Source organism: Gobio gobio, assembly GCF_949357685.1.
Source record: "Gobio gobio genome assembly, chromosome: 11".
Lineage (NCBI taxonomy): Eukaryota > Metazoa > Chordata > Actinopteri > Cypriniformes > Gobionidae > Gobio > Gobio gobio.
The window spans coordinates 37063613-37207791 of NC_137104.1; the positions used below are offsets into that span (position 1 = coordinate 37063613).

General features: G+C 38.0%; 3 protein-coding genes across 4 annotated transcripts in view; all 3 read left to right on the top strand.

The window, feature by feature from the left end:
* Window positions 1–4129: 4129 nt before the first annotated feature.
* Window positions 4130–16083, top strand: sall3b (spalt-like transcription factor 3b). The gene is made up of 4 exons (XM_079829973.1): window positions 4130–5562; window positions 9156–12071; window positions 13226–13569; window positions 14365–16083. The coding sequence occupies exons 1-4, from the start codon at window positions 5481–5483 to the stop codon at window positions 14758–14760; spliced, it is 3738 nt and encodes a 1245-aa protein (XP_079686099.1). The 5' UTR covers window positions 4130–5480; the 3' UTR covers window positions 14761–16083.
* Window positions 16084–17229: 1146 nt separating this feature from the next.
* On the top strand, window positions 17230–87409 carry atp9b (ATPase phospholipid transporting 9B). Its single transcript, XM_079830074.1, has 29 exons — window positions 17230–17328; window positions 25807–25980; window positions 36719–36869; window positions 37463–37576; window positions 37674–37782; window positions 40092–40150; window positions 40650–40701; window positions 43408–43502; window positions 44627–44707; window positions 47576–47651; window positions 48773–48849; window positions 56499–56659; window positions 56787–56929; window positions 57220–57332; window positions 65045–65299; window positions 69852–70013; window positions 70442–70534; window positions 72290–72373; window positions 74208–74378; window positions 75052–75150; window positions 78009–78098; window positions 78197–78341; window positions 78523–78587; window positions 80025–80180; window positions 80338–80402; window positions 80486–80594; window positions 80752–80809; window positions 82866–83069; window positions 84842–87409. Exons 1-29 carry the CDS (start codon window positions 17249–17251, stop codon window positions 84976–84978), a joined length of 3378 nt encoding a protein of 1125 aa, XP_079686200.1. The 5' UTR covers window positions 17230–17248; the 3' UTR covers window positions 84979–87409.
* Window positions 87410–104868: 17459 nt separating this feature from the next.
* The window catches only part of nfatc1 (nuclear factor of activated T cells 1), a 49580-nt gene continuing 10269 nt past the window's right edge, over window positions 104869–144179 (top strand). Inside the window, exons 1-9 of one of the 2 annotated variants that reach the window (XM_079828477.1) lie at window positions 104912–105282; window positions 107551–108580; window positions 108706–108865; window positions 115158–115360; window positions 116663–116835; window positions 118221–118361; window positions 133429–133484; window positions 137341–137473; window positions 139977–140615. In XM_079828477.1, the coding sequence (XP_079684603.1) occupies window positions 105264–105282; window positions 107551–108580; window positions 108706–108865; window positions 115158–115360; window positions 116663–116835; window positions 118221–118361; window positions 133429–133484; window positions 137341–137473; window positions 139977–140615 (2554 nt within the window). In that variant the 5' untranslated portion in view covers window positions 104912–105263. Of the gene's footprint in view, window positions 105283–107550; window positions 108581–108705; window positions 108866–115157; window positions 115361–116662; window positions 116836–118220; window positions 118362–133428; window positions 133485–137340; window positions 137474–139976; window positions 140616–144179 lie in introns of both variants that reach the window. The other variant, XM_079828478.1, reaches the window with a different exon arrangement.

The window sequence follows — 144179 nt, forward strand, 5'->3', positions numbered from 1 at the left end:
TGCATCTCTCTCAGCATGTTCAGGGAAACAGCTTCCTAATCGTTATCTTGTCCCCAGCCTCCAACTGAGAGAGTAATTTTGGACATGGAAGGTTAGATGTCCTCCCATATGCTCCTTTATTGAGCTGTCAGAGAGGTCTGACTTACAGTTTTGTCACAGTGTCTATTTAATGATAGAATACATCCAAACTAAGCAAAAAAAAAAGAAAAAAAAGAGAAACGGTCACACTTAACATAACCGTGTTACAATTTGTAATTTCCACATTATCTATTTTAATGCTGTAACCAATCTTTTGTGCGCCAATGATTCAATTTTTTTTCATCTGGATCTATAAAAAAGTTTCACACATACACCTATCGAATGACCTGAATACACCTCTTCTATGATTAACAATATGTTTTCAATTTCCTGAATTAAATGTTATTTTATATATTTGTTTATATATTAAAGGTAAAAAAAAGTGTAATGTAGGTAGTGTACCTGGCAGATTTGATTTTTTATTTATTTTTTAAGTCTCATTAAAAGGCTAAAAGTTAAAGAAAAAAAATCTGGCACAAAGAGTTTAATATATATATATATATATATATATATATATATATATATATATATATATATATATATATATATATATATATATATATATTTTTTTTTTTTTTTTTTTTTAAAGCAGTGGAACATTTTCGTTTCAAAGTATTATTAAAACAATTAGTGTAATGTAACCAGCATGCAGGAAGCCATGTGTCAGTCATGTGACAAGAAAAAACAAACCAGTAAACTATATCACAGACCCTGTTATACCCTTATAACGGTTTTTCGAGGTCAGTATGTTTTTAAAAACATAATTTTTTTTTTAATGATTACATATAATATATACAGTATATATATATATATATATATGTGTGTGTGTGTGTGTGTGTGTGTGTGTGTGTGTGTGTGTGTGTGTGTGTGTGTGTGTGTGTGTGTGTGTGTGTGTGTGTGTGTGTGTGTGTGTGTGTGTGTGTGTGTGTGTGTGGACTGGTAATCATCACGTTATGGGGACAAAATGTCCCCACAAAGATAGCAATATCCGAAATCCTCATCCTTGTGGGGACATTTTTAGGTCCCCATGAGGAAAACATCTTATAAATCAGACTAAGTGATGTTTTTTGAAAATGTAAAATTGCAGAATGTCTCCTGTGAGGGTTAGGTTTAGGGGCAGGGGCAGTGTAGGGGGATATAATATACGGTATGTACGGTATAAAAACCATTACGCCTATGGAAAGTCCCCATAAAAGATGAAAACCCAACATGTGTGTGTGTGTGTGTGTGTGTGTGTGTGTGTGTATAATATATTTTCTTATTTATTACTTTTTACATGATGCTTATAACCACAATTGTTGAAAATGTTATATATTTTACATTTAAACATTTATTCAAATTAAAACATTTGAAAATTAAAATGTATATTTCTGTTAACTTGCCAAATTGTATAATTGCATTTATAATTACATTTTTAAAAGATTTCTGAGTTTCATTGTCTCTGACAGCCTTATTTGTCATTGACCGAATACTATGTGTTGCAAAGACACTCTGTAAAGTGGCTATGAACTTCAGTCTTAAAACTGAGAAGACATATGCAGTGGTTTACTCTAATATATTCCCCATCAGGACCATCGTTCTACATTCAATTACTTCACATTGATCTAATGCACAGATATTAAAAATGTATAAAATATGCCCTGTAATCTCAATAATATATTTCTATACCCACAGACTGTCCATCCCTAACATTAGTTTTACCCTTGGATTAGATTTCACATCCCATGTCAGAAGATACTTCCTGTGAAGCGTTCAGAGAATCTGAGCTGATGGAGATTAAACTCATTCGTTACATGCTTTTCCTCTATAGCATGCCAATAAATGCTAATAGCAGGGTCTGTTCTTTTTCAGGTCATAAATGTAAGTGAATTACTTTGCGCCTGAAGTCTTCCCTCTGCCATCTCAGACTGCACACACTCACAGCCAGTAATTAACTACTGTTTTTACAGGCTTTACTCATGTTTTTGCTCGTTATTCCCCCGAGAACATAGAATACATAATATCCTGTTTGTGCCTAAAATTTGCTGTCTTTCATAAAAATAGTCGGTTGCCATGGCGACTCGTGTTAACAGAAGTGAAACATCTTCTTTTGCACGGTTGTTTACAAAGCAAAAACTTTGTGTACGTATTGAGCGAAGCGCTTTTGCAGAAGTGTTTGTAAATGACCGTAAGTACGGGGGTGAAATCACTACGTGCGGTTGCATATCAAGGCACACAGAGCAGCGCAAGTCCTGATTTCCATGCTGCTTTGTTGTGCATATAGAGGAAAAAGTACAACAGTATTTTTTGGGACGGTCGGATACAAGACTGTACCACGGTACCGCCAAGGGACCCGTATCTCACGGCTAAAAACGTTTATTTCGCCTTAGATGTATCAGGTCCAACTGGCCCCACAATAGACCCTGACTCACCCCTCATACATTGAGATTCAGTTTCTTTTCCCAGCTCAAGTCTCTCCCGCTAGTGTCAATCACAGGCTTTATTGGTGGAAGCGGACCTGACACCCCGGACCTCATGTGAAACCATGGTCGACAGGAGGCAATAAGCCGGAGAATAGCAGCCATCTCAAAGTAGTCCTCCATTTAGCAAGTGCTTTTTTTGCTCTCTTTGCTCCAGTCCTGCATTAAAGATAGAGAAGAGAAATCAATAGAGGTTCACAGCATTAGATAAAAGTCGTGGACTTGAGAAGCAGCCGCGTTAGATGTGGTAAATTAAACCAATCAGAAATTTCCAGAGGCCCTCGGCACATAGAACAGTGCTATCTCACATCTGTCCATCTCTCTGCCCCGTCTCTGCTTTGTTTGTTCTTCATGTAGTTTCGCCCTGACACTTCATTTGTTGATCTATCTGTGATGATGTGCTTTATACTCAGAGTCAAACCCTCTCGGTCGTGTTTAGAGTAGGGAAAGATGTTTTTTAGCTGTGGGATATGTTCCTGGTTAAAAAGCTGCATTCGGGGCTCAAAGGAACAGAGAAATAGCATGGACCATGAAGAGATTCTAAACATGATTTCGTTTTAATAGACAGAAAATGATAAATCGCAACAAACACACAGACTTGGACAGAATTCTTCCTTTTTTTTCCCAGCAGATCACAACTCTTGAATTCCATGCTTGAACAGAAACAGCATTTTTCTGAAACACGTTTTTTTTCTTCTTCTTTTTATATATTAAAAGCTAAGATGTTCTTAAATGTTTGTGAAGACGGTGATGTAGAGTAGAAAAAGCGATATCTGTGACGATTAGTTCATTTAAATCTAGCTTCTCTTATTCTTGTGAAAGCAGATGGGGAATGTGACGAAAAACAGCACGAAAAAATACAAATAAAACACAATTAACAACCGCACAGGCAAAAATTCCCTGTGGGAACAAACATTAAGGGTTTCATATGCAGAATTTTAAATATTTTGTCCTTCTAGGCACTCGTCTTCATCTGATCATTTTGTTTCATTTTGAAAAGCCTGTCCCTAATCCTACATGGCATGGATAACAGAAAAGCCGGGATAACAGCAGCCGTTTTAGACTTCCCTTGGGGGTGGATTTTGACAATTCCCACCACTTTGTAATTTTATTGATAATGAAGAGGATGGCGAGGAAGGGACTTTTGATTTTTGCCAGAAAAGCTAGTTAAGGACAATCAATAGTACATCATTGGGAGAGTTTTGTGATAAAAGCCCTCGGTTACCCTGGCAATCCATCACTTGGCCATACAGATAGGTCAAACGAAATTATATTGCGCTTATCTCTCTACACCAGAAGAGTAACAGAGACGCCGATCAATAGGCTTATATATTGTTCTACTTGTGTTGTAATGGAAATGATGTATCGCTGATTTAGAGCCCTTTGGCCGCTATACACCAGCGATACTGGTCAGATGTGAATGTTGTCTGATCCCATGAGAGCAGCTCAATATCATGATAGACACATAACTGAAGTTTTTCTGTGTTAAATTTACACGGTGCTACCACAGATCACAAAATAAGTGTCATATCCTATTTTTTTCTTCCTTTTAAATTCAGCAGCATAACGGATGTGAAGTTATGTGAAAGGTTAGCAGGAAAAAGAGCAGGTTGAAAAGGGGTCCATCATTCTGTGATATCCTAGTGGTCGACTAATGCAATAAGCTTAGCCTACACATGAACAGCCCTTCCACATTTCTCCAGGACTTCTGCTGGGTTTTACACGCACATTTGCAGCGAACTCTCGTTTCAGTTCAGCTCTTACACATCAAGACATCCTCCGGGACTCTGGAATCTGCAAGAAAGCGCATAGTTTTGAATTGGATGAACTATGGAGGATGCGTCCTCGGCGTGAGTGAGAAGCAGACGGACGACAGAGAACAGAACGAACAGTGTTTGTTGTCACCATACTTAATAAACAATCTGCGAATCATTAGATTGCGTTCTCGACGTCCCTCAGTAGCCTAACTTTCGGGATTTTCCTCGCGTGTTCTGTGCAGGTTCGTTTTCGAAACCGAATTGTTTTTTTTTTTCAAATAGAAAAACTTAAAACATAAACGTGAAAAGTTTTAAACAGTTTTTGTGGTATGTAAATGTATAGGAAGCTATAAATTATGACAGTTACTTGTGTTTTGCGACGTACCGTCCCATACAGACCCTAACGGAAAGCGCTGGAGCAGCCTACTGTTGCTATGGTGACCTCCTCAGGCGAACGCGACGTTTGCAATTGTCTGCACGCTGACTAACTTGTAATCTAACTTTTGTGGTTAATGAAACATTGTGTGAAAGAATATAGCCTATATGTATTTAAAAGCCCTCGACATTTTGACTCTGGGGGTTTAAACTTTATTACACTCCCAGAAATATTAATTTGCTTTAATATTCGCCTGTCAGAACAAACTTTTCTGTCAAAGATATAACAATTAAACAACTTATGAGGGAGGAATATGCTTAAAATAGAATCAATACACTTTAAAAGAGCCTGAGAGGTGCTTGACTGTTATTCATACTGTCATTTATTTGAAAAGAAGGAGTGTGAGCATGACAAGACTGGTTTTCCGTAGCCTACTTACGGTGATGTTTAACAAACTACGGATGGACTTTACGCCATGTGAAGTGCCACCAGAGCTGTAGACGCACTTGTTTGCGTCCAGTTTGTGGTCCTACGTGAACAGAGAGCAAAAGGGGGAAAAGTGAGGAAGTGAAACGGGCTAATTACTCAGTCCATCCCTCATTTCCATATCCAGAGTGTCTACTGGCGCGCGGCCAATCCCTCATGCAGCGCAACGTAATACATGACCCTCTATCATTATAACGCCGACATGCGCAATCTGCACAACGGTAACAACATCTAATATCTCTTATTCACTGACCCCGGGACTGTACGGGACTGCCTGCGTCCGATGTTTCTGCAGATCGGAGCGCCGACGCGAAGCGCAGAGACATGTCCCGAAGAAAGCAAGCGAAACCTCAGCATCTCAGATCGGACGAAGAAGGAACACAGTCGGACAAAAGTCCGGATAACGGTATGTGAACTGAAATGCGAGTCTTTTATTTGGCTCTTTAGATGCAAGTTTCTTTTGTCAGAATTTCGCGAGGTTTAATTGTTAGTTCTGAAGACACGCTATAGAACATAATCACAGAATGGACACTCGGAAAGAATCGGAGAATATACAAATAACTTGATTTAGCAAGCATGTAAGTTTATACGATGCTGGGTTCAGCTCAAGTAGATGGAACTCAAGACAAAGTTTTACAGCCTTAAAAATAACGTCCTTCGATGGTTGTTACGTCCAACAAAGAGTCATTTTAACTGGTTATTTGGATAAATTAAAAAAGTTAAGTTTCTATGTTATTTAAAACACCGATGCGTTCCCTAAAGAACCAGAGAATAAAAAGTTACTCGTGGAGGTTGTCCTATGACATGATTGTACAACTCTATTCGAACCTTTATTTTTAATAGTGTATAATGAATCACAAGTTAAGTGTGTTTATAGCTATAGCCTACAGGAAACCTACAAATATGTGCTTTTGGAAATTTCGTGTCAAACGTTGATTATGTGTCATTTGACAAAAATGCCGAACACTTTTTTCCCTCTAAATAATGCAGTCGTAATTTCTGTCTTTTCAGTCTTCTAGCTGTTAACTAACAATTTCTGTTAAATAGCCTACATTAGAAATAATTCAACATTTATGGACATAAAATGTTCTCATTATTTGCGACTTAATGTGCTTAATTAGGAACTGTTCACGTATAGGCCCTATATTTTTTAATTTTGGTGTTTCATGTAGACTTTTTTTTATTTAACACGATTTCAAATGAATTATTAATTATAACCAGTCACGTTGCATCTGTTTGTGCTTTTCACAAAGCACCAAAAATAAAAGATCTGCAAAACATACAAAACTGTCCCATTGCAAGACCCAAACAAAACCTTCAACATTCGTCTGTTTGCGTGAGAATAATTCCTTTTGTCATGGTAATGAAGTTACTTATGAAAAAGCCTCACACTTGCTTTGGTGTCGAAGTTGTGTCTTCATTTAAATCGCGTTAAAGTATTTACTGCAACACAAAGATCGAACTAAAAGAACTGAATCAGAGTATGGGTTGAAAACAGACAGTGAAAGACGTTTATTGTTCTTCAGATCAGTTTTAATCAGATGAATCCATAATCAGGCCTGATCTGTTTGAAGAGTAAAGAATTTGAATGAAAACCAGTGAAAACCTGATGCAAACAATATTGATGAAGAAATAATTAACATAATGTTTCAATCTTGGTCATTTAGCTTACACAAGCAGTTATTTATAAATTTTTTTGAACCAATTAATCAAATAAAATGCTTTATTCATTAAGCAAATAATTTCATATGACAGTTTTTTTTTCTTTAAACTTTGAAAAAATTTTTTTTCAGATAATAAAACATCTGTTATTCTGAAATGTGCTAAAATTATGTGCAACAATTTCAGAGCAAGCTCAGAGCAAAGCATTTGGATACATTTTTCAAAAAATATTATTAACAAACTTAAGTAACTTACTTACACCATTAGTTTAAAGACTAATTGGTATATATAAATGTCTTCATTTCTACTTTAATTCATATTAAATTATGTTATATATTTTTAATTAATTTAAAAATAAAAACAAATCATGATGATTTGGCTTCAGAGTGTTATCCATGTAAGCAATAGTTTTAGTTTTCTCTTATTTTGTCGACGCCAACAAAATTGACTTTAGTGTTTGCCCTTGTACGTCTTTCAGTTCGCCATTCTTCAGGCCTCTACAGTAACGATTGTCTAATAGCATTTTAGCTTTCTTCTTTTGGGGTCTGAGAAATTTATTTTAAGACTCTTATGTTGTAACCTTTGTCTGTCTCATGTCGAAATAATCCAGCTAGCTCACAAAACCACGGTTACCAGCTGAGCACCCTAGGAATCTCCCAAGTTTTTTCATCTTTGTAGAGGCTAATGCAGTAGGGCCCCACATGCCTTTTTTTCTTATTGTCGTTTTTGAATTTGATACAGTATATCTATCTTATAAACACAGTTTTGGTCTTTTCACTGGGCTTCCATAGTATTTGTTTCTTCTTTTGTAAATGTATTTGGACTCTATAGTGAATGATAATATTTATGTGAACTATATGTATGAACATTTTAAGATGATTTGCAGCACGGCCTTAAGTTAATTGGTTGCCTCACTAGATCAGTTTCAGTTAGCTCTCACCTTTCGGTGTTAAGAGTTTTCCAGACCACCCACACAGTTACTGGAATTAGACGAGCAAATGACCCACATTGTAACTCCTCTGAGGAAGGCTCACAAAAACTAAGATACACAACAACACCTGAACACAAAATGATTTCAGATATTCTGTCATCCTCTCTTCACTCATTTCTCTTTCTCATTCTCACTGTCACTTCTTCAGAATTGTTTATCTGATAATATTCTTAAACGCTAAAGTCATAAACATTCAGTGTGGCTATCAAGGCGATAAAGAGGGGTAATCATACAGCGAATACACCTATACAATCTCGCATGGCATCTTCTATTACTATAAGAAAACTAAAAAAGATAAATAAAAAAAAAAACCCTCACACACACAAATACAAATAGGCAAAAAAATATAGGAAAAATATAGGAAGCAATGGCTTAGATTTTTTTTTGCTTAGACTCTTTGCCATCTCACTAAACCTTTTATGTGTAAAACTATTTCTGTTTATATTTTCCTCTGAAAATTTCTGGCAAGTGTAGGTATTACCCCAAACCAACCCCTTAAGCGTTCATCAGTGAGCCAACGACAAACAGTTTAAGGTCTTATCTGAACTTGATGTAACCTCTATGCTGTCTACATTTGAATATCAGAACAAAAATCTCATTGAATGCTGCTGATTTATTTGAAGACAATTATATATTTTTTGTAACTTTTTTTAAGCTGTGTATTTTTGCTCATTATTGATATGCTTTACACTTAATTATATTCTTGTTGTTATATATTTACTGATTCCATGAGAAAATGGCGCTGAACAGATTTATTTAAAGATAACACTGTAAATGCTTTGATTTCTAGTGAAAGAAATCGTTTTTTTCTTTTTGGCAGTTTTTTAAATGATCAAACATGACATGAATTAAACCAGTTAATTGTGCAGTTTACACTTTTAAAGCTGAAACCATTTTTCAAGGTTGTACACCTTTAGCGGTGAGAGATAACTGTTTCACTCAACAATGTCAAGTGAAGGAATTAGTTCTTCAAATTCATCAGGAAATAAGAGTGTTTGATAGCAATGGAGAGTTCAGATTAGTCAATCAAAGACTCAATTTGCCCTCAACTGACAGTGCAGCTGTGAATTGTATAAAAACATTGGAAATCAATATCCCCTATAGAATTTCATTAAGCTCCCGTATATTCAATAGATAGGTCGCATAATTTGATGGATTGTGCAAAGAAAATTATCGTCTGAGTCTTTGGAGCATGAGCACAAAGAGGCTGGATTTCAGTAATTGGTAAAGTGGTACAATTGATTTAGTTTATCTATATTGTTCACTCCTCCAAGAATAGCTGTGAAAAATCTATCATCTCAGAAATTTCTATTCACACGCTTTCTCTCTGTGTCTTTATCTACCAGCACTTCTGTTGAGGGGAGGCGATGAGGAGGACAGCGGCACAGAGAGCCGCAGCGGGGGTGAAGAGACACACGTGTGTGAGAGGTGCTGTGCGGAATTCTTCAAGTGGTCCGAAATGCTGGAGCACCAGCAGAAGTGCACGGAAGACCCCCCTGTGCTGATAGTAAAAGAGAATGAAGAGAAGATCGTTTCCCGGGGATCACCGACAGAGTCCCTTTTGAGTGCCCACAGTGACTCAGCAGAAATGGAGGCCAGCGAGCTCAACTCTGAGCTGGCTGAGAAAGTCGACGAGATGCCTGAGGAAACTCACATCATCGACCTGGATGAACAAATGGATATAAGTTTGCCCGAGCATAAAACATCAAACCTCAGCCCTCTACAACTTGACAATGAAAACACCACCTCTTCTCCTGCACCACCTTTAACCGACCACTATGACATGCCTAGCACCAATGTGACCCTGGAGATTCTTCACAGCACCCGAGTGGCCGTTGCTCAGTTTTCCCAGAGCATTCACTGTGCAGGGTCTGCAGGCAAGCTGAACTCAGCTGCGATACCCATGATTCTGGAGCAGTTGATGGCGCTGCAGCAGCAGCAGGTTCAGCAATTGCAGCTCATTGAGCAGATCCGCAGCCAGGTCGCTGTAATGAATAGGCAGCCTACACAAGCCGCCCTTAATCCTGCCTCAAAAAGCCTGCCCTCTGACTCTAACACTTACAATTTCCAGGGCATCGCTCCACCCCCTGTACTTCCATTATCTGGGGTCATGCCCTCTGCAGTGAATGGGCAGGCCTCTGTATCCCAGGCGTCTATGCTTGCGAGGCCACCATTGCTGTCTTCCCAGCCAAGTAGTGGACAAATCGGCTCTAGAGCATTGGAGAGTGCCACTGTTTCCTTAACAAGTTCCAGCCCTCATCTCTTCAGCTACAGCAGGGCTTCCCCACTCTTACCCACTTGTAGCGGATCGCTCTCTAATGTTAGTAACACCCAGTCCGTAAGCACTCCCAGTCCACTATCAGCTTGCCAGAGTAGCCTCCTTAGCCCTTCTGCCAACCTACCATTACTACCTCAAAGCCCTCCCAACGGAGTCATATTTCCCAATCCACTGGCCAGCATTGCAGCCACTGCCAGTGCATTAGACCCCCTTGCTGCTATGATGAAGCACCGTAAGGGCAAACTGCCCAGCGTCTCCATTTTTGACAACAAGCCCAATTCTGAGGACCCATTCTTTAAGCACAAGTGTAGGTTCTGCGCTAAAGTGTTCGGCAGCGACAGCGCCTTGCAGATCCATTTGCGCTCACACACAGGTGAGAGGCCCTTCAAATGCAACATTTGTGGCAACCGTTTCTCAACAAAGGGAAACCTCAAAGTCCACTTCCAAAGGCACAAGGAGAAGTACCCTCATGTTCAGATGAACCCGTACCCAGTCCCAGAGTATCTTGACAATATCCCTACCAGTTCTGGGATTCCCTATGGGATGTCTTTTCCTCCTGAGAAGGCAGGACCTACTTGGTTAGACAGCAAACCTGTTCTTCCAACGGTGCCGTCCTCAGTGGGTCTGCACTTGCCGCCCACAGTACCAATTATTGAAAGCTTAAGTGATTCATTTACAAGCACACCCTCTGAAAGATCTCCACACAGGCCCTCGCCAGCCAGAGGTGAACCTGCACCATCGTCACCCAATCCCACCGGCACTGAGACAGATATGTCTACCATTGCAGCCTCCCCTAACTCAAACAGAGAAGGAGAGATCACACAGAGCTTCAATACAGAGGAAGTGCACCTGCCATCAAACAGTATGACTAGAAACGGTAACAACCCCAACAGCCTGCTTTCGCAGTCCATGTCAACAGAAACACCTTTTATGGGGACTATATCAGAGTCCACCGATGTTCCTTCAGCTGTTAATAAGTCATCCTCTCCTCCACTCATCTCAGATCAGTTCAGGGCCAAGTTCCCATTTGGTGGTCTCCAAGACTCTATGCAAACATCTGAGACATCGAAGCTCCAACAGCTTGTGGAAAATATTGACAAGAAGATGATGGATCCCAATCAGTGTGTAATCTGCCACCGCGTGCTTAGCTGTCAGAGCGCGCTGAAGATGCATTACCGCATCCATACAGGGGAAAGGCCATTTAAATGCAAGGTTTGTGGACGAGCATTCACCACAAAGGGTAACTTGAAGACTCACTTTGGTGTCCACCGTGCAAAGCCACCTCTTCGGATTCAACATTCATGCCCAATCTGTCAGAAGAAGTTCACAAATGCTGTTGTGTTACAGCAGCACATACGTATGCACATGGGTGGGCAGATTCCAAACACTCCGCTGGCAGAAACCATCTACGAGAAAGATACAGATATGGAGAGTTTCGACAGCATGAGCACTTATGATGACGACTGTCTTGATGATATTTCATTTGAAGAAGAAGCAGATGTTGTGGAGAACAGTGAAAACACCCTGAGCTCTTTTTCAGACAGTCCACCACCTCTCTCATCTCTTTCAACCAGTGTATCAGAATCTCAAAATGTAGGGGGTGACTCATCCGTCAGTCTCAGCCAATCAAATGGAAAAAAGATGGTCAGGTGCGGACCTATGGATAATGATCTTCATGCTCTGGGCTCGACCACCACCGGTGAGATGGAGAACCATAGCATGGGAACTAGATTAATGCCACATTCATCTAGTTCTATTCACATTCCACCCTATCTCAACAGTCAACCTGAAGGCCAGCATGAGCACCCAGTCTCTCTGAAACTCTCCTCTAAAATCCCAGAGGAAACAGCTATAGTAAAATCTGAAACAACAGATTGTCCTGCAGTCAACGGGGTGACTCTTAATCAAACAGGAATCCAGGCTATCAAGTCTACAGTAAAGAGAGAAAACCCTTTCAATGTGCAATGTTTCAGCAGGGAACAAGGTAAGCTAAAACTGCTATGTGATACCCATAAAACACACTCAAAAAAATTCGATGAGTTTAATTAAACTGAGGAAAGCTTTTCCCACACAATTATTTTAGGTTAGCACAACAAGACTTGAATAACTGAAATAAGCACAAATGCCAGGGAATGCCAAAATAATGAGTCCATGCACCTCTAAAACAAAATAATGTTTTGTTGAACAAGCCTAAATTTAAGTTCTTGTTTCAGATAAATTCTAGCTAGCATTAGCGCATGTTAGCATACTACATATAATGTATTATTATATGCAATGTATGGAATGAACAAGTAAGAAGAGACTGGTCTCAGTACTGGAATTAGCAGTTATTGCTCACTGACTGAAGCAACACACACTTAAGCACAAGCTACACTCTTCAGCACAGCAGTAACAAAAACTACAACATATCAGAAACTATAAAATTAAACACTAATAAGTATTTCCCTTTACTCATAAACACAAAATAACTCTTAGTTTTACCATGTACTCTTCTAATGCAGTCTCATGTAAAGTCCAGTTAATAATGTCAACAAAAAGGATTCATGCAGTCTCAACACAAAAGGATTAAGTTAACTTCAATTTTACAAATGTAAGTGATTTGAATGTAATGAAATTAAGATGTGGTAAAACGTTCAAGAATGGTTATACTTTGGCTTATTTTTAAGTAAACTGAACAATCAGCAAAATCAGTTTTTTTTTCTTTAGTGTAAATTGAATTACTTAAATGTTAAAGTGTGTCTTTTTTTAATAAATTCCTACCCTAGCTAAAAAAATGCGTAGACAACTGAAAGTAAGCCGTATTCAATTCACCTGAAATGTGTAAACATTGTGGTGCTACACATTGCCCAAGACCGCAATATAGCTCAATTAATGGTTTGTGTTCGGAGTTGGACTGGTATGTTTGTTCAATTAATGGAGGACATTTGTAGAAAAATGTAAAAATATGTATTATATATTTAAATAATTACATTATTATTAATGATTAAAGATAAAAAAAAATATTTTTGCAATTATGTTGGGCTTTGCGAGGCCAGAAATGTCACACTTCCCCTTTAACACTCAATGCATATTACTGCAGTATTTATTTATTTGATTTCACTGTTGATTTTTATTCTTATTTTTTCTTTTTATTCTTAGAAAATGTTCAAAGGTCTACAGAACAGGATACAAAAAATTCACAGACTGCAGTGAAACTGGAGATGAGTGTTTGCAGTAGACCATACATGCTAAAAGAAGGGCCTTTCCCTGCATTTGGCCTGCAGTCTCCCACCTCACGCTCTGAGGTGATGATACCGGGCGTCACCTCACTCACTGGACCACCCCCTCCCCGACGGACCCCTAAGCAACACAACTGCAGTGCATGTGGGAAGAACTTCTCTTCTGCCAGCGCCTTGCAGATCCACGAGCGCACACACACAGGGGAAAAACCTTTCGGCTGCTCTGTCTGCGGTCGAGCATTCACAACCAAGGGTAATCTCAAGGTATGTGATCATTATTGATTATGTTGTTTCAGATGTATTCGGATTATAACTAATACTTGTAAAAAAGTGTACAGCTTAAATAAATTAAATAGAAATGCACTTTTCAAATCAGTTTACATTTTATAATTGTGTCCCTGGAAAACAATTTTTGTGTCAATTTTGTGAAATTGAGATGTATACATCATTTGAAAGCTGAATAAATAAGCTTTCCATTGATGTATGGTTTGTTAGGATAGGATATTTGGCCGAGATACAACTATTTGAAAATCTTCAATCTGAGGGTGCAAAAAGTTGTCCAAATGAAGTCCTTAGCAACGCATATTACTAATAATAATACATTTAATACATTGTTATATTTACGATAGGAAATTTACAAAATATCTTCATGGAACATGATATTTACTTAATATACTAATGATTTTGGCATAAAAATGTATAATTTTGACCCATGTTGGTATTGTTGGCTATGGCCACAAATATACCCGTGCGACTTATGACTGGTTTTGTGGTCCGGGGTCACAATTCTCATGTAATGCTTACCAGTGTTGGAGTTTGGCGTTGCTCCCAACATGCCAAAAGCTGTTGTGAACGTTTCCATTCAGTCCTTCAGCATTCTGTCAATTAAAGGCAAAAATAAATAATCATAAAAAGCCACAACAACACATATACATATGGCGGCCATCACAACATCATGGTGGTCATTTTAATTTTTTACAGATTAATATAACACATCTGCCACAAAAGGCGTAAAAAATATTTGTTATTGATATCTCTTTCATTTCTGTTGGTCAACAGGTGCACATGGGCACCCATATGTGGAATAACACTCCTGCCCGTAGAGGTAGACGACTGTCTGTGGAAAACCCAATTGCCCTTCTGGGCGGGGACGCCCTGAAATTCAGCGAAGCGTTTCAGAAGGATTTAGCAGCGCGGGCCATGAATGTGGACCAAAACTTCTGGAGCCGATATGCAGCAGCTATTACTAATGGCTTAGCAATGAGGAACAATGAAATATCCGTCATTCAGAGTGGAGGAGTCCCCCAGCTTCCTGCCATTACTGTGGCCACGGACAAGGCTAGCACTGGAAACAGCCCACCAATCACAGCCATGGAAAAAACAGGCTTAGAAAGGGGTACTGGACAGCACTTCTCCATGATGATTGAGGACAAAAAAGACATCGGAATCAATTAAAGTAAAGATGACATATTCTTTCTCCTTGCATAAGGAACATTGAAAATAAACGTGTCTTGATTTTTGAAAATCAGAATAAACTCTTTAGAATGTGCTTGATTCATGTGGGAAAAGATTCTTTATCTTATGCTGTAATGGCACTTGTTTTTTTATTGTATTGTTTAAACTGAGGCCACGTGTGTGTTAACACTTTTCAATTATGTCCACTGACTGAAACCTTACACTTGATTCAAGGGCATTGCTTTGAGATAAAATTATTATTTTATGTTGTAAATATGTATTTTATTTTATTTGTTTTGTTTTTACCCTCTGATTTTGCTGTCAAACATTGCTCAATTCTTGGGAAAGGGAACATGTTTGCATATATAATAGAAACGTTTCATTCCCACACGGTGGTCTTAATACAGCTACAGCTGAAAGTATGTAACTTAAATCCCAGAGCAAAAGATAAAGAGACATTTCAGAGTTTTTGAAAAGAGATGTATTCTTCTTTGACATCCCACTGCTTTGCTGCTATGCATTGGATGCAAACCGTTTGTTTTCATGCAAATTAAGTACACCACCATGAAAGCTATAGTGTCATTTTAGCTGCCATCCACAATCAAACGTTCCATCTTATACCAGCCTATGTTTTTTATGTTATTAATTCCGATGATGTGTTTTATGCTATTTTCTGCCTTATTTACTTTTACATGCAAAATGAATTAGTGGGCCAACATGAGACTATGAAGTATAATATGAGTGCTAATAAAGATCTTGCATTAAAAACATCTTTACACTTCAGTTTAAAGTATAGTTATCAACGAAAGCCCTTGTGTTGCGGGACAATTCTATTTAAAAGTTTAGAAGTGTTTTCCTATTAAGAACAAAATAAATGTTTCCAGAAACATTATAGAACATGGGGAAAGAAAAAAAAGTGAAAACAATATACTTGTCTGTAATGGTAGCTTATGTCTTACTTACTAAGCTTGTCATGTCAGGTCATTTTTAGTGTTTTTTTTATTTTATTTTATTTTGTAGTGCTATTTTCCTTATATAATATATTGTTTAGTGATGGGGGAAAAACAAAAATATGAACAAGCAGTTTTTTCATAAAATAGGTAATGGTGAAAAGGGACGGGGTATTTGATGTGTCCTCTGCATGAAAAAGAGACACTATTTTTGTACTCAGATATTACGAATACAATGTACACCAGGTTTTCTTTTCTGTCTGCACATCAGTATTTTTTCATGGAACAACTGAGGTGGTCTCTCAAACACACTGACTGAACTGGATTTATTTCTAAGATGCAATATTGCAGCCACCCTCAATAAATAAATCTCAAACAAAATATTTTGTTTGTCACCTTGTTTATGGGAAAATGCTCTTTCTGTCTCTCGTGTGTGTCTGTGTTGTGGCAAACTTTAGGCAGACATTGTTATTAATTGTGTTATTTAAAAAAAATAATGATATTAGTGTTAAACTGTGTTGGGGGTAACTCATTACAAGTAACTTGAGTTATGTAATCAGTTGTTTTCAAGTAACTAGTAAAGTAACTCATTACTATTAAATTTACAACAAAATATCTGAGTTACTTTTACAAATAAGTGTCAGTACTTTGTTTTCCCATTTATTGACTGACAGCTCTCCAGTCCCCATGTTGAGAGAAAGTACGTGGAGAGGGGTAGTGTGTAAACATGATGGTTATTGTAGTTCTAGACTAAATGTAAACATGCATTTACACATTTCACTTGCAAAAAAAAAAAAAAAACTGATTTATAGGCTATTCCTCAAAATGACTAAAAACTGAGAAATGCAAACTCAGAATATTACTCAAACCTGCAATAATTAAATATATTAAATTACACAAATATAGTTCATGTACTTAATCTCACTTTATTAAAGGGATAGTTCACCCAAAAATGAAAATTCTGTCATCATTTACTCACCCTCAATTTGTTCCAAACCTGTATGAGTTTCTTTCTTCTGTTGAACACAAAAGAAGATATTTTAAAGAATGTTGGTTATCAAATAGTGGATGGGTCCCATTGACTTCCATAGTAGGGGGAAAAAATACAATGGTAGTCAATGGCTACCATTTCATTTCATTTTTGGTGTGAAAGGACCTTTACAAAAAAAATAACCAGCCTAGGTGAGAAAAACTAATGCAAATTAACACATTACTTTTCATAAAAAGCAACTAATTAACACCATTAGTTACTTTTTTAGGGAGTAACGCAATATTGAAATGCATTACTTTTAAAAGTTACTTTCCCCAAGTCAACACTGGTGTCAAATGCAAAATATTAGTCTTATTTGGGTAGTCAAGCCCTCAAAGAACAGCAAGACAACAATGGTAAGATGCCTAACGTGAAATAACCAAAGACAGCCGATGAATTCAACCAAGTAAGATATTAAAATACCTTCAAAATCATATTCCCAGATTCCAGCAGATATTTTCATCACTTTAGTCCGGACGTGACGACATTCATACGTAGCCAAGTAAAGATGGCAGACAGCATCCCTTTGAATCCTGTACGGACGAATTCAAGAAAAACTGCGTATTATAATGCTGGCAGACTTTCCAGGTATGTAGACGATTGGATATTGATCTTAAACACCTCTTTTTTAACATAAGGCTGTCAGATGAGTTTTCATAACAATGTATGTTTTGATATTGGGTTTGTTTATACCACGGTTCCGGGGTTGAGTGCTAACGGGCTAACAGTCTAGCCTAGCGGCAGTGTAAATTCAGCAGCGCGAGCTGTCAGTGTCAGATTACAGCTGATAGGACACGAGAGGATACAAGACTCCCCGAGAGATGCATGTGGTGATTAAAACGTGATATAATCATGTGAGATATTTGTCATTCCGGTTCCTTCTCATAAAACATCTTCTTGGGTAACGTTAACTTGCATTACATCGAAGCCTACTCTTACACGGCTTTGAGAGATTCGGTAGCTGTTAGTACATTTATGGAGCATCTCATAAGATCACATAGAAGATGTTTACACAACATCTTATGAGCCTTGCGTTCATTAAACATCACACATAAGATTTAATGTGCATTTGGTACACAAAACATAATTCACGTGCATCAGGTACATTCATAGAACATATCATGAGCTTTTAGTATATCAGTAGACCATCATATGAGGCTTTGTTCCTATAGCATATCTTGTACAGCATCTCATTTGCCTTAGGTATATGCATCACATGCCATGGTCTGCTGATGCTGAACTTGACAAGATATCCCTGCAAACTGTTTTCCCACGGTTTATGCGAGGCAAAGATGCCAAAGATATTCATTTAGAAACGAATGTCCATCTGGTTTTCCTGAACCACATAAACAGTCTAACAGCAGACAGGATCTGTATTTATGGCATCCAGCTGGTTGTCAAATACTGACAGTCCAAGGACCACTTGTGGCATTGCTGCTTGAGAGTATGGACCTAAACCAAAGTGATTGCTTAATTTGATTTCATTGTTTGGCGTAATGCTATTGCGCATAATCACTTTGTGAATCGTTTTGTGTTTTATTGAGGAGGAAAGAGAAGAGCAGAAGAGCTGACCACAGTTAGGAGAGATTAATTGGACCACCAGCTATGTTTGGCTCATACTTTGCTTATTCTGATGTCCATCTTGATTTATATGGGTGGTTAAGCAGATTTGATGGTGATCTGATTTCTTTTATCATACAATTGAATACAAATATCAGTGGTGGGCCTGCAGGCTACAAATGTCTTCCATCTTCCATGTCGGTTTATGATTACAACAGTCAGCTAACTTGGTTGTCTTTTTTATTACACCCATTTCTGCTTGACCACTGTTGAGACAGTTTAACCAAAAAGTATTTTTAATGGACATCAAAGGCTAAAATCCACATAGACACATGTCAGAGTGATGTGTTTTTGTTGACATACCTTAATAATAACTTGCCTATTGTGGCAGGAACCGATTAGCCTTTGTAGAGCTATTATTTGTCATTTCCCATTAGTTCAAAGTCTCTTATAATGGTGAATCTCACGAAACTTGTCAAGAACATGTCTGGACCATATTTCGCCCCAAACTCAAAATAAATCAATTATAAATTATAATGCAGAGGTAGATCCATTGTTTGAGCAGCCATTTTGTTTGTCAATACAAACCCATAAGACTTTTTTTCATCTTCAAAACACAACTTAAGATATTTTAATGGAACCTGAGAGATTTCGAAGTCCATGCCCCCCAAACTTTCATGATTCAGAAAAAAAATATGGTTATTTATGAATCATTTTGTGGCATTTTTGTCCTATTGTTTATTAGGCTATATTTATTTGCTTGGTCAGTGTCGTTGTGGGTTTTCGTTCTTTTGCTGTTGTAGGCTGTAAGGACCTTTGAAATAACTGAAATAATTTGATATGGAACTGTAATGCGGATCTGTTATAGTTATTTATGACTCGTTTTCCACTGACCGGTACGGTTCAGTACAGTTCGGTACGGTACGCAATTTTTTGCCGTTTCCATTGTCAGAAGTTGTGAATGGTACCCTAATTCTGAACCATACCATACCACTTTTTTGCCACCCTTCCGTTGGGGTATCTAGCACAGTAGTCCAGTACTAAAGGGTGGAGCTGGACTGTAGAACGTTGATTGGTTGACAGAGAATTGTCACTTGCGCATACTTTTTCGGCCTTGTTTTTACTTGCAGCCTTGGCTCAAACAAACCATGGCTGCGTCCGAAATCACGTACTATGTGGTACTACATTTGAATTTGAACAACCTTCGCGACCGTTAAAAAAGTATGTTCTATATAGTATGAATGAATGTAGTATGAATGTAATCTGGACGTACTACAACCTAGGACTGGGCGATATGGAGCAAAAAATATATCTCGATATATTTTGCTATATCTCCATATACGATATATATCTAGATATCTTTACAGGAAAAATAACCCCCCAAAAACTACTGCAAAAACAAATATGCCAAATACCACAAAGTCTTTTTTTTTTTATTGAAGTGCAAAGAGGTAGGCAGTTCATGCAGGAACAAAGTAGGGATGCAACAATACAGTAAGTCCACAGTTCAATACATACCTCGTTTTTTTTTAACCACGGTTTTCGGTTCGGTTCTGATGGCTAGTCGCATCAGATTTTTGCTATTCTATTCTTAGCCGAACAGCAAGAGCTTCAGGAGGAAAAAATACTATTTTTTTATTGCAATACTCTTTCTTTATTTTACTTAAAAGACTTGAAAAACCTTACTTAAACTTAAAACTTTACTTTTAAAAACCCTTGTACACATTCCTAGTGTACTGTATAATATAAAATAAATATATATTTATAAAGATTTACACTGGCAGCTCAGAGCTGTATGAAATTGAATTAATAAATGTAAAAATAAAACACTACATAGACTTCACTATAAAATATACATTGATTCTTATTAAAGCTACTGTATTAGTTTTTCAGTCAAGAGCCGTGAGTGATTTTGTCTTTGTCTTTTGTTATTTTATTAACCACTAAAGGAATAGTTCACTCAAAAATGAAAATTCTGTCATTGATTACTCGTGCTCAAGTTGTTTTAAACCTGAATAAAGTTCTTTCTTCTGTTGGACATAACATATATTTTGAAGAATATTGGAAACCAAACAGTTGCTGGTCCCCATTGTAGGAAATAATAATATGAATGTCAATCGCTACCATCAGCTGTCTGTGTTCAACAGAAGAAATTAATACAGGTTTGGAACAACATTAGAGTGAGTAAATAATGACATCATTTTAGAGTGAACTGTCCCTTTAAGGACAAGCGGCAGCCCTGCTGTCAATTTAAGACTTTCACGCATCTAATATACAGACACTCGCCGATTTTACTTTCACTTTAGACATAACCGACTGTGTTTATGTTAACCTTGTGTGTATTTGACAGTATTAGCGCAGTAAGATTTAGTCCAGTAATCACTTGTTTGACAGGCTTTTAGTGCGCGCGCTCGGGAAAGCGCATGGTGCCCTACGCGCAAGGCTTTAAAACGCATGCAAATAATGAATTTTCATTCAAAAATAAAACAACTCAAATCAAGGGCATAGTAAGTAACGTTAACCTTCTCCAGCAAGCAAGCCGCTCTCTCTCCGTAGTGTACAGTCGCGGGAGTTCTTGTCTCGCAAAGTAATGCTGCCTAGGTAAACTGTATCTTGGATCAAGAACCAACTGTTTGAGAACCAACTGTCGGCATTCATGGCAGTAGACATCTGTCTGCTGTTCGTCCGACGCCTTAAAACCAAAGTATCTCCATATAATGGAGCCAGTTGTTTTTAAGACGAGTTCTGTAGCCTCCGAGCTGGTTGCGGACGGCGCCATGACAACACGCGAGGGGAGGGGCGAGCGAGCGGGGGCGAGCACAGCACAGAGAAGGCAAACAAGCAAAGTGGCGGAATCAGAATTAAATGTAAACAATATATCGATATATACGATATGTCAAAATCCATATCGTGTTTAAAAAATATCTCGATATATTTTAAATATCGAGATATCGCCCACCCCTACTACAACCGCCATGTTGTCATGATCATGTGACTTACCAGCGTCAGTTGCGTCCCTTCAACTCCATTCCTAAATCGTCTCCCGTGGCCTCATGGGATAGTAAAGTGTCCATCGTATGGGCACTTCAGAATCTGAAGGTCATCCGGGTACTTTTCGCCTACTGTTTTTCGAATACTATGAATTCGGACATACTACCCTGTAGGCGTACTGTTTCTGATACTATATAGTAGAGAAGTATTTGATTTCGGACACAGCTCCTGTCTTGTGACAACAGCCACATGACGAGATGCAAGATCAAGATCTGCTGTATGCATGTCGCTGTTGTTTACTGTGTCGCTTTCTTCTTCTTCACACAAGAATTGCGTTGATTGCTACACCATGCCTTGCATAAGGGCGCTGTTGGTGGTGGAAAAACAAGCCGGATCAGGGTTTAACATCCCTAATCATACTAAACTGTACTGTACTGAATCGTACTGCTCGGTGGAAATGAGCCATTATACTACGGGGGCGCTTGAATCTGATTGGTTGACGAACGTTCTAAGGTGTGCAATCATTTTCAGGGAAACGCACGGTTAAAGTAGTTCCAGACAGGTCTTGACCGCATTACAGTTTCATATCAAATGATTTCAGTTATTTCAAAGGTCCTTACAACCTACAACAGCAAAAGAAAACCCACAACGACACTGACCAAGCAAATAAATATAGTAAACATACTAAACAATAGGATAAACAACAAATCATTTCCATGTTTTTTTACTCAAGCCGCAAAATGATGTATGGAAAGCACATAGGCCTACTCCCTTTCTCCCTCTTTCTCTCCCACTCAAACGCACACACATACACTATGGACACACACTCACACAGAAATGTGTTGTCAGCACTGCTTTACTGCTTTATCAGTAAAATAGTTGAACAACTTAAAAGCTACATGACATTTCTCACTAGCGAGGTAATAATGGCGCTGTTCTTGGAGCAGATAAATGTACAGTTTCGCTAATAGTAGAGACGCTGCTGCCGAACACTGTTGAGAGACGCACATACGATTAATCTCTCGCTCTCGCTCTCGCTCTCTCACGCTCGCTCTCTCTCTCGCTCTCTCTCTCTTTCTGTGTGCTATTTATTTAACACTTTCAAGGTTCAGAAAGGTAGTTAAGACATTGTTAAAATAGTCCATGCGACTCCAGTCATTCATGAAGTGACGAGTATACTTTTTGTTCAACATTTTCAACTTTATTCAACATTTTCTTCTAGCCTCTGTGTCAGACTCTTAAGCCTTGTTTATACTTTCGCCTTTCTCCGCAGCGGCAGCTTCCGCTGACTGTGTGCGCTCCTTCCCCAACGAACGAGGCGTTTATACTTGACGTGCTTACCATTGTACTATTCTTTGAAATGGCAGAGGGCAAATCGGAGTAATTTTTCTATAAACCATCAGGAAACAGTGGTGAGAAGAAGTGGAAGAATGTACACACACAGGTGACAATATTTATTTTAGTGTACTTCACCAGAAGCCACACTACAAAAGAATCATGTAAAACTCCGTAAACCTTGCAATTATTACTTGTGACATGAGAACAAAATGTATGTGTATACATGTATACAACTAAATTAACGATCTCTTAAATATTTCTAAATTTCACTAAACATTTAATTTAGTTTCGTGAACATTTTTTATTAAACATGGATCTTTATTTTCAAGAAAAGTGCTTATTTATGCTTTTGTAGGTTCATTTTGTAAATATAAGCAACTCATTTGTATGTGCAAACTGGGTGCCGGTGAGAAAAGTTACAAAACTGCGCTGCACACTGCCACGCGAAATGGGGTCTCGCGCACTCCGCGATGACGTCATTTTTGCTGCGCGCACCCTCGCGCTCGTGAGTATAAACAAGGCTTTATGCTGTTGACACAGTGTAAACAGTGCAGCACTTCCAGAACCCTGGCTTACCATTGGCCAACACTGTTCACGTGAGCACCCTGACGCATGCGCACAAGTCGCTCTGCCGTAGAGCTAGGAAACACTGCACTGTTAACACTGCGTAAACAGCGTAAGAGTCAGCGTAACAATGTCTTTACTACCTTTCTGGGCCTTGCTGTCTATGGAGGGGTCAGAGAGCTCTCGGAATTCGTAAAAAATATCCTAATTTGTGTTCCGAAGATGAACGAAGGTCTTACGGGTTTGGAACGACATTAGGGGCAGTAATTAATGACAGAATTTTCATTCTTGGGTGAACTAACCCTTTAAGGACAAAAACCTGACAAATGTCTTAAAATACATCATCTGAAGTTTCTGAACAATGTTTTAAGGTGTGGTGGTAACCATAGTATTAGGGATGCACCGGTTGACCGGCCAAAAATCGGAATCGGTTTTCTTTGTATTTTTCTGCCGATTTTTCTGGAAGTGCGCCCGCATGCACAAACGCCTATATTGCAATAATTCGCAAACATGTCACTTGTGTGTTACAAACGGAAATTTTCGGAAAAACTTGTGTGTTTGTGCAAGCTGAAGTGCAAGCTGAAGTTGCGCGAGCTTACCTCTCTGCACAAGCGTAGATAGTGAGCGTTTCCTGTGCAAGCTGAAGTTGCGCGAGCTTACCTCTCTGCACAAGCGTAGATAGTGAGTGTTTCCTGTGCAAGCTGAAGTTGCGCGAGCTTACCTCTCTGCACAAGCGTAGATAGTGAGCGTTTCCTGTGCAAGCTGAAGTTGCGCGAGCTTACCTCTCTGCACAAGCGTAGATAGTGAGTGTTTCCTGTGCAAGCTGAAGTTGCGCGAGCTTACCTCTCTGCACAAGCGTAGATAGTGAGCGTTTGTCCAGCTCAGCTTCTCACGTGTTGGATCGGATGAGAACGAAACAGACTAACTTGTGACAAAGCCGAAATACTTCTTTTTGTAGCCTAAAGAAGAACATGCATGCACTTTTGAAATCAGTTCTGTAGCCTATAGGATGATCATTTTTATTTTACCTTAAAATTACATTGACTTAATTTGATTTAAAAAGCACCTGCTGTAGCATCTTAGTTTTTTCCGTTGCACTAAACATTATTTGATTCAATTTCCCATTTCCCAATTTCAGATTGCGGACTTGTTTTCCTTTGCGCAAAAGCCAATTTAACCTGTTAAATACGAAATAAACATCTTGTTCATGTATTCTTTCATTCTTTTATTGCGTAAAAAAAAAAAAAAAAAAAACGGTATCGGAATCGGACAGTTTTCTTGAAAAAAAAATCGGAATCGGCCATGTAAAATCATGATCGGTGCATCACTACATAGTATAAGAAGAATAATTGATTCCGTCTCCAGGCCTTTGGATTATTGAAAAATAATCCTCAACGCGTCTTGGCCACATTACCACCTCGGGTATGCATAATTTTTCTAATAATTTAACGGCCAGTCGTCAATTATTCCTTACGTAATCCATATGAATCAAGCAGTTTAAATCCAAGCCTTCTAAAGAGACACAATCGTTTTATACGATTAACAGATTTAATTTGGACTATTATTTACACACTGACTGATCATGCATTTAGCACATTAAATATGCTAAACAGAAGGTCTTGACATACTTGATTTTTAAGCAGATTTGATAGTGATATCATTGTTTTTTTTATCAGTCAGTGCAGTAATATTCACTATACAATGTGAGCGTTCTGTGTTTTGTGGAGGATCAAATATGATTCACACAAACTGATCTCTCAAATCTATATCTTCCCTGTTCATTCTTTTTGATGAAAAAGGACGATTCCTTTTAAAATCTTTAGGACTAGAGTTTGTAGGCTGTTAATGTCCACCATTGTAAGTGTATTATGCTTCTTTAATAATTTATCCAACATGATATCACTAGCTTAGGAGGGCCTGTTTAGTCTGTTTAGTCAGCATGGTCTGAATCTGTTTCTTTTGGGGATTATTTTAGTGTTCAACTGCAAAAGGATGTCAGTGTTTACAGGGATCTCCGAGGCCTAATTGCATGAATTAACGCTATCCACGGATAACTCTAGAATGAAAAGGCAGTGTGCAGGTTTTGACGCTAATGCTAAAGTGGATCTGGTGCAGAAACGGCAGGGCTTTTGTGTGGGTGGAAGCTGATATCCTCTTGGGACGTTGGCTGTTTCAGAGTGTCACAATAGCATTCTGCTGATCTGGGTTTGAGACTCGTCTCGATAAATGAGGAACACAGTGTGATAGAGGAACAGTTCCTTTAACTTCTGCATTTTTTTTGTTTGTTCCACTCATTCATGTAGGCGCCTTTAAAAATGTCCTTATTTCATTGCATAATGTCTTTTTATATTTTAGAGGTTATAATGAAAGTAGGAATGTTTTTTGGGTAACAAACAGCCTATTTATTATTACATTTGAGATATGACACCTTAATTTGAAATTGGAAACCTATACCATTTATGTAGCTTAGCAGGTTTTTTAACTTTTTGTTAATTTAAATAAAAGAGAAATTGGCCTACACAACTTTTATTGTTGATAATTGTGGCTAAATATTATGATGCTTAACTTGTCAGAGGTGTAATGCCATCCTTTTTTGTAACAATGGTTCATCAGGTATCAGATTGAAGACGAATCCTCAAGCCTTGATGAGATGCCATTGATGATGTCAGAGGAAGCTTTCGAAAACGACGAAAGTGACTATCAGACCCTGCCCAGAGCCAGAGTGAGTCAAAGACACAGAGGACTAGGCTGGTTCCTCTGTGGAGGATGGAAGGTCCTGTGCAGCAGGTAACATCCTACATGAGAGCTTATGTTAATATTTAAAGGGGGGGTATCACACACAGTTTCTGTCAATCTCATGTCAATCTTGAGTACCTATAGAGTAGTATTACATCCTTCATATCTCCGAAAAGTCTTTAGTTGTATCATATTTATAAAAGACCGCTACGCTGTACCGAGTCTTTCCGAATAAAACCAAGCAGCTGGAGGCGTATCGTGTGGGCGGAGCTAAAGAGTCACGAGTGCGCGCAGCTATTTGGTTGAGAGCGTCTGAAAGCTGTGACATCCTTAGAAAACGTGGGAAAAAACGTGTCCATGTCATGTTTTACAACATTTGTGTGTGTTTACTTATGGTTTATGAAGACATGGTTTGGTCTATGGACTATTGTATATGACTTAGTTAGCAGTAGCAAGCGGAATGCTTTTGCACGTCAGACTAATGCGTGTTTACATAGAAAAACAATGGAATAGTAACTCTTTTGAATGAAGAAGCACTTTTTGTGGGAACCCTAGGACCCTAGGTTTAATAGGACATAATTCATTTAGTTCAACATATTTTCCCGCTCTTTGTGCATTATTGTTTGGAGTGGTTTTACAATAAACAAACAGACACCTGTAGTGGTCAGCTAAACAAGTATTTAAACACACACCATACATCGCAGGCTCTAGGACTGGACCAGAATATTCGTTTGATAGGTTGGTATTCGATTTTCAATTTTGGGATTTGAATATTCATTTTTTGTTTGTTTTTTGTCAGCGTACACCTGGCATCCCCCTCGATGCGGTTCTCATTCGCGCCTGTGTATGTTTACACTATAAAATCTGGCAAAATACAATAATGTTTTTTTTTTTTTTTTTTTTTTTAACAATTATTTTATAGGCTAGCAGTTTTTAATAGGATGGACAGTTGAATAGGAATCCAACCTCGTTATACTTAATAAATATATTTGCTTCTTCTTAGCGTTCCCTGCAACGGGCAGTATTCTCTAGAGCGCACAACTGCATGAGTTTATATGGAAGAAGCGCATGCCTGAGCTTGCATTTTGGGTTAAGCTGCGTTGGTTTGACATTGTGGAAAATAGAATAATAGAATCAAAACAAGTCAAGTCAACTTTATTTATATAGCACTTTTTACAATGCAGATTGTTTCAAAGCAGCTTCACAGAGTTAAACAGGAAAATAATGCTACAGAATTTGATTCGGCTGTACAGCCGCTCTGGGGAAAACGGTGATGTCAGCAACTCATTTCAATTATCATATAGTGACAATGTGGGCAGATCAGTAATTTAGTTTATATAGTTAATTTAGTTTACTAATTAGATTTATTTGGATATTTAGTTGAAAATTGTTTCCCCAATCAAAATGTATTAGCCTTTTTACCCATTAGGGATGTGATGGTGAGAAAATGTTCCATCACCGTCACATTGCAGTGCTTGTGCACTGAGCGGCTGTGAAAGTCTGCAGCCGTGCGGAGTTTACTTTCGGTTTGCCAATTCGGGGACGGGTTGCTTGAATTGTTGGTTCATTAGCCTATTATTCTTAATGAAAAACACATCAACAAAACAGTACAATTACAAACTCCCTTAAATAGGCGCTTTTACATTTAGCTTTGAAACCAATTCTTCTGCGATCATCTTGTCATTCAGCTCCTCACTCTCGTGATGAATGAAATCTGACTCTCGTTCGGCTTACGCTGCACGTTCAGTTTTTAATCTGTTCTCTAACTGACTAAATGATTTTTGCTACTTTAATATATCAAAACTGGGATGTAACAGACCGGTGTGTTTTGTATCACTACAGTGTCCGTTCTCGGCACATATAAGCCCTGCCCGTATGAGGCGCGCCACTTCTCGAGATTGCTACCTTTAGAGAGAAGAATATGTTCAGCTCCTTCCCTCCGAAGCTTCGAATATTCAATGTTGAGTTCTACTGAAGCTTCGAAGCAACAGACCAACCCTAGAAGGCTTCATTGATAAAGGAAATATACGTTCATGTTGTTTACTTGATGTGCACTTGATAGCCAACAACACACAGACATTTGAAGCAGTTTTATTCACCGCCTGCGATTCCAACGCATGACCTTGAACCTTTATCGTTGGGACCGCTCCATCCTTCAGCATTAGACGATCTGCAAATCCGGAGTTGAACTGGGCCTGGTTTATAAAAAATGCAAAATGCAGGGAACAAATAAAAACACTTGCGCAACTCTGTTGCTGCTCCGGAAATACAAACTCCATCCACTGTCCCCTTAACGCTGGGTTCTTTGGGAAGCTGAACAGGGTTGTCTCTCCCTGACAACCAAAAACACACTTCTTTGGTGACATTGTTGATTTTGTGAAGTCCTGTGACCTGTGTAGCGCAGCCGACAACTTCCCTAAAGCCAAGCAAAGCGTGTTGATGGGCGTGCTTTTGCTCTTTCGCTCTGGTCGGTGTGTGCACGTGCGCCCTTCCGGGAGAAGTGCCCGTACAAGGAAATTCCGTCCTTGTTGACGTCACATAGGCCCACACTTGAATTCTTTTTTCCCGAAACTTGTGAGAAACAAGTGTTTTTTAACTTTAGCAGTGTAAAAAAACTCAGAATGCATAAAATAGCATTATACCCCCCCTTTAAGCATAGTTACTTCTTTCCATATCTGAGTGTTCACAAATGATCCGCTAGACATAGTATTTGCTTCTCCAACGTGAACCACTTTTTAAATTTGATGCTGTGTCTCAAAAACGTAATTCTCATGGTGAACAATGCTGTGCTAAAATTTAAAAATAGCACAGAAGGAATGTGAGAACCTGTTCTGTGTGAATGCCCTCATATTTACAAACTCGACTGCATATTAGGGATGTCACAGTGAGGACATTTTCACACTGGCCACAACACTGATATTACTTTTTAGTATGGCTGGGAAAAAAAATATTGATTTCTCAATTTTAATGATTCTTATTTTTATGAACTGATATCGATTGATTAGTCTATCCTGTTTACAGTACATGAATGAACGGAACATTGTAGCACGCATCCCATCCAATAAATTGCAATAATATTTGTGCTTTGTTATTTTTGATATGAAACAAAGTCTCAGATTTCAAATTACGTCCATTTTATTGCGAAATTCAAAAAATAAAATACCGTTTTGGCGCTCTATAATGTGGCGTGACAGATCGCTGTAGTGCCGCAGTTCAAGAGAGCGGCAATGCGCAGCTCACATGAACGGATCATCTCATCCGCTTTAATAGCAGTTACTGCGCGGAAAATAAACATGAATGAACATCTTAAGGTATGTTAAAAGATGCATTACATCTTACCGAAATCTGTCTCATGTCAGTTTTTCAACCGCATAAAGATGTCAATAAAACAGCTTGTAAGCTAAATAGTATCACGTAACATCACCTTTACCTTCAGAAAAACCATATCCAGTGTGACCATAAACTCGTTAGTGAGTGGTATATATGCACCACATTACATATTCATTATCATTTTTAATGTTCTTCAATATTTAATGCATGTTTGAATAAATCAGTTTTTATGACGGCCACCATTTAAATGTTTATATTTCAAAAAACTAATTGGATTAGAAATATGATTATGTAATTGTAAAGTTATTAGCATGGGCCAGATTGACTAAACAGGGCAAATTAGCGTGAGAGCGCAATTTAAAAAAAGGGCAGATGGGAGTGAAAAGTTCACTCTCATCTGAGGAAAAGTTCAGTTAAAGAACACAGACGCAATAATGGCACAAATATCAGTAAATTGATATGGGCAAACCTTAGTAAATCACATTGTGTGATTAATTTAAATACTCTCCTCCATAATTTTTGCGTCTGAAAGGGAAACTCCTACAATTGCATATGCAATAAATTCAGCCGCAAAAATAACCCTGTCCAAGCCTTTTCAGTGCTAATTCTTCTCAGCGTGTCTTTAGTAAATCCTGACAGTAGCTTTTTAATGCCAAAAGATGGTTTTGCGCTGACGCAAGCTGTTAGTAAATCTGGCCCTATAGCTTGAGTGTAATTGTTTGTGTTCAATATTATACCTTCAATATTATAGTAATGTAGTACCAACTACAACCCATTTATAGTTTACAGATTTTATAGTTAAGAGATTTTCTTTCCTCGAGAAAATTTGCCATGTACTGTGTCTGATATATATCCAAAATGATTGATATTGAATTGAAATCGAATCGTGAAATTTGTGTCAATATACCTAGCCCTACTTTTTACCGATATTAGTATTACAAATAACACTGGTTCACTTTTGAATGTGCACTCGCTTTTCACTTTCGCTTTAAGTTTGCGCTCACACGTACTCTGTCTACAGGGAGTGCAAAATTATTAGGCACGTTGATTTTCTGATCATATTTTTTTTCCAGGCACATTTGACCAATTCCAAACCACAGTAATCCTAATAACTACTATTGATTTAGTATTTAATAATGTATAAGTGATATATAATTGTTCATGAAGGCTGGAAATGAAAATCACCTTATATTCAGGTGTGCAGAATTATTAGGCATGTTTTCTTTTACAGATAAATTGAGCCAAAAAAGAGATTTAACTCAGACTGAAAAGTCAAAAAGTATTAAATGCGCATGAGAAGGATGCAATACTAATGCAATACTAGACATTGCAGTTAAGGCATGACCATTGGACAGTGAAATGCTCGTTGGGTCAGCAGGGTCAGACAAAAACATGTGGCGGAGAAAAGACACCTGTTAACTGCAAAAGAATTAAGAATTAAGGTGAAGAATTAAGGGTGAAACCATCAGGAACCCTTTAGTCTCCAGCGCCACCATTTTCCAAAGCTGCAACCTACCTGGAGTCTCCAGAAGTGCAAGGTGTCAGGATCTCAGAGACTTCAGTTAGGTAAAGAATCCTAAAAAATGACCCCCACTAAATAAGAATCATAAGCTGAAGTGTTGTAAAATACATGAAGCCTGCTTTTTTATAGGCTTTATAGGTTTTATAGGTTGAGAATGACTATTGAAGGACCAGCACCACATCCTCTAGTACCACTGTTTGAAGAATTAATCTTCCAGAATCTGGCAGTACGTTTTGGGAGTTCATTTTTAGTCCATCTCTGCAAAACGGACTTCAGAATGGACTAAAATGAACAAAACATACTTCCAGATTCTGGAAGATGAATTCTTCAAACAGTGGTACTAGAGGATGTGGTGCTGGTCCTTCAAGAGTCACTCTCAACCTATCTGTCCATAAAGCCTATAAAAAAACCTTCTTCATGTATTTTACAACACTTCAGCTTGTGATTCTTATCTAGTGGGGGTCATTTTTTAGGATTCTTTACCTAACTGAAGTCTCTGAGATCCTGACACCTTGCACTTCTGGAGACTCCAGGTAGGTTGCAGCTTTGGAAAATGGTGGCGCTGGAGACTAAAGGGTTCCTGATGGTTTCACCCTTAATTCTTCACCTTAATTCTTAATTCTTTTGCAGTTAACAGGTGTCTTTTCTCCGCCACCTGTTTTTGTCAGATCCTGCTGACCCAACGAGCATTTCACTGTCCAATGGTCACGCCTTAACTGCAATGTCTAGTATTGCATTAGTATTGCATCCTTCTTATGGGCATTTAATACTTTTTGACTTTTTGAGTTAAATCTCTTTTTTGGCTCAATTTATCTGTAAAAGAAAACATGCCTAATAATTCTGCACACCTGAATATAAGGTGATTTTCATTTCCAGCCTTCATGAACAATTATATATCACTTATACATTATTAAATACTAAATCAATAGTAGTTATTAGGATTACTGTGGTTTGGAATTGGTCAAATGTGCCTGGAAAAAAAATATGATCAGAAAATCAATGTGCCTAATAATTCTGCACTCCCTGTATATAGGCCAATAGTTTGCTGCAAGCCTGCAGCACTTGTGTTAAAAACTGAAGCCTCTATTGCCTCTATTGCCCCTAGGTGGTTGGTCCCAGTATATATCGTTACCCCTCCATGTATTCTAATGCTGCGTTCACACCAAACGGGAATAGAGCATCAGGAGCAAGTGATTTCAATGTTAAGTCAATGGAAAGGCACGTTGACGCACGTCTGGAGGTCCTGTGGAGCGATAGACGCGTTTCGCACGGCATGATAGACCCGATTCCGCCTCATTCGTGCGAATGACGCGAAGTGAGCGTCTTGCGCGTTACGAGCGAGTGGTGCTTTTTGTGCATTCACGTGTTTGAAGTGAATTCGCGTCTCACGCCCGAGTTGAAAAATGTGAACTTTGCCGTCAATTCGCGCCGCGTTAAAGGGTTACTTCAGTGATTTAGCATTAAGCTTTGTTTTTAAACTGGGTCATTTATGCAGTAGAAATGTGAAATTATTTTTGAATTTGGTGCCTTCTAGACTGAGAAAAGACAGAAAATGTATTTGTCTCATGTGGATGAAAGACAACAACTCTCAGAATGCACTTGCTTCGCTGCCCTACGAGGTCACTCCGTACACCGTCGTTTTGATCTTCATAGTAATACAATAATTTAGTTCAGTTAGAGAATAAACACTATAATTAAAAACTGAACGTGTCTTTTCAATAAAGTTTGAGTGAGCCAAACGAAAATCACGGCACAGACGCAGCAGTGTCAGATTTCATTCCTCACGAAGAGCTGAGCAGAGCTGAGGTAACATTAAGCGCCAGTCTGGCACGTTTTCAGATCGCACATGGAAGCTGAACTATCACAGGAATTAATTGAAAAGTTGAAACACTCACTTTACTCTGCACCGCGCTCCGTTATGATTGTCCGTGCGGCCGTCTGTGTCTTACATTCTGTGCGTGAGATCTCTCCCCTATGGGCGGGTTGATAACATGCGGAACAGCTCCATCTAGTGGCTGTAGTCTTTAGCCTCTGGCCAAAAAAAGGAGGATTTTTTCCAGAAATAAAATGCATAATTCTCTCGTCTCAGGGCGATATGAGGGGGGAAAGTACCATAATTTGAATATACTACCGGGTTTCTACTGATACAAAGCTTAATGCTAAATCACTGAATTTACCCATTAACCAATCAGGAGCCTGCTTGCTGCTGTCACGTGGTAAAGTGACGTGATGAGAAACCCTGCATAATTTAAAAATACTACATTGTGTCACAAAATGTAGTTTTAAGACTTTTTCAGGTGAGAATGTAGTTGTTTAAAGCTCAAATCTGTGGTTTATTTATAAAGAGAGCGCCCATTTAAAAAAAACATTATAATCTTTTGGAGTTGTGCGATCCAGTGGATCAGCGGCGCTCAGCACTCATTAACCCCGGCGAGAGCAGCCTTTCCTCGGCTAGTCCTTCTGACGTTTGCCGCTGGCTCTGATGTCCTGTAGTGGTTCGTCTTGTGTGGATCTAATGGGCGGTCTTTGGTGTCATGAATCTATAATTTGTTGTCTGCCAAATCGAGGGCAAAGAGAAGTTTCATAACTTTATTTTTTTAAGGATATTTAAATATACATGCAGTGAAGATAATGTAGGAGTTGCCTGGACCACATTTGTGTGGCTATTAATGCTTAATATATCTTTTTAATGAAAATAAAAAGAGGCAGAGTGGTGTTTTATGACAATTTTCTCCTGGAGCGCCTTCAACGCGCATCTATTTTGCTTCAAACGCTCAATTTATACGCGCGTCCAATTCGCTGTGGATGCGCGAATGGATTCAAAATGTTCAAGCGTCCAACAAGACGCGGTAGATGCGATTTTGATGCTCTATTCACGTTTGGTGTGAACGCAGCATAATGGATAAGAGACAAACTAACCATGAAAATTACACTTCATAGATTTTTTTCCCAAAATTGGTTTCTGTCATTTTAGGCCATTTATTTCACTTTTCTTCAGCGGAAGAGAATGAAGTCGCTTCGTCCATATTTTTTTTACAGTCTATGGTTTGTGGGCATAAGGGTGCCACTATCAATATGTGGGGTATTAAAATCATTTTTGAATGCATGTTTGGTTTTCCTTTCGCTTTCAAATTTGCCATTGCGAGTACTCTGCGGCGGTAGTGGTCGCACATTTTACAAGTTAAGATGTAAGTGATGTTCAGGATCTCTTGTGCACCAAATCCTCTTCCATCATCCTGTCACTCATCAGTCCTTACACTTTTCATGTGATAAGTGAAATCTGACTCCTGCTGCACTGTGCTGTCACTCTGCAGCTCGTGCTGTATATGGAGAAGAGCATACACTTTCAGTTTATAATTGTAGCATCCATTGTCCAACTGGACTAAATTATTTTTATTTCTATAAAAAAAAAATGAACAAATCAGTGGGGGCTGTACCGTGGTGGCCAAGTAATGTAATCGGTGTACAGCCAAACACCGTGTAACACAGACTCCTGAAGCAACCCTCCGGCAAATGGATTGTTCTTGAATGTAAGGGCACTTTCACACCAAGGGCGACATCTATAAAGTTTAAATAAGCATTCTAATTCTATGAGAATAGACAAGTCAATATGACCGCAATAACAATAATGACATAGAGGAACGATATTGTTGGAATTGCTTTCAAAACTATTTTTTTCAAACTGATGAATGATAAAAACAGACCAACGACAGCCAATCAGAATCCATCCAAATAGAGAGCTGAAGCTTTCAAAGTGGCAGACAAGATAAAGGCAATGCCCACTTATAATAAACAGAATGTTACTATATGTTGGTGTGGAAGCTAATATAGTTGTTGATATCTTTATAGGTATTATTCTTGGTCTAAGTCAGTAGCAATATTTTATTCAATAATATGACAATAAAATAATGTCTTTGAATCTATCAAAACGTACTGATATATGTGATTACTTGATTCATTTGATTGGTATATTTATTAATATGATTTAAAATGTGTTTGTAATTGATTGGCGATAGATAGATAGATAGATAGATAGATAGATAGATAGATAGATAGATAGATAGATAGATAGATAGATAGATAGATAGATAGATAGATAGATAGATAGATAGATAGATAGATAGATAGATAGATAGATAGATAGATAGATAGATAGATAGATAGATAGATAGATAGATAGATAGATAGATAGATAGATAGATAGATAGATAGATAGATAGATAGATAGATAGATAGATAGATAGATGTTTCGCTGAAAACATTTTAAAGGTCTTGGCCTTCACCTTTTTTTAATAAAATGTCACCATTGTCATGCAGCCTATTGTGTGTGTATGTAGTGCTTGTGCCAGGTTGGCTCAGCTCCTTTCTAACGCACCGGTAACTGTGCATGAAATACATACACAAGCACAGGTCGTGTTTTTTGGTTGAGGTGCTCTCTGCGCATCATCAGTCAGAAGGTCAAACGCGCCAACCGAAAATTTGCTTATCCAGCCAACAATATCAACGGGCTCAATGTCTATTTGGACGTGCATTCCCAGAATATCTCAATGCCTTTTGTGTTGCATCAATGACATGTGACGCAAGTGTGATTAAAAGATATATTAGTCATTTATGGTTATGAAAGTGTGTGCTTGACTCTTCTCCACTTATGCACTAGGTTATCAGCAGCGCATCTCAATTGTAAGCTGGGTATTGATTTTTTTTTTCCTTCTCCTAATGAACAAATGGGATTTCACACAGCTGACCAGTTTGCTGCTTTCCAGTAATTTTCTGTGTGCTTAGGCAAAGGATTATGAAATGAACAAATAATTCAAGCAGAATAACTCTGCTTATTCAAACGGCCCTATTATTTGAACTACATTCATTTGAGCAAATAATCTCTCTTATGAATCAGGGAGCTGGCACTTACAGACAGGAGACAAAAGGGGCCAACACAAATATTATTATATTTTTTTTTCAAGGTTTATGTAATTTAGTTCAGTGCCAGCCAAACCAATCGGCATGACTGTGTACACTGCGCAGAGTACCGGCAGAGTACCGTCACGCCGTTCAGCAGGGATGGCAACCGCTAGAATATAAAATGAATATGAAGGTCAACAAAGTGTTTGGCGCTCTCTCTGACCTTCACAGCGAATCGGAGCATTCGTTTTACTAGGGAAGGGTTTATTTAGCAGGGGTGTTACAGAGGACATAATCTACAGGTTTGTTGTTCCCTTTGGGTATCAGTAGGCCTGCATGGAACCCGGCAGGAACCTCAGAAGTTTGTCATCGTTCATAAAAACTATACACATCACATTTTTCTTATCAATATGTGTAGTATTCGACATGAAATCAAAATGAACTTGTTTTTACTATGCCTGATTCTTAATTACATGAAAATATACTACTGAAGTAAAATGAGTTGCTTGTTAACATTTAAATCCTAAATTAAAATGCTCTTTTTGAGGGTTTCGAGAGCGTCCTCCCTCTTCTTTTACTATTTTCTGGCTCTACCGTTTCAGCGTACTTCTTAGTGGAAGTGCCCTGTGTCGTCTGCTTAAAGTTCAAGTGAAGCTAGACTGAGCTCGGCTGCCTTCGCTCTCTGTAACATCAGTTACATTAATGTTGCATTAACGTCAGTTGTATTTCAAGTGGAATCAACTGGATACGCGTGACTGGTGATGAATTCCGCAAAAGGTCTCAGTGTTCGTTTTCAAGTGCATTTTAAGTGATTAACAGGGTGATAATTCAACAAAATCGCCGGTTTTCAGCGCAACCCTTAAATTAGGAGTAATGACCAGCCTTGATATTTGTTAGTTATTCGGTCAGGGATATTTTTAAATGAAGACCATTTACTGGAATCCAGGCCTGAACTGCGCCTGTAGCACTGTGTCTCCTTTAAGTGAATTTGTCTAATCACTGGATGATCTTTTTCCTCCCGTGGTCTCTGTCACGCAGCTGTTGTGAATGTCTGGTTCACACATGTCGCAGGAGGAAGGAGCTGAAGGCTCGGACAGTGTGGCTGGGACATCCCGAGAAATGTGAAGAGAAGTACCCCAAAAATGCCATCAAGAATCAGAAATACAACATTGTCACTTTTGTGCCAGGGGTAAGGCCATATGAACATAAAAATCTGTGATGCATGTGTTTTTTGAGAGTGCTAAAGCTGCAAACTACAGAGTTGTTTATCATTTGTAAAATGTTGTATTATTATTTTTGTATGTTTATGTCATTAATATTATTTGTATATTTAAGCTCAAAGAACTTTTTTAGTGCCTGCGTTGATTCTTGTCGCTCTCGCTAGGCTGTTTAAAGTGAAATCTCTACCCATTGTACGCACAGCAGATTTGCTCAGTAATCAGGTTAATGTGTAACTAGCTGTGAAGTAAGGGGGTGTAACAGCAGTCTAACGGATCTTTTTCCACTGAGTGTGTAAGCGATCTACTGTATTATGACTGCTGGCGATATCTTATTCAGAGGAACGCACCTTGTGTATGTGTCCTTGGCAAAGTATTTGCAGCTTGTATGATGAATTATGCATAAGCCAATCAGGTGTGCCTCCAAAAGCTGTGTTAGGATGTTGCGTGTGTTACTGTCATTACAACACTAAGTACTTGATTCATATTGTCATTATCCAATTTTCATCAAATATATTGCTGGTTGTTGATTTATTTGTGGTGCTTTCTCTTTCTTTTGTTTTAGGTTCTTTACCAGCAGTTTAAGTTCTTCCTCAACTTGTATTTTCTGGTAGTGGCTTGTTCTCAGTTTGTTCCATCGCTTAAGATAGGATATTTGTACACTTACTGGGCCCCGCTGGTGAGTACATCTAACCTTACGAAGGTTGAGATTGAACTCTAAAATGTAAATTCATTCATCACTTTTGTTGTTCTTTTTTTTTTTTCTTGTCTTTCAGGGTTTTGTGTTGGCTGTCACCATGGTGAGAGAGGCAGTTGACGAAGTTCGCCGCTGCAGGAGAGATAAAGAGATGAATTCCCAGCTGTACAGTAAACTCACAGTGAGAGGTGACCACAATGTGACGTTGTGTCATATGCACATGTTTTGAGCTCCATTGACTAACTCAGAGAGTTCTAGCCTTTGGAACCTGGGAAAAAACATTTAAGTGAAAAGAATTCATACAGAGTTGATCTAGTTTATCTTTTTTTATTAATTTTTTTTTAGGTAATGACTTGATGTATTCAAATTCTCATCCATCTTCAGGTTTTGCAATTGTCCTTGTAAAATGATTTATTATTTAATCTCTAATAATTAGGGCTGTCAAGCGATTAATTGCGATTAATCGCATCTAAAATAAACGCTTGTGTTTGCATATATTTATACATATAATTATTATGCATATAATACACACACATGTATATATTTAAGAAGTATTCGCATGTGCGTGCGTGCGTATGTGTTGTGTGTGTGTGTATATATATATATATATATATATATATATATATATTTATATATATATATATATATACACACACACACAACACATACGCACGCACGCACATGCGAATACTTCTTAAATATATACATGTGTGTGTATTATATGCATAATAAAAATATTTAACGCAATTAACGCAGCGTCTGTTTTTATATCCATTTTTGCCTAGCGTTACATTATATGATCACGCTCTTATTCATGTAAATGCTTTTAAACAATCTAAGCACGACAAGACAAAAGAGAACACACTGTATGTCGACGTCCTGTCTGTGTGTGTGCGTCTCATGTCAGCTCATTGAGGGACACACACACTCGACGCACAGACAGACTCACGTCAGTCTCGTGCACACATCGAGTTCTCTTTTGCTCTTGAACAAACAACAACAACAACACAGAGAATGTTGCCAAAACACCAGTTTTGTCGAGTATTCTCATATTATGAGTCTTAAATTAGTTAAATAACGTCTTAAATGAACTTGTGAGAAAATGAGATGCGCAGGACAGCGCGTCAGATCCGCGTCATGTTCCGCAGCAGCTGATCTTAAAGTGACAGCAGCACTGACGATGTCTGTCATTAGTGTTCATCAAAGAACAAAGGGAACAGAATTTTTTTTTAGCTTTAATGATGATTAATCTATATTTCATTTATTATTTATGCAGTTAAGAAAGGTGTTTGATAACTATTAAATTTCTGTATATGTTTAACAGCGAAGGCCATGGGTAAATATAACATTTATTATAATGGGTTTATGTAGCCTAAAGATTGATTTAAGTTCACTTAAATTAAAAGGTTTTTTTTAAGCCTAATAAATGTTGAAATCGGTAGCTTTCAGATATACTGTAATGTTACGTCATTAATGTTTCATAGAGACATTTGTATCAGTGATACTGGTCTTCATTCATAAAAAGTTGCCATTACAACAAATATTTAAAATAAGCTGTCTTTAAATTGTTTCTACATTAATTTGGAGAGTAACTGAAATTAATACAATATCAAAATATTAAAACCCCAAAAATATTAAATAATCGCAATTAATTACAGAAAAAAAAATTCTTACGTGATTAATTAGTAAATTTAAATTTTTGTATATATACAAATATATGTATGTATATATAATTTATATTATATAAATATAAAATTTACATGTGTGTGTATTTATATATACATAATAATTATACACAGTACACACACATATTTTATGCAAACACTAACTTTTATTTTGGATGCGATTCATCGCGATTAATCGTTTGACAGCACTACTATTAATCCTTCATTAAAAACAAAACAAAAAAACATTTAGTTCATTTTTAATGTAAGTTCTTGTAAGTACAAAAAATATTCTGTATTTTTCAAAATATATCCAATTGCATAGAAAATATAAAATTTAGTAACTATACAAAAATACAATTTAATAATTTCATGAACATAATATTACATGTATAAAGGTGCAATCCTCCACCTTTCTGTGAATAATTGATTTTTTCACTCATTGGTGATATGCAACTTGTTGAGCTTTGATGATAATTTAATTTCACCATACAAAGAATACAAATGACTTTTGTTAAACGCCCTGTCTAGGTTTATTTTATGAATAAATGATCCGTAGAGAAAATTTTTCTCCATCTAGTGGGAAACTAGGGGCTTTTGTGTGCATGTGTGTGAAATCTTACTGTTCAGTCTCTGAATGTTCTGATCAATTCTTAGAAAAATCACACAGAACAGAATGAAAGCTATAATGACCAATTCAAAATGTGCTTACTGAATTAGTTAACCCCTAATATATATTATATACCGTATTAAAACGTTTTTATTACATGTAAATTGCCTAAGGCTTAATAATTCATTTCTAATTACAATTATTTATCCGTCTTGATTTTCAGGGAAGGTCCAAGTAAAGAGCTCAGACATACAGGTCGGAGATTTAATCATTGTGGAAAAGGTTTGTTGTCCTTCTTTTTTTTTTAATCCCTTCCTCTCTCTTTTGTTGTTCAAGGTATCAGCATAAACTTTCTGCTATGTGATCCGTCACATGAAATCCTGTCATTCTTTCAGTGGGACATTGTGTCTGTCTCTCCCCTCACTGTCTGTGGTTCACTTTAATTGCTTGCTAGGGAAATGACCTTGTTCAATTATTCAACACAACACTAAAATAGGACTAACGTTACAGAACTGGAGTCACTGACATACATATGTATATATATATATGTAAAATTATTTATTATTTCATGTATTAATCTTACTTAAAAAAAAAAAAACTCATTTTTAATGTAAGTAGGTTTACAAAAATATTTTATATTTACATTATTACAGCATAGCTAATATATGAATATCTCTTAAGATTATAAGCTGCGTAGGTGGGCAGCTCACTCAGTTTTAAAACAAAGATAGCATGGAAACCCTATGTGCCTCTGACCGATGTCTAATGTTTTGTTTTATAGAATCAGAGAATTCCTGCTGATATGATTTTTCTGAGAACCTCTGAGAAGACTGGTAAGTTTCACTCTTCACGTACAATCAGACCTTTCAGTTGTCCCTGGTAACTACTTGTCATTAAGCCAATGGTTTCCAACACTGTGCCCGCGGGCACCTGCAGCGCATATGCAGTCTGTGAGTCACTTGTAGAGCACATTTTAAAAATAAACATTTTATTTCTTAATGTTCTCTCTTTTATATTAATGAATTAATTCACTGACTCACTCAAACTCACTCACACACACACAGTGGGCCCCAAAACTTAGCCATTTTATTCACACATGAACTCAATAAAAAAAAAAAAAACATTTTAACCAAGTGGCATCTTACTCATCCCAAGGTGATTTTAATGCTTGTTTTCATAAGTTCATACAAGTGTAGTAACCACAGGTAGCATATACAAGTTCAACTAATGTTTAATAATCACAAAGTATCCAAATACTTTCTTTATTTTTTCATTTGAGACCTTACAATCATCTTTGAGTGTTGTTTCTTTTGAAAAGTGTGCTTGTACATTTTCTTCTTTAAGTGCCACTTGGTTTTGATATTTTGTTGAAGTGAACATGGCTGATGCTTCATTTGAAAGTGACACTTCTTGCATTTTGAGAAGCAATGTTCTCTGCGCGAGAGTGAGTGAGAGTGTGTACGATTACCAGCATTTGTCGTGACACTGAGCAATAAAAATGACTTATTCACATTATGACACATAATTACAGTATTTTTGGGTGTACAGTTTTCACCAGCTGCTGAAATTGCTGTGCATTAAAATCAGAAAAATATTTAAATAATATTTTTGTCTGATGTGCTTAACCAGTGTTTCTGTGTCTTTAGCTGTGGTAGACTCTATGGCTCTTTGAATTTACTTAAGTTTGAAGCTTTTTAACAATTTGGATAGAATTTTAAAACACTTGAAACTGAATTTATTTAATTTTTTTCGGTTCTTAACTGTTCACTTAATTCCATTTCTCCTGTTTGGTTTTAAGACTTTCTTTGTCTATAAATATATTCCAGAGTTCATTATTAACAATTTCTTAGTAAGAGATTAACCATGCCTTATTGAGCAGATGCTTTAATCTGTTGTATGGTTTACTGAAGCATGTCCAGAACATGTCCATATTTCACCCCAACCTCAAAATACTTTTTGTGTGCAGAAAGTCAATGAAATCTATTTTAAGGACAATTACGATTTTTTTTGCATTGGGACATTATCTTTATGAAAAATGTTACTATTATAATGCAAAAAAGAAAAATTCTCATTTTGTAAAAAAAAATAAAAATAAAAATAAAAATATATATATATATATATATATATATATATATATGCTTAATAAAATATAAATTTAATCTATAATTTTAATATAAATAAGTTGTAATTTAAATTATATATATATACAGTATATATGTGACCCGTGCTGGCAAAATGAGTCGGCATGCGCACAGGCAAATTACTTGCTACAGGCAAAATAAGTAAAACATATACATTTTGGTCACATTTGAGGTTTTCACAATAATAAGTTCATTAAGCCCTCGTCTAGCAACCCGCCAAATTAAAGTTTTTTTTTGTTTTTTTTTATGTTTTCTGAGATGAATACCATTCCCTTGTCCATGAAAAAAAAAGTTCTCTGCTTGCTTCCACTCAGCACAAGTTTGGTATCGTTTTAAAGCGTGACATTCCAACTTCATGAATATTCATAGTGAATTCTCGATGGCATGAGTCTGAACCAGTGAAATGTGATTTTCAATCTCATGCTGATGTAAACAAAACAATCTTACTCTCTTCGACTGACACATCCGAAGCGTGCGCTCAAAGACGCCTGAGAGTGCGTGTGATCCTGATATACACAGAATTACAGTATTTCAAAATATCTGTCTTGGCGGGTATTCACGCAAACATTATTTGTTATGTCTTAAGTGAATGTTTGGTTAACTGTTGTGTAAAAACATCAGATGTGTAACATTATATAAGATCCATGCGGTACAGTAGGTGTTAATATATAGGCTGTCTGTTTCATTAATGTTAATCAAACAATTGTGGTATCATGGGAAAAAAGTTGAATGTATATTTTTCCTATAGATATTTGGTTTTGACTTGGTGTGTGTCAAATTTGGGGGTTATTACCAGGGATTTTAAGGTATGGTTGCTAGGCGAGTTGTTTTGTTTTAACTCAAAATAGACTTTGCTGACTGTATCGACAGGTGGAGCTGTCATTTTGTGTCAGATTCCAACAAATCATACATCATTTTGAAGGTTTTTTTATTAGACAATGTGAAAATTACAGCTCATTTGTGAAAATGTGCTCATTGTGACTCATTTTGCCAGCACGGGTCACACGTATATTTCAAAGAAATTACAAGATATGTTTTGACAGCCTCTGCTTCAGTAAGGTTTGATAATGTAAGCAAACTCTGTATATGGAGCATGATGAACACGAGATGCTCCGAGAGCTTAAAGACTACGACCTTTCCTGTCTACTGCCTACTGTTATATCAGTCTTGTCTGAGATCAATATGAACAATATGTTAAGCATTCAGAGTTCTTTAGTGTATAGGGGCCCAAGGTTTTGGCCCTTAACAAATGTGTCCTTCACACATACATCTCTTGCCCTTTCACTTTTATGTCTGTAAACTTCAGGACAGATCACTGGATGTTATCAAGTTAAATGTGATTTTTAAACGAAAAATGTTTTCTGTCAGATTTAAGATGCAAATGTTTTGTTTTTCCAGGTTCGTGCTTTATTAGAACGGATCAGCTGGATGGAGAGACCGATTGGAAACTGCGAGTCACTGTTGCTTGTACTCAAAGACTACCTGCCTTAGGGGTATGAACATCGTCTTGCACAAAAACAGTACATACTCGATATTGCTGAGATCTTAACATGTGTTAATAATAAATTATACAAATATAAGATGCTTGACTTGTATGAAATATGATGTTTTGATCTAGTTCTAGTCTTTCACATTTTAAGTCTAGTAATGGTGCAGTCATGCTTGGCTCATGTAAATGTTTTTTAAATATTTTTTTATACCAAAGTAGTCTGTGAGGTATGACGAAAAAATGTCAATGCGATTGACACACACACACACACACACACACACGGTTGTATTGCTCAAAATAACATATATTGAACAGTATAAATAATTTAAAAGTAAGATGATTTGAACTGTCAGACACATCAGCACCCATCTACTTCTGGAGCGAAAGCTGCTGCATCCAAAATCACATTTCAGCTCCTTCTGTCCTGTTCTCGGATGGGTCGGTAACTTTACCCCCGTAGGCCCACACTCAGACTCTCTCAGGCTGATGATACGAAGGCTCATGTTTGATATCACTGTGTATCTGATTTACTGGCCGGAGGGTTTGTTTCACATGGGCCGGTAACTTTACCCCGAGAGACAACTGGAATCCGCCAAACGCTCTGTCTCCCAGTGCCATCAACGTGGAGATGACACTCACCTCGAGCAAGGGTTCACGTTTGTATTTGTCTTTCCGAAACCACTTAATGTGATCACAGAATTAAAATTTCAGCAAGTCGACGAATGATTGCCGCAGTAAAGAAGCGGGAGCGGTTGGATCGGGTGTCTGGTGGGCTTGACAGTCAGATCGCTAAACATCCCTGTTTTTCATACTTGCAGACACGTCATCGAATGCAAAAGTCATTATAATTTGTAAGCAACCCGTCAAAGTTTTGTTTCGTTTTAATTATGTTGTTTTGTCTGCATTATCTGTTCTTTTTGAAATTCAGACTTGTGGCAGGATGTCAGAAGGGGCTTATTTTCATGAGAATCACTCTGATTGCTAGTCACTTTGAGTCCTGCCATAATACTTGCACGAACAAGAGGTTGGGTTTGGGCCGAGCCCAGAACTTTGTTCAAGGGATGACATTTCTGTTGCTGATTTATTGCGTTAATGTTTTCCTTGACCTTTCCGTTTGCTTCTCCGCAGGATCTCTTCTCCATCAGCGCGTACGTTTACGCCCAGAAGCCTCAACTAGACATTCACAGTTTTGAGGGGAACTTCACAAGGGTAAGAGAAACTGCTATTAATAAAGGAATTTTTACGAGGCTTCGTTTAGCATGCGCTGTGACGTCACAGCCCCAATTTAAACCCGCTGTTAGGTTTTTGTAGAGGTATTTAATGTTGTGTTGTTGCCCAGTAAACTAAACCTAACCGCTGTTTTTAATTGCACATTAAAATAACATGGATTCTCAAAGTGTGCCTGTTCACATGACTATGAGCTGAAGTGTCTCTGGAATGTAAAACCGGCCAACGAGGCGCATTCCTGACAACGCTGGTGACATCACGGGTTGTTAGGCTCACTCTCAGCCCATTGGCCGAGCACAGTTCCTTATTAACAGCAGATTAGCGCAGTACCGGAGAAAGAGAGAGGGAGGAAAAAAAGGAAAAAAGGGACCCCCCACATGAAGCCTGTCTTTGTTTGAAGTCTTCGCTCTTGGCCACACAGCATGCAGGGGCAGAAGATCACTTCCTGCGCTGAGTCACCCTCCTGAGCCTGCTTTCACAAATCTGCAGCTATAGGGACACACTTCCAAACACTGTTTCCCATAGTTCTCTACTGCACACACACTTGCTGCACCTTATTGCCACTTCAGTGCTTTATTTATTTAAAGGAGTATGTTGCCATTTTTTACTCACCCTTGTTGTCCAGACCCATAGAAATGTATTTCTAGAATTCTTAAATTTGAAGAATATTCTCTTTTTGATTAAAGCTAATTTAAACCATTAAATGAATTATAATTGCATAGAAAAGTGCCACCAGTACATTATTCAAAATTAGATGAGGGTAAGTAAATGATGACAGTTTTTTCATTACTGGGTGAACTATCACTTTAATACAGTTTTATGATTCAGACATCAATACAGGCCCTTACAATGGCATTTTAGTCCATTGATTAACCACTTGATTAATCACTTTTGCTTTTATTATTCTCATTTGTCACTTTGGATAAAACAATCTATAAATGTAAATGTGAATATGATTATTCTTAATGTCCCACATGCACATACATCTGTGTTAGTATCAGAGATGTCAGCCCATTTAAAACGTGTTCACTCTTGCGGTTTTTACACTTTTCTGTACGCCTCTGTATTTAAATAGATGTCTGTGTTTATTTAGCTACATTTTGGGGAAATTTGGCGACATCCTTGTTTTGAATTTTAAAAAAAAAAAAATATTGTTCTAAATTTAAAAAATATATATTTTTGGATGGGGTTTTTAGTATTCGTTATTAGCTTTATACTAGCGTTCAAAATTTGGGGTTAGTAACATTTTGTCACCAAGAATGCATTTAATTGATTGAAAATGTTTTAATAACAGTAAGATTATGAAATATTATTACAACTCTTTACTGTTTTAACATATTTAAGTCAATCTAATATGCTGAATTGTGCTAAAGAAACATTTATTATTAGCAATGTTGAAAACAGTTGTGCTGCATGATACTTTTTTTCATGTTTCTTTTAAAAGGGTAAAAAAAAACGCATTTATTTGAAAGAGAAATCTTGTGTAACAATGCAAGAGTTTTTACTGTCACTTTTGATCAATTTAAGGTGTCCTTACTGAATGGAAGTATTATTTTCTTTATAAAAAAAAAAGATTTTAGATTGGTTGACTTTTGAACAGTAGTATAAAATAATTGTTCCAAAATATACAAAAGATTTTCTTATTTATATAGCTAATTAAAAGCATGTGTCCATATATTTGTATGACGAAAGGGGATTTAACTAAATTTAGACATAAATCGACCAGTTCGCATGTTATAGATTAAAGGGGTATCATCATTTATGTTCTTTCTTCTGCAGAACATTGAAGATATTTTGATAAATATTGGTAATCAAACAGGCCCTCCATTGTATGGACAAAATCACAGGGACATTTTCACAAATTATCATCTTTTATGTTCCACAGACGAAACATGAGGGTGAATAATTGATGACAGAATTTTAATTTTGGGGTGAACTATTCCTTTAAGTTATGATGCAGCCAAATGTTTCTCATTAAACTGTCACATTCACAGCTGAAAAAAAAAAAAAAAAAGATGAATGCTCATCTTGGAACTTTTCCTTCCTTGTTCCATTTGAACGAAAACGTATAATTATATCTAAAAGTTTTATATAACTTTTATCATAAGTATGGAGTTATGATTTATGGTTTAAAACACTCCCATTTCTTGTTCTTCTTTCTCTCGTTGATAAAAGGCCCTTTCTCTTGATAAACTTCTCTCCGGTTTCTGACAGGTTGGCTGCTACATCTGTTGGCCAGAAAGAGACAAATGACAAAAGCAAGTGGGCCGTCTTGAATAGAGGACACATCTTTCTCGCTATCTGCATCAATGCGCATGTCTCCGCAGCGCGATGTGTGTGGCCCTCTTTCTCACTGTATATTATGCCCTACTGACAGTGGATAATTAGATATCATCCGTATTCACCCAGCCGCAACATGTTATGTGGAAGAAAGCATTTAAAGATTTAATTTCTGCGCTTCTCCCCTGATTTATGGTCTGGGGTCAGAAATTCTGTTCTGTTCTGCTCGGCACAGAGCGTGCTAACACTAAACGAGGTCTTATTATGATGTTCAGCATGGCGCTGTTTTTGTAAACAAGGCAAATCAAGTCAAACCGATTTCGCTCTAAATGGACTGTGTCGCTTAACCGGGCATTAGTGTAATTCAATCTGTTGTCTAATTCCCTACTTACCGTTCGTCGTGATGAAAGTTCATCGATTCATTATTTGTGCTTTGAGTCTTTGTCATTTTTATTGACCTGCTTTTTAAAGGGCATAATTGATAACCGCTTTTTCCTGTGCTAGATAACCATGAAATCAAAACAGACTGCGATGTATAAACCCAGACTAATGTACGACCTCTGTCCCCAGGAGGACTGTGACCCTCCCGTCCACGAGAGCTTGAGCATTGAGAACACCCTGTGGGCCAGCACTGTGGTGGCATCTGGTAAGCAAAGTCTTTTCCAGTGTGAAAGTTCTTTTATTGAAATATAAGAAAAACACAAGCCTCAGAGGTCTGAAATATTCATCGCAGGTCAAATATCTCTTTCGAGTTTATTGTGTTGTAGAAGAGTGTGCCGTTGATACCGAGGCAATCCGCCAGCATCACTCAAGACCCCCTTCGCTCTCCCGTTTGTTTGTCACTTGAGATCACCAGACTCATCTGCTACTATTCAAACAATCTCATGAGCAGAGAAATATGAGGAGCCGTTAATGGGAAGCCAAAGTGTCTGGCTTTTTGCAGTCCTATCCCTGCGGTGTCGATGAAACGTGTCCCCAAAGAACAGGTCCGAGATCGGTTTTTGCCGCTACGCTTTCTCCGACAACTCCTAGGGGTCTGTTGTTTAGAATCTGATCCCAGTTCAACAATAATAGCAGGGCTATTCCTTCAAGCGGCATGCGTTTGTGCCAGCGATCGGCCCTTCATTGATCTGTGGTTGCCCGTGTCTTGGTTCTCCAGGGGTTTTTAGAGGTTCTTCTTATTCCCCAGCTTGGCGTGACCTTCAGCCGAAGAAAGTCCTTCCATATCTCCCCGCAAAACACAGTCTGGTGACGTCATCCCATCCAACCAAGCAGACCCAACACAAAACACCATGGGGCGAGAAACCGATATGCCCTGTAGTCCTAGCCCATTAAAGACCCCCTTGAGAGCAGCCTAGGTTTCGTTGCCTTCCAAACATGAAACGATATGTCGAGCTTAAAGAAAATGAGAAATATTTAAACTGGGTTGCAGCGCGTTTTATGTTGTGTTACTGTGTTTCAACAAAAGTTGAACTTCGGCGCTTCCTCGTTTAGTGGTGAGGCTGCATACTCCATCAGTAATTAGTTTACTTTAATGAATCAGTCCATTACCAAAGCAGCACCATTGATCTGACTATAATAGGCCTCATTGTAACGGTTTATTTCTGGGTGTCCCACATATTGAATCATTTGTCTGAGTCTCAGCTGCATCCGTTAACTGGAAGCGCACTTTTTGAGCTAATTGTTCATTAGGCCGGCCAGAGACACGCGGCCTGTTTATTTATTGTTGTCCGTTTGCAATCAGTCATCCTATTTGTTTTTTTCCAGGTACTGTCATAGGTGTGGTCATATATACAGGAAAAGAGATGCGAAGTGTGCTGAACACGTCGCAGTCCAAGAACAAGGTGGGTTTGTTTGGCTGGTCTAAGTGAAATAATTGGTTTCTTTAATTGGTTTTTCTGATTGTCTGGAAAAAAAAATTACTGACAGACATATGTGTTGTGATATCTACAGTTGTATTGTCAATATTTACTAGACATTACCCAGGGATTTTTTTTTTCTTTAAACCTTTCAATATTGAGGAGGTGGTATTGAGACAGTTGAGGTGGTTTTCAACCCTGATCTTAGTGATGAATTTGGACCTGTCGATGTGAAAGGACAACCCCAGAGAGATTAATCTAGAGGGAAATTAACCAACCAAGGGCTTGCGTGACATTTGTGACAGAGCCTTAATCCTGCAGAATTCCCCTTAATGATTAGATACAGTGGACGTCAATGCTGTAAAAGTAAACTTAAAAACGTCAAATCCCATTACACTCATTACCCCTCCCCTAATTGACCCCTGCTGTCTTTGGCCTTTTTTTTTTCTCTCTTTTTTAAACTTATCCACATAGTTCACAGGTCTGACATTGTTCTGCTCATATGTACAATACTGTTCAAAAATGTGGGGTTGGTAAGAATTTGTTTGTTTTTGAAAAAAAAAAACTTGTCTTGCACTCACCAAGCATGCATTTATTTGATCAAAAATTCAGTTAAAGCTATTGTAAAATATTACTACAACTTAAAGGGGTCATGAATTGAGAAATCAACTTTCCCATGAGCTTTTGATATATGAAAGGTCATAGTAATATAAGAATATCCTGTACATTTGAGAACTGAAAGCTTCCTTAGTCAAAGAAAATATTTTATAGACACCAGGCCCAGAAAACGATCGATTTCAGAATATGCCACACCTTGATGTCATCATGTGGTGAAGCACCACCTCAACAGAAAAAGAACAACGCCTGATTCTGTAGCCCCGCCCACCGACTCAGATTTATGTGTTTCCATGTCAACACTATCAACACTGAAATCAATCTGCAAAAGTCGGGTGTTACAAGGAAAGGCCAATTCACACTGTTGGATTTAGAATTTTATGAAAAATAAATGTCATGTTTACACTAACCCAACAGACACTGACAAACTCGAGTGCCCACAGAAATGGTCGAGCACCCACGGAAAAACACACAATATTCCCCGTTCATTTAACCAATAAAAATGAAAGATTGCAACTTTCAGACACGTCTTTCTTCTCGATTTATAGTTCATACAGTTCGTGACCCATTCTGTTTACGACGCCATTTTGGCAGGCAGGAACAGCCGGTGCCAGCAGGACTTTCAAGGCAACGTAGTTTAATGCGCACTTTAATTCAAAAGACATAGACTTGTACATAGCAAAACTTAATAGATTAAAAATAACAGATCCCTATAATGCCCCCGGGGTGCTTTTCACGTGTATCGATAAAGGAACGGATAGCTTTCCTGTCAGGACACCTGTTGCACCAGCTGTACGCAAGTTACAACTAGCCTAGTTTTGACGTAAATGTTACAACTAACGCACTACTAAATATTTTTGCGTTGCACCATTAAACTTAGTTGAAGCCTGTCTACGTATAAACTAAATATTTACGGAAGCCTCCGATTAGGAGAAACATTAAAAGATAAAATAGACTGAACTGCATCAATACGCTCTTGTTTTACATGACCTTCTTCAATTCTTTATACGTTTATGATAATGCTGACATAGGCCTACATGCGCTTACATTTTAAGAGAGAAAACATGTGAATAGATTAACGTTATATGTTTGCGGTTAACACCTGTCCAAAACACTTCCGTGTTTTGCATGTCAAATAAAATCAGTCATAATCAATAAATGCCATATCTTATTTTTTTGTTTTAGTATTTATTTATTGATCCTTAATTTAGTTTCAAATAGCCTAAAGTTTCTGAATGTTATTTATATATAAAAGCCCTTTATTCATGGTTAAGGATCGTATTTAATGGGAACTTATTTTTATCATTAAGTTAGTTACGTGAGGCAAAAAAGTTAAGAATGAAGAATAAACTGAAATTCACAGCATTTCAACAACTTACTATGATAAAATGATTTCCCCTTTGCTTTCCCCCGCCTGTTCTGGCATCCTGGCGCACATCAGCTGTCCATCATGTTGAAATAGTAAGGTTTAAACAGTCTGGTTTTAAATTATTTCATGGATATCAATGCTACAGCCGCTCTAGCGCTCCCCTGATTGCCTGCCAAAATGGCGGAGTTTAGGCTGCTTGACGTTAACCTCCAGAGCTCTATTGGTTCGTTTCCAGGTCAGATTTTGTCAGAGTTTGTTGTCGTTTGTTGGAAAATTATACCACACTGCTCAAACATTCCACGACCCAACAAACGCCGATTGAACATGTTCAGTTGGGTGAAAACAAACTCTGACCAACAGCAACAGACGCCGACAGGGGTAACGCATTGATCCAACAAACTCCAACAGACTTGTTTGTTGGTGTTTGTTGCTATTTGTCTGTGCAGTGTGAATTGGCCTTAAGAGCTCTAAGTTGTTTACGTTCATTATTATTGTAACGTTTTGAGACATGAGGTAATTTAACACCGTCTCTCGTCTTGTGACGTGTTGCAGACTCTGCCGTATGCGTTCATGTGTTTTGAGTGAGGTGTGGCTTTGGCAAACGCTCTGAAGGGAGGGTGGGATCTCATGCTTTCAAAGCTAACTTGCTATTGCTAGCTTCTCCGGAATTGCCTACCCTACCTTTTAATGTATATAAAAATGGCATTTATTTACCCAAACTTTTAAACATGTTCAAATTCATCTACCCAACTCGTTTTACGTTCATGACTTGAACGTGTGTGTTGTTAAGCCTAAATGTCTTAAATCTGATATCTTGTCAATGTTAAAATGCTTTTTCTATCGAGTGTAGTTTAACATTGTTTAATATGCAAAGTCAACTATAATCTTAAGGTTATTTATAACCATAGCTTGATTTCTCCAAAACAGTGTAAACACTGTAGGGCTGTCAAAACATAAAATACAAACATTATTTAATCTTCCCAATTTGCCTGATATGTCAACATTGGCTCGACCAATGGTATAAGTTTAGGATGGGACCATCTGTTTTTTTTACAAATGGCAGACAAGGAGTGTGTTTGGGGAAACCTGTGTGAAAACAATCATCACTTTTGCTTTGTGGTTTTTAAATATTAAAGTAAATGTTTTAATTATATGTATTTTTTTTAATCACTTAATTGAGTGCTTTTATTTTCATCTAATTTGAATACATCATGTATTAGCCATTAGCCTGCGTGTAAGATATCAGCGTCACAAAAACCCATATTGGTTAACCACTATTCTTCATGTCATGAAGTGTTTCAGACCCTGTCATGGATGCTGCAAGATGTGTGTGATAGCAGCAGCTCTAGCGGAGCTCATAGCTCTACCATGTTCTGTGTGCGAGAGTGGAATTCAATATCTCAAGGAGATGATGTCAGAGGTGCCAATACAGGGAACGAGACGGGGCGGGAAAGTCGATACGACTCGGCGAAAGTCACTGAGAACGTTTTCGCCTCTTATAATCTGTTGTGACATTCCTTGCACAAAGCTCTAAGCTCTCACTTGAAGCTGCTGACAGCACATAAGCTATCACTTTACACTGTGTGTGTGTGTGTCTGTCATTGTTGTAATATGGAGCGATATTCTCTTTGAGGATCGAAACCTTGGTGGTCTGAAGTATGTGACAGAGGGTTGGACAACCTTCTTCGCTGACCAGACATCTCACTACCTGAGGTGTTATATTCACTGCTATATTTAGTTGCTCTGTTGGAATTCGATTTATTTGTTGGATTTTATTATTTTATTTGTTTTGTTTTAAGGAATGTAGATGCTCAGTTGGATTTTGATTTTATTTTAAGTAATGTAGATCAGTGTTTCCCAACCTTTTTTTGCCCACGGCACACTACTATATACAAAATAGAACAAAATTGCACAAACATGCATTGCTTCAAATGGTATATTAAAACTAGATATTATATTAAAAGTAGTACTCACATGTAATGTGAAACTTGAGCTTCAGTCAGGTAGGAAGTAGGAGCACAATAGCATGATGTTGTTGGTGATGATAAAGAAAATAACATATCGTCGCTGTCGGGCGGAAACCTTGTATTTAATTAAACACTGCCCATGAAGTTGGTATTTTGCCTTTGTATACACTATATTGCCAAAAGTTTTGGGACACCTGCCTTTACATGCACATGAACTGTAATGACATCCCATTCTTAATCCGTAGGGTTTAATATGGAGTTGGCCCACCCTTTGCAGTTATAACAGCTTCAACTCTCCTGGGAAGGCTTTCCACAAGGCTTAGAAGTGTGTTTGTGGGAATTTTTGACCATTCTTCTAGAAGCGCATTTGTGAGGTCAGGCACTGATAATGGATGACAAGGTCTCTGCTCTAACTTGACTTGCAGGTCAGTCCAGTTCCTCCACACCAAACTCGCTCATCCATGTCTTTATGGACCTTGCTTTGTGCACTGGTGCGCAGTCATGTTGGAACAGGAAGTGACCATCCCCAAACTGTTCCCACAAAGTTGGGAGCATGAAATTGTCCAACATGTCTTGGTATGCTGAAACATTAAGAGTTCCTTTCACTGGAACTAAGGGGCCAATCCCAACTCTTGAAAAACAACCCCAGACCATAATCCCCCCTCCACCAAACTTTACACTTGACACAATGCAGTCAGGCAAGTACCATTCTCCTGGCAACCGCCAAACCCAGACACGTCCATCGTGATTTAACCCTCAACGTCTCCACTGTTGTAGAGTCCAGTGGCGGCGTGCTTTTACACCACTCCATCTGGCACTTGGTGATGTAAGGCTTGGATGCAGCTGCTCGGCCATGGAAACCCATTCCATGAAGCTCTCTACGCACTGTTCATGAGCTAATCTGAAGGCCACACGAAGTTTCGAGGTCTGTAGCTATTGACTGCAGAAAGTTGGCGAAGCCTACGCTCTGTGCGCCTCAGCATATAATTGTGCCGCTGACTAGTGTGCCGTGGCACAGTGGTTGAAAAACACTGATGTACATGCTCAGTTGGATCTCTTTTATTTTGTTTTATTTTATTTTAAGCAGTGTAGATGCTCAGCTTTTGGTTGATCTATTGTATTGAAAGCAATGTAGTTCAGTTAGATTTTATATTCAGCATTGTGTTGTAGATGCCCATTTAGATTTATTTATTTTATTATTTTATTTTGAAGACTTTTTGCAACATTATTGGAAGGAGAGTGGCAAGAAGACGGGAGGAAGGTCATTATTGGAAATTACTATGACTAAATAAACCCTTCCTACCAAATTAATCAATAAATTAATGTCAAATTGGTTGCTAGGGACAACGGCCAATTATGGAGTTATACAAAAATATTTGACCACAGAATGCAGTGATTGACCAATCAGAATCAAATATTCGCGGCATGTATCACTGCATAAGTTGTGAGTCTAAGTTTTTGAATATGAAAAATTTAGTAACTTTGACATTTTAGTTGAGACCCACTTTTCGTCAATTGAAGAAACTTCTTCCAGGCCTCGTCTGCGGCCCTGCACCGTGAATGGCATGTTACATTTAGCTGTATTGCATATCCAGTTTCTGGAGCACTAGTATAATGCCATATTGTTGTAACAGCCTCCGTATACTTGATGGATTTCAACCAATGAATATTCATTATGCAGGCACAAAGTCGTCATCAAATTTCACACACAAAACATACAGGCAGCGAGGGCAGGTTGAATCATTCCTTTCACTTTAAACGAGGCCCGGTTGAATAGAGTAAAATATGCACTCTCGATTCATTGATAGCATCTTCAGCTTGAGGTAATTGAGTCGCTTTTTCCTCTCGGGCTGAATGAATAACGGCTTCACCCGATCCCTGGCCAGCTTTGCAAAATTCAGCCTCTGCATTGTTTTGCCCCCATAAAGGGGGATTCCTCCCTTTCAGCTGGGGAACTATGTCCTCTGTCTTAATTTTTCTTCATTTTAATCCTTCCATTCCCCCCTTTTTCCTCACTAGCTGAACCATGAAGCTCGGAGGGGTTTTAAACTACAGCTGATAAATCAGACAGCAGCTCTTCTCTCCCAGTGTCTCCCAGTTTACGCAGTTCTCCAGGGACTGGGGGGCCATAGCCAGTTGGGGGATTAATTTTGCTTGCATTTTTTGTTTTTTGTCTTTTCTGTTCAATTTGTCCATCCCCTCTCCCCCCTCCCCCCGTCCCTTTCACGCAGATTCCTTTTCTCAGGGGACGGTGTTATGTGTTGCTGTTTTTATTAGCGCGCTGCCGAGATGAAAGACCTCAGTGTTTTCGTGCAGGCCGCGCTGTCGGCCCTCGCCAGAGGGAAACAAGAAAAACTTCTTTTTTGACATCATTTTCCCACATATTCCATTGGCTGAGGGGACATACTTGAGAGAAAAAGGGGAAAACTCCAGCTCTTTTGTCAGGGGGCCGTTTCTATGAAGAGGCGTTCTGCTTTTATTTTTCCGGTTTTGCCTCCTGTGCTTTTCACAGAGAGACGACAACAGCAGTGGGCTTCTTGGTTAAATGCCTCTCATCTCTTCTCTCCTCCACATACACTATTAGCATGAGAAAGGTCTGCGGTCTGGAACGGGCCTAGGGGGCATTGATCAGTGCTGGCTTATGGGCAGGTTGTTTTATTTTTCATAAGAGTAACATTTCGGATCACTCCAGTTGAGAGGAACCCTCAAGGTTCTTGTTCTCGGAGGGGATATCACATGCTTTGGCTAAGAGCACTTTAACCACAAACTCATTCATTTTGATAATTTTTTTAATGCATTCTAAACTAACGGTAAAAATACTAAATATAATAATAATCACTCTTTCCGTCAAGTTTCCCTGGAAAATTCATTCATTATATTCAAAATATTCTTAAATACTGCAATATCTTGCGCACAGAAAGCCACTTCAGACAGCCCTCGAACGGACAAAAAAACACAAAATTATGCCAAAAATGTCAGTTTTGTTGAGTATCCTCACAAGCACAGTCTTAAATTAGTTCAATTAAATCTTAAATGAGTGTGAGAAAATGGGATGTGTGTCAGATCCACGTCATGTGCAGCAGCGGCAGGTCTTAAATTGACAGCAGCCTAATAGACCTGCTACTGATAATCAAAAAGAGAAAGAGAGAAAATCACTCATTCACTGCTCTTGACTGAATAACTTTTGTAGCTTTAAAAAGGAATAATCTGTATATAATTTAAATTTATATAGTGAAGACTGTGAAGTGTTTATTCAATTTCTGTATCCTACCTGCTAGACCTACCTAAAAATCATAAAGCACTGTTTACAAGGTTACATGGGTCAAAAACAACGAAAACAATAACATTGTGTGCATTTTGACAGGGCAAGTACAAATCTGAACTGGTCTGACTGGGACAATAGAAAAAATCAAGCCCTGAAACAGTATATTGGCATTTATTATAATTATAGTTTATGTGAAGATTGTTTTCAGTTCACTTAAATTAAAAGTTTAAGTGAAAAAAAATGTAAGACTACAATTGAGGAATTTCAATTGTAGAAATGTTCTTACTGACTTAGAAAATAACTCTGTTTGGAGTTGACTTTGTTATTTTTTGCAGACCTCATGCTCAGACCGTAACATTACAAACTAAAGATAGCATTATTGATCCCCCTCTAAATTTCTCTATTTTATCCTCTGCAGGTGGGCCTGTTGGACCTGGAGTTAAACCGCCTAACAAAAGCTCTGTTCCTGGCTCAGGTGGTTCTCTCTGTTGTTATGGTCGCTTTGCAGGGTTTTCTTGGCCCCTGGTTCCGAAACCTGTTCCGTTTTGTGGTTCTGTTTTCATACATTATCCCCATCAGGTACAGCTATAATAATATCATCCAGAGTATACTAATGTAAAATGTTACAGAAAATCATTAAAGCTTCAGCTGTGTGAAATAAGAAGAACAAACTTATTTTATTAATGGCATTTATGTTTTTGTGTAGTTTAAGAGTAAACCTGGACATGGGGAAGTCAGCGTACGGCTGGATGATTATGAGGGATGAGAATATTCCAGGTACCGTGGTTCGGACAAGCACCATCCCAGAAGAGCTGGGCCGCCTGGTCTACCTGCTCACAGACAAAACTGGTACTTTAAGATGCCTTTTTTCCATTTATCACAGCACAAATCTAATTTTTAAGATGGATAGTTTCAGATTAATGAATCATGAATCACCTAATGTACCAGAAATACTTCCAGAAGTCTAAATTAAAGTGCCTATTATATTTAATTCTTTTTATATATATTTTTTATTTTATTTTTCTTTATCTCTGTTGATTTTGTATTTCCTTTTGTTGGAACTACTCTGCCCATCCAAAAGATTTATAATAACTATTGATTTCTTTCCTGATCTTAATCTTTGTGGGCTGTATTTCCAGGCACTCTGACCCAGAACGAAATGGTCTTCAAGCGCCTCCATCTCGGTACTGTGTCATACGGAATGGACACCATGGATGAGATCCAGAGTCACATCATCCAGTCCTACGCTCAGGTGTGATTGGCATCTGTCACCTTATACATCACTGTTTAGACATTCTCTGTCATCATAGTGAAAACTGAAGAGTTTCACATCCTTCACAAACTGCTGTCGTCTTTGTGTGTGTGCTCTTATGTTTTGTGCCAACAGCTGGGTGACACAATGTTAAAGCCACAGTAGCAATTGATTTTCATGCTTCACGGTCCTTCATTACTGTGATGATAGAGTGGCAGGCAGGTTTGAAATGTACCCATGATATGAGCGATCATAGCCTTATTATATCCCCCCTCAGGACATGTCAGAGTCCGTGTCCAACAACTTGTGTGAAATTGAGTTTGACAGGAATCAATAAACATAATGTAATTTACTGCTTAACATGCTTTGTTGTGCACAAGGCAGTTATAGCTCTGATTCTCTCTGGAGTGTTATGAGTATAAAGAAATTACTATTAAAAACAGCTGCTGTTTTGTAGAGGGCAACCCCTATTGTTTTATTTGAGATCTTGTCTGTCCTACTGGGATTTTGAACTGGAATTGAAATGGCAAAATCTGATATTCCTATGTAAAGGACCTGGTTCAGTTTAGAACTTTCAGTTCACAAGCTTTTTTAATAGCATTGTCACATAAAATCTTAATGCTTGCACCCGTAATGTACAAGAGACTGAATGTTATTCAATGCTCCAAAATACCATGGCAAAGTTCTTTTTTGTTCTTCAAAGATGGAAATAACGGTTACACTTTCTATGAAGCCCATGCTTATAATTAATTATAGCCCCATTTATACTTTATTAATAAGTAAGTATTTGTAACACAGTTCATAGTTATGGGAAGAAGGAGGCGGGAACCGGTGAACATTCAACAACTTTAATCAAAATTAAACACAAACTGAAAGTAAAAACTGCAGTCTCCTCACGGGCGACTGCCGTGCACACACATAAAACATAAACAGAACACAACGTAAAATCCAGGCCTGGTCCTCTCTTGTCCTTCACCGTCATCACTCCTCCTTTTATGCTTCCGAGTTCCCCCGTGAGACATGAGACCGGTGCGGTGCGCAGCTGGCGCTCATTATCACTCATGCCACCGGCCTCGCCCCGTTCTCACGGTCCCTCAGCCTCGTCCTGCTTGCCACAGTATTACTATTCTAATACATTATAAGAACAGTTATAGTTACATTTATATTATTTTTATAATTACTTATAAATCACGCATTTGCTTTTTCAATGCGCACGCTCATAATCCATTATACACTGATTTTATATGCATTAATTAGTCAGTCGTATGGTTCCATGAATGCATTTATAAAGATGCAGCCTGCATTGCTATAATGACATTATATTATTATGATTTTTTGAGTAATTCAGATTTCTCTCAAATAAGTGAAATCTATTGTTATTAATTGCTGTGGGTTCTTAAAAATACTTATTGTGAGTAATAATACAGTTATTAACTCTATAAAGGGAAAATAGGATTCAATTTTCCTAAGGCAAATGTTAAGAAATCATGAAGATGTGCTCATTATACATTTTAAGTTGTTTATTTGTAAATTTAACTAATGAACAATAATTCCTTTAATAAAATAATTGAAACAACTGAAATCATTAATACAAACAGTTAAAAAGATATATATTTTTAATTATATGTATTTATTAAATGTTGCATACTAGCAAAACACTGCAACATTATTTTTTAAAGTATGAACAAAGAAGCCTATAAAAATAAATCTGCATTAATCCTTTTGATCTTTTATTCATAAAATTAATTTCATTGGAGTAAAAGAATTGAAAATGTGGGGAAAATCTCTTTATGAAATAAATGTTTTTCTCCAAAACACTTTGGCCACAATTAATGGCACCCTTTTATTTAATACTTTTTGCAACCTTCTTTTTCCAAGCTAACAGCTCTGAGTTTTCTCCTATAATGTCTGATGAGTTTGGAGAACACCTGTCAAGAGATCAGAGACCATTCCTCTTTACAGAATCTCTCCAGATCCTTCAGATTACCAGTTTCATGTTGGTGCTTCTCCTCCTCAGTTCAGCCAACTCATTTTCTATAGGGTTCAGGTCGGTGAACCGGGACAGCCATGGCAGAAGCTTCATTTTGTGCTCAGTGACCCATTTTTGTGTTGATTTTTGATGTGTTTTGAATTATTGTCTTGATGGAAGATCCAACCACGGCCTATTATAAGATTTCTTGTTCAGATTCAGATACATGGTATCCAGGGTTTGATATTAATTTTTTCACTTACCAGCCAAAAAAAAAAAAAAAAACCTGTTAATCTGTTTTTTTTTTCTTCCTTTCCTTTTCTTTTTATATATTATATATTTTATATATTTTATATATATATATATATATGACGGTTCGGTGCGTACCTCGGTTTTGAAGTCAGAGTTCGGTACGGGTTTGGTACAGCAGTTTTACAAAATTGCTTTTTATTTATTTTTATTAAACAGTGGTTTACTGAAAAAAATGTGTCTGTCCTTAAATTAATTATATTAAAGATAATGCTGTAAACTATATAGGGTGCCCTTACTTGCACATTACTATAATATTAAAAGGTTAACAACAGAGCCCAAACTATTAGCCTAAATTCAGTTGCTATTTATTTTTAGATATAATAATCAACACTGAAATAGCATATTGTATGCAAACATGTAAACTTCACATAAGGCAGTTTTTGCATTAACTTCTAAATATACTAATAAAATAGTTTTTTCTACAATTCGCTGTTGAAATATAATCATTTATACACCGTGGCTGTCATTTTCATGACAGATTTATTTAAACATACATTAAATAAACAAGACTCACAGGTTAAGTAGAATTAATATAGACTCATTTAGTGCATATATTTAGTGAAAGAGTTCATTTCTATAGTGAACTAACCGCTGTGGAAACTGAATTACTTGAACTAACGCGCCTATACAGTGATCATCAATCGTCAAAACGGCATTTATCGTTTGAATTTAGTGATAAAATGGACTGAATACTTAATATTTGTTTGTGTGGGAATTGTGTTTGTGTAGTTTGTGTGGGAATTAGGATTGAAGAATGTTCTGCGCTTAAAACAAGCCTACTGCTGACTGTTAAAGATTACATTCAGAACCGATTGGTACACACGTGCACCAAAGCCCTGTACCGAAACGGTTCGGTACGAATGCGTGTACCGCTACACCCCTAAAATAATATACATTGTGTACAATTATACATTATACAATTTGGATTTCATACAGTCATTTCTTATTCATCCTCATACTTTTCACCAAAAATGTGTTTTAGGACGACAGATCAATATAGTAAAAAAAAATGTGTTTTGTGTTTTTCCAAAGCACATGTCCTGCAGTCCTCACAATACATTACATTGTTTGTTGAGTCAAAGACGATCCACTAGTGACCATATCTTGCCACTCGGTATTAAAGCTTCTAATTTTCTTTTCTTGGGTCTTTCCTTTTTTCACTGGGGTTAGTTACCCCAGACAAGTATCGCCACGTTATGCTTTTTTAAAAATCTTCGTTACTGTTTCAATACATATGCACACCATTATTTGTTGCGTAGTGACGTGTATGTTTAAGTAAGCCACATATAAGATTCTGTGCAATACGCTGTATTTAATATATCATGATGACTCATGAGTTAAGTATTTGCGCTAAATATGCACAGATTTGGCTTACACAAACTTCCCCAGCAAAGTGAGTAAACATAATAAGTAACTCGCCAAATTGGCTAGTGATTTGACAGAGTTACCCGCCACAGTTTATTTTTACCCACATTTGGCGGGTGTTCATTTCAAACCCTGATGGTATCAAAGAATCCATGATACCATGTATCTAAACAAGAAGTCCAGGACCTCCTGCAAAAAAATAGGCCCACAACATTAAAGATCCAGCATACTTAACAGTGGGCATGGGGTACTTTTTTTATCCCTGTTTGCACCAAAGCCATCAAGTGGGTTTGCTGCCAAAAAGCTCTTGTTTTTTGTTTCATCTGAACATAGAAGGATCACAGATGGAGGATTGCAGAGCTTAGTTGAGTCTTGGGGTCAGAAAGCCAAAAAAAAAAAATCAAACAGCACCTACATCACCACATGTTGTTTCGGAGGGTTTCAACAAAAATCCTCCTCGCTCATCCAAAAACAAATTCAAGCATATTCACTTTTCAGTCCCGTTTGAAGTTCCAGCTTTTTTTTATGCAAAAAAAGTGCTGTTCCTTTAATGGGAATATACTTCAGAGATATTTTAAGAATTTCTAGGGGTGGCAATAATTTGTGACCAATGTGTTTTGGAGAAAAAACATGTATTGTTGTTGTTAATAAAATTAAAAGATACATTTGAAGAGAATACCAATATTAAAATTTTGACCAATACCAATAAGCTGATAATAATTTTAATATGGCTGAACAATATTCATATTAATATAAAAATTTATTTAGAAGGAAAAAAACTGTTTTTTTAATTGCTAGAAGTTAATTTAGGCATCACAACATTATAATGTGCACTATAAAAATATAAAAAAAATATTTTGAGATGCTAAAGATCACAGTGTTATTAAATTTTTTATTTTTTTTATTTTAAAGATGAACTTTTAAGTTGGCATTAGATGACAACACAGTTAATCTAAATATAAAAATAGGGGAACGTTCTTAAATCAATATTTCATTCCCAATTACAGCTGGCTCATTGTACATTATCCCATCACACATTTACTGTATATTTATAAACATATTCAGATTGTCAAAAGCAGGAACCTAGCATACGTTTTTTGAGAATGAGCCAGCAGTGGGGTGTCTTTATGTACCTGCGTCTGCAATTTGGAGGCTATGTGCAGGTTGTCATCTCTTCCCCTCAGCAGAGCTCTGAGGGAAGAGGAGTTCATCAAGAGAAATCTCCTGCTCCAGTGGAGCACAGCAACCCCTGTCAAACACACACACACACAAAGACTCACAGCGGCGCTTATGTAAATTGATAAGTTTCAGAGACAGTGTGAGATTTCGACATTGTGTGGGGAGACACTGATGAATTCTTCATGCTTTTTTGCCCAGTGTGTCCTGAGTGAGAGCAAGCCCAGAAAGGTGAATTATCAGCATACACTTCCTGACCCAGTCTGCCTGTTCTTAAACTCCATGTAACACTATCAGATTTTGGCAAAATTTAAACTGATTTTTGAATGTGTTCTTCTGAAACCTTTTTTGAAACGCATATTTCTTGTGGTGAAAGTAAAGGAAGTCTTTTTATTGATGTTTTATCTTAGGAATATATGAATGATAGGAATAGTTGTGCTGTAAGTGATTATTTATCATTATATCACAATTTTTGCTCACACTATTGCTTTAATACTTTATCCTTGATGTATATGTACACCGATGCTGCCAAAACAGCCCTGACCCGTCGAGGCATGGACTTCACTAGACCCCTGAAGGTGTGCTGTGGTATCTGGCACCAATATGTTAGCAACAGATCCTTTAAGTCCTGTAAGTTGCGAGGTGGGGTCTCCATGGATCGGACTTTCCTCCCACAGATGCTCGATTGGATTGAGTTCTGGGGAATTGGAGGCCAAGTCAACACCTCAAACTCGTTGTGCTCCTCAAACCATTCCTGAACCATTTTTGCTTTTGTGGCAGAGCGCATTATTCTGCTGAATCAGTGTCCACTGTTGGCACTTTCGGCAGTGGACAGGGGTCAGCATGGGCACCTGACTGGTCTGCGGCTATGCAGCCCCATACGCAACAAAATGCGATGCACTGTGTGACACCTTTCGATCAGAACCAGCAATAACTTCTTGAGCAAAAATGTTCACTTGCCGCCTAATATATCCCACCCACTAACAGGTGCTGTGATGAAGAGATAATCAGTGTTATTCACTTCACCTGTCAGTGGTCATAATGTCATACCTGATCGGTGTATATACAGGGCCTAAAATTAACACTCGCCAATGTTGTGACAACATGAACATGACCAAACCTGAACGATGCTCTGTAAAGTTGACGGGTCAGTGTTGCATCATCACTAAAGTTTCAGCCTTTCAAATTAAGCGCTGAAACATGCGAAAGGGAATTTGTTACTCACGCACTGTGTGGGAAGTTTAAACATCCAAAACGCACTTTCAGGACTCTTTCATGCCTTCCTGTGCTTGAATGGACAAATTCACTCAAAATTAAAAATGCCTGTCTCCGTAAGTATCCTAGTAAACATAGTCGGTGATGTCGGTTATGTTAAGTGAATGCAAACACAAAACGCATGATCCGTGCGCGCATTCGGTCTTAAAGTGACGTTTTTAATGTTTATCAAACAACAAAGGACAAAGAAAAAAAATCACTCACTGCTCTTGAACTTTAAAAAGTTATTTATTTATTTACTATATATTTTATTAGCATACTTTATTTAATTTCAGTACCTGAAAACTATTAGACCTGCTTGAAGTATAAATGTTTATTTCATTTATTTAGAGAATTGTGAATTTTCACTTTTGTGTCATGGCTGGTAAAAAATATTTTTGGCCTGTACATTTTCTTAAGTCACCGGCCATTTGTAAAGGAATGGCCATTTCAGTCCTCATTTCTCACTACTAAATATTCCACGGTCAACTGTTAGTGGTATTATAGCAAAGTATAGGAAGTAATTGGGAACAGCAACTCCACCAAAAATTGGTAGGCCACGTAAAATCACAGATTGGGGTCAGCGCATGCTGAGGCACACAGTGCGCAGAAGTCACCAACTTTCTGCAGAGTCAACAGCTACAGACCTCCAAACTTCGTGTGGCCTTCAGATTAGCTCAAGAACAGTGCGTAGAGAGCTTCATGAAATGGGTTTCCATGGCCGAGCAGCTGCATCCAAGCCTTACATCACCAAGTGCAATGCAAAGCGTCGGATACAGTGGTGTAAAGCACGCCGACACTGGACTCTAGAGCAGTGGAGACGTGTTCTCTGGAGTGAAAGAATCATGCTTCTCCGTCTGGCAATCCAATGGATGAGTCTGGGTTTGGCGGTTGCCAGGAGAACGATACTTGCCTGACTGCATTGTGCCAAGTGTAAAGTTTGGTGGAGGGTGATTATGGTGTGGGGCTGTTTTTTAGCATACCAAGACATTTTGGACAATTTCATGCTCCCAACTTTGTGGGAACAGTTTGGGAATGGCCCTTTCCTGTTCCAACATGACTGCGCACCAGTGCACAAAGCAAGGTCCATAAAGACATGGATGAGCAAGTTTAGTGTGGAGAAATTTGACTGGCCTGCACAGAGTCCTGACCTCAACCCGATAGAACACCGTTGGGATGAATTAGAGCGTAGATTGGGAGGCCTTCTCGTCCAACATCAGTGCCTGACCTCAGAAATCCGCTTCTAGAAGAATGGTCAAAAGTTCCCATAAACACACTAAAAAGCCTACTTTCTATTCTTCAAAATAATGCTGAAAAAAAAAGTTTCAACAAAAATATTAAACAGCACAACAGTTTTCAACATAATAATTAGATAAGAAATGTTTCTTGAGCACCACATCAGCATATTAGAATGATTTCTGAAGGATCATGTGACACGACTGAAGTAATGGCTACTAAAAATTCAGCTTTCCCATCACAGAAACAAATTACTTTTTAAAATGTATTAAAAACGAGAAGTTATTTTAAATTGTAATAATATTTCACAATGTTACTGTATTTTTACCTTGGTGATCATGTGATTGTTACTTCTGAACCTGGAGCGCACTTTAGATATTTCTGCTTTGTGTCTCTCCAGGTGAGCTCAGCGCAGTCTAATGGAAATAGTGCGACTTCAACACCGTCCCGTAAACCACAGCCGCCTGCACCAAAGGTCCGCAAGAGTGTGAGTAGCCGGATCCACGAGGCCGTGAAAGCCATCGCCCTCTGCCACAATGTTACACCAGTATACGAGTCCCGTGTTAACGGTGCTAGCACAGAACAGGAGAATACAGAGGCCGACCAGGACTTTAGTGATGACAACCGCACTTACCAGGCCTCCAGTCCTGATGAGGTAAGAACGATAGGACATCCTGAAAGGTTACTAATTCATTTGATTACTTTCTAAAAAATGTGTTTATTTAAAAAAAAAAAATTAAAGTTTGTTTTTGTAAAGAGAATGTTTCATATTTGCTTTTTTGATTAGTATGTTTTTGTATTTAGAATTTTACCTCTATTTTACTTCACCTTGAGCAGTTCCAGAAAAAACAGTGCTTTTTTAATTTCAATTAATTTTATTTAGAAATCAGACAGATTGCATTGACACTGCTCTTCTCATTCCTCTAACGGTGTAATCCTATATATCGCTGCTTTAGTATTTATGACTCCCCCACTTTAGCCTTGAATTTACTGCCTTATTGGATGGTAATATAGACTCTGTGTTAGTAGAGAAATCTGAGAGGGCTCAATAAATATCAGAAGCAGAGGGGGCATGGGTAGGTCACACACCAGGAAGGACTCGGTCATCATTTGTGTTGAGAGATCGTAGATATTTATAGATCCGTTGTAGAGCAACAATATTTTGAATGAGTTGTTGGTAAGAAAAGCACTAAATAAATGGTGAAAAGGCATTGAGGCCAAACATATGTCACAATGGCAGCGGCCCTCAAATAGATGGAGGGATACGTCAGGCTCATTATAGTTTTAAAAAAAAATAATAGAGAGGAATGAAGAACTGTTCATGGCTCGACTTTAAGGAATAAAACATAAAATTAAATTTCTGTCATTGATTACTCACTCTCATAGTCTTCCAAACCTTTGTGACTCTCGTTCTACTGTGGAGCACAAAAGGTGAAGTTTAGCAGAATGTTTGCTCTGCTTTTCACCATATAATCAAAGTGAATGGTGATCAGTCTCAGAAAACACCATAATAGTAGTCACCATAGTATTGTAACAGTAGTCTATATGAAATCAAGGTATACAAAAGTATTACCCATTGAATGGACTGTATGTCTCTCTTTCACAGCCTTGTTTTTAAATTTTATTAGCATGTGATTTTTTGGGGGGTCATTTTTGGACCTTCACAGGGAGTTTTTCTTTTTTTGTCTCTGTAATAAAGAAAACCATATCGGTCTTGAACAACGTGGGTGAGTGTTTAGGTGAACTAACCCATTCAAATAATTCTGTACAATGTTTGCTTTTCGCTTGCAGGATTTAATGAAGATGAACTAATGAAGGGCAGTCGTTTTCAAAGCATTGATTGTTTTCAAGAAAATGCGGCAGTCATTACATAAATTGGGAATTTTCCGGTGCTCTTTCATTTTTCCTTTATACAAGCCAAGCATCTTTTTCTTCAGGACCTTCTGTAGACGTAGATATCTTTTGAGAGTGATAAAAGGAAAAAGAAATCTGTCCATCTCCCTCTTTAGTGGAATTGCCTGTCCTCTCTTCTCCCTTGATGTGTCTACTTATTTATTTTCTTTAATGCCCAGGTCTTATCTCTCCAACGTCTTCACTCCGGGATTGATCAATATTTAATTTTCTCTGAGAGACTAGCGGTTAACACTAGTCTTTCTCTACGTGTCACTCTCATCGGCGCCTGTGTCTATGTGCGCTCTCTCAAAGACCTCCAGCCTTTTCAGCCTTTAATATGACAGACGCATAGCGATAATATTCCTAAAGACAGCCGAGTTCAGGGATTGAATAACCCAGATGCCTTTCCGCACACTTACTTTAAGTCATTTGCGACCTTTGACCCCACAGTGTCAAGGGTCAGAGGTTTATCATGACCTTTAATGATCATACATTCTCATGAGCAAGCCCGTTTGTTATGTCCGATAATGAAGTTTTACTTATGGGGGGTAATAGAACTTCACTGATGGTTTTATTAGTGGTTTTGGCTTATTCGGATGAGATGACAGTGTTCAGTGGCTGTTGACCTTTGGTTCTTCTAGGAAAAATATAGTATTGACCTCTAACCTTTAGCCTATTAAATAGAAGTTGTCACAAAAAGATGGGCCACTCGTACAAGAGAGTTATGGCATGTTCAATTGTTTTGGGTTAGAATGAGGTTAAAGTAAATGCACTCTTGGTATGGTTTTGATTAATAGATTAGTTTAATTTTGGAAGTAGAATTTGTGAAATGAATTTAGATTTGTACAATTCTTTAAATTTAAACTTAACATGTAAAACAGTCATGGAAATAACATTTAATTCAGATTTTCAGGCCTTGATGATTTAATAATAATACTTAATCATTTCTAACGAATGACAAAAATGTTATTAATGAATAGTATTAATTAATAGTATAGTATAATATAATTTTTATAGTTATGCCCAGCTCTAAAAGCCAGTAATCACAAACAACTGAAAGTCATGGAAAAGTCATGAAAAGTCATTGCTCAAAAAGATTGAAAAATATATTGTTATAATAACGATAAGTGAAAGATAGACTTTCAGATAAACTTCTCTCAGCATATTCCTAGATGAAGCTGCTCTGTCAGATAAAGCCATCTCCACTATGCCTTCTTTATGACGTTGTATCATATTTCCTGTCACATCTGGTCTCTTTATTAAATAACGGCCACGTCTTCATGTGGTCGTAGGTCACATGGTGCGGTTCCAATCCTCTCCGCTTCTTGAAGGCGCAGTGATCTTGGTTTATGATTACAGCTTTTCTTCCTGTACTGCTGAAATGATTGATAGAGTGTATTAAAGGCTCTCCCCTGTGTCGTAAAACAGTTCCCTGCTCGTCTCCTGAAGGCATTTCCCCACCACCTGAGTTACACTTGTGTGTGTGTGTGCGTGTGTGTGCTCTTCAGGGCATCATTTAGCACTGTCAGGTTGATAGAAGACTGGCTAATTAGTCATATCACATTGAAATGTCATAAACAAGATTTCTAGCTGTGTTCAGATGTGTGTAAGGGCAAGAAAGCAGATTAAATCATAGGGCTACAAATGAATTTAAAGGCATAATTTGCAGGGATGGTTATGATCTTTCAGCCTTGAGATAAACAGTACATACAATAAGGTCAAGAAAAAAGGTTTCAATTATTACATTTATTTCTGTAATGCTGTGTTTTCATTATGACTTATGTTATCAGCTAGATCAAAAGCTGAATTATTAACATGAATTTCAGAAAGTCTCAGTATTTGGTTTGTCCGTCTTTTGCTCTAAGGGTGTATGAGCTCCACAAGTTTGAGTAAAACCTGATGATCATGTTGATCATGAGCGTGATTTGAGAATGATCCAAACAGAATGTTGTGCTCCAGTGGAAGCAAGAAAATCTGACCGTACAAGAATTCACATGATCAATGTCTACAATTTCAGAAATTTAATTCAAGTGCCCCATTATGCTATTTTAAAGGTTCCTAGTTTTGTTTTGGAGGTCCCCTCCTTTCTGAGAGCCTACTCTGCTCTGATTGGTCAGATGGCTTAGTCTGATGTTATTGGACTACCGCTTACAGCGTGTATCAAAACCAAAACGTCCATTACGCTGTATTCATACTTGGTGTTGACGCGACCGTCATAGTAACAACAGCCATTCACATTACTTTTCTGGTGTTGCATGAACGCAATTGGCTAGCGTCAGCACTAGGGTATTTGTATAGGTGATCTGATTGGCTGACGCCTGCATTGGCGATTGAAAAGTTGAACGTTTTTCAACTTCTGCCGCAAGCAACGCCAGTGACGCAGCGGAACCCATAGTTCAGTTCGGTATCGGACGTCACCCATTCAAAATAAATGAGAAGCGTTAACGCCCCGTATGAATGCATTTGAATTTCAGCTCCAGAGACTTCCTCAGCACTTGTATACATAGTGATATGAACAGTAATGATGGTGTTGGTTTTACCGTATCAATTCAAGCCAGAGTTCTCACTCTTAAGAAGTGCTTTTGCAGCACAGAAAAAAATATTTCTTGACATAAACCAAACTCTTCCAGGCCTCAGCTACTCAACTACGGTGTTAGAAATTAGAAGTAGGTGGGTCAAAGTAAACGTTGTTCGCAGGCAGCCAGTGCATAATGCACGTTTGTTACAAACCTACGTAGGTTCATGCAGGAAGTAGTCACTGACAACTCGTTTCAGGCAGTTCAGAATCTGTTCTTTTCTTTTTGTCATACTATAAAAAAATCTATACATAGGCCCAGCTCAAGAGGTGCAGTGTGTAGTATTTATGAGGATCTGTTGTTGACAGAAATGCAATATAATATACATAACTATGTTTTCAGTGGTGTATAAAGAACTTGCATAATAAACTGTTATGTTTTTATTACCTTAGAATGAGCCATTTCTATCTACATACACTGCGGTCCCCTTATATTGAAATCACCATTTTGCACCGTCATATTTCTACAGTAGCCCTAAACGGAGCACTAGCTACTCCCTGCTGTCTCAGACGACGACATCTTTGTCCTGTGTCGGCCATCGTAGCTTCTCTATGTGATTCGAAAGGGAGGGGTGAGCGGTAGACGGTTGCAATTCACAACCTCACTGCTAGATGCCGCTAAAATTTACACAGTGCACCTTTTAAAGATGATTTGAACATTGAAATTAAAAGGTTGCATGTAACTGGTCACAAAACCAAACATATTTCACAATAAAGCATTAATTCACTTGGTGTGTAGGTGGCTCTGGTGCGCTGGACTGAGAGTGTGGGTTTGACTCTGGTGAACAGAGACCTGACGTCCCTCCAGCTGAAGACCCCAGCCGGACAAATCTTGACCTATTACATCCTCCAGATCTTCCCCTTCACCTCAGAGAGCAAGCGCATGGGCATCATTGTCAGGGTACGTCGCACACTACAACACTAGGTGTGCAAGCTTGTTTGTACAGTATGTGTTCAAAATTACATTTTTTATCAAATTGTAAAAAAAGAAAAGAAACGGGTGAGAATATAAACACGTGTGTGTTTGAATATGTTCCCTTTGGAGCCTGACTCTGTGTCTTTTAGTTTTTGTTGAGTAAGCAGACTCTGTAGTACTTTGCGTTTCTGTGAGTTAGTTGTGTTTTTTTTCTTGTTTGTTTGTCTGTTACATAGTTCATAAGAGTATTTATGACTAAGCTTTTGACGTGTTTGTATGGGAGCAAGTCATCTCTGTTTGACTTATTTTTCACTGATCTGCGTGGTTGTGTGCTTTACAGTTGAACACGCTAATGATTTCGACATATTTGGATATGTTTTTAAGTGTTCTCTTTTGAATTGATTATGTTTCAGGAAGAGGCTACTGGCGACATCACGTTTTACATGAAAGGGGCAGATGTTGCTATGGCGAGCATTGTACAGTACAATGATTGGCTGGAGGAGGAGGTAAGAATGCATGAACCATTGTTGATAGAGAAAATCGGCATTCTGCTTTTTCGTGTGGGCTGCTGAGCTTATGAATAAACCTAATTGTCTGTTTCTGTGACCCTCCTTGTTTTTGTTTATTTGCATTTTTAATTGTTTTTGTATCCGATTCATAATGTTTTTTTGCGTACACACACACACTCACAATCAAATGCAATCAAAATAAACGCTGTACCTTTTGTATTTGTTCCTCAAATGTAATTTAGCCACACACACAAAAGAAAAATGTCACAAGACTTACAAATTTGGATGTAGGGATGACAAGTGCTAGTTGTCTAATTCTTCAGCTAAATTTAAACAAATAAAAGTTATGACGTTAACAGGAATACAAAAATATATATATTTTTTTACATATTGTATGCAAGTTATATACATGCACTACTGTCCAAAAGTTTGGTGTCAGTAAGACTTTTGTTTCTAAAGAGATCATACTTTTTTCAGCAAGGATGCATTAAATTGATCAAAAGTGTCAGTAAAGATTGGGAAATAAATGTATCATGGTTTCCACAAAAATATTAAGCAGCCCAACTGTTTTCATCATAATAGTAAATGTTTCTTAAGCAGAAAAAGGATCATGTGACACTGAAGACTGGAGTAATGATGCTGAAAATTCAGCTTTGCATCACAGGAATAAACTATGTTTATTAAAATGTATTAAAATTGAAAACAGTTACTTTAAATAGTAATAATATGTTACAGTATTCCTGTTTTTACTGTATTTTTGATCAAATAAATGCAGCTTTGATGAGCACAAGACTTTCAAAAACATTAGACTTCTGACCGGTGTGTATATATATATACATATATACATATTCTAAAGATATAAATTATATATAAATATTATATAAATTCATATAAGTTATAAATTTCTAGTATAAAAAATTATATGTATAGTACATGACTTGTTTACTAGCCCCGGTTCCCCCTATATCTGTAATTCCAACACACTTCCTCAGTAGCTACCTGATGTGGCGGCAGTGTTTTTGGTGTTGAATCCCTCAGTGAAAGACTTTATGAACAAATCCCTGTTGAATTAAGAATCAACACATTTGATAAGGTACCGCTAAGCATAACAAACAGCTCGGTCTGTCCTATCCTTTGTGATCAAGGACAATCAGCTCAGCCCATCATCACACATGCATTTCTCGCTTTGATGATTACAATTTGTATTGGCAATATTCAGTCGATGAGGGGCGGAGATGAGGCTTATTAATTAATGAATGACCTCAATAAAGCGTATGACTGGGAGCATCATGTCATAATCCTCATCGGCATGTTCACAATGCACTGTGTGTGTGTGTGTGTGTGTGTGTGTGTGTGTGTGTGTGTGTGTGTGTGTGTGTGTGTGTGTGTGTGTGTGTGTGTGTGTGTGTGTGTGTGTGTGTTAGACGCCATTATGAGGATGGGTCAATAAGTAATCACTGCATCACTTTCGCCTGTTGCATTTTCATATCAAAATTAAACCACTGTCCCACATATTTTACAGTGTGCTCAAAGATTCCCACAGGCACTGTTGTATTTTTCTTCCTGTGCGTGTGTTTGCATATATCTATTTGTGTGACAGTGTTTTGATGTTTCCTGTAAATACAATTGTGTTAAAAGCATTGTTTATATCTTTGTTCCAATACTTTCTGTTTACCAATTGAGTTAATTGTCTCACACAACGTGGCTGTAGCAGACGTAAATGTAGTTGTGTGTTGCATTATTTTGTCTCAGTGTGGGAACATGGCCAGAGAGGGCCTTCGGACGCTGGTGGTGGCTAAGAAATCACTGACTGAAGAGCAATACCAGGACTTTGAGGTATGATAGACCAGCTTTGCTTCTACCCTTAGTAAGTTAAGTAAATTAATGTGTAGGTTCATATTAGTGCTGACAAATTGATTAATTGCATCTAACATAAAATCTTTTGTTTATATATGTGCGTGTATATATATATATATATCTCTATCACCGATCTGGCATACCGTTTCCATGAAAGGGTGTACATGGTCTGCAACAATGCTTAGGTAGGTGGTACTTGTCAAAGGAGCATCCACATGGATGGCAGGATCCAAGTTTTCCCAGCAGAACATTGCCCAAAGCATCACACTGCCTCCACCGACTTGCCTTCTTCCCATAGTGCATCCTGGTGCCATGTGTTCCCCAGGTAAGCGACGCACACGCACCCGGCCATCTACGTGATGTAAAAGAAAACATGATTCATTAAACCAGGCCACCTTCTTCCATTGCTCCATGGTCCAGTTCTGATGCTCATCTGCCCACTGTTGGCGCTTTCGGCCGTGGACAGGTGTCAGCATGGGCACCCTGACTGGTCTGTGGCTATGCAGCCCCATTTGCAACATATTGTGATGCTGGTTCTGATAGAAAGGTATCACAGTGCATTAACTTCTTGAGCTCCCCACATACATCAATGAGCCTTGGCTGCCCCTGACCCTGTCGCCACTTCACCACCGTTCCTTCCTTGGACCACTTTTGATAGATCCTGACCACTGCAGACCGGGAACACTCCACAAGAGCTGCAGTTTTGGAGATGCTCTGACCCAGTCGTCTAGCCATCACAATTTGGCCCTCGTCAAACACGCTCAAATCCTTACGCTTGGCCATTTTTCCTGCTTCTAACACATCAACTTTGAGGACAAAATGTTCAGTTGCTGCCTAATATATCCCACCCACTAACAAGTGCCGTTTTGAAGGGATAATCAGTGTTATGTATGTATACATGCGTACATGCATACATACGCACTTATATTATTTAAACAAAAACGTTTTGACAGCACTAGTTAATATATATCTCAATATTTTTCAGCTTTTTAGTATTTATAGATTTGTTCCGGAATAGTTTATGAAGTTTGTGATTTTTGTACTCACCATTTTGAACCATCATTTCAAGCAAATTGTAGAGTAAGATTTTTTTTATATTTTTGAAAGAAATTTCTTATGATCACCAAGATGGCATTTATTGGATAAAAAAAAATCTGAAAAAAAATTTTTTTTATTAGTACAACTATGTTTTATGTATTTTAAAATGTAATGTATTTCTGTTATAGCAAAGCTGAAATATCAGCAGCCATTACTCCATTCTTCAGTGTCACATGATCCTTCAGAAATTATTCTGATATGTTGATTTGTTGCTCATGGAAAATGTCTTATCAATATTGAAAACAGTAATGCATTGTGATGTACTGTATGTTTTGATGTAAAGGTATTCTTTGAGTACAACGTTCAAAAGAACAGCATTTATTTGAAATATAAATCTTTTTTACATTATAAATGTATTTACTGTCACTTTTGATCAATATAATGTATCCTTACATGTATTTTTTAATTAGATTTTTTAAATGTATTTATTTTTATCACCGACCCCAAACTTTTGAACGGTAATATACAGCAATTTTAACAGGACATTTTTATTAAATCCTTTTAATATAGCAACGATGTCACTTGAAGGCCTCTTTGAACAATTGTGTTGGTATTGCAAACAAATAATTGAATCAGAGTTTGGAATTGATTCAGTGGTCAGTTTCAACAGATTTGTGCAAGCGACTCAAATCAAATTTACCAACGCTAATGGATTTTTCAAATTTAAAATCCTTTTAACTTAACACATATATTATCCATCTCTCTGTCTATTCAGAGCCGTTATAATCAAGCAAAGTTGAGTATCCATGATCGTGGTCTGAAGGTGGCGGCAGTGGTGGAGAGTCTGGAGAGAGAGATGGAGCTTCTGTGTCTCACTGGAGTGGAAGATCAGCTGCAGGCTGATGTGCGGCCCACACTGGAGCTCCTCCGCAATGCTGGGATCAAGGTACACATACATTATATGGCCACTAGGCCATATGTGCATATTGAGAATTTAACCTTATAAAGACTACTGCATCTGTACTGTACCTACTGTGTCTTTTTGCTGTGAATGTTTTTATGACAAATGTATGAATAACATTTATATTGTTAGTAATATCTCAAGGTAATCACTTGCTGGACTTAGCCAACTTAGGTTTACTTGATTATCCATAAATAATTTTTTTAGAAAAACTTGGGGCCTTTAAGGGACATTTATTTATACATCTCTGTCATCATTGTATTGTATTGCATTATATGTTGCCCCCCAAAATGAGAACTGCAAAACATTGATCATAAAACAGAGCATTTAAACATCATCTTACTAAAACATAGGAGATACAACTAATATTTATGTGTTATATGTAAATAGTCTATGCTGTTCAACATCTCATTGATTTACATTACAAGCTATCAGAATGTCTCCATATAAATATCAGAAACTGCACTAAATTGCATATTTTGCAAATATAATGCTCTAAATAATACTCAACAAAAAACACATGCAAACTTTTTTTAAATATATATATTTATAATATTTTGTCTAAATATTCTATAGAATGATTTTTTTTTTGTTCTGATTTCATATTTCAGGCTTTACATGGTTAATACTGACCCTTGGGTTCTTCTTAATGTTTCAGATCTGGATGTTGACCGGAGACAAGCTGGAAACTGCTACATGTATCGCCAAAAGCTCCCATTTAGTGTCCAGAAATCAAGATATCCATATCTTCAGACCGGTAGGATCAGAACCACTGATCATTTAGATTTGAACTGAAGTGGATTTAGAGTGAAACCTCTATGGTGTTTTAAGCCTTGTTCAGACTGTCAGTCAGAATCTGATTTTTGTGCATATCCGATTGGAATCCGATCAAATTTAGCAAGTGTGAACAATAAATAAATAAAAAAAATCACATGAAATCCAATTTTTACAAAGCTGTTTCAAGCTACATTCATATGTGGTGGGAAATTCTATTTAAATCTCATTTCTGGAAATCTGTTTCAGTATTACCGCCCTGGGGTACGTTTCCCGTACAACAACGTTACTCACTGTTCGTTTCAGATCGAATTCATGCTAGATTTTTTGCTATAAATTATGGACAAAGCATCTGAGGACTTATCCTTATGTTTCTCATTTATTTAGCTTTATTTCCAGATTAAATCATAGGCTCTTTCTTACGTAGCTACTAGAGCATGTTCGCACATGCACACTCTTCAAAAAAGGTGCTTTAAATCTTGACACACTAAAAGACATAAATGACATTTTTATGTATTCGAAAATAGAATATATAGATTGTACTAAATGTCATCTTGCTTATTTTGCTCAAGATAAGGATTTATTAAGTCCACATGTCATGCAAACAAGAAACTATGCTTTTAACCACAGGTCGTGATCTGTCGTTGCAACCACACAAGTTTGGGGTGCTGTTTGCGAATGTTTCGTTGGAACTATGGTTTCAGGAAACACAGACTCGTTGAACTATGTTGATAACGATGGAACTTGTGACCTTAGTTGGCTAAAGATGCTTTTGGGAAACGCACCCCTGATTGGATTTCATGTAGCTTTTCTGCCCATATGTCACTTTCTCACGTAAAACGTAAACATGACAAATGTCATTGCAAAAACAAGGTTGTGTTGTTGTCAATGTGCGGGTCAAACAAAATATAATATAATGGGGACATCTCTGTAGTCCAATGATGAGGTGTCTTCACTACTACTTTCACTGTGTGGCAGAGACGGCAGCGTGTAATAAAGCCACTCCTGCCAGCCTTCATTTCTGCCATTGCTTCGTTTGACGTAGTAGTCCAGTGCCCTGGCTACACATTACTGATGTATTCTAAGACAGCATGTTGTTTTTGGCATAGTCCTACCATGTCATTGCCATGGAAAACAACACAGATATTTCGGAAAACAAAAGAGAGCCACGCGACACACAGATCGGATCTGAACAGTTGCGATACACAGTTTGGACCAAGGGGGTCAAATTCAGTTCCTGGAGGCAGCGCTCGAATTGTCAAAGCTCTTCATGATTAATATATTTTGTCGTCTTTGTTATCGTTGACGAAATAAAAAAAGCCTTCATCAATGAACATTTTCATAATGTCCTAATGAAATTAACATTGTTCTTGAGTAGGTTACTAGATTTAAAATGATTTGTTTAATTCAGAATGGGTTGCAAGCTCCAATCAAGATTTTATTTTTCAAAAAATTATGTTGGATGGCTAATTACAGGTGAGCTAAATAGCATCGCCTAAAATAAGACTTGCAGATCAAGATTACAATAATCTAGTGACTGATCGATTCTAAGATAAAGTACATTAGGGGTACCAAACAATCATATAACAAAGAAAATGTATTTCTTGCCATCATCGAGAGGTGAAAAGGAGGATACACTCTGCCATTGTCTGTAATTTCCGTGGCGCACTTGAGCGTGTTTTTCAGACGCAAATATAATTTGGAGTAGCTTCTTATGAAATTGGGAGCAAAGTTTTGTTGTTATATATTACGTCATATATTTTGTTTCTAGTATTCGAGTTTTAATGAAAAACCAGGGGACCCCCAAAGGTCTTTTTTGGGCCTTATGGGGGTTCCCCAGCCCACTTTCATTTCGAACAGTGCCTGGAGGGCCACTGTCCTGCAGAGTTAAGCTCCAACCCTAGTTAAACACACCTGACCTAGCTAATCAACATCTTCAGGATTACTAGAAACTTCTAGGCAGGTGTTTTGGAGCTGGTTGGAGCTACACTCTGCCGGACAGTGGCCCTTCAGGAGTGGAGTTTGACACATGTGGTGTTGGACAGTCAATAATTTAGGCTACGTTCAGACTGCAAGCAAAAGTGGGCCAAATTTTTTTGCTCATACATACTAAGATCTGTTATTTTTGTTTTTTTTTCATTCACAAACCATGTGGAATCAGATATTTTTAGATTCTGATTTGGGAAACTTCCATATGTGGTACTAAATACAACAGATACATTTTGGATGTTTTGCAATGCGACCTCAGTCTGAACAGTCATGTGACTTGTATGCCACTCTAGATCGACATGTCACAATTATGCACTCATGGGAGTCCAAAGATCTTACATACCGGTAGTTCTTTGGTCACTCGGTTAATAACAGCCGTGAAAGTAGTCAGTGGAGGGACAGAGGTCTAAGTATCAAGGTGACAGTTCTATATAAGCAAAACTTGATCTATAAAAACTAGAAAAGTGTTGCTCTCTTTCTCTACATCCCAGTCTCCATCCTCCTTATCAAATAAGCGGGCTTCCGCGGCACATCAGCTTATAAATGCTGACTTCAGTACCCATTTGCTTAGTCCGGATCACAGTGTGCTGCATGCTGTGTGCCATCTTGTTATTGTTCTTTTGCGCATACAGGTCAGTTCGGGACCGTGATCGGTTCACACTCGAAAAAAATTATGTGAACAGCCAAACAAAAAAAAATCTGATCTGAGCAATAAATCAGAATTGAGCACTGAGGCTTGAAGTGTGAATGTAGCCATAGATCAGATTCCAATCGGATACACAAATAATTAGATTTGGACTGACAATCTGAACAAGGCTTTAGTAATAAGACGTATTTTATGTTTTTTGGCAGGTGTCCAGTAGGGGCGAGGCTCATCTGGAGCTGAACGCCTTCAGGAGGAAACATGACTGTGCACTGGTCATATCAGGAGACTCTCTGGAGGTAAAACACCTGAAAAGTTCTATATATTCAACACAATCATGTATGATCAGGATTGATATTCTCACACTGATTATTTCTCTCTATGTGTGGCGCATCAGGTTTGCCTGCGGTACTACGAGCATGAATTTGTGGAGCTGGCGTGTCAGTGTCCCGCTGTGGTTTGCTGTCGCTGCTCTCCCACGCAGAAAGCTCAAATCGTTCGATTGTTACAGCAACATACGGCCAACAGAACATGTGCCATAGGTCAGTCCTCTCCGCTTCTCTCCTCAGTCTGTTGAGCTTTAAGTCATCTAGTAGCTGAGACAAAACCCACTTAAACCGAACTCTCTCCAAGCACATGAATCTTTGAAAGCGGTAAAGATGACTGTATTCGCAGTGTCTTCTCATGTTTTCCTGCTATCATCTTTCTTATCTCTGTGCTCAGGCGATGGAGGAAATGATGTCAGCATGATCCAAGCAGCAGACTGTGGTATCGGTATTGAAGGAAAGGTGAGGTATCTCTCATTAACATAGATTGTCTTTTCCTGTTGCTGTAACTTCATCTTTAATGTATATAATTTTCCCCTCGAAATAAATTCTCATTATCTTAATTTTTCTCTGTTTTACTTTTTTTTTGTGTAATTCCTTTTGCTCTCTTATAGCTAATATTAATATTGATAGCTAATATTGGTGATGCTCGTTAGATTCTTACTTTTAAATCTTCTTCCTCTTCCTCCGCCACCGCCATGGAAGTCTTGCACACAAAGTTATGAAATTTTACACGCAGATAGAGGACGCCACAAACAAAAGTTGCACTAATGTTTATGCTAAACACTTTTGAACCATGAGGGCTGGAAACGACTTTCTTTTCCCTCTGATTCCTTGGCTCAAGACAATGTATGTAATGTACCCTATGACGATTTTATCAGCCATTTTGAATTTCACCAACACCTCCTCCTAGACCCGAAGTTGTTTGCTTATGAATAACGTGCCAACAAATTTGAACAAATTTGCGTGAGGCTGTATCTCTATATCTGCAACTCTTAAAGCCCAATTTATACTTCTGCGTCGAGTGTACACCATAGCTACACACAGCCTACGACGTACCCTGATGTGCACCTTTCCAAAAATGTAACAACGCATCAATTCTATGCGGACCGCAAGCGCTGTGATTGGTCTGCCAGAACCCCTCCCTCAGTGGTACACATGCTCCCTTTGCATGTGTAACTCCACGTCAACGCGGACAAGGACGCTGAAGTATAAATGAAAATCGATGCGTAGCCAATGGCGTAGAGGCTATGGCGCAGGTCCGACGCAGAAGTATAAATCAACCTTTAGCGTATTCAAACCAACCTTGGTGTGTGTTTTGACAACCATGACCAGTTACCGGTACCTGCACAGTGCCACCTAGTGGTCAGGAGATATGATATTTTTTTTATTGTGCTATTTTTGCTTATAACATCTGAATATCTAAAATCATCTAATGTCTTTAATTACTCGTTGTTTGTCTGATGTTTCAGTATCATAAAAATGATTACATTTCATTTATAAAAAAAGTATATTAATACATTTATAAAAATAAAAAAAGCTAATTTAAAATAAGAAATAAATCATTTTTAAAAAGCATTTTCGGTTTCAGCCCAGAATTTTCGTTTGGTTGAATTCCTTTTTTAAAAACTATTATTTCTTTTGATTTTGATGTCTGCATGTTCATGAAAGGTTTTGTGACATTCATCCCTTCATAGTTAATTATAGAAAATATAATTTACTGAGAAATTTTCATATACAGTACCTTTTAATAATTGTTTCTACCTTGCCTAAATAAAATGCATTTATTTAATTAATAATAACAACAAAACAAAAAAAATCAGTATACCATTTCAGACTCTGTGTGATGAGTTCACAGAAGTGCATTATGTCTTTTTAAAAACTAAACTTGTGTTTCAGGAGGGAAAGCAGGCGTCTCTGGCGGCAGATTTCTCCATTACCCAGTTCAAGCACATCGGCAGACTGCTGATGGTACATGGCCGCAACAGCTACAAACGTTCAGCAGCTCTTGGCCAGTTTGTCATGCACCGTGGCATGATCATCTCCGCCATGCAGGTAACACACAGACAATTCTCATGTATATATGTATATTAGTCAATACAGTAAATTGGTTTGCTTTCAGCACCAAGAGTACCACACTTATGTTGCTGCAATGCAGCCTCTTGAATTAAAGTGCTGACATCTTGATTTCAATTTGGGTTTTTACTTTCAGGCTGTGTTTTCCTCTATTTTCTACTTCGCATCTGTTCCCCTCTACCAAGGTTTCCTCATGGTGGGGTAAGTAAAAGCTACACAGCATTTTTGGACATCATATTTGCCTTTTAACCTGATTTCCTAACATTTTGCTTATTTGTTCCCAGCTATGCCACCATGTATACCATGTTCCCTGTCTTTTCTCTTGTGCTGGATCAGGATGTAAAGCCTGAAATGGCTCTACTGTATCCTGAGCTCTACAAAGACCTCACCAAAGTAAGAACAAATCAAACATGATAAGAGTAATGATCAGAAGAACTAACCATGAGCATAAATATCTGCATGATGCACATGATATAAGTCACAGGAATGAAGGCATGAGTTTGTGTTTGCTGCATGACAGTGGTGCTGACTTTGGTTTTCCCTCCACTAGGGCCGCTCCCTGTCCTTTAAGACCTTCCTGATTTGGGTTTTGATAAGTATATATCAAGGTAAATGGATGAACAGTGTTTTCTTATATTTTTGTTTGACTGTAAACAGCATCTCAACAATAACCTTTACTCTCTTCTGAAGGTTTTTTTTTTTGGCATGATCTTTGTATCATACTGAATGTGAAAATTAGATTCTCTGTGGGTTCAGAGAACTTGTGAATTCTCAGAGCCACAGAAAGCAGGGATTAAAAAATGCAATCGTCAATTATAGTTACAATAATACAGTGTTGTGCTGATACAATTGTATATCAATATGTTGTGATTCTTTTTCTCACTGTACTTCATCAATACTTTAGGTTCTTATATTATTATTTTTATTTATTTATATGTCTAAACAATTTCTAAAGCTCAATTAATAAAGCAGGAGGTCATAAATTGCCTTTTCAAACATTAAATAAAGAAAATATTGTAATAATATTTCACAATATTACTTTTTTACAGTATTTTACAGTATTTTGATCAAATAAATGCAGCCTTGGTGAGCATAAGAGACATCTTTCAAAAACATTAAAAAAATCGTACCGATAGTATTATATTGTATACGTATAAGTATTGATTGGTAGAGTAAATAATCCAGATGATTCAAATCCGAACAAGTCTTTACTATATTTCTTGTTTTTATGATACATTGTGCAATTCTGAAGAGAATCAGATTAGACTTCATTGACAGAGAGGCTGTGCATCATGTTTGTTTTCTTTATTTTGCAAAAAGCACAACATTTTGTTTTTATTGTGAGTGTACACAATTAAAAAGTAGAAACTTAACTAATTATAATGATGTATAACGGTTGCCTGATTGATATAAATCGACAGAGTTATTTGAGTCTCTTTTGCCCTGATGAGAAAAAAATGGAGGCGGACGGTGTGATCTTCGATCTCTAGGGGTTAATAGAGAACTGTAATAATATTGAAACAATCCAAGCAAATGAGCGAACATGGTGGTTAATGGTGAAATATGTAATTTTTTCAATACCAGATAAACCAAATGAAATGGAAAAAAAACTATTTGTTTTTCAAACAAATCCTTCATTGATTAGACAGAAAGCCAAAATACAGGGCTCAATACTACTTTATCTTTTAATAGTAAAAACAGAGTATTATGCTGGTCTAAGACTGTAGGAAATATTTGAACATCAAAAAGGTTTCCACCAATTTCCTTTTAGGTTTAGGTTGGAATCCCAGGAGGAGTGATGCATGAGCTACCACCATTGTGACTGGGTTGCTCCAGGTGGATTGTCTCAGTACTAAAAATTTACTGAACAAACGTAAGAGAAATGTAAACTTAAAAAAGCCGATCCAATCTGAGATAACATGGCATATATAAACTAACCATAAACCGATATGTTCTCTACAAATAAATCCGTGAACGGTTCATCAAAGAAATAAACATTGAAGCGCAATGTAACGAGCCTCCCTCAGTTCTTTTCATGAATGTGATTTTCGGACCGTCGCCAGCTCTCACGCGCACACAGCTTCCTTATCCGCACTGTAAATCGATCCGCGCAGCGAGCAAGAGAGATCAGTGTCCCCGTCTGACAGCTCCTGCTTTTTAATTAAACCTTAATACAGAGAGACAAGAACAACAGGGAAATATGAGCAAAGATTTCATTTAGTCCAGAGAGTAACCCCGAGGAATGTTCGCCGTATGAAGAGAGGCAATTATGTGATCAGTTAGAGGCCATTAGGCTGGATTGCGCTGGCGTTTATGATTAAAATGAAAGCAGAGACGGTTACAGTAGGCTGAGGAGCCGAGTGAGCGTGGAGCCTCGTGAGCAGGGGTCAGGGCTTGACGTGCTCATGTGTGAATCGGGATCAGACCATGAGCGATGGTCAAGAAATCACGGAAGAAACTCATGGTGGACGTCAGTAAACCTTATGGATTTGTCAGGTCTTGCAGTCTGACTAGCTATCGTTAGTTATTCCCCCCTTTCATTTAATAACCACTAATCTGTTTCATGCACATGTGTTTATACTCATTATAACACTAAACTGACAGCTTAGCAGCATCTCAGTCCTTGTTAGTTCAACTCAAACACATCTTCTGTTTGTCCACCAGGGGGCATCCTGATGTACGGGGCCCTGGTGCTGTTCGATCAGGAGTTTGTGCATGTGGTGGCAATCTCTTTCACTGCTCTGATCCTGACGGAGCTGCTGATGGTGGCGCTGACTATCCGCACATGGCACTGGCTCATGGTCGTAGCCGAACTTATAAGTCTGGCCTGCTACTTTGCTTCCCTCGCCTTCTTAAACGAATACTTTGGTAAGAACTGACAACAGTGCAACACATTTTTTGAACATTCTTATTTTATTGTTTATTTTATTATTTTAGTTATATTATTATTATTTTTTATTTATCTACTGATTATTCGCTTTTTAATTTACTTTTTAATATTTTAATTATTTTAATTTATGCAAGTAAATTCAAACCAAAAATATTATTTTGTCTGTCTATCCATCCATCTGTCTGTCTGTCTGTCTATCTATCTATCTATCCATCCATCCATCCATCTTTCTATCTATCTGTCTCTGTCTGTCTTCAACATAGATAGATAGATAGATAGATAGATAGATAGATAGATAGATAGATAGATAGATAGATAGATAGATAGATAGATAGATAGATAGATAGATAGATAGATAGATAGATAGATAGATAGATAGATAGATAGATAGATAGATAGATAGATAGATAGATAGATAGATAGATAGATAGATAGATAGATAGATAGATAGATAGATAGATAAAGTAAATTTAAACAACATATTAAAAAATAAAATGTAAATGAAAATATATTTTTAATAACTCTGTCTGTCTGTCTATCTATCTGTCTGTCTGTCTTCACCATAGTAGATAGATATTATAGTTATAGATAAAATATAGATATTTTTTTAAATAACTTTATCTATCTATCTATCTATCTGTCTCTGTCTGTCTGTATGTCTGTCTTCTAGATAGATAGATATATAGATGGATGTTATTTACTTATCTACATATTATTAGCTTTTTATTTACTTTTTAATTTTTGTATTATTTTAATTTATTTAAGTAAATTCAAACCAAAAATATTTTTATTGTATCTGTCTGTCTGTCTGTCTTCACTATAGATAGATAGATAGATAGATAGATAGATAGATAGATAGATAGATAGATAGATAGATAGAGAGATAGATAGATAGATAGATAGATAGATAGATAGATAGATAGATAGATAGATAGATAGATAGATAGATAGATAGATAGATAGATAGATAGAGATAGATAGATAGAGATAGATAGATAGATAGATAGATAGATAGATAGATAGATAGATAGATAGATAGATAGATAGATAGATAGATAGATAGATAGATAGATAGATAGATAGATAGATAGATAGATAGATAGATAGATAGATAGATAGATTTAAACAACATATTAAAACATATTCAACATATTGTCTGTCTGTCTGTCTGTCTGTCTGCACCTTTAATGATATGGTCCGGTGATTTGGTCTGTTTCCCTCAAACTTAAATAAAAGGCCAAATAAGTGAAAATATCCTCTGTAGGCACCTGTTTTCAATGTTTCAACCAAACACGCATATTAATTCAGACTGGTGCACTCTCTGTAACCCCAATTTTTAAGCTCTTTCTTCTTCTTTCTTTCCATCTCTGTTTTGTGGCTGTGCTTTAGGCATAGGTCGTGTGACCTTAGGAGCTTTCCTGGGTAGGTTTGTCTTTCCCCTGTGTTCTCTCTGTTGTTTCACCAGCTATCATTTCCTGCCTCCACAAACATGTCCGTTCTCCTCCCTCGGGTTTCACTCTCGTGTGGTGTGGGCCCCTGGATGAGAAGGAGCCATTCAAATGTGCCGTAACCCTGTGATTACTCATTTTTCAGAACATTCCATCGTTGCAGTGCATCCCATCCACTTCATCCTCAGCCTCTTTCTCTTTTTTTTGTATCGTGAGCTAATGTACGCCTTGATATAAACGAGCGTGAAGACAGACTTTGACCCTGACGTTTTATTTTCTTCATATGTTTTATTTGTCTTCAGATCTTTCGTTTATCACAACACGGGCGTTCTTGTGGAAGGTGTGTGTCATCACGCTGGTCAGCTGTCTGCCGCTCTACATCATCAAATACCTGAAGCGGAAGTTCTCCCCTCCCAGTTATTCCAAACTTTCCTCCTGAGCTTTCCATACATCACAGTATCAAAAGGCATGCAGACACATTTATAAGCACATGTGACGGCTATATCAAACACTTTAAAACGGATATTGTTCTGTTTTTATTCTTGCTGGATGTTAGTTCACCCAGAAATGAACATCTTGATATCATTTACTCACCCTCACGTTGCTCCAAACCTTTATGGCTTCTGGCTATATTTTCTGTGGAACACAAAAAGAGAAGTTTAGCAGAATGTTCATGCTGCTCTTTTCCATACAAAAATTGCACCTAAAACGCAGTCTTAAAGGAGTTAAAACGAAAATTACCTTTACTCACCCTCAAGCCATTCTAGGTGTATATGACTTTCTTCTTTCTGATGAACACAGTCATTATATTAATAAATATCCTGATGCTTCCAAGCGTTATAATGGTAGTGAACAGGAGTTTTAAGCTCAAAACAGCACATCCATCCATAAACGTACTCCACGTTAATAAAGGCCTTCTGAAGCGAATCGATGGGTTTGTGTAAGAAAACTCTCCATATTTAAACTTTATAAAGTAAAATATCTAGCTTCCGGTGGACCGCCTTCCGAAAACTATCCATATTTGAACTTTATAAAGTAAGATATCTAGCTTCCGGTGGACCGCCTTCCAAATTATAGATATTTTTCTTACAAAACCCCATCGTTTTGCTTTAGAAAGCCTTTATTAACCAGAGCCGCGTGGAGTATGTTTATTATGGATGGATGTGCTTTTTTGGGCTTCAAACTCAATGGACCCCTGCCATTATAAAGCTCGGAAGCGTCAGGATATTAATTAATATAACTCCGATTGTGTTCATCAGAAAGAAGAAAGTCATATACACCTAGGATGGCTTGAGGGTGAGTAAATCATAGGCAATTTTTCATTTTAAAGTGAACTACTCCTTTAACTTGTGTTTGATCTTAAACGACTCCTACCTTTTTGGAATGACATGAGGGTGAGTAAATAAGTAATTTTTGCGTAAGTGTCAGCTATGAATGCCCAAAAGTGCTTTATGATGCGGTTTATGTGTGCTTCATGAATGCTTATTCAGTGATTTGTTTGTATGTATATATATATATATATACTTTGCCGTTGGACTAATATGTGTTTCTGTGCTCATCATGTTCCTGCACTTAAAGATGATGGGACAGTTGTTGGACAAAACAGTGAGTAGTATTGAGTACTTGAAGAGGCTAAATGACGGTCCCAAAACTGTCACTTTTTACTTACCGTGAATGTATGTGAAGGCAAAATCAGTTTTTTTATCAAATGGATGATGGATTTTTAACATTCTTTTTTTTTTTATTGTTGGTATATAATGATGTTCGTAGTTAAACATTACGATTTCATCTTCAATGAACGTATTATTAGTATTACCATACCCATCAGCACTTTTCCTACTGATTCACTTTATTATTAATGAGATCCGGATGGGCGGGGCTTGGTAAATACCTGTGGTTGTGATTCGAGTGTTCTGATTGCACGAGTGTATACTGAAGTTGAATTCGGGCAGCTCTGGTTTCCTGTTGTGCTGTGGCTGCTGCTGCCATATGATCCTGCTGCAAAACTGTGTAAATGTAAACCAGAGCACAGCGTGTGTTCTTACAGCGGGGACTATTTGTTCTGGGAACAATGGCATCCTAAATGACATTGTATTAACATTTGAGACTTTGACAAATCAAACTTGATTGTACTTGATTGTACTTTTGTCGGATTGGTGTTATAAATGAATGACTTTTGTAAGAGTGTAAAAAGTGAAAAAACTAAATGATTAGAGATGCACTGTCATTTTCGCATTTCTTAAATCACCTATGGCACTTGCTCATCAGCAGTTACTTTTTTATAGACAAACGGCGCCATTTATTTTGGAGTTTCACTATTTTTCGAGAACATCCACGGGAAATACTGCACATGCTTTGTCCCCTAATGGCTGTGCTGGCGGTGTGGCTTAATGTGTAAGATCATCTTGCCTTATCTTTATGAAACAAGTCAGCTAGTATGAGGAATGAGTTTTATCATTCACATTATTTTCTATACTGAGTGTGTGAGTGTGTTTACAATACTGAATGAGACAATGCCAAGCAACGTGTGCCGTACGCTGTTCCTTTCTTGCTGTGCGTAATGGTGGATTTTGGTTGTGCTTTGAAGACGCAGAGTTGTACTTTACTCAGGAAAACCACTGATTTCTTCTACTGTATATAAACCTTCATTTAACCCTGTGACAGCCTAACAACAATAGCTTATTTATTATTTCAGTATTTAGCTTTAGTTTTTTTTATTGACTGATACATAATGGAAAATGTGATGTTTCTGTGGTATTACTGCGACTGTGGGCGTACTGTACTCTCGGTGTCATCAGCACGATGGTTTCAGCAGTATGATTTAACATTTTAATGATTATTGATGTCTGATTAAAGAGCAATATGTTTCCAAGTGGTCTAGTGGGTGCTTCCTTTAAGAAGTCTGAATTTTTTTTGTGGTAATGCATTCATGTTTGGTAGCACTTTTTACATATAAAATATACACTGGTGTTAAACTAATAAAGGCACAAATCCCACACTGTAAAAAAAACGAATTGCAGCCTTAAATTTTTAAGTACAATCAACTTGGATGTTTAAGTCATGTCAACTTAAATTACATTAAACTGACTTATAACGTAAACGTAAAACATTTTTTTTTTTTTTTAAAAAGATGAAAATTGCTTTACTTATTCTGATGAGTTAAAGCCATGGAAAAACATGTTATTAACTTATTGATCATATAATTTGTTACAGTGCATGATTTTTTTTAAAGAGAATACTATTAGATATATAAAATAAACTTATCTTCCATCAAATTGACAGTATGAAATGTATCTAGTTTTAGTAATATCTGAATGGCTTGTCAAATTAAAATGTTGCTCAACCATTCTTTACTATAAGAATTGTCATTATTGTCTTTTTTTATTATTATTATTATTATTATTTATAGGAAATTTGACTTAACTAAACCAACATTTGATCCCATTTTTGTTTGTTTGTTTATGCATGTATTTATTATCATTACATTTGTATTTTAATTGCTAGAAAACTTTTCTTTATTGTGTTTTAGCTGTGTTTATCGCATATATTTGTCTTTTGTCTGATCCTTTGTACAGCACTTTGGTCAGTCGTGTGGTTGTTTTATAAGTGCTATATAAATAAACAGAACTTGAACTTGAAAATACCGAATACATATGTTTTCAAAAATGCCTTCATATCTTGAAGAAAAGGTTCTATATAGAAAGGTTGTGTCAGGAGCTTCATATATAGAACCTTTTAGGGATTCCAGTCATGGGACAATTTTATGGATTTTTTATTTATTTTATTTTAATTAGATTTTATTAATTAAGCAGCTCATAAACATACATAATCACTAGAAAAATACTGAAATAAATGATTGCATAATACTCATGTTCAACAGGTGAAGACATTTCTCCTTCTATAGAAACCTTTTGGCATAAATGGTTTGTAGCAACTCATAATGTAATAAGTATTACATTATTATTGTAATAAAATGTAATAATTTTCTCAAAACATAATAAAATCTTGAGCTCATAATGTAATTAAAAAAAATGACATTATGAGAAATGTATTGCATTATAAGCTCACCAAAAACATCATATTTTCATTATTGTAATGGCTTTTAAAACAAAAAATATTAGTATTCCCTTATAGTACATTTAAATATATTCATGCTATTATTATTATTTGTATTATTAATAATAATAGTAAACAAAACATTGGTATTCCTTTACAGTACATTTTTAAAAAGTACAGTCTTAAACTACCTGCAAAATGCAACAGATTTAAATATTTATGCTATTATTATTATTATTATTAGTTTAAAGCATTAATGAAAATATGACATGTTTTTGGTGAATTTATAAGTTATAGTATAGTTTATAGTAATTGTCTTATAATGTAAAAAAAATTGTTACATTATGAGCTCAAGCCTTTTGTTACATTTTGATAAAATGATTACATGAACATTTTATTATAATAATAATGTAAAACTTATTACATTATGAGTTGCTACAGGGCTCTTTAAAATTGAGTCAAGAAAGTGTTTTTGCTAAGGGTGTTGAATGTCAGTAAAAAGATGTTGAACACTGACCCTTTGTTGGAAAAAAATATATATATATTGAATACCCTTTTTTTTACCATACTCATGGAAAGTTCAATTCGGGGTGGAAATGATGCCTGACAAACTATGACAAACATACATGGGAGGTCACAGTTTGAGTGGGTGAGTATAAGCTTGCGTTTCTGAAATCATTACATGACCCCACTGCTTAACACATTTATTTGTATGTATTGCTTCTAACCACTAGAGGGCGACATTTGCACAGTATCAGTGAAGCCAAACTTTGGGCCCACACGGAAACTACATCTGCTGGTAAGATTGCTGTTCAACAATAGGCTTTCAGAGTTGTGTGACTCCTGGTTTCTGTCCACATGTAAAATGCATATTTTACTATTGCTTTTAGTATGTTTTGTCTGCTTTGTCAATTTTGCTCTTTATTATATTTTACAGTCTCTTTGAGGGGTGTCAACATATCCACCAGTGATATGTTTTTGTAGCTTTTTGTATATTTTATCTGCATTTATTTATAATAATTTTTATTAGTATTAGACCAATACATACACTGTGAAAAAAAAAATCAGGTCTCCAATTGAACATTTTCTAGTGACTGATCACATTTAATTTTTTTAGTTGGCCAAATTGAATTTCTGTGAATTAAATTGCATCAATTCACAGAAATTCTATTTGGCCAACTGAAAAATTTAGATGTGATCAGTCACTAGAACATTTTCAATTGGAGACCTGATTTTTTTTTTACAGTGTACCGGTATCTTCATAAATTTGACATGTCTTTTTACTTTTCTTTTTTGGTTAGATATACATCACCAGTCAAAAGTTTGGAAACTTTGACTGACTAATTTAATATAAAGTCTTTAGTTCTTGAAATTATTGGTATGGAAATCAGATCAGCTGATCCAACAAGTGCCCAGCTTATACAACAATTAGGCAGCAAGTGAACATTTGTCCTCAAAGTTGATGTGTTAGAAGAAGGAAAAATGGGCAAGCGTAAGGATTTGAGCGAGTTTGACGAGGGCCAAATTTTAATGGCTAGATGACTGGGTCAGAGCATCTCCAAAACTGCAGCTCTTGTGGGGTGTTCCCGGTCTGCAGTGGTCAGTATCTATCAAAAGTGGTCCAAGGAAGGAACAGTGGTGAACCGGCGACAGGGTCATGGGCGGCCAAGGCTCATTGATGCACGTGGGGAGTGAAGGCTGGCCCGTGTGGTCCGATCAAACAGATTGTGCTGTAGCTGTAGCTTGCTGTAGATTGCTGGTTCTGAAAGGTGTCAGAATACACAGTGCATCGCAGGAGCAATGGAAGAAGGTGGACTGGTTTGATGAATCACGTTTTCTTTTACATCAAGTGGATGGCCGGTTGCATGTGCGTCGCTTACCTGGGGAACACATGGCACCAGGATGCACCTTTGGGAAGAAGGCAAGTCGGCAGTTGCAATGTGATGCTTTGGGCAATGTTCTGCTGGGAAACCTTGGGTCCTGCCATCCATGTGGATGTTACTTTGACACGTACCACCTACCTAAGCATTGTTGCAGACCATGTACACCCTTTCATGGAAACAGTATTCCCTGATGGTTGTGGCCTCTTTCAGCAGGATAATGCGCCCTGCCACAAAGCAAATATGGTTCAGGAATGGTTTGAGGAGCACAACAACGAGTTTGAGGTGTTGACTTGGCCTCCAAATTCCCCAGATCTCAATCCAATCCAGCATCTGTGGGAGGTGCTGAACAAACAAGCTCGATCCATGGAGACCCCACCTCGCATCTTACAGGACTTAAAGGATCTGCTGCTAACATCTCGGTGCCAGATACAATAGCGCACCTTCAGGGGTCTAGTGGAGTCCATGCATCGACGGGTCAGGGCAGTTTTGGCAGCAAAAGGGGGACCAACACAATATTAGGTCATAATGTTATGCTTGATTGGTTTATGAACACTGTCATTTAGAGAAATTTTGACTATTTTTATAGTTCATCTTGTATATATTCACTATACACTGTAAAACTTATTTTGGTGAGTTAAAGCGATATAAAAAAATATGTTGCCATAACCTATTGAACATATACTTTTTTACAGTGTAGTGAAAAATTATATGATCAATACTTCATGACAACATATGTTTGTACATTACTTCAACTCATACAAAAAAGCTTTCAACTTTGTGCGATTCATTCCACTCATCCGTTTAATTTAAGTTGAAATGACTTCCAAAACATCCAAAAAGTAATATTGTGAAATATTACAATCTCAAATGTGCTATTGGAATATATTTTAAAATGTAATTTATTCCTGTCATGTCAAAGCTGAATTTTCATCTTCAGTGTCACATGATCCTTCAGAAATAGTCTAATATGCTGATTTGCAAGACATAACATTATAAATGTCTTTTTGGTCGTTTGTATTTGATGCATCTTTGCTGATTTTTTTCAAACTTCAAACTTTTTGTATGCACATATTACTGTTTGATGATTTTACTATTATTTTATATGCAAAATGGTAATAATAAAGAAAGTGCAGGTGTGTTCAAACCAGCTGGTTTATTGTACTTACTGAGATTATCAGCCTTGAAACACACAGACAATGTGTTATCAACCCCTCCACCCAAACTCACCCACTCACGCTCTGTAGAGCAGGAAACGCGTGGTTTACAGCGACCCCGCACTAGATGTGATGGTCCAGTGACATTAACATGCCAGGAAGCTTTCTCTTTCATCTTATCTATCTTTCTATCTTCCTCCCTTCCCCTTCTCTCAATCTACCTTTCTTCACTTCTACATCAAACCTCAGTTTTGCTGTGCCAGCTTTCGCTTAAAAATGACCCAAATCCGCTGCACGTGCCTGTATAGAGTCTCCACCCTTTGATGTGTTTGTGCACTGGACATATCCGCAGAGGTTGTGGGGCAGTTGTGTTGTTTTATCAGCCACATGTGGGGCACAACACACGTCATACTGTTTTGCTACTGTCTCAAGAGTATCTGTTTTTCCAAAGCATTGTGTTTCCTGTAGGTGGACACAGATTTGGGATACGCCTTTAGCTTTCTTACTGTTGATGAAAACCTTCAGCTGTAATTGTCAGCAATCATTTCTACAGTAAAAAATATTCTCTGTCTGTCTATGTCTGTCTGTCTGTCTGTCTGCCTGTCATTTTGTCTGTCTGCCTGCCTGTCTGTCTGTCACTTTGTCTCTGTCTGTCTTTTGTTTTGTTTGTCTGTCGTTTTGTCTCTGTCTGTTGTTCTATCTATCTGTCTGTCTGTCGTTTTGTTTTATCTGTCGTTTTGTCTGCCTGTCTGTAGTTTTGTCTGTCTGTCTGTCTGTCTGTCTGTCTATGTCTGTCTGTATCTGTCTGTCTGTCGTTTTGTCTCTGTCTGTCTGTCTGTCTATCTGTCTTTTGTTTTGTCTGTCGTTTTGTCTCTGTCTGTCTGTCTGTCTGTCTGTCTATCTGTCTGTTTTATCTGTCTGTCGTTTTGTCTGTCTGCCTGTCGTTCTGTCTGTCTGTCTGTCTGTCTGTCTGTCTGTCTGTCTGTCTGTCTATGTCTGTCTGTCTATGTCTGTCTGTCTGTCTGTCTATCTATCTGTCTGTTGTTTTGTCTGTCGTTTTGTCTCTGTCTGTTTGTCATTTTGTCTGTCTGTCTATCTATGTCTGTCTGTCTATGTCTGTCTGTCTGTCTGTCTGTCTGTCTGTCTGTCTGTCTATCTGCCTGTTGTTTTATCTCTGTCTGTCGTTTTATCTGTCTGTCTGTCGTTTTGTGTCGGTCTGTCTGTCTATCTGTCTGTTGTTTTATCTCTGTCTGTCGTTTTACCTGTCTGTCTGTCTGTCGTTTTGTCTCTGTCTGTCTGTCTGTCTGTCTGTCTATCTGTCTGTCGTTCTGTCTGTCTGTCTATCATGTCTGTCTGTCTGTCTGTCTATCTGTCTGTCTGTCTGTCTGTCTATCTGTCTGTCGTTCTGTCTGTCTGTCTATCATGTCTGTCTGTCTGTCTGTCTGTCTGTCTATCATTCTATCTATTGTTCTATCTATCTAGCTACATTATATTGCCAAAAGTTTTGGGACGCCTGCCTTTACATGCACATGAACTTTAATGACATCCCATTCTTAACCCGTAGGGTTTAATATGGAGTTGGCCCACTCTTTGCAGCTACAACAGCTTCAACTCTTCTGGGAAGGCTTTCCACAAGGTTTAGGAGTGTGTTTACGGGAATTTTTGACCATTCTTCTAGAAGCACATTTGCTTCAGGCACTGATGTTGGACGAGAAGGCCTGGTTCACAATCTCCTCTCTAATTCATCCCAAAGGTGTTCTATCTGGTTGAGGTCAGGACTCTGTGCAGGTCAGTCCAGTTCCTCCACACCAAACTCGCTCATCCATGTCTTTATGTACTTTGCTTTGTGCACTGGTGCGCAGTCATGTTGAAACAGGAAAGGGCCATCCCCAAACTGTTCCCACATAGTTGGGAGTATGAAATTGTCCAAAATGTCTTGGTATGCTGAAACATTAAGAGTTCCTTTCACTGGAACTAAGTGGCCATGCCCAACCCCTGAGAAACAGCATAATCCCCCTCCACCAAACTTTACACATGACACAATGCAGTCAGGCAAGTATCGTTCTCCTGGCAACCGTCAAACCCAGACTCGTCCATCGGATTGCCAGACAGAGAAGCGTGATTCGTCACTCCAGAGAACACGTCTCCACTGCTCTAGAGTCCAGTGCCGGTGTGCTTTACACCACTGCATCCGACGCTTTGCACTGCACTTGGTGATGTAAGGCTTGGATGCAGCTGCTCGGCCATGGACACCCATTCCATGAAGCTCTCTACGCCCTGCTCTTGAGCTAATCTGAAGGCCACACGAAGTTTGGCGGTCTGAAGTTGGCGACTTCTGCATACTGTGCACCTCAGCATGTGCTGACCCCGTGCTGTGATTTTACGTGACCTGAGTTGCTGTTATTCCCAATTGCTTCCACTTTGTTATAATACCACTAACTGTTGACCGTGGAAGTAGATCTATCTATCTATCTATCTATCTATCTATCTATCTATCTATCTATCTATCTATCTATCTATCTATCTATCTATCTATCTATCTATCTATCTATCTATCTATCTATCTATCTATCTATCTATCTATCTATCTATCTATCTATCTATCTATCTATCTATCTATCTATCGTCTATCTGTCTATCTGTCTGTGGATAAAATTATTATAAATATAATAATGCAAAAATTATGAATTTTGATATCTACTTTTAAAATGATGTTTTGTGATCTTAAAATGCTTCAGAATTCTCCTCAGGCAAGGCTGAGAGGGGCTATATGTTTTAAAGATTTGGTTTAAAAAAAAAATTCTGGGTTTTACTGAGTCACATGAAAGTTGGGGAATGTATTCTATTCTCAAGGGCAGCATTTGCTCAAAACCACTCTCTTAAAAATCAATTGAAATGACTTGACTGCCATTTGTTGCTCAACTCGCTATGTTGTTGATAAGTTAGTCACTGTTGTGTCTGGGCCCCACAGTGGAGCTCTGGGCAGAGGGTCTGTGTTTGCTCACTCAGGGAGCTGTGGGAGCCCATGAAATCCCTCCCCTCTGGAACACAGCCACAGTTGCCCAGCAACAACCTTACACAACAGGAAACAGACTTGGGGATTCCGTCACTGTGCCGAGTCAAAGAGAGCATTCAGTGGAGACAGGAAGCCCCAAGGTACAGCAGGGGGCAATTCTATAACCAAGGCCATGTCATGTAAATACCACCTCAAATTGCTGTTGCTGTTTCTACTTTAAGCACTTTATATGTTCATCAGCTTACTTTTAAATGTGGTCTGGACTTTATGACATGGACTCATAAGGCACATCGTAAAAAGGCTAAAATAGCACATTTGATTACAATCCCATTGTGACACAAAAACAACATGCTTTTCTTGTTCTACATGATCATCTTCACATAGTTTAGCCTGCCTAGCATAGTCACAATTAAATCATGATGCATATTTTCAGTTGCTCATGGAGCCCTAGTCATCTGAAATTCAACTTCTGCATCCAAACCTGGTTTTATCTGTTTTATCTATTAAGGAAAGGGGAAGGGAAAAAAAGCTGGATGGAACCTTGAGGTCTTTTCCAGAAGACCACCGTCAAATCAGCATAATTCCCAGTACACTCACCCACAAATATGATGATGAGCCCTGCCAGCCAGACAGATGAGTGACTTGTAAGAAGAGGTGAGTAGACCTATGACATCAATGACTCCCCCTTTCTTGACCAATCACGGCACAGACAGAGGAACAGTTCGGGTGCACATGGTGGTTGAATGTGGTTTTGGTTTATTTTAACAACTTTTAAACGCTGACACATCATTAGTGATGCACATGCATATTATGATTCATGCCAATGTTATGAGTGTGCAGCCTTTTTTAAACATCTCCAAGACAGACAATTCAACATCTGTGGCATTAGTTATGGACTCATGTTACATAGTCCCAAATGTCTTTGCTGTCTGTGGCGTGACATGCGTTGATACATATATTGCGTTATAGCACATTGCCGCCCATGTATCCTGTTTGGAAACATAATTTGTCATTTGTGTATTCTTGAAAACCTTATAGAGTAAACAGCAGTGCATCATGCTGACACACGAGCCAAGCTAACTGCATTATCACTCATTGTATTATCATTATCATTAGCGTTAGTAGTTCTTGAAGTCATAAAGCCACTGCCACTCCTGTACATAGCAGTTAATAAAGTGTCTTTTGAATATAAATGAGAAATTTATGGCAAAATTTTAGTGTCGCAGTGTTGTAGTCTGACCAAACCGGCTGACCTGCCTTTGTGGGCGTCTAATCAATTATTCATCTCCTCTCTTAAATACTCCATTCTGACCGGTCAATCACGCCATCCAGCGGTATGAAATTCACTTTCGCCATGGCAACGCTGTATCCCACACACCTCTCATTCAGGTAACTGAAACTGGCGGTACTTTCAGCATGATTCCCCGATCCAAAAGCACAAACCGCCAAGTTGCTGATTCTAAAGATTTCATTGGCCTTGTTAATCCCTTTCCCTAAACCTAACCTTAACCTCAGTATAGGAGATCCTGATAGAAATAATTACTGTTTGATGTTATCTCTCGTCTATGGTTTTTCTGAACTAAGCCTATGAAGTCTGAACTTTTCTTAAAGGTCCCATGGCATGAAAATTTTGGGTTTTTTTAACATTAATATGAGATCCCCTAGCCTGTATATGGTCCCCAAGTGGCTAGAAATGTTGTAAACCGAGTTCTGGCTGTCTTTCTCTGCCTTTTGAGAAAACGAGAGCTCAGACGAGCCGATCTGGAATCTTGCCTGTTATGTCGTCATACCAGGAAAGGTTACCTCCCCTTCCTCTGTTTGCCCGCCCAGAGCATTCAGAAAAATGGATTCAGTTTATGTCAGCACCAGAGGTGGGTAGTAACGAATTACATTTACTTCGTTACATTTACTTGAGTAAATTTTTTGGGTAACTTGTACTTTTAGAGTAGATTTAAAGATGGGTACTTTTACTCTTACTCAAGTAAATTTCTTGTGAAAAAACTGTACTTTTACTTAGTTACATTCGGTGGCGTTCCTCCGTTACTGTCAAATGGTAATAATTATATTATATATATTAAAATAAGTGAATATGACTTTCGCAAGTCTCGCGAAACTTTGGAGAGGCTGCTTCGCGAGAGGTTGCTACGCATCACCCGCTTATAATTAGCGCGCGTTTAGTCGGAAGATGTGTGTGAGCTACGGGAGGCAGATTGCCCGTGGCCTCAAGTTCAGTCTATGTTTTCACTCCAAGATGTCAAAAAGAATAGTTTCATAATGCGATGCATGTTGTGTGCACCAAAACGAACTGACATCTCTCAGCATACAATAATTCCACCCTGAAAAGAGCGGTAAGTGTCACAATGATGCCTATATTTGAACACTATTAACGGTCATTTTGGTAACTATGGGAAATTTCCCCTTATTATAATACTATTTCACACACTGTCCGAGTGTTTTCCTCATATGCGCTCTTGTGCAAGCAATGAATCGTTTGAATCCTCCAAACAACACACGTCCACGAACAAACGTTCACATTCACATATCCTTTTCTTCACAAAACGAAACAAATTGAATAGCCTAATGTGACGTCTTGCATTTATACACAAATCCGGACAGACACCTGTCTGAAGTGTAGAAAATACACACAGATAAAAACGGTATTGTATTTTATTCCTACCTAAAGAATAGCCTATATACTTATAAAAATATAAGAACAAAGTATGTTTTAAGAAGAGCTCTAGTTAGCCCAGCACACCATTAATTTACACTGTTTATCCATTAATCACACACACACACACACACACACACACACACACACACACACACACACACACACACACACACACACACACACACACACACACACACACACACACACACACACACACAACACACACACACACACACACACACACACACACACACATATATATATGTGTATATGTATATATATATATATATATATATATATGTATGTGTGTATATATATGTGTGTATATATATGTGTATATATATGTATTATGTATGTGTGTGTTTTATTTATTTATTTATATATATATATATATATATATATATATATATATATATATATATATATATATATATATATATATATATATATATATATATATATATATATATATATATATATATATATATATATATATATATATATATATATATATGGTTCATTAGCTTACATTAGTTAACATGAACTAATAATGAACTGCACTTATTTATCTTTATGTTAATTTAAACATTTACTAATGCATTATTAAAATATTGTTAACATTAGTCAATGCACTGTGAACTAACATGAATAAACCATGAACAGCTGGATTTTTATGAACTAACTTTGACAAAGATTAACTAATGCTGAACAGAGGTGTTGTTCATGGTTAGTTCATGTTAACTAATACATTAACTAATGTTAACTAATACAACCTTATTGTAAAGTGTTACAGAGAGGTGTGTGAAAGCTCTCCAAGTAGCCTGAAATTCAGGGTTTTTGCTTATCAATCAGATCGAAAGTAACTAGTAACTAACTACTTGAGTAGTTTTCTCATCGAATACTTTTTTACTCTTACTCAAGTAAATATTACGATTGTTACTTTTACTTTTACTTGAGTAAATATTTCAGTAAGTACTTGTACTTTTACTTGAGTACAGATTTTGGCTACTCTACCCACCTCTGGTCAGCACAGGCTTTACAAACAGACTTTACCATATGGATTCGACAGCACCGCGACAAACAGTGAGTAACAGTGTTCATTAATGCCTGATCTGTGATCAGTGATTTATGATGTGTGGCTAATCATTCAAGTTCACACAGACTTTCTTTCTAGATCGTTTAATGATCTCCATCTTGATGCCTAAGCGTAATGCATCAGTGAATCAAGCCAGTGACTAAAACGATCGTTTCTGTTAGTAGCATGAAACAAATCCGTTATTTAAGTGATTAAACTACAGAGAACGATCAAATAACACTCTTTATAATGTTCGGATCTGTCAATCACACGTCGCGAGTGTATCTGCACACTTGCCCAAACTGCCGTTATAATGAATGACGCTGTTATGCAGCACAGCGAAGCTCTTACTGTATTTACATCGACGTTGTGTTTGCTGTTAGTTGTGGTGAAAGCATTTTGTGAGAGAAAACGCATTGCAATGACGAGATCACTGCATTCACGCGATCAACAGACTGTCTGTGGAGCCATTCATGTGATGAGAAAAGATCTAAAAATAATGCTATAATCCACACTTTGATGATTCGTTCATCTCGACAGCAATGGTACATTACATGTGTTACAAAGTTCGTAGAATAAGGTGGAAGAAGACAGAGTCGACGTGACTGGGACTGTTTATTCAGAACTCTCAGATACAAACAAAATGAGCCCTGTCAGTCTCTCTCTCTCCTGCAGTGCGTACAGTGTCTCGCTAAACCACGCCCCCTCCACAACATAATCTAACACTCATTTCAAATGCAAAGATGTCAGCAAATCACAACAGTCTCACAGCAGGCACGCCCCTTGAAACAGGACATTCAGGCAGAGGGGTAATAACAGTATAGAAAAAATGCCTTTTATTTCTAAATTATGAAATTTTTGGATGTAAAAATCATACTAACAATATAAGTACACCTCAGGAAACATTATAAAATAATAGAAAAATGCCATGCCATGAGACCTTTAATAGGCTGATGGACGGGGATTGCGCCATGTTCTTGTATGCATCTGGAGGCACGCTGTAAAAAGTGAAAAGCATGCTGTATGGCGGCACGCCTTCCATATTAAACTTACAAAGAAAATGTAACGCCTCACGCAGTCCAAAATGCTTACGCTATGTTCAAAGTCGTCGTTGCGCCAGTTCCGCTATTTCCATAAGTTGAATGATGGCTTGAGGGTGAGTAAATCATGGGCTAATTTTCATTTTTGGGTGAATTATCCCTTTAACTTAAAAAAATAAGTGTGGAAACCCGTTGACTTAAAATCATTTATTTAATTATCATGCGTAATTGAAAAAAAAAGTTATGTTAACTTATGTGAACACAAACTTAATTTTTTCAATTACGCATGATATTTAAATAAATAATTTTAAGTCAACGGGTTTCCACACCTTTTTTTAAGTTAAAGGGAAAGAAGAATATAAATCTAGGATGGCTTGAGGGTGAGTAAATTAGGGGATAATTTTTGAATTTTTGGGTGAACTATCCCTTTAAGTCAACTGATCACTTTTTACAGTGCATCTAAAGCTTTTGGCTGTCCGAAATCACTCCATACCCTAATATAGTGCATTATTTGAAAGCGCAGCCTTTTGTAATGGTTTCATAATAGTGTACATTATTTAATGCACTCATTCAGTCCCATAATGCACCACAATAATAAGCACTGTGACCCAAGCACTGTGAACATTGCACTGAATGTCTTTTTTAGAAGATAGCATTCAAAATACCTCGGGTGACTTCAGTATGAATTTTAGTAATATTGTTCCAGTGTTCATGTTCAGCTGATCGGCTGATGGCCTAGTATTTTCTTAGCAGAAGCTTAATTTGCAGATACACTGTAAAAATATACACTCACCTAAAGGATTATTAGGAACACCTGTTCAATTTCTCATTAATGCAATTATCTAATCAACCAATCACATGGCAGTTGCTTCAATGCATTTAGGGGTGTGGTCCTGGTCAAGACAATCTCCTGAACTCCAAACTGAATGTCAGAATGGGAAAGAAAGGTGATTTAAGCAATTTTGAGCGTGGCATGGTTGTTGGTGCCAGACGGGCCGGTCTGAGTATTTCACAATCTGCTCAGTTACTGGGATTTTCACGCACAACCATTTCTAGGGTTTACAAAGAATGGTGTGAAAAGGGAAAAACATCCAGTATGCGGCAGTCCTGTGGGCCAAAATGCCTTGTTGATGCTAGAGGTCAGAGGAGAATGGGCCGACTGATTCAAGCTGATAGAAGAGCAACTTTGACTGAAATAACCACTCGTTACAACCGAGGTATGCAGCAAAGCATTTGTGAAGCCACAACACGCACAACCTTGAGGCGGATGGGCTACAACAGCAGAAGACCCCACCGGGTACCACACATATCCACTACAAATAGGAAAAAGAGGCTACAATTTGCACGAGCTCACCAAAATTGGACAGTTGAAGACTCGAAAAATGTTCCCTGGTCTGATGAGTCTCAATTTCTGTTGAGACATTCAGATGGTAGATTCAGAATTTGGCGTAAACAGAATGAGAACATGGATCCATCATGCCTTGTTACCACTGTGCAGGCTGGTGGTGGTGGTTTAATGGTGTGGGGGATGTTTTCTTGGCACACTTTAGGCCCCTTAGTGCCAATTGGGCATTTGTTTAAATGCCACGGCCTACCTGAGCATTGTTTCTGACCATGTCCATCCCTTTATGACCACCATGTACCCATCCTCTGATGGCTACTTCCAGCAGGATAATGCACCATGTCACAAAGCTTGAATCATTTCAAATTGGTTTCTTGAACATGACAATGAGTTCACTGTACTAAAATGGCCCCCACAGTCACCAGATCTCATCTTTGGGATGTGGTGGAACGGGAGCTTCGTTCCCTGGATGTGCATCCCACAAATCTCCATCAACTGCAAGATGCTATCCTATCAATATGGGCCAACATTTCTAAAGAATGCTTTCAGCACCTTGTTGAATCAATGCCACGTAGAATTAAGGCAATTCTGAAGGCGAAGGGGGGTCAAACACAGTATTAGTATGGTGTTCCTAATAATCCTTTAGGTGAGTGTATTTTCTAACTTGATAATTGGAGTATGTTTTACAAGAAAAAAGCAAAGTCACATTTAATTTTATGGTACCTGCCATTTATTTGAATACATTTTCACTCAGACATTGGTAGTAAATCCTTCGGCCACATTTTTACAGTGTAAAATTATAAAACAATTCAAAGCTTAAATCAATATTTCATGTCCATATATTTATTTATTTACTGAGTAGCTATGTAATAAAAGGATTTATTGCGTTTATGCTGACGTAAAGTTTAGATCTAAATCTAGTAACATAGACAACAAAAAGTCTGTAGGGACTAAGCTGAGGTGAACAAAATATCCGGAACTGTCCGGCTGGTGCTTAAAAACCCCTGCCCTCAACAACGGGCAGACAGAGTGGAAAAACTACAGGCCAACTGACGTAGAACTAGGCGTCCGTCAATCAGCACAGTTAGTGCTATTTATTACCTTCAGCCTGGAAGCTGTGTTTACTGCGGCACGCAGCTTGCTTTCACATAGCTGGGGAGGACAGGGAGGCCCTGCCCACATCCCCTCAAGCCCACTTAGGGCCCCTAACCAGTGGGTGAGAGCTTTCCATGAGGTCAAACAAATACATTTGACCCACAGAACAGCAGGAGAGAGAGGACTGTAAGAGAGGGTAATGGCACAATTACCATGTTCCCATGATGAAAGAAACAGCTAGTGTTTCATAAATGCACTAATTCCTGATGCAATTATATATCATCCTGTGTGTGTGGGGTGAAGGCTATTTGGCTCCCTTTTGATACTCGACCTGGATGAATTCTTAGTGGGGGCAAACACTATGCAGCTACTTCAAAACATGCCCATGTCACTTGAGAGCTTGCAAAATGCTCAGCCACTTAAAAAAAAAGCCTTTTTCTCCCAGATCATTCTGTATTTGCAGATGCAATTATTTGAGCAGCGATTAAAAATACAGACTTATCTTTCTTTAGCTTACATTAAAATGACACAACATTTAGGGTTAGGGTTAATTGCATAATGTGAATCTTTTTCACACATGAATACAAAAATGTTTTTAAATAGTATGCATTACTATTTTAGGATATGTTGCTCTTTACAATGGGGTTCAAATTAAGATTCATGTTTTAGTATAATAGTACATACAGGTAATATTGTGTAGTGCAGTCAAGTTTATTTCTATAGCACTTTATACTGGGATTGTTTCAAAGCAGCTTTACAGTGATAAAGAAGTATATGAGAACCCTTTACGTTGATACAAACATTTGCCAACATTTCTTGGCTTCAAAAAGTCCTGGATGATTCCTGATGACGCAGCGAATCGCACCCCGCTGGAAAGTTGTCAAAACTGAAATCATAGTTGCCCCAGCTGCCAACAGCATCTTGTGATTTTCAGATCCCATTTCCCTGCACTGTGATGTCCTAAAAAAACAACCGTAGCTGTTAGTCTGTTTATTCAATCACTATCAACGCACTGCTGTTGCTATGCAATGAGCATCACAAACGCTATTTGTGTCTATCGATGGGACAATAGAAATTATTAACATGATAATGGATTCTTTAACTGCCTTTGTCTTCAAAACGGCCACATTTGATTTCTTTCTATTTCCAGCAGATTCACATGCGCACACTGGCTCGTTCACCTTGCATTTCAGCTATAGATCTCAGTCAGGGTAATGCCATATAAAATTTTTGACAGGAATGAAAGCGAGGCTGTGAGAGATAGAAGTACAATAGATTTCAATGGATTTTTGTTTAACAGCATGCCAATTATTAAGCTGTCGAAACGTCTTTCAGAAAAAAAAACTTTTAGTAGACAAAAACTCCATGAAACTGTTTCAAAAGTTGAGAAAATTGTTATCTTGGAGCTATGAATAGTGTAAAGACTGAAAGTCTATCCCTCACAGCCTCGTTTTCATCCGTGTTAAATTCAATATGGCGTCTAAACTGACTAGAGGCTATACCTCATTAGCGATTCCCAATTTGTGAATCGTTCCTTTGAATCGGTTCTTCTAAATGAACCAGTTGAACCTCTCGTACTGAACGGATTAACAAATCAGACTGAATCGGTAAGAGTGGCTCTAGAGTTAAAACATGATTGCTTGCGGAGCTTACATGTCCAACTTGCAATAATTCTGGTTTATATGGTTAGTACCAACTTGCTGAACTGAGAGCTGTCTCTTTTGATGTAATGACCCGAGAACCAATTAAAAAACGAATGAGGTGAAAAGTTTACTAAGAGAAAATATGTCTTTATAATAAAACACAATTGGTTTTAATGGAGTAGTTCACTTTAAAATGAAAATTTCCCATGATTTACTGACCCTCAAGCCATCCTAGGTGTATATAACTTTCTGATGAACACAATTGGAGTTATATTAATAAAAATATCCTGACACTTCCAAGCTTTATAATGGCAGTGACGGGGTCCATTGAGTTTGAAGCTCAAAAAAGCACATCCATCCATAATAAACATACTCCACGCGGCTCCGGGTGGTTAATAAAGGCCTTCTAAAGCAAATCGATGGGGTTTTGTAAGAAAAATATCCTTATTTAAAACTTTATCAAGTAAAATATCTAGCTCCCGGCAGACCGCCTTCCATATTCAAATTACACAAAAAAGTGTAACGCCTCTCACAGTTCAAAACGTTTACACTACGTTCTAGTGATCCGTCGTGCTAGTTATACTTTTTTTTGTGGTATATTTGAATTCGGTAGGCGGTCTGACGGAAGCTAGAAATTTTACTTTATAAAGTTTAAAATATGGATATTTTTATTACAAAACCCCATTGATTCCCTTCAGAAGGCCTTTATTAACCCCCCAGAGCCGCGTGGAGTATGTTTATTATGGATGGATGTGCATTTTGAGCTTCAAACTCAATGGACCCCGTCACTGCCATTATAAAGCTCGGAAGCGTCAGGATATTTATTAATATAACTCTGATTGTGTTCATCAGAAAGAAGAAAGTAATATACACCTAGGATGGCTTGAGGGTGAGTAAACCATGGGGTAATTTTCATTTTAAAGTGAACTGCTCCTTTTGTGAACAAGTATTTTATTAGCCTATTGTAAATGCAAGTGACTTTTTGATTCTAAATGAGCTAAATCTTGACTGCAACTGGGATGAATGAAATGAAAATAAACACCTTTTTAATATAACCTAATAAACAAAACGTACATATGGCTCTACTGGAACGTTTTAAAGAATGTAATATCCAATGCCAGGTTGTCAGGGACATTAAGCAACCGCTGAATCATTATTCGAACCGGTTCTTTAAAACAGGCTGTTCGAAAGAACCGATTCGCAGAAATGAATTCCCTTCACTAGCAGAAGCGCATGCGCACACGCCGCCTCTTTTGCCTTGGGTTTCAGCGGCTCCACATCTGGAAATGTTGAGAGGAGAGAATCCCTCTCTTCATCTGCCGTTGAGCTTGAGACGTGGTGCCTGCGTCACTCCATAGAGGGGCGTGGCTTCTCGGAGGTGTTTCCCGGCTTTATATAGATACAGAGACCTTTCCATCGCAAAGCAGTGCGTCACCAGAACCCCTGGAAACTAACATGCAAGTCCAGAATAGAAAATATAAGCAGTTAGAGAAACTGAATTAAAATAACATTAATACAATTTCGCGTTGTTATTGCATGCGCCTTTTGAATCATCCGAGCTTTAAAATCATTTGCAGTTTTTTTTTCTCCCGCGACTGGAGTACACCTTTTATTGCGGTAGAAGTGAACGTTTTTATCACCGATATCTGGAGTCATCATTATATTGGGAAACAAAACGCTGGTCGGACTGTTGTGCGTTTTGGGAAAGTGCGTTGAACTTGGTGAGAGTTCACTCTACACTTCGCAAGCATGAAATCGGCAGAGGAAGGTAACGTATAAGAAGATTAAATGCACACACACTGTCATATTTCACTCTCTAATGTGTTTCTGTAGCATTATTGGGACTATACTATTAGCCTAATATTAATGAATGGGTGCACGTTTGCTTATGAGTTTACCTGTCGTGATTGAAAAAAAAAAAACGCTATCGTGCACTAGGCTATCTGTTACTAAGGGTAACACAGTCGCTTCAACGTCTCTAACGCGATGTCATATTATGCCACGATTCTCAAACTTTGACATAATGTTTCCATATTTGTCTGCTACAAATGTAAGTTATTTAGAAATCAACAGCACTTTCCTCAACTGTGTAAATTAATGTCAAATACAAAGACGGCTGTTGTAGCCAACTTCACTAAAGAAGTGAGTTGTAACAGTAGGTGGGGTAGGTAACACTGATAGAAAATATAGGCATTTTAATTTGTCTGCATGAAGTTACTGTAGTAATTCAATTTACTGTGCTTGTTTTAGAAAGAAAGACAAAAACATGACATTACATTTATAGCAAATAAAATCACGTAGTAGGAGAACAACTCTAAACCTATATTGTATCATTTTGTGCAATCTGTGTGTCCATAATAGGACTTTGGAAAGTTGTTACAACCCTCCTCATGTCTGATTTGACGATGTATCTCACCCCAATATCTAATTTCTGATTGGTTATTGGTGGTTCCAGCTCAACCTGTGCTACTGCTTTATTGTGTACAGTTATTGTTAATGTTTATTTATTCTTTTTTTATTTTTAGTCTAGTGAAATTGAAGTTATTTCTTTTTCAATCAAAGCACTGAATGATTTTAGGAGACCGCAGAAGGGAGTGGTGGGCCTGACGAAGATGAATAAGCAGGAACGTTGTTTAGATTGTGGGTTTTTGCATCCCTCTCTTTGCAGCAAATGTGCATTTCACAAGATAACTTAGATTATAGTTCATAATGACAGCTCTACTAAAACAAAACAAGTTCTGGTATTTTCGGCTGAAAGAAATAACTTAAACCAGCTTTAAGATGGTCTCCCAGCCTGGGCAAGGTTGTTTAGCTGGTCTTCGACCCTGACCTGCTGAAAAGTGCCTAAAACTACTTTAAATCCAGCCAACAGACCAGCATAACAAGACTGAGAGACCAGCAAACCAGCTTAAGCTGATTTAAGGTGTTTTATTTCAGCAGGGTTACTAATGTACTTTAAGTAATCAGTAATTTAGTACTTTTATTTATTTTTTTAAGCCATCAGAATCACATAGTGTATACTTACGGCTTGCTTACAAAAATCTAATATGTAGTTGTTAACTTGATTCAAAAACGATACATACATTAGGGATACATTAGCATGCTATCAGTATCCAGGGTGCTTTGTTGCGCTGTGGTCACATTTTCAAGTATCCGTGTTTTTAATCGTCCTCTAAAGTAGCGAGAAATCATTGCAAATTTTATTGCAAGCAGAGCCAGTAGTGACTGTGCGCCAGTTTGGGCTAACTTACATTACATATATTTCCACCAGGTTGGACTGACTGACTACAGTGACTGACTCAACTCAACTGCATTTTTCCCCCCTTTTTGAGTACACACACACAATTCTGTTATCAGTAAAAAAGTCTTAATGGACAGACTTAAAAACTTAGGCCAAATGATGTATTTCTACTGCTTTTTAAAATGTTTTAAAAGTTTTTGGAGAAGCTATAAGTGTTCTGAAATTGCTAAAGTGGTCAGTGATTCATCTTGAACTCTCCAGAAAGCTCTAAGCATTCGATTATTTCCCCCTTGCCAAGACATTTTGTGTTAGTCATGTCGCATGTCAAATGATGTGTTGTTCTCTAATCTCAATATATACATTGCATAGAAGCAAATGTTTGCCCGTTTTTCGACAAAGACTGCTTATGAGTATTGGTTTTCCGTCTGGTTTTGTCCTCAGGAAGATATTTTTAACACTTTGTTATTTTTGGCCTGGTATTTGTGTATCACTCACCTTGCTTCCTCTGCAGAGGTTGTGGTTTTTAACCACTAACGTTTTTTTGACTCACAGCTATTACTAATAAAGAGTATAGTGTCTTTTTATAATGCCACCATTTTATACCAATCAAATGGCAGTTCTTAAAAAATAAAAAGCTATTTATTAGAGGTGGATGATTGTAAAAGCAGCAGTCTCCTTAACATTTCCACACAGCAGCTTTATGCACGTTCTTTAAGAAAGATGTCTTGTGCTCTTTTATCTCTGTGGCTTATTTTTAGAAGCAGTACCTCATGAAAATCTGATTGCTCCTTACAGATGCATACGGTTACAGCCAAAGCACCAGCATTTCACTTTCTCTGAGCAACCCCTGCCCAACCTCCCAGTACCACAATCTCCAGACCAGCCCTTCATTGTCAATATCCATCAGTCAGCCATCCTCGTTCTCCCCTCAAGATGACATGAGCTCAGTGGGCTACTTCCAAACATCCGGCCCCCGGTCCAATGGAGCTCCCACATTGGAGAGTCCACGCATTGAGATAACGGCTTACGGGCAGTTCCCCGAGGATGAAGTAGAAGAGAGCAGCGTTCCCGTGACCAAGCGACTCAATTCCATTGTGACATTAACTTTGCCAAGTATCGACGGTTATCGCGATCCCTCCTGTCTCAGCCCGGCAAGCAGCGTGTCCTCTCGTAGCTGCCATTCAGATGCGTCGTCATACGAATCGGGCTTCTCATACAACTACGACAACTCGCCGCAGAACTCGCCCTGGCAGTCTCCCTGCGTCTCCCCGAAAGGTTCCTCATCGCTGCAGTCCTGCACCCTCGGGGTGTCTCCACGCCATTCTCCATCCGGTTCTCCCCGTGCCAGTATCACAGATGACAGCTGGATGGGCACCAGAGGCTCGCGACCAAATTCTCCTTGTGGCGGTAAAAGGAAGTACAGCTTTAATGGTGTCCACTCGCACAAGTACCATCCATACTCGCCGAATCAATCCCCGGGGCTATCGCCACAAACTTCGCCCCGTCTCAGCATTACTGAGGACACCTGGCTGCCCAACACCAATCAGTACACCAACTCTGCCATTGTCGCCGCCATTAATGCCCTCACCACAGATGGATTAGCAGATCTTGGGGAGGGGATCCCTTTGAAGTCCCGCAAGACCAGTCTGGAGCAAGGTGGCTCGATGAACCTGAAAGTAGAACCAGGTGGAGAGGAGACAGGATCCCTGGAGCTTTGCCAGGAGGACTTCTCAGCACGTCTGCCCTTCAAAAAGGAGACCTACTGTAGTGGCTTCTTGGATGTACCCCAACACCCATACTGGTCCAAGCCTAAGCCTTACATCAGGTTAGTTGCACATAAAAAATTCTTTCGTATTCATGGTCAAATAGTTTGCTCTTTAGTCTATGCTAACCAAACTTCTCTCTTTCTCTTTGCCTCATTATTGGACTCTCTCACTCTTATTCTCAAAGTCCATCGTTGCCTGCTCTTGATTGGCAGTTGCCTTCCAGTTCAGGGCCTTACAGCCTACAGATTGATGTCCAACCCAAGTCCCATCACCGTGCTCATTACGAGACTGAAGGCAGCAGAGGGGCAGTGAAAGCACTAGCAGGAGGGCATCCAGTGGTCCAGGTATAAATTCATAATCTCTCAAAACCAGTAGGGTCTCTCAAAGGCGTAGTTCCCTCATTATTTACTCACCCTCATGTTGTTCCAAACCTGTGCAACTTACTTTCTTTTCTTTACTTCTTTTCTGGATTGTTTCAACTGGTTTAAGGTAGGTAGTAACTGATTAGTTAGATTAAAATCTAAGGCCTGGTTTCATAGACAGGGCTTAGAATAAATTAGACCTTAGTTCAATTGGGACATTTAAAAGGATAGTTCACCCACAAGTACAAATTCTGTTATTTAGTTGCTCCAAACCTGTATGAATTTCTTTCTTCTGCTGAACACAAACAATGATATTTTGAAGAATGTTGGTAACCCAACAGTTGATGAGCCACATTGAATTCCATAGCCAACATTCTTCAAAATATCTTCTTTTGTGTTCAGCAGAAGAAAGAAAAAAATCATATAGGTTTTGACAACAACTTTTTAAATTTTTGGGTGAATTATCCCTTTAAGTAACTTTTATAAATGGGGCTTAGTAAAAACAACATTATTGGTGTGCTTCTTGAGACAAAACAAATTTTAAGATATGTCGGTGCATGTTGCTTTCAGTTAAGACAGCTCAACTTGCATTTTAGCCTGGGACTAGGCTTAAGCCTTGTCTGTGAAACTGGGGGTTAGTCTTCTAGGTTGATCTCTGCATGAAAAATTCTGGTATGAAATGTAGTTATATATACACTACATTTGAAAAGTTTAGGGTAAGATTTTTTTTAACACTTTTGAAAGAAGTTGTCTGCATTTAGTTGAAAAAGAAAAAAACAGTAAAAACAGTAATACTGTGAAATAATATTATAATAAAAAAAATCTATTTTAATATTCCTGTAATTCATCAGCCAATACTCCAGTCTTCATTGCAACATGATCCTTCAGAAATCATTCTAATATGCTGATTTGATGCTCAATAAATATTTGTTATTATTATCAATGTTGAAAACTGTTGTACTTCTTAATATGTTTATGGAAACCGATACTTTTTCTGGATTCTTTGATGGACAGAATGTTCAAACTAACAGCATTTATTTGAAATGGTATACATGCACTTTAAAAACTATAGCTGCCATTCATTGTCAGAGAATGGTCTTATTTTTAACTTTTCATTCATAGTCAACATCCTGCAACATACTCTCCATGTGCTATGTTGGTATAGTTTCACTCTTTCATTGCTTTGTTTTTGTTCATGTAAGGGAACTTCCTTTTATTTGTTTTCTCTAAAGTCACACACTGTGATTTAAACCCTTACATTGTTCGTTACTGCCAGTTCAGGAAGTGTGAATAAAGTACTTCTGATATTTGGCAAGACTGCAGTGTCTTGGTGTCAGTCCGTTCTGCTCATCGGTGAGTCACACACCTCATTTGCTTTCCGTATCTGTATCATGGGTGTTCACTACACAAGTTGGTTGCAGATGCTCCCTAATGGATAACAGAATTCCTAAAGACAGGAGTCGTGGTTTTATCTGAAAAACATCAGTGTGGTTGGACCTGACTCTTGGGGTATGCGAACCACAGTCTCCATGACCACTTTATTTACTAAAATCGCAGTTAAAGGTGAACTCAACATCTCAGAATACATCTGTGGCTGCTGGGTACTTTTCGATTCAAAATAACGAGGTGCTAATGATTGTGAACACGTGGCTCAGAGCGGCTCCCGTCTGAAAAAACAAGGTCCTCTCACCCTAGCGTTTTTTGTTTTTTTTCAGATCCATTGCCGTTTCCGGCCTAGTGCACAGACTGCCTTTTGTTTAGCTGAAGGTCCTCGTACTGCACTGACATCATGTGCAACAGCATCGTGTGGAGGCGTCTAGTCTTTGCTGCAGACAGTTCTGGCAGGCAAGTGAAGGGGAGTGTTCAAAGGAGCCTCAAACAAGCTTGTCCCATTCTGTAAACCATCAGATTAGAGAGCACTCTCAGCTGCACATGTTCTTCTTTTAGTGTAAAGCTACTTCCTTCATGCTCTGTCACCACTGTTTACCTCCTCCAAGGATCTCAGTCAGTGTGAAAGTTCTTTTGTGACCTTAAGGAGAGTTGTTAAAGTACTTTTAATTTTGGACTGCAAACATTTCAATTGGAAGTTCTTCTCTCAAAAATCAAATTGACTTCTGGCCACAGTAGTTTCTCTTACATTCTTACACTATTTATGCAAATCTTTAATAAATAATGTTTATACTTACATTTTGTCATATACTCCTGTTATGTTATATATACACTTAAGTCTGTGTTCCCTACTACGTGAGTCACTATATCCTCATATTTTGTCTCAGAGCTCCCCTCTTCCCTACTTCTGTCTCTCCACTTGGGGTTTGGTGGTTTCTGATGATCAGGATTTTTGTACCCAGGCTGCTAGAGCCCCGTCTCTCTTTTTCTCTCTCCCCCTGCTCGGGTTCCTGGTGGTTTCTGTCAGATTTTTTGTATCCTGGATGCAGTTTGACCACATGTGCCGTCGGATTGACGGTAGACGTGAGTGTGTAGCCTCTGATGTAAGCCTACTGCACCACAGCTATGTGCTTCCACGTCTGCGCTTAAGTCTCTCGGGAAGTTAACTTCTCAAAGAACAGCTCTGTCAACAAAAATCACCGCTGTAACTGGAAGAAGTGACGAAATCCCTAAATATAGGTTGGTTTGTTAGGGCAGTGCTTCCACATTTTTAATATTCAGACCGGTTTCATCTCGGAGGCCTACTGTGACTGTGATCTTTATGACTCTTTTTGTTGAGTTCTGTCGGTGGAGTTTCTATCTGGTTAAGTCTTTTTATGACTTATTTTATCATAGTAATGTGTCCCATTCACTAGTAATTGCGTACTCAAGTATTCTTACGCAAGTGCACAAAAAGAAACACAAATTTGTTCTTACCCTTAATATCACCCTTAATTATTAACTTTTTAGATAGACCCTGAATACACATGATTCGCTGCATTCAAATTGCAATGCTAATGCATATATGCAGCATTGAGCCAGAACATGCCTAATATGCTGTTGGTCTTCATGCGTTGGTCAAAACAGCGCCAAATCACTGAGGAATGGACTCTACAAGACCCCTATGGTGTCCTGTGGTATCTGATGTTAGCAGCGATCCTTCAAGTCCTTTGGGTTGCGAGGTGCAGCCGCCATGGATGGAACTTGTTGGTCCAGCACATCCCACAGAGGCTCAATTGGATTGAGACACCATGAACTCTTCATCATGTTCCTCAAACCATTCCTGAACAATGTGTTCAGTGTGGCAGGGTGCATTATCCTGCGGAAAGAGGCCACTTCCACCAGGGAACACCAGTGTCATGAAGGGGTGTACCTGGTCTGCAACAATGTTCAACCTCCACATGAATGGCCAGACCCAGGGTTTCCCAGCAGAAAAATGTTTTGCCCTGATCATTACACTCCCTCCACCGACTTATCGTCATCCCAGAGCTTCCTGGTGCCATGTCTTCCACATGGACGTCCACATGATGTCAAAAGAAAAGAAAACGGGATTCATCCGACCAGGCGACCTTATTCCCCTGCTCCAGGGTCCAGTTCCGACACTTGCATGCCCATTGTAGGCACTTTCGATGATAGACAGGGGTCATCATTTGTGGCTACACAGCCCCATATGCAGCGATCCACTGTGTGTTGTGACACATTCCTCCCATAATCATCATCAAAATTACTGTGTGCCACAGTAGACCTTCTGTTGGCTCTTACCAGATGGGATGTCCTTCGTTGCCCTCCGGCATCGATGAGCCCAACACTCTCTGTCTCTGGTTGTCCCTCCTTAGTCCACTGTTGGTAAATTCTTACTACTGTTGCCGTTTCAGAGATACTCTGACCCAGTCGCCTTGCCATAACAATTAGGCCCTTAGCTCAGATCTTTGTTCCTGCCCAGTTCTCCTGCATCCAACATGAGAACTGATTCTTTGCTTACAATATATCCAGACCTCAATATGTGACCTTGTTAGGAGATGATTGCTTCAACCATGTTTTGGCCAATTTGTGTGTGTGTGTGTGTGTGTGCGTGTGTGTGTGTGTGCGTGTGTGTGTGTGTGTGTGTGTGTGTGTGTGCGTGTGTGCGTGTGTGCGTGTGTGCGTGTGTGCGTGTGTGTGTGTGTGCGTGTGTGCGTGTGTGCGCGCGCGTGTGTGTGTGTGTGTGTGTGTGTGTGTGTGTGTGTGTGTGTGTGTGTGTGTGTGTGTGTGTGTGTGTGTGTGTGTGTGTGTGTGTGTGTGTGTGTGTGTGTGTGTGTGTGTGTGTGTGTGTGTGTGTGTGTGTGTGTGTGTATGTATATATATATATATATATATATATATATATATATATATATATATATATATATATATATATATATATGAAAAATGATTATTTTTTATGTAATACATAATATATTCAATATTATATATTGGCTGCATATAATTCTTTGTTGGTTAATGTAGTTAAATTAACATATCACACTTACTGAAAAATAATATTGGATTAATATTTTACATTTTTATTTTATAAATAATATTTTACATTTTTGCACTTAGGATCCTTATAATTTATACTACTTTTATATTTTATCTCCTATTTTTTTCTTCTTCTAATTATCTTGTAATTTTTTGCATAGTTTTTCTTAGTAGATTTGTGTAAATATATTATAGTTTTTTGTTTTTACTTTATTTTTTTGTGTATAATATGCAGGTTTTATTTGGTTCTAAATTTGACCTTCAATTTAGGTAAAAATGTGTGAGCTTATATGTATGAATCAGGATTTCAATATTTTAATGTGCCAAATACAGGCATACGCACTGTGAGTGAATGAGCCCAATGAGAAGAACAGTTGGTCTTGCTCAATATCACATGAGACATAACCTTTTCCAGTAAGAATTTGCTCACTGGATCTGTCCAGTAACTCTTCAACGGAGCCCGTGTTGTAGTTTGACTTTTTTTTTCCTCAAACTGTTTCCCTCATCTGCCACAGATGTGCCACGGAGGTTGAGAGCTTGAGTGGGTGAGAACTGACCCACAGCACTTGGAGGTGTGGACATACGGCTCTGAACTCCGTGCCATGGGCGGAAAGAGTCTTGGCATTCCTCTAGTGGGTGATAATGTAATGAAGTGAGGGGAGGGTTCTGGGAGTGGGATCTCTCTGGCCTCTGTCTTTCTGGCCTGTGCACTCCCTACTGCCTGAATAAACACAAATGCCAGGCTCAAACATATCTACTTGTATAAATATACAGACTGGTCCAGGACTTTCACCACAGATGCTGACCACCCTCTTTGAGGATCTCCATACATCAGCTGCTTAGACGCAATGTGCTTGAGCTTTCAATATAAATCTTCAAATTCAAAATCTTACTTCATATTTACGTCAACGAATCATGATTTTTTAAATCTTTTTTGTGGTTTTCCTTGAAGAACTTTTTTTCAGCTTCTACAATCTGAACAAAATACTCTAATTCAAAAGTTTTTTAAATGTTTTCAAAGAAATTACTTATGCTCATTAAATCTGCAATTATTTGATCAAAAAAAGAGTACAGACAGTAATACTATGAAATATTATTACCATTTAAAGTAATTGTTTCTATTTTAATATATTAAAATAGTCTTCTGTCACATGTTCCTTCAGAAATCATTCTAATATGCTGATTTGGTGCTCAAGAAACATTACATATTATTATCAATGTTAAAATGTTATCATCAATGTTGCGGCTTAATATTTTTGAGGAAACATTTTACTCAGGATTCTTTGAATACAGTTTAGCATTGATTGGAAATGGAAACCTTTTGTAACTTTATAAATGTCTTTACTGTGACTTTTGATCAATTTAATGCATTCTTGTTGAATAAAAGTATTAATTTATTTTAAAAACAAAACCAAAAATCTTACTGACCCCAAACTTTTGAATGTTAGTGTACACGAGGAGCAGGTTTTTGGTCCAATGAGATTTGATGTGGACGGGGCTACCTGCCACAACGTCACAGAAATAAAAATAAAGTGACAAAATGTAGCATCACATGTTAATAAGAATATGGAAGCGATTAATGTCCAGACCAGGTGTGACGAAAACGTGACAATTAAAAGGTTGACATTTTATAAATTACAGTCAGTTACATGCAGGATCATGCTGGGTAGCCCTGCCCACTTTGAAATCTCATTGGTCCAAAAATCCCACTTTACATTAAACATAAAATATCTTCTAATTTAATCTGATTGTGTCACGTCGTGCATCACTTTCTAGGTCAGTGTGAACATACGAAATGCTTTTTGCTAAAAATAGGTTACACCAATAAATTCACATTTGTATCTTTCAGCTTCACGGTTACATGGAGAGTGAGCCTTTGACCCTACAGCTGTTCATTGGAACGGCAGACGACCGTCTTCTCCGGCCTCACGCCTTCTACCAGGTCCATCGTATAACCGGGAAGACTGTGTCCACACCAAGCCACGAGGTCATGCAGTCCAACACCAAAGTGCTTGAGATTCCTCTACTGCCTGAGAGCAACATGAGGGCCATGTGAGTATGTGTGTATATCTCAGAAAGACACTAAGAAAAAGAAAAAACACTGAAACGGCCGGTGAGGGACATGTTTGTACCACATAATTCTGTATATCCACATGCATCCTGTGCATATTTCCTGCTATAAACAACACTGAAAAACCCCTCCATTTTACCGCCAATCCCCCTGTTGTGAAGGCAGTTGCTAAGCAGACGTGTGTTTTTGTGTGTGCACGCTTTCTAAAGAGTCCCAGCGCTGTGGGTTTCCCTTGAATGAGCTCCAGGGCTTGTGTTACAGGAGGCCTCTGGTCGCATGGTGCTTGTAATGGCGGGCTGGGGTCTGTTCTGCAAGCCAGGCGGTAGCGGTCTTACTAGCTCAGCATTTTCTTCTCCCTCTATAATGGATGTAACACTTAACTTATACAAAAAAACCACACACCCCTCTGGATCCTGTTTCAGAGCTTTCTGAGTAGCGTTCCCTCTTTGTCATGTTTTTGTAGTGAAGCAAAAAAATGGTTATGCCCCTGTGTCAGTGCAGTTTAGCCAACTCTTTAGTATTTAATTTCATATTTTCTTTTGATTGGAGAGAAAATTATATTTTTTGCCTTGTATATAGAGTTTGGTTTGGATGCATAGTGCTGAAAATGGGAGACTGGAAACTCAACTCGGGCTTCACACTTTTTGAAGCAGTTTTTTTTGCAAAAGGAATGACGAATGTAATTCAACTAAAAATCAGGATGACAACTAGAACACACTGTGCTCGTCCTCACCACGTACGCATGGGAATGTTAAGATCTGATGTTCCAGTATCTGTACTGCGTTGACAGATCACTCATACTCAGTGATTGTTTCTCCAGTTTTTCAGACTTCCTGTTTTTGCCAAAAAGTCAGCTTTAAGGATTATTTCACGCAGATGAATCTTAAATAAAGGGCCTTACATGTTTCTTCAATAGATGCAAAACTTTAAAAGGCTTTCAATAAGTATTTACGCATGTTGGCTTTCTGGTCTAGTTGGAGGATTTGTACATTTAATGGAGAAAGTAAACTTTTCATGGATTTTTAACAACATCTCTGCCATGTCAGGAGCAGAAATTGGAAGGGACGAGATCGAAAGGGCATGTATTTATGCCGAGCAGAACAAGAGCCAGGCGTAATTTTGGCAGAAATGGTACAAAAAAATGCAGGCAATAAATTAAACGTTTACTCTGTTCCGAGAAAATGTTTATTAAACAACTGTCTAACGATATTAACCACACATTTTTGTACTTCTGAAAGGATTTGTTGAGTCTATTCCTCAAGCATATTCTTTCTGCGCCACAGAATCGACTGCGCTGGAATTCTCAAGCTGCGTAACTCGGACATCGAGCTCCGGAAGGGCGAGACCGACATCGGACGGAAGAACACACGTGTGAGGATGGTGTTCCGTGTCCACATCAACCAACCTAACGGCAGGACGGTGTCTTTACAGGTGGCATCTAACCCCATTGAGTGCTGTGAGTCATGCCACTAAATCTGACTAAATCTTTTTTTTCTTTTATCCAATGTGACTAACAGTGCAATCAAGGTGTATTTTTAGCAGTTAAAAATTAAAATTCTGTTATTCACCATTCACCAATTCACCGTTGTATGAATTTCTTTCTTCTGCTGAACACAAAATAAGATATTTGGAAGAATATGGGGTACCATACAACCCATTGACTTCCATAGTATTTTTTTTCTATACTATGGAAGTCAATGGGCCCCATCAACTGTTTGGTTACCCATAATCTTCAAAATATCTTCCTAATGAGTAAATGATGACAGAATTTTCATTTTTGGGTAAACTATCCCTTTAATGCATTCCCAGGGAATCAAACCCATGATCTTGCTCGCACTATCCTCTACTGACAAGAATTCTGTAATTAGATGGATTGAATCAATAAATCAATTTAGCTCATTATATAAATATTGCTAGGGCAGATCAATTGCTATGATGTAAATAAGTAATATCAAGAAAATGAGCACAGCTCAAATGTGATTGATTTCTGGATTATTCCCAGTTAATGGCAGAATATGTATGAAAGACATATTAAGCATTTGGGAGTACAGACTGAACTACTATAGTTTAAATAGTTTGCAGTGTTCATGTAGCCATGGCATGTACAGAATAGCATATATAATATCATATCTCATTCCATATCATATCATATGCCATATCAATCATATATCATATCATATCAAATCTATCATATATAAATCATATACACTACCATTCAAATATTTAGAGTCAGTCATTTTGTAAAATAAATTAATACTTTTATTTAGCAAGGATGCATTAAATTGATCAAAAGTGACAGTAAATACATTTATACTATTATGAAATAATTATATTTAAAAATGCTGTTCTTTTGAACTTTATATTCAACAAATAAGCTTGGGGAAAAAATACCATAGTGTCCACAAAAATATTAAGCAGCACAACTGTTTTCAACACTGATAATAATAAAAAAATGTTTCTTGACCAAACCAACATATTCAATGAAGGATATAGAGAATCCTATTTCTGAAGGATCATGTGACACTGAAGACTGGAGTAATTGCTGCTGAAAATTCAGCTTTGCCATCACAAGAATAAATTACATTTTAAAATATATTCAAATAGAAAACAGTTATTTTAAATATTAATATTTACCAATATTATAGTTTTTTACTGTGTTTTTGATCAAATTAATGCAACCTTGTTGAGCATAAGATATTTATATTTTATAGTCATACTGAGATTTAGCTCTTTACCCTACCGTTGTAGAAAGTACAGCTGTAAATGTGTAGAAGTTTGCTTGGTTTTGTGCACTTACATCTCTTTCATCACTTTCTTTCTGTCTCTTTGTCCTTCTTGCAGCCCAGCGCTCAGCACAGGAGCTGCCCCTCGTGGATAAACAGAGCATGGAAAGCTGTGCCGCCTCAGGGGGGGAACAGATGCTTCTCAGTGGGCACAACTTCCAGCACGACTCCAAGGTGGTGTTTGTGGAGAGAGCACAAGGTAGGGAACACACTTGATGTGTGTGTGTGTGTGTGTGTGTGTGTAATAGGAATTGTTTTGAAATGGCCTCTGTTGGGAGGTTTCTGAAGATAAAGCTGTAGGGACAAAGACTTAATCCCAATTCGCATACTTCCCATAAGTACAAGGAAATACGTAAGGTGCTGACGATGGTAAATAACATAGTTTTGAGTATGATGTAAACCTGTACATGAGTATTGGTTTATAATTAGGCCCACAAGGAATATCTGCATCATTTGCAAAGTATATCTTCCATCCCTTGCATGTTAATTAAATATTTTTGCTTATTGATTATGCTTTCAGTTACAGATACATGCCTAGTACACTTAATTCCGTTTAACACATCACATTTGACCAAATATGAATGAATTTAGCAGATTTCCCCCTTAAAACAAAAACAGATTCTGTCTGAGCCTGGTCATAATATTATGTTTCGATCCATTGCAAACCAATCCTCTTGCATAGTGGCAGGGGATCTGGACAATATTTGGCCAAAAAGCATGTGTGGGTGCCATCTGGCCACGTTTGGCATGCTGTTTTCAATGCATCATGATTCAGGAGGGAATCTAATCTTGCATACTGTATAGGACTGATAATAAGCAAACTGGGAATGAGGCAAACACTGCGTAAATGCATTTAAAGTCGCACTGTGTCATTTCTGGGCCACTTGCAACACCAAACCAAATTGCAAAAAATTCCCAAACACTCTCCTGTCTTGCATTGTTTGGATGAACACTTAAATTCCCCAAATTATTCAATTTTTGAGCCAATAGTGTGTCATTCTGCTCTTGTTGTGGGTTATGCAAAGTCATTATTGCACTTGTAAAATATCATTAAATTTAAACAGGTGTAAAGGTGCACAAGTTGGCCTAGATATGGTTCCACACAAATGTTGATTGATTCTAAGAAGAAATGATTTTAGAGCACCAAATCAGCGTATTAGAATGATTTCTGAAGGAAAATGTGAGACTGAAGACTGGACTGAAAATTCAGCTTTGTCATCACAGGAATGAATTACGTTTTAAAATGTATTAAAATAGTAAAGCAAATTGCAAAAACGTTCTAAAACCTGCTTGCCATTGTTTGTATGAACACTTAATCCCCTCCCAAATTGATCCCATTGGTTTAGGCGATATTGTGATGTGCTACTCAAACAAACACATTTCAATTATTTTGATGCTACTACTGGTGCAGAAATCCATAGAGTTGGGAAAGTAAAAGGATCCAATATGAATATCTGCCTCCCTGAGCTGTAGTTTGAAATGTAGTTTATCTCTCTGTTATAGTCATGGGGGTCAGTGTTTACTCATAAGAGCTTTTATGCTGTGACGGGCCTCTAGAAACTGTCTAGTATATGTGGAAAAGTCCTGCTTTGTCCTTAAACTACTGTCTTCAGTAGTATGTATGTGTGTGTATACTTAGTCCAGATAGAAAAACCCTCCTACCACTCCCTCCATCCCTCCTTCTTCCCCTCTTTGCCGTCAAAATATCTCTCCCTATGCCAGAGTGCCACATGTGGAGCACATTAATGCGCTGTATTTTTAACCCAACAGATTTACATTTCCAGAACTTTCCATTGCCTGTGCTGCCCAGGAATGGAGCCCAAATAGAGAGAGTGTGCAGTCTGGGCTGTCCCTTGTGTCTGGGCGTTTGTTTTGATTTTTTTGTCTGTCTTTATTCAGGTCTCTCTCTCTCTCTTTTTCCATATGGAAAATAGAAGCAGTAGCCCTTGACTGTTGATACCTGAGATTTACAAACAGTCATTTCCTTGATGAGTTTGTCAAAAATAAAAAAAAAATTAAAAAAAGAGAGGAGGTGCAGACAAGGCCAAGGCCGAGAAGTGTAAACACTCTGGATACTCGGCAATCCGTAACACAAAGCTGAAGGAAATGGCCTCATTGTTTTACCTGTGAAGAGGGGAACTCTGGGAATTGAAGCTGCTAAAATGTGTTATAGTTGTAGAATGATATTGAACCTCTCTGTATTCTAATAGCCACACACACACACACACACATATATATATTCTTATATATATATATATATATATATTCTTATATAATTGTATATATTAAATATTTAATATAATTACATTATGGATTTTATTTTATTTTTGACACTTTATTTTATAGTAACACTTTACAATAAGCTTCCATGTGTTGACATTAGTTAACTACATAAGTTAACATTAACTAACAATGAAAAATACTTCTAAAGCATTTATTAATCTTAGTTCATGTTCATTTAAACATTTGCTAATTAAAGTGAAATGACCTGCTGTATTGTACAAATGGGTGGGTGGATGGATGGATGGATGGATGGATGAATGGATGGATAAAGGTTGTTGTGGATTTACTAATGAATGAACATTTGTTTTAGTTGCAGCATCAATAACATGCTGTCAAACCCAGAGACATTTTTGGTTTGTGCACATATTTGCGTAGGTGTTTGTGTAAAGCAGGGAGAGATAGAGAGGGCATGTGTGTGCTTGCCGACAGAAGGGTGTGTGCCCTTGTTTTTTAGAAGGGTTTCCCCGTGTCTGGCATCCGCTGTGGATTCTTGGGCACTCCTCACATGGAAACACCCCTTAGCCAGCCCACCATTGGCATCAACAGCGCTCTCTCTCTCTCTCTCTCTCTCTCTCTCTCTCTCTCTCTCTCTCTCTCTCTCTCTCTCTCTCTCTCTCTCTCTCTCTTTATTTCTCTGTCCAGTTTTCTAAAGACAAATCTTTTCCACTATCATTTTTCATGAGCTTGGTCACATGCTTCTGCCTCGTTTCCTTAGAACTTATTCCCCTGTATTTGCATTTGCCATCATCTATAAAACGTTGGCTTCTTTAAAACTGGGGAACATTTGATTTGTAAGAAGGAAAAGAGGTGGTTCAGCCTCTGTATAGATTTTAAATAGGATTTCTTCATATTAGATTCATGTTAGTTGTAGTGGTATCCTTTTAAAGGGATAGTTCACCCATAAATTTCTGTCATTATTTACTCACCCTCATATTTTTCCAAACCTGTGTGATTCTCTTTCTTACTTGAGACACAAAAGGTCATTTTTGGAGAAAATAACCATATAATGCATTTGTATGAGGATCCAAAATGAAATACAAACCTTTGGAATGGTCCAACGTGTGCAATATATTTAAAGTCTTTTGAAGCCGTACAATAGCGTTTGTGTGAGGAACGGACCAAAATATAGAAGAGTGGCCAAGATATACTTCAACAATTTACCTTTGTGTTCCATGGAAGAAAGAAAGTCATACTGATTTGGAACGACATGAGGGTGAATAAATGATAACATAATTTAAATGTTTGGCTGAACAGTTCCTTTAAAGCATTTTAGATGAATATTTTTGTTTTTCAACATCATAACTGTCAATGAAAAGGTGTTGAAATTAATCTACGGTCTGTAGCGCTGTGCAGTGTGTCTCTGCGGGTTCAATCTCGAAGGGAATGGTTGTTTTTGTTATGAGTAAAGAGGGGGCTCCTACAACGTGACTCACACACAGGGAATCCCTGTGTCTCTCTCTCTCCCTTTCTGACCATTGCTTCCTCTCAGCTGCAACGTGACTTCATGGACTCTTTTCCCATCTGTGCTTGGACCGCATCTTAAATGGAAAGTCAAAGACAGTAACTAATATGCAAAAGGAGAGGAAAAGTAGTGAGACTGAGAGAAGGAAAGACGTTTAGGGAAATCCATTTAAAACTGATTGGTAATACACTACTGAAGAAGTAAAGCCGAATACTCAATTGGAATTGTGTCTATCTGCTGGGGAGAGTAGTAGGAGTAGAGGTAGAGTAGAGTAGAGTGTCAGACTTTGAATGTCAGTTCAAAAAAGCATTGTCTGAAAGTTGAAGGCTATTTAGAACTTTGATTACTGCGTTTTGAAGAGAGATTTTAAGAACTTTAAGGAAAGCTATGTGGTTTTCATTGTGTTCTTTTTTAACTGCTTGGCAGCTGCTACTTGCTAGATAACCTGCATGGTGTTATGGGTGGTTACAGGGGCATTGCTGATACCCCTATTAAATATGATCAAAGATGGCTGTAGAAAATAAATCTGCGTTGTTTATCATTAAAAAAAAATCACAAAAATTTAACCTTTCATTGAAGTAAAAGAATTGAAAGTGGGGGGTAAATCACATTATGAAATAAATGCTTTTCTACAAAACACGTTGGCCATAATTATTGGCACCATTTTGTTAAATACTTTTTGCAACCTCCTTTTGCCAAGATAACAGCTCTGAGTTTTCTCCTATAATGTCTGATGAGTTTGGAGAACAACTGACAAGAGATCAGAGACCATTCCTTTATACAGAACCTCTCCAGATCCTTCAGATTACCAGGTCCATGTTGGTGCTTCTTCTCTTCAGTTGACTTCATTTTCTATAGGGTTCAGGTTTGGGGGACTTGGATGGTCATGGCAGAAGTTTCATTTTGTGCTCAGTGACACATTTGTATGTTGATTTAGATTTGTTATCTGTTGGTATTTGCTAGAATCCATGATACCATGTATCTGAACAAGATGTCCAGGACCTCCAGCAAAAAAATAGGTCCACATCATTAAAGATTCAACAGTATATTTAACCATGCCATGGGTTTGGGGTACTTTTTATCCCTGTTTGCACCAAATCCATCTGGTGGGTTTGCTGCCAAAAAGCTCTTTTTTTAGTTTAAAAAATAGAGCCAGTCTGATCATAGAACCAGGTCCCTTTTGAAGTTCCAGTCGTGTCTGACAATTGAATATGCTGGATTTTTTTGGATGAGCGAGGAGGAATTTTCTTGAAACCCTCCCAAACAACATGTAGGTGTGGGGGTGTAGGTTTTTTTTTTTTTTTTTCTGACCCCAAGACTCAACTAATCTCTCTGCAATTCTCCATCTGTGATCCTTGGAGAGTTTTTGGCCACTCAAACTCTCCTCCTCACGGTGCATTAGGGCCATATAGACACGTCCTCTTCCAGGCAGATTCATAAGTTTTTAGTTTTTTTTAGTTTTTCTTTAGTTTATTGGAACTTCTTGATTATTGCCCTGAATAGTGGATATGGGGATTTTCAATGCTTTAGCTATTTTAGAGCCACTTTCTGTTTTGTGAAACATTCTTTTGCTGCACATCAAAACGATATTCTTTGGTTTTAATCATTGTGATGGATGATTAAGGGAATTTAGCCTTTGTATTTATATTCCTGTGAAACAAGAACAAGATATGGGAATATGCCTCAGAGATATTTTACTCATAAAACATTCTAGGGATGCCAATAATTGTGGCCAACATGTTTTGGAGAAAAAACATTTATTTCATTGAGACCCTAACACCCCCCTCCACACAAACACACATTCCATTCTTTTACTTCAATGAAAGGTTGGGTTTTTGCAAATTTTTTGAATGAAAGATCAAAATGATAAACAATGCAGATTTATTTTTTACAGCCATCATATTTACCAGGGGAGCCAATAATTCTGACTACAACTGTAGGTGGATGGATGGATGGGTTGGCCATAGAATAGAATAGAATAATAAGATTTCACGATTAATAAAGTCTTTAATGCAGTAGCTGCTCAGCTCCTGATCCCTTGTCATTAAGACTTCAGTGCATAAGTGTACTGCAAGCCGCTTTGTATGAACGTGTCTGCAGAAATGATCTGTGCACCATCCACATCAGAGTCATCTGTGATTAATATGTGTATGCTACTAATTTTAATTCACTGTCTAGTCTAGACATAATCAGACACCTCAGAGAAGTCTTCATTTTGGCACACGCTGATGACTAAAGATAAGACATCTCCTTTTCTTTCTCTGTAGACGTGGACAGAGAGGAAGAAGGAGAGAGAAGGATTACTCAACTTTAAAGTTCTTTAAGTTGGCATCCTCAGATGCATATCAGGTTAATAGTGTTGGAGAGCTCACAGTGTCAGTGGTGAAGCAGCTTGTTGACTTTGTATGCAAATTTGTAACAACAGAACTTAATGATGTTTTTGTTATCTTTATTTGACACTGGCCAGGGCTGTGATCTATGGTGGTTCCTCTTCAAATCGAAAATTTTTCCATTGACTGGAAAAGGGCTATGTGTTTGTGTATGAGTGCTTGATCCAGATGTGTTACAGTTAATATGTGTGTGTGTGTGGGTGTTACGGAACAGTGGGGATTCCTAACAGAAGAGAAAATAGAGGGCAAAAAAAAGAGCGAAAGAAAGAAGCAGACACAAAGAAACTCCCTCATGAGAGAGGAGCGTTTTCACATCTGGACTCACTGGACTTCACTGCCTGCTCAGCTGCAAAACCACTTAAAATTCTTTTTCCCCTCTTTCTTTGTGCATTGGTGTGTGAGTGCATATGATAATGTCTTCAGAGGTTGCATGGTCACATGCCAGTGCTTTGACCTGGAGCATCTTATTCTTACACATTAGATGAAGTTATCCAGGTATAGACCTGTGCGTGTGAGTCAGTCTCCATTTGAACAGTTAGTTGAAGTAGGTCTGTCTGCACTCATGGGTGGTTCCAGACAGCTCAGGTGAATATTGGTCTCTGCTTTTGTCTATAAAAACTTTCTAATCCAAATTCTTAGTGCTTAATCATATGGTGAACAGTCTGATGGTAATTTATACACATTTTAAATACATCACCCATTCTGTATGTTACACAAGTATACTGATTTGAATTATTTTGGTTCCCAGTAACTCCAGAAATCCTCTAAAATGGGCACAAATGCAGCAATAGAGTTAAAATTTGCGACAAGCATTTAAAATCCACTTTTGGAATCGATCTTTTGGGTATAATCTGACACCATTGGTCGTGTCAGTTGGTGCAGTGGGAATTAGCCTTAAAGGGGTAGTTGAAAATTAAAATTTCCTGATAATTTACTCACCCCCATCTCATCCAAGATGTTCATGTCTTTTTTTCTTCAGTCGAAAAGAAATTAAGTTTTTTGAGGAAAACATTCCAGGATATTTCTCCATATAATGTATTTCAATGGCAACCAACGGGCTGAAGGTCCAAATCAATGCAGTTTCAAAGGGCTTCAGAGGCTCTGCACGATCCCAGCTGAGGAATAGGGTCTTATCTAGTGAAACGATCGGTCATTTTCAATAATAAAAAAGTATGTATATACTTTTTAACCCCAAATGCTCGACTTCAGTGTTGTGATTCTTCACGGCGTATGACGTCAACACATAATTCTTTAACTCACTCATGAGTTAGTGGTTTGAATCAGACTCACTCTGTCAGTGAATTGTTCCCAGCTTGTCACTACTGAGTTACAACTAACTCCCTCACTGAACCGTGAGTCATTTTTACTGAAATAATCAGTGATTTTGAAAGAAACTGTTGAAGCAACGATTCAGTGACTCCTTCATAAAGGCAGCCATTCACCATTTATGGCATAACAATGTAACTTGCAGAAAGATACTCTGATAAATAACTCCACTTTTTGCACAGGGGCTTAACCCCGGGTCTAACCCCCACTTTTAACCCCACGGTAAAGGAACATTTCACACTTGTAATTTTACACATGGTTATTAAACCCTGCTCCGGAGCAGGGTTAGCACCGTTCTTGCGGTGATTACCCCGCATTGCATTGCCAAACTTCTACAGTGTGAAACGATGCAGTGTTAGAATGTTATGACTAGGTGCTTAGCAACGGACAACCAATAGCGTGCATCATATTCACATGCATGCTTTGGACAGTAACAGAAACATTGCACATTGTATGAACATTCAGAGTTTGAATTTGAACAATGTCAAATGGTGACAGAAAACATGACAAATAGTTAACCCTGGGTCATTCTAAACCCCAAGTAAACAGAATCCTGAGATATCTTGCCTAACAGTTCACATTGGTTAACAATTAAGGTATTCATAAGCTGCCGTTTCACACTGTACATTCCTAAACTCTGGGTTAACATTAATTTTTGCGCTGTCAGTGTCATTGATTGGATGAACACATCACGCAATCTGTTTACATAAAGGCTTTAGCAGTGCACATCCTCATATTATATATTGCCAGTTGCCATTGTATCAAGTTTATCCTGAATGAACTTTTCGGACTATAAAGCTAAGAATGTGATGGTCTCTTCTTTACTCTAAATGTTTTCTGTCACCATGTTTTCATATTTTTTTCTGTGACTGTTCAAAGCATGTGAATATGAGGCATGCAATTGGCTGTCTGTTGCAGTGTTATATTAACCCTCTGAAGTCTGAGCTGTTTTGGGGTCCTTTAGAAGTTTTGACATGCTCTGACATTTGTGCTTTTTTCAGTTGCTCATAAAAACATTAATGGCAAAAGTGTAATTACACTGTATTCTGCCAAACTGGGCTACCATAATACCTGAGCAACATGTATGTACATGCATGTATTTTTGAGAGAATAATGTTTACGCGTGTTTTTTGAAAAAACAAAAACAATTGTTTTAAAATTAAGGCCTCAAAACACACAATAGATATGTGTCCACAAGACTTTTGACTAATGGGTGTTGTTGCCTAGAGTTTTTGCTTCAAACTGATGTGAGAATCATTGAGCCTACTCATTCACATAAAACAATATATTCATTTACAATTTGTAAGACACTTTTTCTTTACAAAGGCCATATGCGAGGAGGTGTGAAAGATCATGAATAATGCTGGGTATCAGACCTGAGAGAACAAAAGAACGCATAATGACCAGCATAATGAATGAGCTTCAGCTATGTGAGAGAGCAACAGGACAAAGGAAATATATTATGTTGTAGTTTATTTAGAATGTAGTCAACAAAGGCACGACAGAGTTATTCGAGTCTCTTTGGCACTGATAAGAAAAAAAGCGAGGCGACGGCTTTAACATTCTAATACAGTGTTGTTTAACACTGCAAAAGTGGGGCTATCCCTGCTCTGGAGCAAGTTTTTATAACCCAGGGTTAAAAGCAGTGCCAACCCCGCTTCTAAATTACAAGTGTGAAACATTCCTTTACCTGGGGTTAAAAGCTGGGTTTAGAATGACGATAACCCAGGGTTAAGCGTAATGTGAAAAGCCCTTTGTAGTAAAGAAGAGAGGTTTTTTCTTTCTTACCTTTATAGTCTGAAAAGATAGTATAAACTTGATAGTACAGTTGGCAATATATAATACGAGGATGCACAATGTCAGAGCCTTTGAGTAAACATATTGCATGCAGCGTTCGTCCAATCAGTGACAGACACTGCAAATATACTAATAAGGGCGTTAACCCTGGGTTTAGGAATGTACAGTGTGAAACGACACCCGGGATTAATTGTTAAACTTGGTTAAATTATGATTAATGTGACACGTGAATCAAGAGAACCCAGGAATTTGTTTACCCAAGGTTTACAATGAGCTAGGGTTAACTATTTCAAGTGTGAAAAGCCCTATTTTCAATTTGTATTTTATCAATTGTCATCATATAGCCTACAGAACTAGTTTTTTAAACTGTTTGGTACTAACTGGTGTATAATTAAGTTAATGTAATTTAAACCATCATAGTCATAGTATCTTTATCAAAGGACACAGCAGTACATTTTTAAGAAATCGTTTTTTGAGATCCCTAACCTTCCATATTAGCAATAGTAATAGTGCTGCTTGCCCTCACAGAGATCACTAATACTGTTGTTAGTTGCAAGTCGTTTCTATGGGTCTTCTGTTTGAGATGAGTTTGTTCTGGAGAAGCTTCGTGAATGAAAATCTCATGTGGGTGTCCGCCTTTCACACTTCAGAACAATAACCTCCGTGTGAAGGAGCCCTGAGGTTTGGCTCGTCCTCAACAACCCTCGGCAACAATGGCGCGCTCTCACAAACAAACCATTCGTGGTCGCAAGCCTCAGGGAATCCCTGCATTGTCTCCTCATTAAGGAGCAACAAAAAAAATAATATTAGACATTTATAAACAGACCATCCACAACAATGGCCTGGCAGAATTTGATGGCTTTTATTGTTTTTCATTTAAAACGCAATGAAAATGGGTATTTTTCAAGCACATTGTAGCGTTTTAACGTGGCATAGAAGAGCAGCGCTACTTGCCTGAAGACTCCACAGCTGCTGTTCATTAGCACGTTCTGGAAAACTGGCTCGCTTGAGCATCTGCAATTAGGGTCATCCCAGCCTGAGCTCCCCTTTCTCTCTCGTGCCATACGCTGATCCCCTTTGCCCAGAGGAGGAGGGGGGAGTCGCTCTCCGCTGCAGGAGGACAAGGGAGTCTATTCACAACGCTGTGGTCGAGCAGGTCTGCATTGCCGCATCTGTGTGTGTTTACAGTACAACAGTCTGAGGGAGGCTTTTGGACGCGCACTACCACCACCCAGCTCCCTGACTGCCTACTATCCCATCCGCCTGGGGCATTAAAATTTCTTTTTTGTGGCCCTCCCTAATCAACAACACAACAGGGCTTTTGATTCTGAACTGGGCTTAGGGGGAGTTTGACAAGTGCAAGCTGATCCAGAAACTTGGCTTCTGAAGTTAGCTTTTGAGTGGTATTCTGCTCTTTTAGAGGTATTTGCTAAGACCTAATACTTAAAGGGATAGTTCACCTAAAAATCATGAGTCGTTCCAAACTTGTATAACTTTCCTTCTTTTGTGGAACATAGAAGAAGATATTTAATATCAGTGAAAGTTGGTGGTGTCCAGTGTTGTTTTGGACTCATGGACCCTGCATAACGTTCAGTGAAACGTTCTTTTAAAACATCTATAAAGAAAGTCGTACAGGTTTGGAATGACATGAGGGTTAGTAGATGATGACATACTTTTCATTTTTGTGTGAACTTTCCCTTTAAGTATTAAACTTCAATGTGTAGAAGTGGACTGCAGACTTTCCTCACCTGGTTGACAAAAATTGTGTGATTAAAGGGATAGTTCACCAAAAAAAGGAAAATTCTGTCATCATTTACTCACCCTTTTTTCAAGTTTTTCAAAACCATAGTAAGGAAACAAATACTATGGTAGTCAATGGTTGCTCTATCTGCTTGGTTACAAACATTCTTCAAAATATCTTCTTTTGTGTTCAGCAGAACAAAGAGACTCATACAGGTTTGGAACAACTTGAGGGTGAGTAAATGATGACAGAATTGACATTTTTGGGTGAACTATCCCTTTAAAGGCCATGTCTAGGGACAAGAATATCATAGAGACTTAGGATGGGCTTTTTTCACTTGGATCAGTAATCAACACCTCTAGCAACAGCATAGCAATGTGCTGAAAACCACTCAGAATACATTAGCAAATGCATAGCAATGCCCTGGCAAGCATCTGTTAAATCCCAGCACAAAGCTTTATACATACAAACACCACATGTAATATCTCGTTAAAGTTTGGTGTTTGAAATATGTCAGGTTGACATTGGCTCTTAAGTGAAATAGTTCAGGATTTTTATTAGTAAGGTCTTGGATGCTTCTCTCTGAGCAAGTAGTCTGATATGACGTGGTCAAGGCAAGGCTCAGTCTTAGGCAAGAGGATTTTCTGAGTACCTCATCAAGATGAAGTACACCGTGTCCTCATCAGTTCTTCAGCGTAGTGAGAGTGGGCAGGTATTCCACTCACATGGCTCAATCAGAGTGGAGATGAGAGCTCTTATGACCACATGCTCCACACAGTCCTGCACTAGTACTTAAGGAGATCTTACTGGAGGGAAGGCTTTGAGAAAAGGTTTCACCTATGCAGAGATGAGGAGAGTAAGAGAAAGCATAAAATGACCCTGTCCCAAATGGCACACTTGAATTGCACTTAGTGTCTTGTGAGCTTACAATGGCCGCTGCGTGATCGTGAAATCCACCAGACTGTAGGGTGTTCCATTTGTCATTTTAGTTTTCATAATGGTGCTCGCGATTGCCCTCTTTGCGGCTGATGTGCCCTTGATGTGCACTGAAGCGAGCTCCACAGCAGACGTCTTCACGACAGTCAAAGTGGGGTTACATCATAAAAGTGCGGCCTCGTAGGAAGACCACAAGTGCTTACAGTACCATTTGGGACAGAGTTAATAAAGGGAGCCCTAGCTCTTTTTTTCTAGGGCTGCAGTGACTGATCAAAAATAATTGATCATGATTATGACAAATATAAGAATTTATTATTATGGAATTGGCAATGGATTGGTATGGCATTCTGGCATTGTCTTTCTGCAAAGGCCATGCTGCCTTACTAATTGAAATAAATGAATCAGTTGATTAAAGTATTTCTTCAGTTTATCAGATATTTCACATCTTGCTGAACAATGTGCAAATATAATGCATGCTATATAATGTATGCAAAACATTCAGAATAATTGATGCAAGTACAAAAAAATATTACATAAAAATTTTTTATTTGTTTATTCAAATAAAATGTATAATTATATAATAATATTAATAATAATACAGTAAAAGTAAATATTAACATTGTAATATTTTTTTATACTTGTTTTTACAGTTTTTAAACAATTCTGTTGCCTTTTTAGACCATTTCTTGCACACAATATCTAGCACAAATGATATAAATATTAACTTTTTTTTCCAAAATAGTTGTTTCTTGAAGACCTACAATGAACTGAGGTTGAGAGGAAAGTCTATAGTAAAGATGATATCTGAAGAAAAAAAAAAATCTCTCTCCCCCATCCATAATTCGGGGCCCCATCCAAGTGGTGACATCATATACAAGAGTTTGTATTAGTGGTGAAATAGTATCACTGATGGAGACAGACAGTGATTTTGGTCAATTTGGCTCCCCCAAGTTTATTTTTTTGGAAACATAATTTCAGTTCATCTTCTAGATTTATTTAGTTACTTCTTACCAGTTGTATATATGTCATTTAGAAAAATGGAATCATAAAGTCTGTGTGAACAACTGTATATATGCCACTTTGATGTGGCGTAAAATCACTGTAGATAGGCGAATTTGACCATAATAGAGTTGGTAACTTCATGAAACTGATCTGAGAAAGAGAAGGAGCAAAAGAGAGAGAGAAGGAGACAGTGGCAATGGAGGTTCCCTCTAGCATCGCATTACCTTCCAGCAGTAATGACAGACCGTTCCACCACATCACAGACCACAGCGCGACTAGCCAGGGATGCCCTCACTGTCTGCCCACGAAAACTCGACCCCACTGTCTAAGCTTTCTTTTAAAATGCAATCAAAATAGTCTCAGCATTCCATCTTTAAAGTCTGAATAATATGTCTGGAGTAGTTTGAGAACCTCCGATGGAAAATTACCCCCGATGCCAGATTCATCGAAATCAGACATTAGTACAGTATTGTTAGCGCGCCTCTAAATCTGACACTCGATTACCCATTCGTTGCATATGCTGTTGAGTAACATTATGAGAACTTGACAAGTCATTTGTCTTAAAACTTGACAAGCAATTTGTCTGACTTGAAGCCTGAGACCTCTTATAAATATTTCACAGAGGTGAGAACAATACATTTGATCTTTCTCAGTGGTATATATAAATCACTCAATGTCTAGGAATACAGTCTTCGGGGTTCACTGGAGCATATTTGTCATCGAAAATTATCATGGAAAACCAATACAGTCTTTTCCACTGCATTCTGTTTAAACCCAGGAGCATCATCAATGTGAAATGTATGATAGCAATATGCAATTATGTAAAAATATGACAGCAGAGAAGCCAATGGAAAGTTTAAAAAGATACGTTGTCTATTGTTCTAGATAATATTAGAAGAATTTCCTTTCTTCAGCTTCCTTTCCTTACTTTTACTCTTTCTTAGACACAATGATGCTTTGTTTTCAAGTGTGCGTCTGTGGTTTGCCCTAGCGGGTCGCTGCTGTGACCAAACTACCCTGCGGTTTTCTCCTGCTTTTACGGTCTAAGTAAAAACGTCTTTTCAGTGATGTGTTAACTAAAAATAGCAAATGAGACCTTAATATGTCTTTTGTTCCCAAACGTTTGTGTGGGAAAGCCTGTTTGCGTCAAAAAACCGGAGGCTGAAAATAGTTAAATAAAACTTTTTATAATGAGAAGAGATTGGAGATTGAGAGAAAGGACAGAGTGACGTGTAAGCGCGCCTCACTCTCTTTAGCCAAACAGCCGCTGCTCATTATCTGAAGCAGAGTTTACCAGGCCTTTTATTGGACCCTTCAGACACTATTTGTCATGAGTTGCGAGATTCCACAAGGGGCTGATGTAAGCGACTGGTCCCTCCATAGCAAAAGCACGTCACACACACACACTTCTTGGCTATGGTAAGATCATTAGGATTGCATCAGCCCCCCATCTGCCCAAGCGGGTCAGAAGCAGACAGGACATGATGTAATCTCAAGGCTGACTGCAGTATAGCGATAGCTCTCGAAAGACTTTTGGGATTTCGGCCTCTTTTATGTTATACTGATGTTGTCTACGGCAGCGGGTCCCAACTGGTCTTGCCTCAGGACCCAGATGTCCAGTGGTGACTCAACACAGTACCAAAATCACGTTTTCTTTTCTTTAATAATATGAACAAGAACTACACAAGCAAAACAAAAAAGAAAAGAAGCATATACGGTAACACTTACTTTACTAAACCTTTATGTATAATGCATTATAAAAATATTCATAATGTATGTTATAATGCATTATATCCTTTTATGAATAATTGTTACCAAAGTTAAAAGGCCATATGATATGAAATTGGTTGGTTGTCATGTGTTTTAATGCATTACACTTTCTATTTTATAGTGCATTTTATACTTTTGTTGTGCATTATATTAAAAACTTTAAGGAAAGTGGTACTAAATAGGTTATGAGAGACTGAATAGGAAAACTATGGGGAAATATTATTAGCCATATTACATACTGACATTTTAAGTGACACTACTTTGCACCAAAAATCCACAAAAAATATTTAATATAACCTTTTTTTCATTACAAAAAAATCTGATAAATCTGTTTATTTATCTATACTAACTATGCATGGTTTTATGGCATTTTAATATTTAACTATAATATAAAATACAGCCATATATTTGTAGAAAAAGTTAAATTCAATCATCAACTGTAACTAAAATTTCTCTTCTATTCTGAATTGAAGCTCACTCTGTGTATTCCTTCACATTTGTGAGGTAATGGTTAATAATAGGCTATAAATTTCTGGTCTTTTTAATTTATTTTTTGCAGATGGCCATCACATATGGGAAATGGAGGCCAAAGTCAACAGAGAATCCTCCAAATCGGTAAGTCTTGCAGCTTTTTTTACACTTAAAGGCAGCAAGATAAAATCTCGAGAATTTTACGAATACAATTGCATAAGTATATCAATTATTGTATTACAAAAAGAGTTTAAAACGAAGAAATGTTTGTTGTATTGTTGTGTTTGAGGTAAACAGGTTGTTTTTTCGTGTGTAAAGCGGATATAATGTATGTGTGGAGCCCTACTCTCTTCTCTCGGGAGGAAACACACAACACTCGCACACGCAAACCTGCTCCTTGTTTTCTCTATGGAAGATTCTTTCTGCGAGAGCTCAGGGACCACAGTTTAGACTCTGGGATTAGACTGTGTTTGTGTGTGAACACTGCACCTGCTCCCCTCACCACACACACTTGTTAGGTTGCACGTGTCCATCCATAGAGCTCAGACTGTTGGATAAAACCCATTCTAAAGGTCTTAACTGTCAGTATTGTCCAGCTAAGAAACAGTTTAAATAAAGCTCTGGAATGTGATAGAATGTTCTAATCAAAGCATTAAAGGGAAAACGCGCCAGCTATTTACCATTTTATTTGTAGATTCTCGTAAAGAGAATGTATAATTGCGTAGTGACTCTTTAATTGCTTCTCGGCAGAACTTTCAAGTGCGAGTTTGGGTCTCGCTATCAAAAAATGAGCTAGCTAAAATTCCTTAAAATTTATGGCTAAATTTTAGTAGCTTCTGTCTGAGCTCATGTGTTCATAATAAAATGAAGAGAGCTCTATGGTTGTCATATTTTTTTTAGGATGAATTAATGTTTGTTTCTTCCTTGTCGGAGCCAAAAGCTCCCTGAAAGCTAGCCTTTGTCTGGTGTCTCTTGGTTCATAACTTTATGAGAGCCTCCACGCCTGGTTTCAATGCTCAGCGAGTGAATGGGGACCATCTGTTTGAATTGAGCATTAATGTATTAGACAATTTTTTTACAAGGACGCCTTTGATTTCTACCCCTCCCCGCCCGGCTGTGTGTGTATATGTATATTTATTTAATGTGAACCATTTTCTCACACAGTCTAAACCACATGGCTCTTTTAGTTTGCCATGCTGTCTTGTGTCAGCTGCCTTTTTTCACATTCTTGGAGCAGTTTTTGGGTTGGTTTGTCCTTTCACAAAGCAGGATTTTCTTTTAATGTTACAATACTTTTTCATTTAAACACCAACATTTGAAATAGTTCCTTGAATTTGGTGTTTGAAAATAAAGGTCGGCTTTTGCCTTTCAGTCAGTGTTATTATTATATTTTTATAATGCAAATTATTATTATATTTTTTTCTCTAATCTCATAAATAATAATACTGTATGTTCAATAAGGTCAGCCAAATAAATTCTCAATTATTGTCTCAATTCTAATATGTAATCACCAGTTTTCACCATCCAATCCTTTTTGCTAGTTTGTTTCCTCTAGTCTCTTTATTTGACAAAAATACAGTAAAAGCAATAATATTGCAAAAATTATTATAGTTGCAGCATCATTACTTCAGTCTTTAGTGTCACATAAGCCTTCAGAAATCATTCTAAACGCTCAAGAAAGATTTCTTATGAACACTAGTTTACATATGCATTAACTGGACCAGCCTAAACACAGATTTGTTTTGTTTTTTAGCATGATTTAAGCTAAAGAAAGATCATTTTTGATACCGTTTTGAGATTTCATTATTGTTTTGCAAGCATAAGATTTCAGTCTCTGAACTATGGAAGCTTGTTTCCGCCACAGAATAAAAAGTAGAAAAGGTAATTGCGAGTTTATCTCGCAATTCAGATTTTCTTTCTCAGAATTGTGTAATATAAAGTCGCAATTGCGAGTTATAAAGTCAGAATTGCAAGATATAAACTCGCAATTCTGACTTTTGTTTCTCGCAATTGTGTTTATATCACGCAATTCTCAGAAAAGAAGTCGGAATTGCGTGATATAAAGTCGGAATTGTGTGATATAAAGTCGGAATTGCGTGATATAAAGTCAGAATTGCGTGATATAAAGTCAGAATTGCGTGATATAAAGTCAGAATTGCCTGATACAAAGTCAGAATTGTGAGATATAAAGTCAGAATTGCGTGATATAAAGTCAGAATGTTGTGATATAAAGTCAGAATTGTGAGATATAGTCAAAATTGCGTGATATAAAGTCTGAATGTTGTGATATAATGTCAGAATTGTGTGATATAAACTCAGAATGTTGTGATATAACGTCAGAATTGTGTGATATAAAGTCTGAATGTTGTGATATAAAGTCAGAATTGCGTGTTATAAAGTCAGAATGTTGTGATATAAAGTCAGAATGTTGTGATATAACGTCAGAATTGCGTGATATAAAGTCAGAATGTTGTGATATAACGTCAGAATTGTGTGATATAAACTCAGAATGTTGTGATATAACGTCAGAATTGTGTGATATAAAGTCTGAATGTTGTGATATAAAGTCAGAATTGCGTGTTATAAAGTCAGAATGTTGTGTTATAAAGTCAGAATGTTGTGATATAACGTCAGAATTGTGTGGTATAAAGTCAGAGTTGCGAGATGTAGTCAGAATTGCATGATATAAACTCGCAACTGACTTTTTTCTTGCAATTGCCAGCTTGTCATTTAATTCTGACTTTATATCTCACAAATCCGACTTTATAACTCGCAATTCTCACTTTATATCACGACATTCTGACATTGTCACACAATTCTGACTTTATATCACGACATTCTGACTTTATATCACAACATTCTGACTTTATATCTCGCAATTGTGAGATAAAAAGTTGCAATTATCTTTTAAATTGTAAACAAGCTTCCATAAAGAACTGAATGCCTTTTACCTTCATAGAAAAGTACTGCTTGGGGGTGTAACCAAGATTAGGCCGCCAAATGACCTAAATAGCCTTAACTCTTTTTCACTGAGTATGTTTTTCACTCAGAAATGCGTCACATTACAAAAGTAAAATTGTTTGTCAATGACAGATAGATAGATAAATGGGTGTGTTGTCTGCATTTTAATACTTTTAAGTACATTTTTACTGAAGTAAATCAGAATTTTTACAAAGTAGAGTTGGAGTTCGCTGCAGGCCAAGGATCCGGAGCACAGCTGCAGATCAGACTAATAGATGAAATTCTCTCGAACACATTGTGCTTGGTCTGGCATTGCTCTGCGGCTAAGGCGATGTGCTAATATAAATAGTCTGGGAGCTCACCTGCACATGGTTCTAAAACCTGCAAGAAGACTGATGACTTCCTCTCTGGCTACTGTACAGCACTTCCATCAATTTCTTCTCAGCCACACAGGGTTCATCTCAGGGTGGAGGAAAAGAGGTTGGGGGAGATAGGTGCTGGGAGTGTCAAACTGTCTTTCTCATACTGTAGTTATAATCGCAGACGATTCAGTGGTCAAAAGTTCAGTGGTGTCTGGAGACAGAGAGGGGAGACGCACTGGGGAAATAAACTGTCTGGACGGAGTCCCCGGACACTCTCTCATTCAGGGTGAGAAGCGCAAAAATAACACTGTCTGCTGTATGCAGTTTGGTTTGTCTGAACCTCATCTACCCCGAGCTCACAAAGCCACAATCGCTGGATGCGTGTGCGGCTGTTGGACGCTGCACATGGTGTGAGGTTGAATAATGGAGACGTTGCTGTTAAGGTTTTTGGTATCTAGAAACAGTTTGTTTTTTCATTAAAATGCCTGAGGAAACTATTCTAACTGATTATTGGTGTATACGTGTTAAATATATATTTTTTTATTACTGTCTCCGCTTAATATTCAAGAGAACTAGAAGTAACCCAGGCAGTGGCTTTGTAGTGTTATAAAAAGCATCCTGACTAGCCCAACACTGCAACATCAACTGACTGAAATTGTTCATATATTGAATTTCAGGTGGCTTTGCTTGTGGAAGTCCCATCATATCGGAACCAAAGAATATCCAACCCAGTTCAAGTGAATTTCTACGTGTGCAATGGCAAACGGAAGAGAAGCCAGTACCAGCGTTTCACATACCTGCCCACAAACGGTAAAAAATGGCCTCTTGCCCCCTTTAATTTACACTTTATTTTTTCCAATCTGACTGAATTAATTCAAAAGAAATTATGAAGCCTTTTTAGTGGATGGAATTGTGGCTAGTTTTCTCTTTGTTAAAAGCATTTCCATAAAATTTGTTCTTTTCCATACCTGCTCCGGGAGCAGTGGAAGGGCAGTGACAGGGTGGGGTCCAGTATGTGAATGCTATTATTCAAATCCAGACTGGTTGCCAGGTGAAAAAAAAAAAGACTTGACATCTGAAAAGTCCTAACCACCGCTAATTCCCTCAGGCCCAGTGTGCGTAACCAGTGGGTGGTTCAAAGGCTTGAGTCAGACCCAGCTTGTCCCAGCCCTGTCTCCTGAAGTGTGGGCACTGCAACTGCAGGACGTCCCACTCACACTGCAGTACTGTCTTTTTTTAGACTAGATGCTGTAAATATGATCCAGGGAATCTGTCCAGCCATTTTATGAATACTTGTCTTTTAGAGCAGAGGTTTTTAGGCCAAAAACCTCTAAAACAATAATTATTTTTTAATAAGTGTATCTTTTTTATAAAATTATTATTGATGTGTAAGTCACATACTTATACATTAAAGGTTTAAGCTACTTTTTAGGGCAGAAATCTTCGGGCCACGGCCAAGAACCCCAACAATATATATATTTTTTATTATTGTTATAATATTTATTTATTTTTAACTGCATCTTTTTTTAGATTCATATACTTGTACATACAATTTTAATGTATGTACCTAAAATGTACTTTATGCATTTTATCGTGGGAAAAACAATGAAACCTTTAGCTAAACGTTTTTGCAAAAATTGTGCTCTAATTGGTGGATCCCTTGTAAAACTTTTGCAGACACCTGATATATGGCTTATAATAAGTGTTAATATTACACTTTTTATTCTGATCATGATGAGGAGATTTAGAGACATCCATTTATCTAATTCTATTTTAAAGAAAATATGAAATTTATATCTGATTTCATATTAACCCAGAATGACAAATGGTTCCTCTTTAGCATAATGAGTCTATAAGCTTCAGTGGTAAGTGTTACAAAAATCTGAATCATCTGAGATGGTTTTTAGGGTTAACATGAGGCAGAGTGACAGATATCTGCCTGCCTGTATAGTCATGTGCTAGAAGCCTCATTTCCCCTTTTAGGGCTTAAAATAGGTGTCTAGGCACTATTTTAAAACTGCGGTCGATCTGGGCGGCACAGAGAGTTCCCCTTTTTCTCTGTATTGTTGACAGAATGCAAAATAAAACTTCAGGGCTTCTGTGGAGGCATGTTGGTGTGAGGGATGTCTCATCGCCGAAGAAAAATAAACTGCTGCTGACAGTCTGTTGAGAAATGCAGCCAGAAGTTAAAAGGTGAAAAATGTAACGTCATGAGGATGAAGAGTTTGTCAACAACAGATGAATTCTCCCCAGTAGCTCAACATCTGTTCACCAGAATCAAATACATCAAGAAACACCAATGAGGTAGTTTTTAGTTGTAGTTTCAGCTAGTCATTATCAGGCTTTTTAATGCTTACAAAGAAATGGATGTTTAGAACAAAAAAGGCATGGATGACTTTGTGAAATTGGGGTTAAGTGTAGTGACTTTCCTGGAGTTATGCGTTTCCTTTTGAAATAGGAAGGCTTATATTTACATAACAGTCATGATTCGCTGTTTGCTAGTCAGATGAAGATTGTGTTGGGGGAGGGACATTCTCATTCTAGAGAGCATCTGATTGGGCAAAAATATAACATCAATATTGTTGGGCTTTTTTCCCCGAAAGAGAAAGATAAAAATTTTTAAATAAACATCAAAATCTGGTACAAGTTAATTTTGCCATAAGCATAGAGATGGCCTCAGAAGCTAAACGACATGAACTGAAAGTATACCACACACTACTCCATTTGTTTCTTTAAAATCTCTTTAAAGGCACCTTTGTGTATATGTTAAAAATGGGCAACCTCACTATTAGTTTGAACTCCATGCACTCGATATGTAGGATCTGCTGATCTGTTTCTAATCCAGTCTCAGTCCAATTCTTGGCAATTTGGCTCTCTTAAACCTGAGATCGCATCTTAAAATGACACTCTGAATTTTTGTTTTGTTGTAAAGCTGTGGATGTGAAACTACTGTAGCAGTAAAATATTTCATAATGCACGCTTATATGGTATTAGCACTGGGGGCAGATCCAAAAAAAATAGCCCTTTTATTTTCGAAAGCAGCTGGAAGGCTCTTGTGGTGATGATTCATCCCTTTTTTCCCTCTTTCTTTAAATATTTTAAGTTGGGCGGGAGCGTGTAGCCTCAGACACATAGTCTCATTGATGAGAATGTTTGTTTCGCTGTGGGTATCCTAGCCACAAACCCACTCACTCGCGCTAGCTCGCATAAAGTCACATGAACCCGGAACGTGTTTTTATTAGTTTTTCTCTTTTCCCCCCGTTTTCTTCATCTGATCTTTCTCTTTGCTCTCTTTTCGCCTTCGCCTCCCCAGTTCCGACCATAAAAACAGAGCCGCGCGACGACTACGACCTCCCCCAGGTATGTGCGCCGCTCCATCCTGTTGGGTTGGCGCTGCATCCGAAGCCCTACTACAGCCCCCCGGCGATGACCCCCATGATACCCTCAGAACTAAGGCCCTGTGTGACGGGCTCATTCGCGTCGAGCCCTCAGAGACTTGCGGCAAAGCCCACCTCCCTGTCCTGCTCGTCCTCCCCCAGTACCAGCCCCAAACTACAGGATCTTTCCCCACCTCACATCTCCACTAAGTGCCTATCAGTGGGATCGAACTTGGGCCCCCAGTCTCCTACAGTCCCACACGTCTCCACCATCCAGCCCACACCCGGACGCTACCCGCAGTCCATGCTCTACCCAACAGGAAGCGCCGCATCCTCTCCAGGGTCCCATCCTTCCACCCCAAACTCCGCACCAGAACTCCCCTTCACTCCCAGCCACAGTCTGGCCCAATCACAGGCCACCAGTGAGGCCTCTGCTTTGGCGGCTCAGATAACCAAAGGACCGGTGAGGAGCGGGTCCTCCCCTCTCCTACACGAGGAGGAAGACGCCCCCGCCATGCTGGCTGTCAGCATCAAGCAGGAACCACAGGAACTGGATCAAATGTACCTAGATGATGGTAAGTGACAGCGCAATATGCAAGCGAAATTTAGTCACCGGTTGCATCGTAGTCTGGTGATGTAATGCCCAACAGATGTTTCTAATTGCTTGATGTTTTTGCCTGAGTGCTCCCTCTCAAAATTAAGACTGTTAAGATCCAGTGCTAACCGTACTGCCACAATGACAGCGGCCCTGTTCCATGATGTTTAATATATCGGGGAAGCAAGTTAAATTAACTGGAAAGTTAATGAATGACTTCATTGGTTTCCCTTCAACTTTTATGTTAAATTTTAAGCATCTGTGGAAGAAACATTCAACAGATGGAAGAATTTTAACATTAGATCTGTCTATTAAATCATAAAAGCTAATAGATAATGGTTTTCTAGTCATAGCCAGACCTTTGACTAAATGGCGAAACGTCTGATCTACATCACAGCTTATTCTGGCCCAGAACCGCCAATTTAGACAGAAAGAGACTATCTGAATGACATATAATACAACAAATCACAGTTCAACAATAATAGGCCGCTATGGAAAAAATAAATGAAACAACAGCATCCGAGAACAGTTTGACAAAAAATGGTGAAAAATGTGTATAGAATATTTGCGTGTAAAAAGTAATCAAATTTTTTTCCACAGACAAAAATCAAACAAAGCATCAAACGAAAAGGAATACACTAACATTCGAAAGTAGGGGTCAGTAAGGCTTTATGCACACCAAAGCTGCATCTACTTTAATTGATCAAAAATACAGTACAGTAATATTGTGAAATAATATTATTTTTGATTTAATATATTTTAAAATGTAATTATGGCATGTAAATCTCTCTAGATTATTTTGTCTGAATGTTTAGCTCTATAGCCATCTAACAAATCCAACAAAGACTTATTTCATTTAAATCGTTCTTTGAGTGCCTTGGACTGCTATTTTTAATTAAATTGAATATGTCTTTTCCAAAGTGCACCAGTAAGTACAACATGATACCCAAGTAGCACCCTTTGCATACTTTGCTTTAATTTGTCCTGGCAAACTTTGGCAAATCCAGTTAATATTTCATCCTTATATACACAACTTTTTTCCGGGCCGACTGATTAAAAAACCCTTTGTGTAAAATCAGCCAATCAGATTAGAGTTTCCCAGATTGAGAAAGTACTGTCCATTTGTATGTGTAATATGCATCAGGCGGTCTGTGGGTGTACAGACATTGAGACAAATGGCTCTCTAGTGTATTTGCAGAGACCCAGACCTCAGTGGTTATGAAAAGATCTGCTGAAACATCACATGGGGCTTCAAGCCCAACAGGAGGTCACTTTTCAGCACTGTCATTTAGTTTGTATCATGCTGATATACAAATAATCTGGACACCATCCACCCACAGATTTTCAACACTATAGAACATGTGACAGGCCATCAGTATTTCTCAAACCTTGTTCTCTCCAAAGTCTTCCTAGGGCTTCCTTCCTGCTGCCCTAAGAACACTATTGCACAACTAAAACTCCTATATGCTAATTTAGTGAAGAAAATTGTCTTAAATCATTCTGTAGACAACAAACATCATGCTAGCGATCTAAGATCCTTCCTTGGAGTTTAAGATGTCGGATAGTGGATTACGGATGCCATAGTGGTTTCTTTGGGTTCCAGGCGAGGCTTAAGTCTTCATTCATTCGAGCAGTTGAAATATAGTCCATACTGCTTAAACTAAGCGGAAACATGGACAAGTAGTTATGCATGGAGTGAGAGCGGGATTTTTTATGGTTTTGCTTGTCAAAATTATTACCTGTCATTTCTCCCCTGGCAAAATATAACACGTTTTAGCGAGCGCTAACACGGCTCCCTGTGTCATAAGTTCGGATTGCATTTCTTCTAGATTGCAGCTTTAATGGACTCTGTCAGGTGTGGCATTCAGGGAGCTTGTCAACCACTCTCATTAATTTGATTTGAAACAGAGGCACTTTTCTACAAGCACAAAACCGTCGTCCATCATGCACGGCTGTCAACGTATCTAGTATTGAGGTTTTCCGAGGCTTTAGTTGTCTTATTATCATTGAAGATGTTCTTACTTCTTATTATATACTTGAATAAGCTGTCAGTGTGATGAAGGTACTTTCAAACTTCACAACCAACCACTTATTCAATACTTCAGTCTTCATTTACTGCTCACTCTTTCCTCTGATATGGTTCTTCTGTTGTTTTCCTTTGCTTCTTTGAGGAGGGGTTACAAACCCTTTTACTCATGGAAACTCTTACAAAAGCTGGCTGCGAGCCTGGCTCCTGGCCTTCACCAGCCGTAAGCTTTGAGGGGCCTCACTGCAATAAAGCACACTGACTTGGCCGCTGCCGACGCAAGCCTGTGGCTTGAGCGCTGCCAGGAAGAGCGATCCAGCTCGGGCCGAGCCAAAGCAGTAGATCCTGCTGTAAAGGAGGGGGTCACTACGGGAACCGCTCCACACCACGTGACCCACGAGCTGGGTTCCCCATAAGAAACCACAACAAACTTTCCAATTCAGCCTGTTAAGAAATGTATGTAGGAGTGGTGAGCAGTTTGAACATTCAGAGTGTTGAGCAAGTACAGTGAGGACTTGTGAAACATATAGTGCAAGATGGCGAACACAATTTTTCACCCAATACAGTGTTTATTTATGACTATAAACAATAGAAATGTTTCCCATAAACTGATTAGCATTTTAAACTTTAGTCCTAGTTCTTAAGGTGTCTTGACCTAATTGTTTGCTTGAAGGAATAGTCCACCCATCATGTTGTTCCAAACCTGTAAGACTTTATTTCTTTTGTGGAGCAAAAAATAAGATATTTTAAATGACTATTTTTGCTCTGAAACAACACTGGACCCATTTGGCTCAATGTATGGACCCATCAGTAAATGATGACAGAATTTTCATTTTTGGGCAGGCTATCTCTTTAATGTAATTTGATAGGTGCTTACACAAGAGTTGAATAGAAGAGATTGGCTAGACATCGGTAGTCACCTCCAAGTCGATGACTAATGGTGTCGTAATTTTGCTAATATTGTAGCAAAGGCCAAATACATCTTGTGGTCTGATACTTGGTCATGCTAGCATAGTTTCTGGGGAAGATATACCCTTGTGAGTCAATTATGAGGTCGGTCATTGCGTAGATGAAAAATCCCAGAGTGATTGTGATGGTGACCCGAGGTCTGTTTTTCTTGTCTTCTGCTGATTAAAACAATTAGGACTACTGGGAGTTTTGGCGCTTGCGGACCCCTTAATGAGGCTAACAGTGCTGGTGGGATAATTGTTTGGTAGTTCCTTGTCCCCCCATTGTTTCCTGAAGGTAGAGAGCGGGCCAGGTCTCTGGGCTCTATCACACGGATACAGATGCTGCTTTTCCTGGTCCAGCAGGAAGCAGGTTCTTGGATTACCTCACATCCACATATTCACTTCCCAGTCAGAGTCACAACAGCAATCCCAAAGATACAAGACCTTTATATCAGAGTTCAAGAGGTACATTTGTCAAAATCTAAAGAATATTTATTTGTTTATGAACAAATGGAAGGCCTTCATTTTTTTAATTTAGCCAGAACGATACATAAAATGATGCTAGTTG

Bases quoted from the DNA above. Each gene is read 5' to 3' on its own strand.
- atp9b (XM_079830074.1), top strand. From the start codon at position 17,249: ATGGCAGACAGCATCCCTTTGAATCCTGTACGGACGAATTCAAGAAAA. The intron at 57,333-65,044 runs GTGTGATTGGCA...GTGTCTCTCCAG, and splicing joins TCATCCAGTCCTACGCTCAG to GTGAGCTCAGCGCAGTCTAA. The intron at 78,099-78,196 runs GTAAAACACCTG...GTGGCGCATCAG, and splicing joins TATCAGGAGACTCTCTGGAG to GTTTGCCTGCGGTACTACGA.
- sall3b (XM_079829973.1), top strand. From the start codon at position 5,481: ATGTCCCGAAGAAAGCAAGCGAAACCTCAGCATCTCAGATCGGACGAA. The intron at 5,563-9,155 runs GTATGTGAACTG...TTTATCTACCAG, and splicing joins GGACAAAAGTCCGGATAACG to CACTTCTGTTGAGGGGAGGC. The intron at 13,570-14,364 runs GTATGTGATCAT...GTTGGTCAACAG, and splicing joins CAACCAAGGGTAATCTCAAG to GTGCACATGGGCACCCATAT.